Source organism: Lissotriton vulgaris, chromosome 8 (genome assembly GCF_964263255.1).
Source record: "Lissotriton vulgaris chromosome 8, aLisVul1.2, whole genome shotgun sequence".
Lineage (NCBI taxonomy): Eukaryota > Metazoa > Chordata > Amphibia > Caudata > Salamandridae > Lissotriton > Lissotriton vulgaris.
In genome coordinates, this window is record NC_141696.1 from 938,443,436 (window position 1) to 938,587,614 (window position 144,179).

A 144,179-nucleotide genomic window follows, 5' to 3' on the forward strand; every position below is an offset into this window, starting at 1 on the left:
ACAGCCTTAAGTGCAACTCCGATAAGTTGGAGGTGCTTTTCTTCGGGTGTCCTTCAGACCCGAATTGGAAGTCCTGGTGGCCGGAGGCCATGTTTCCCCCTTCTGCAGCCTCAGTAGAAGCCAAGAATTTGGGAGTGCAGGCTGATGTGGATCTTTCATTGAAACCGCAGGTGCTCGGCCTTATGGGTAAATGCTTTGGCCTCCTGAAAATGCTCAGGAAATTCCTGCGCCTTCTGTCTCTGGATCACAGAAGAATCACAGTGCAGGCATTCATTGGCTCCCGGTTGGATTATGCCAACATGCTTTACCTTGGCCTCCCAGACTTCCTCCTAACGCGTCTCCAAATTGTTCAAAACTCTGCAGCGCGGGCCATCTTTGGCCTCCATAGGAGATCGAGTGCGAGTGATCTTTTAAAAACTTTGCACTGGCTACCTATTAGAAAGCGCATCATCTTTAAAGTGCTTACTCTGGCTTTCAAGGCACTTCACGGTACTGGCGCCCAGTACATCAGTAAACGGTTGGAGTTCTATCAGCCTTCAAGGGCACTCAGGTCAGCTTCTCTCACCCTGGCCACTGTTCCAACTATCAGGCGGGCCCGGTGTGGCGGCCGTTCTTTCCAACGCTTGGCGCCACTGCTGTGGAATGCCCTGCCTCTGTCTCTGAGGACTAATGTCAACCTTTTGGCATTTAGGAAGAACCTCAAATCTTGGCTGTTTGTCCAGTAGTTTCTTTTCTGTCTGGCTCCTCCGCTCTGTACCGCCTTTGGGTTTTTTCAAGCGCCGGGACACTCTTCGGAGTAGCTGAGCGCTATATAAAACAAATTTTAACATAACATAACATAACATAACAAAAGCAATACTCAAATGTTTCAGTAATTATCAATGAAAAGGAAAAACTAGAAAAGACAACAACCATGAATCAAAAAACAAAAAACACACCAAAATTCAATCAATCAAAGCCTGTATTTAAGGATAAATCCATATCTTCTTTTACATTTTTACAAGAATATATGGATGTATCCTTAAATACAGAGTTTGATTGGTTATTTTTGGTGTGTGTTTTGTTTTTTGATTCATGGTTGTTGTCTTTTCTTCTCTTTCCTTTTCATTGATTATTACTGAAAGGTTTGAGTATTGTTTTTGATTGGTTAATATTCAGTAAACCAAGAATCAATTCTGTACCCGACAGAACCACCATTCTCCACATTCTTATACACCCAGGTTCTGAAGGGCACTGGGTCACCTGATTATACTAGATGTATATCTGATTTCAGGCATTGTTTCAGGTTTGCAGGGCTTTGTGGGTAAGAACACCTCATGGGATCCACACAAGGCACACCACCCTGGAATCCCTAGGTTGTTTAGTTTTCCCAAATGTCTGTGGATAGTAGAGTTGCAAGGGTTGCACCAAAGCATGGCCTCAAATACCACAACTACCTCGATTGCTTATCTCTGAATGTAGTGCTTTAGGGCCCTTTTGTGTCATGGTCTTATGGCCCACCCACACAAGTGGGGTACCATTCTTATTGGGAAACAAATGGAAACTCAGAGTGGTAGGAAAGATGACACTTCCCACAGATTCCAGAGCTTTCCATCACAGAAATGTGAGGAAAATGTGTGTTTTAAACTAAAGATTGACCTTTGCAAGGACTTCTGGATAAAGTTATCCAGTGAGTGGCACGCAAGTCACCCTACTCTAGATTCCCCTGGGTGTCTAGTTTTCAGAAATATGAAAGTTTTCTATGTTTCTAAATGTGCTGGTTGTGATAGAGCCCAAATATATAGCTACCCACTTTGCAAAAAAAGGTATCAGTAATGAGTTGAAAAATTTGATTATTCATGTTGCGATTTGGGTTGTTTCCTGTAGTGGGCTTCAGGCCTGCCCACACAAGTGAGGGACCAATTTTATTGGGAGACTTGGAGCAAATCTGGCTCGAAAGAAGTTTGTTTCTCCACCCCAACCAGATTCCAGAACCTTCTAACATAGGAATTTGAGAAAAAATATTTTAGTTTTTTAGTCAAAGTTTGAGGTTTGTATTTGCAAAGGATTTCACCAGGAAAAACCTAATGAAAGCCACACAAAGTAACCCTCCCTGTATTACCCTATGGGTCTACTTTTTAAAAATGGGCAAGTTTGCTAGGTTTCCCTAGCTGCTGGCTGAGCTAGGGCCCCAAATCTACACTTTCCCACTTTGCAAAAAAAAAAGAATGCCTACCTGGGCGCTAGGCAGCCCATTGTGCACCTGTGTATGGGTAAGGACAGGCATTCATCATATTCCATGAAATATTGCCAAATCCTGCCCTTTCTCTGTCACAAAGTTCAGCACAGCTAGGTGAATTACTGCACTGCAGTGTGTACCAATCCTGATAAATAAGCCCCTTAGTGTTGATGTGAAATGTTTAATTTGTAAAACAAATAAGTGCCAGGGCCCTGTTAGGAGGCCTCTGCAGCTTGCACCACCTATCACCCGCACCAGCGTTGCCAACACAACTAATCATCCCTTAACTATAAGTATGACAATTCAGGCTTTTAACCTCATAGCTGCTATTACACATTCCTCCCCAGTGCTGCGCTGTCCATTAGAACTAGTGCTGAATGGACGTTCAATGGTCGTGCGCAGCACTGGGGAGGTAGCGCTGCTGACGACCATTGGCCGTCAGCAGCACTTAAGGGGTTAAACATGACTCATACCTTTTGTCCAAGCAATTCTTATCGTTTTAGATGCCAGATATCAGTCATTTTAATGTTTATTGAATTTTTAAGTGACTTATCTTGTGCTCATTACAATATTATACAATGAGTGCCACCATGTGGCAGGTTGTCAAAAGTGCCAGTGTTGACAAATGAGTGCCAGCCCTGAGCACCGGAAACCAGCAGCTTAAATTAAGCACTGGATCCTTGATTAGTTGAGTCCTAGTGTTTAAGTGAATGTCCAAGGTGCTAGTGTGAAATGATCGAATGATGGAGTTGCCTCTATCCAGGTGAGAGATGACCTATCCTTGTACTATCGGTATGACCTCAGTTTTGCATTGGAAGGAGTTTGCTTGTTTTCAGAAGCCTGACTAGATACTATGGGCCCTATTAGGATGTCTGGCAGAGTTTCCTCTGCCTGACACCGTCTCGGTCATGAGACCGACCGACACCCATTCGGCTGTCCTGACGACTAGTTAGGATGCAACCGAACACTGTTCGGTTGCATTCCTATACTTTACAAAGGGAGCATGTATTATGGCCCGAATGCATGCTCCCATTGTAAAATAGGAGGTGCGGTTCATTCCTGCACTCAGTGGTAGACATCTCAAGGTGCCTGTTATGGGTGCATGAATCAACATAGGGGCATCATAGGTGCCCCCTCGGCCTCCAATGGGAGGCTGTGCACCCAAGGGTACCTGCTGGGGCCTCCCAAAGTCGAGTACCGACAGCCTTTCAGTGTTGGAAAGCAGGCAAGGAAAGGCTGCTGAAACCCAACATTGTAATTCCTCTGGCAGAAAGAGCCGCACTTGGGATTACTAGTGGCATTCCGACTGGCAGACCTGCCTTCCAAGCACATCTACATTCAGTCGGTATGACCGTTTGGAATTATTTCTGACTGCAACCATCTTAATGAGGCAGTCGTAAAGAAATCTGATCGAAATAATATGATGCAGTCGGAAAGGCTCTGACTGATAATTGCCTTACCGACTACATTATTGGAGCAAAGTCCTGTCTACCTATTTTATTAGAAAGGGCTTTGCATCCAAAAATATGGGTGGTTTTAGAAAGCGCCCATGTACCACCAACACAATGCCCTCTTGTCACAAAGTAGCAAAACCAGGACATAGCACTACTGAGCATCACTTTAGGGATACTTTCCATGCTCAAATCAAGATTTGTGCTGGATAGTAAATAGTTTATCATGACTTCGAGTTGATATGCGTCACTTTTTGTCACTTTGCACAGACACAAAGCCTTGGAAAATATGGGTCACAAAGTTGATTATGTCCTTTGTTCCAAAGCAGAATAGATAATTTCTTCACAAAAGACAGAACCCACAAATGTATAATTAGTGACCATTTTTGCAAATTGTCTCTAGCAGACTGGACACAGGAAATTCTTAGATTTCACACAAATCTATATACAAAAATATATTAAGGCGTAAATGTAAGTTTTGCAACTGCTGATAGGGGATAACGTTGGTGCAAAATGCCACTTACCCAATTGCAAGGAAATGTAATATGGGTTCAAGGGAAAACAGTTTTTCTAGTGGGATTCTGCACATATTAAAATGATACATCAGCACTGGGTAGAGGGCTTCCTATATAACCTTTTTTCGACCTCTGCAGTTTATAAAGATTGTGAGCCTCTGAAAGCTGTAGCCTTTTTTAAACAAGATATCCTGCTCTGTCTCAGCTCAAGGTCCTCTAGGACCCATCTAAACTTTCATACGTTGTGTTTATGCGAAAAATTCTCATGGGTTTGTGCAATTGCAACAGAGATCAGTGTGCAGCCAAGAGGCGGTAACAGGTTCTAAATGTTGTCAGCAGTGAACCAGCGTGTAATCTTTCCGAGTTCAATGAAGCACTGTGCTGTGGGGATGTTTAGGAGAAGCGTTGTTGTTTATATTTAAAATCATAACGTGTATTGTAGGTCAGCAGAATGTATATGTTCGCAAGTCGAATTTTGTCTAGACACTCATGCGTGCATTTGCCTTCTTTTCATTATTTCCTTAATTAGTCAAACAGATAATTAACCTACGCTTTGACATGGATATGGTATTGAAACTTTGTTTATTTTGTGCAGTACTAGAATTAACTTAATTTTACGGGATGATAGTTATTTGCTTGAAACGAGTTTTAATTATTTTCCTTTCAGCTTGTTCAGCCTTTTGTTGCTAGATGTCAAATTCCAGCTTTACCACATGTTTGTATGCTTACAGGGACAATATTTTCCTTGTTTGTTTGACAATATTTTCCTGCTATAGAAGTAGCCATGACAAGATACATTAGATACAGCCTTTGCATGAGTTCATTTCCTGAGTATAGGGAAATCGATTCCTTTGTATTCATCATGCATTAAAAAAATGTCAGTTGTCATAAAGTGGATTTTTGTAGCATTAAACTATTATATTTTGAGCTGCAATCTCAAATCGTAATATTGAAGGAGTAAGGATTCAAATTAAAGTGTAGTACAGATGAAGATATACAAATAGAGGTTAGCAGTTCGGCTAATATTATTATTATTATTATTATTATTATTATTATTAATATTATTATTAATAGTAATATTATTGAAATAATATTCTGCATTTTTTTTTTAAATAATTCATGTTTACTTTACCTCTTCATATTGTCTTCATCTTTATTCAATGAAAGGTTCAGAAATGCACTCAGCTGGATTCGGGAGAGTTTGAAAGCAAAATGTATCCCTTCTTTCCTTTTTTTTGTTTTTAGTTTTGACTTTATACAAAAATGACATAGCAAAGAGCAAAAAAGTAACTAACTGAGTATACTTTGTAAAGGAATGAACACCTCAAGATATCTACCAATGACAGACAATAATAAAAAATATGAAAGCAATAATGAAAGGTTGTACCTTGACACACAGTAGCATTTTACATTTTTCAGAAGAGGGGAAAAGCTGGAGAAAGGAAGAGAGGAGGGAAAAGAAGGAAAAGCAGAAAGAAGAAAAAGAAAATAAGGTGATAATCTTATCTAACGTTATATGTAAGATTACCACTATACATTTGCTATATCATTTTTCTGAAAAACAGGATAGGAATAAAACCTTGCCTAATAAGAGCTACAAAAGAAAAAGAAAGAAGGAAAGAAGATACTCATGGTGGTTGATAGACAAAAGAAAAGTCCTTATTCCAAAGTGCAGATGTTTATAAATAATTAGTGAGTGGATATCGAAAGGCTTCCTTTCGAATCAGTTGCTGAGATGTGTTGACAGAAGCTCTATCCAGTCTGTGATGATAACAAGAAAGGTTCAACCAAGCAGAAAAGGAGACCTTAGAGGCATCTTTCCAATTAGAGGTTATTACCTGGAAGGCAATAGCAATTAACAGATCTACAAATATGCCCACCTTGCGAGAACCAAACCATATTATACAGTTACTCCCCAGGAATATGGAATAGATATCAAAAGGAAAATTAGTAGAACAAATGGAGGAGATTGATTCACATACCTTAATCCAAAAATGGGAGATGTTTGGACAAAGAAAAAAGGAGTGCATTAATGAGCCAGGGTTGTGTTGACTTGACCAGCAATTCAGGGATAATTATACACTATACTTGAAAAGAGATAATGGAGTTAAAAATAGTCTTTGATAAAAAATAATAAAGGGTCTGAGTGGTGCTAGCATTGAAGGAGGTGTGGTGTATGCGTGCCGAAATAGAGTTCCTTGTGTGAACAGAGAGAGTATGCTTTAGATCAGATTCCCATAAAAGTCCAAATTTACTCTTGGGGCAATTAGGAGAGGAAAAATGAAGATATTGATAAATGTGAGAGGCCCAGATAGAGTGGGAAGTGGATAAAGGTTCTAACAAGGGGTTCGAAGAAGAGGGGGGATTCAGAACGGAGGGAGAACCAATTGGTTAGGAGCAATCTCAAAGACCCATATCTAAGTAGTGAGGAGACAGGTAGCTCAACCTTAGGGGTCGATTAGGATCGCGGACGGAAACGTGTTCCATCCGCCAAGGAAGCTGGCAAGATACTCCGGACCGCTCCGCGGATAAACCGCCATAGCAATTAGGATAATATGTGAACGAAACTCCGATTACGGCGGACGGGGCACACCAAACTCCGTCCGTGGAGGTCGGAGTACACCTGAGACCGCCGCGAGCGGACGCAGACGATGAAACACCGGCCTCCGCGTACGCACATGACCGCGTGAACATCCACATCTTCCGCTATACCTGCTGAGGCTCCGTGTCCGCGATTAGGATAACGCCGCCAGTACCCCGGCACCGCAATCCACGCCTGCTACGGTAACAATGCAATGAGAAACCGTGCATCACAGCGGAAGGCCAACACGAACAACATCCCTACCGTCAAACCAATGGCAAACAGTGCGACGGAAGTAAATAGCAAACACAGGAAACAGAACTACCACCCACCTGAAACTTCAAAACCAATCACAAGACACAATGACCCACTCCCAAGTACCAAATAATGCACACTAGTCAACACACCCACCTAGCACCTGACTGCCAATAACCATTGAGACAGGACCAAGACACAGACTATAAAAGTACTCCCACCCACTACCGAAATCCTTTGCCTCACAGCATAGCTGCTAGCAAGAGGCCCAAAAGTACCTACAGCACACACCTATAGAAGACACACAACCACCACCCAAACACACCCACAACACAAACACCCACCACACCATTCCTACACACCACACACCTGCACCTCCCAACTCACTCAAACCCACACCCTGAGCACCACACACCATGGCACCCAAAAAGAACCCAAAATTCACGGACACAGAGTTAAAGGTAATGGTGGATGAAATCATACGTGTAGAACCCCACTTATTCGGGGCCCTAGTCCAGCAGACCACCGTGGCCAGAAAAAATCACATGTGGGACAGGATAGTTACTAGGGTGACTGCGTCAGGGACCGTGCCGAGATCAAAGCTGGAGATACAGAGGCGGTGGGATGACCTTAAAACTAGGGTGAAAGGAATCTGTGCCAAAAACCATCTCCGGGCATATCACACTGGCGGCGGAACACCCCCGGAGCCCTTACCCTACACCGATTGGGAGGAAAAGGTGCTGGGCATACTGCACCCAGAGACCCTTAAAGGAATTGAGGAAGGAAAAGAGGATGGTAAGTACAAACCAAGCACCACAAGCACAATGGCATGGTGTGTCTCACACAACTCAGAAGACACATCTCCCAGGCCCCAACCCATGCATGCAGTCCACATACTCACCAACGTGTAAACCACTCCAACAGGCCCCATGTCCATAGGGAGGGCGGTGGTGGTGGGTGGGTTGTGTGAGAGGTCACTAGTACAACTCCCAACAGGCCCCCATGTCCACAGGGAGGGCGGTGGTGATGGGTGGGGTGTGTGAGAGGATGGCACTACAACTCCCAACAGGTCGTGGTGGGTGGGGTGTGTGAGAGGTCACTAGTACAACTCCCAGCAGGCCCTCATGTCCACAGGGAGGGCGGTGGTGGTGGGTGGGGTGTGTGAGAGGTCACTAGTACAACTCCCAACAGGCCCCCATGTCCACAGGGAGGGCGGTGGTGGTGGGTGGGGTGTGTGAGAGGATGGCACTACAACTCCCAACAGGCCCCCATGTCCACAGGGATGGCGGTGGTGGTGGGTGGGGTGTGTGAGAGGATGGCACTACAACTCCCAACAGGCCCCCATGTCCACAGGGAGGGCGGTGGTGGTGGGTGGGGTGTGTGAGAGGATGGCACTACAACTCCCAACAGGCCCCCATGTCCACAGGGAGGGCGGTGATGGTGGGTGGGGTGTGTGAGAGGATGGCACTACAACTCCCAGCAGGCCCCCATGTCCACAGGGATGGCGGTGGTGGTGGGTGGGTTGTGTGAGAGGTCACTAGTACAACTCCCAACAGGCCCCCATGTCCACAGGGAGGGCGGTGGTGATGGGTGGGGTGTGTGAGAGGATGGCACTACAACTCCCATTAGGCCCCCATGTCCACAGGGATGGCGGTGGTGGTGGATGGGGTGTGTGAGAGGATGGCACTACAACTCCCAACAGGCCCCCATGTCCACAGGGATGGCGGTGGTGGTGGGTGGGGTATGTGAGAGGATGGCACTACAACTCCCAACAGGCCCCCATGTCCACAGGGAGGGTGGTGGTGGTGGGTAGGGTGTGTGAGAGGATGGCAATACAACTCCCAACAGGCCCCCATGTCCACAGGGAGGGCGGTGGTGGTGGGTGGGGTGTGTGAGCGGTCACTAGTATAACTCCCAACAGGCCCCCATGTCCATAGGGAGGGCGGCGGTGGTGGGTGGGGTGTGTGCGACTGGACACTGAAATGTCATCAATTTGAAAAGAACACGTAATGTCCACAGTACTGATCTGCACAATCTTTTCCCCCAGGTGATCGTAATCTCACTGGTGGAACCACCATCCGGCCTCAAGACTCGCCTCACACAGGACTCTCTGGGGACGATGCCACAGCCAGCTCCGGTGCAGAGGATGGTGCGGGCCCAAGCAGGATGCCAGGGCCATCTGGCTCCCAGGAGATTCCAGCCCGACTACTACCGCCTGTGCAATTCCTGCTACACCGGCCACAGTGACCTGCACAGCCACCACCACCACCACCTCCACCACCACCAGTACTACCACTCCTGCCTCTGCCACCCTGCCAAACCCACCGCACGACGCAGGGCCTGCGCCATCCCAGCCACGCAGGGAGAGTGGGCATCAAACGAGAGAGCTGAGGCTACATCAGCCAGGCAGGAGTTCTACGCAACGTTGTGCAGAGGAAGGACACCCACCCCATCCTGTGGCACAGTCACTGGAAGCCCTAGCCAGGGTCCAGGCTAACTACGAGCGTGGCCAGGCACAGGCAGATCGTGCCCACCAGGACTCAGTGGACAACACTAACATGTTGCGGGCCATTGACAGCCGCCTTGGGCAAATAGTTGACATCATGGCCCAGCAGACAACCATCTGGAGGGAATGGATAGCCTGAAACACCCCCACCCCCACCCCCTCTCAACCAACGCCACGGGCAGCAACCTCACTGCCACCGCCACCTGTGCCCCTGGCGGCGGATGTGGCACCTGAGCAACCAGCGCCCCCAGCTGACTCCGTCCCGCCTCCAAGATGGAGGGGCCGTCCGAGGCTGGAAGTGGGGGAGAGCAGTGGGGATGCTCCGTCCCCACGCCCCAAGAGAGGCCGTCAATGACTGAGACACTGCCAGAGCCAGCCATTCACCCAGCAAACTGTCCAGTCCTACATAGCCAATCACTGGCACAGGTCTGCTGGACTAGCCACACACCACCCAATGTGGTGTCAGCACGACATTTCATCTTCCATTACCTTCAACTCACACTTCCCCACCCCACAATTATTTGTAAATATGCACCAGCACCAATGCACAATCTGTAAATAAATACCACTTACTCACTCAATGACGTGTTGCCTCCATGTTTATTCACATGATTGTATCAGAAACAGATGTTACCAGGTTCAGGGATCCAAATCGTACATAATCATGCCGCAGCCGGAGTGACCTAGGGAAAAACAGAGACAGCAAAGACACGTCAGGAAACAGAATCACACCCATCACAACACACTGCAGTGCAACATTCCACAAACCACACTCATCACAAAATGATTGGATGAGAGGACTCACATCATGGAGACGTGCATGTCCAAATAAATAAACACACACATGCAGACATCACATAGCAGAACACACAGATGATGCACACCACAACCACACAACACCAGCAAACATACACAAGGCATACACAACCAGCACAAGAGGTGCTCACTCACATTCAAGGGAAGTAGCGATCAATGAGCTGGCGCCTTTGGTCCACACCTTCCTCCTCACCACTATCCTCATCAGTCGACATGGTTTGGTTGGGAGGGCGAGGAACTTGTTGTTCTTCAGGGTCCAAGAGCAGTTCTAAGTTATTGCGCACAGCCAGGTTGTGGAGCAAGCAGCAGGCAATCACAATCCTGATTACTTTGCCTGGTGAGTAAGGCAGGGCCCCTCCGGTCTTATCCAGGCACCGAAACCTAGACTTCAGCAGTCCAAAAGTATGTTCAACCACTCTACGTGTCCTTCCATGGGAATCATTGTATCGCATCTCACCGGCTGTAGTTGGATTACGTATGGGACTCAGCAGCCAAGGCCTGTTTCGGTAAGCCGAGTCGCCTATGATGGGGGAAGAGAGAGACAGAAATATCACTACCAGAATTGGTGGGCACCTCATGCCACACAGATATCACTCCTGTCCCCACAGCATACTCACCAACAAGCCGCGCTTGTGCTGGACGCAGATTTGCCATCAGTTGGGGGACAATGCTGCTCCGCATGATGTGGGAGTCATGTGCAGAGCCTGGAAATCTTGCACACACATGGGATATGATGTTGTCGGCCTGGCACACCACCTGCACGTTGAGGGAATGGAAGTGCTTCCGATTCCTATACACCTGCTCACGTGCCCGTGGTGGAATGAGAGCGATATGTGTGCCATCAATGGAACCCACTATGTGTGGTATCTGACCCAGTGCATAGAAGTCTGCTTCGACCGCTGCCAACTCTGCCGGCTGTGGGAAATGGATGTAGTCATCCTTGTACAGCATCATGGCTTTCAAAACATCCCGAAGTACCATGCTGAACATGGACTGTGACATCCCCCCGGCATGTCCAACTGTGTACTGAAGGGTGCCAGTTGCAAAGAAGTGTAGTGCCGCCATCACCTTTGCTGTGGGTGTAATGGAACCTGGATAGGTTCTTCGTGGCTGCAGGTGAGGAGACAATTGGTCTACAAGCTCCATCCATCGACGTCGATCCAGCCGGATTTTCCTGATCACCTCCTCGTCAAGTCAAGTCAAGTCATGTCAAGTCATATAATTTGTATAGCGCACTACATACCCAGAGGGTTTCAAGGCGCTTAGGAAGGGGAGGAGGATTACTTGTCAAATATCCACGTTTTAAGTTGCTTTCTGAATGCTAGGTGGTTCTGGGTAAGGCGAAGGTAAGCGGGGAGTGAGTTCCATGTTTTAGCAGCCAGGTATGAAAAGGATCTGCCTCCCATGGTGGTTCTGATGATGCGAGGTACAGTGGCGAGGGCTTGGTTGGAAGACCGTAGTCGGCGGGAGGGGGTGTGGAAGGACAGTCGTGAGTTGAGGCAGTCTGGTCCGATGTCGTAGAGTGATTTGTGTGCGTGGGTAAGAAGTCGGAAGGTGATCCTCTTATTGACGGGTAGCCAGTGGAGGTCTTTAAGGTGACCAGAGATGTGTTCGTTGCGCGGGATGTCTAATATGATCCTGGCTGAGGCGTTTTGGATTCGTTGGAGTTTCTTCTGGAGTTTTGCGGTGGTACCTGCGTAGAGGGTGTTTCCGTAGTCCAGTCGGCTCGTGACCACAGCGTGGGTGACTGTTTTCCTTGTATCGGTGGGGATCCAGCGAAATGTTTTCCTGAGCATGCGAAGCATGTTGAAGCAGGAAGAGGATACGGCGCTGACTTGTCTGTTCATTGAGAGTGAAGAGTCCAGGATAACGCCTAGGTTAAGTGCGTGGTCTGTCGGGATGGGTGCTTTTCCGAGGGCTTCCGGCCACCAGGAGTCGTCCCATGCAGAGGGGGATGTACCTAAGATGAGGACTTCTGTTTTGTCTGAGTTCAGTTTCAGACGGCTTTGTTTCATCCATTCGGAAACTTCTTTCATTCCTTCATGTAGGTTAGTTTTGGCGGTGCTGGGGTCATTGGTGAGGGAAAGGATCAGTTGAGTGTCGTCCGCGTAAGAGATGATGTTGAGGTTGTGTTGGCGTGCGATGGTCGCGAGGGGGCTCATGTATACGTTGAAGAGGGTGGGACTGAGTGAGGATCCTTGTGGTACGCCGCAGATGACTTCAGAGGCCTCGGACTTGAATGGAGGAAGGCGGACTCTCTGGGTTCTTCCGGTGAGGAACGAGGTGATCCATTCAAGTGCTTTTCCTTGGATTCCGATGTTATTGAGGCGTTGTAAAAGGGTGCTGTGGCAGACTGTGTCGAAAGCTGCAGAGAGGTCAAGGAGGATGAGGGCGACTGTATCTCCATTGTCCAGTAGAGTTCGAATGTCGTCTGTTGCTGCGATGAGGGCGGTCTCAGTGCTGTGTTTTGCTCGGAAGCCAGACTGTGAGGAGTCGAGGGATTTGTTGGTTTCGAGGAATGCGGCGAGCTGGTTGTTGACAGCTTTCTCGATGACTTTGGCCGGGAATGGAAGAAGCGAGATGGGGCGGTAATTTTTGAGTTCGGTGGGGTCCGCTGTTGGTTTTTTCAGAAGGGCGGTGAGTTCGGCGTGTTTCCAGTCTTCCGGGAAGGTGGCGGAGTTGAAGGAGCAGTTGATGACGTCTCGGAGGTGCGGTGCTATGACGGAGTCTGCTTTGTTGAAGATGTGGTGAGGACATGGGTCTGTGGGGGATCCTGAGTGGATGGAATTCATCAGGCGGATGGTGTCCTCAGTGGAGATTGGGTTCCAGTCGTTAAGGGTGTTCACGGGGGGAAGATGATCAGCAAGTGGTAGGGTGGGTTGGTTTCCGGGTTGGTTGTCAAAGCTGTTGTGGATGTCTGCAATCTTGTTGTGGAAAAATGAGGCCAGGGAGTCGCAGATAAGCATGAGCGGATTTTGCGGATTGGCAATCCGCGAATTTGCGGATTTGCAAACTCGCAATCCGCAAAATCCGCGAATTCCCGCGAATTTGCGGATTTTTTTTTTTTTTTTGTGTTCGCCCGTGTTTCTGCCAGTTCGCGAGGGTTTTTACAATTTCGCAATTTGCGAACTTACCTGTCGGGTCGCAAGTTTTGCGAACTTGTTGTTTCTACGTGTCCAACCTGTTTGGGACACTCTTCTTCATCACTGCCACTCTCTGTCACCACTGCCACTCTCTGACTACTCATGCCACCCTCTGGCCCACCCATGCCACCCTCTGTTTCATCACCACACCCTCTGGTTGTCCAGTGTACATTATTTTTGGCAAAGCAAAGCACACCTTCCCTGCCTCAAGTGACCTGAATTAATTTGGGGCTGATTAATGTGTCACAGAATATTTTTTTAGCTGGCACCTGCTTCCTTAGTGCGCCCTGATTAGTGATCTTTTGCACTTGCTAAGTGCTTTCATTGTTGCAAAATTAGTTACAACACCTGCCCTGCCCCAACTGACAATAATGAATTAGGGGCTGATTAATGGATTTTAACTTCCAGCCTGGCTCCTGCTTGTCTCCCTTAGCTGTAATTCAGGACCTTTGTGGCATATGTGTAACTATTCTGAGGTTCAGAGCAGGGTCACATAATAGTTGCAACTGGCAACTGAACTCTGGAGGGGCCCCTCAGGAAGCACTACAGGAAATGGCTACTAATGATGAGCCTGAACTTTTGAACCTGGTAAGTAGTTACTTTCAGTTTTGCTAAAATCGTATTTCTGCAATTTCGCACTTATTCGCGGGGCGCGAACTCACGCGAACAGTGCGAGCAGTGCGAGCAAAATCCGCTGCTCGCGGATTTGCGGATTTTTCAGGAAATTCGCAAATCTCGCGGATTGCGGATTTCCCGAAAATCCGCAAAATCCGCGAGCGGAACGGATTTTCCGCCCATGCCTAGTCGCAGAGGGTTTGAGAGGGGGTGATGTCGTTGGAGTTGGCCGAGGGATTGGAAAATTCCTTGACGATGTTGAAAAGTTCCTTGCTGTTGTGGGCGTTGTTGTCAAGTCGATCCTTGAATGCTGTTTTCTTGGCTTTTCGGATCAGTTGGTGGTGAGTGCGGGTGGCGCTTTCGAAGGCGTCCTTGGTGCTGGTGGTTGGGTCTTTTTTCCAGGCCTTTTCAAGGGAGCGGCTGAGTTTCTTGGACTTCTTGAGATCATCGTTGAACCATGAGGCTTTCTTGCTGCCAGGTTTGCTTTGACATTTTTTCAGTGGAGCTAAGGTGTCGGCGGTGTTGGATAACCATAGGGTGAGGTTGGCGGCGGCTTCGTTAGCGTTAGAGGAGAGGGCTGGGGAGTTTCGAAGGAGCGATGCGGAGATTTGGTCCGTGGTGATTTTGTTCCAATTTCTTTGCAGGGTAGGTTGGAGGTGGATGTTGGGTTTTGGTTTGTTGTAGGTGAAGTGAACGCAGCTGTGGTCAGTCCAGAGGAGATCCGTAGTGTGGCTGAAGGAGACATGGTTGCTGGAGGTGAAGATGGGGTCGAGTGTGTGACCTGCGATGTGGGTGGGGGAAGTGACTAGTTGTTTAAGTCCGAGGTTGGCGAGGTTGTCCAAGAGGGTGGTGGTGTTGCGGTCGTTGATCTTTTCAAGGTGAAAGTTGAGGTCTCCCAAAAGGATGTAGTCTTTGGAGGGGAGCGCGTGTGGGGTGATGAAGTCCGTGATGTCTTCACTGAATTTAGAGCGGGGTCCTGGTGGTCTGTAGAGGAGGGTGCCTCTGAGTGTGGTTTTGGGGTCGATGTGGATCTGGAAGTGGAGGTGTTCGGAGTTGGCGAGGTTGGCGTCAGAGCTGGTTGAGATGCGGATTGATTCTTATGGACGATAGCGATTCTTCCTCCTGTGTGGCTGGTACGGTCTTTGCGAGTGATCTTATAGTCATCAGGGATGGCAATGGTGATGTCTGGTGCGGAGGAAGCATTCATCCATGTTTCCGTCAGGAAGGCGATGTCCGGAGAAATGGTGTCTAGTAGATTCCATAGGTCAATGGCGTGCCTGTGGACTGATCGGGTGTTGAGAAGGATGCATTGAAGGTGATTGGGGTCGGGGATCTGTGGTGTGGTCGTAGCGGAGATGTTGACAGTGCCGATGAATTTGCAGGAGTAGCAAGAGAAGGGTCCATGGGTGTGTCCAGGAGCGGCTTGGACGCAGTTGGGGGCGCAACCTGGGTTAAGGGCTAGGAGGGTGGCGGCATCGTAGGTAATGCGGGGGGGCTGGGCAGCGCGAGGGGCAGGGGGTCTGGCGCTGGGCGCGGTCCAGGCGCGGACAGGCGTAGACGGGCTTACCTTTGGCGCACATTCGGCGCGGATTGGGCGCGGTCGCTGCGCGTGAACGCTGTGCACGGGAAGAACTGTCATATATGGGTGGTGGAGGGGAGGGGCGAGGGCGGCTGAGCTGGGAGGCGGGTCGGGCACACGAGGACGACAACAAACAAACAAAATGGAGGCGGGGGGAGGAGCAGAGCGGAGCGCTTTTGGTAAATGCGCAAACAATGTAAGCAAATGACTAACTTGTAAGCTAGAGCGCTGATTACACAAAAGCGCTAAACAAAGCACACAGCAGGCGAAATACTAAAGCAACTTTCAAAGTAAATGTTAATCAGAGCAGCGCTACGATACCACGCGTCAGCCAGGGGCACAGGGAGCGACCACTCAGTCTGTGAGGAAGAGTGAGTCACAGCGTCTACAGGGCGAAGGAGCGCTATAATAAGTCAGTGGGAGGGCGGCTGAGCTGGGAGGCGGGTCGGGCACACGAGGACGACAACAAACAAACAAAATGGAGGCGGGGGAGGAGCAGAGCGGAGCACTTTTGGTAAATGCGCAAACAATGTAAGCAAATGACTAACTTGTAAGCTAGAGCGCTGATTACACAAAAGCGCTAAACAAAGCACACAGCAGGCGAAATACTAAAGCAACTTTCAAAGTAAATGTTAATCAGAGCAGCGCTACGATACCAGGGAAATGACTATATTGTAAGCTAGAGCGCTAATTACATTAAACGCTAAACAAAGCACACGGCAGTCGAGATACAAAAGCAGCTTTGAAAGTAAATGTTAATCAGAGCAGCGCTACGATACCACGCGTCAGCCAGGGGCACAGGGAGCGACCACTCAGTCTGTGAGGAAGAGTGAGTGAGTGCACACAAACAACCATATCCTCCAGCACATTGTATGGGCGATGGACATTTTGAGCTCTCCTGTGTGGGAGTAGATGGAATGGAAGTTAATTCACAAACAATGCATGGCTGTGCAACTCACTCACATGTCAACAAACTCTACCAACAAGTAAAATGTTGTGGATAATTGTCATATGTGTGACATCTCTGATTGTCACCACAACATGGAGTGCCGTAGCAACAATGTGCAGCCACTAGCAACATGATGTGTCTCAACATGTGCAATGCAACTTAGTCTCAGGTCAACATTACTGCCAACAAGACATGTGTCATGACCCAAATGTGTAGAAGCCACATCACAGACACACATGCAAGTGCATGCACACAAACAATAAAGATACAAACACACCATCTCATCATGCACCAATGGCAACACCAATAATGGTGGGCATACGGACATTACATGCATGGTGACACAACAGGCAACACACATACACTGAATACATGTGTACCCCCACCATAGTTATTACCTCACATAAACCACACACTGACAACAGAATTAGAATGTGGCAATACATCCGGGATGTACTGTGTAGATGTGAAGAACTAGAAACCTGTGTAGGGAAATACCCGACGTCAACACGTTGACATGCACATGTGTTGCACATTGTTTTCACACCGATGGGCATAGTATGGACACACATGGAATAGAGCATGACATATGAAGTCACGCAATCACGCACACAACCGTCATAACGCAACTGCAGACAATACTACACGGTGCATCGTCTGAAAATATACAATCATTGGCGCCGCCATGGCGGTGCACTGCTTCCGCTGTTTACGAATGGGCATACGTGGGCCACTTTCCCTCTTCCCATTGGCTGCATGTGAACGGACCGTCACGGTCACACATCGGCAACCGCATGTGCTAGCCTCCGGGACGGATGCTTCAATTGCAAGAATGCTCAATCACTGGCGCCACCATGGCGGGGCACGTATTCGTCGGGGGAGGTGCAGGCCAACACATCCTTTAGCTGATGTCAATGGACATGGCAGTTCATGACCCCCCTTACAGTCACATTGCATCATCCACCGTACACCGGCCGGCCCAGCCCGGCCCAGGGCCGGCGTGCCGGCCATGTCAACCAACGCCGTGCCAGGCCCCGTCCACTACCGCCATGCGAGGCCCGGCCCAGGACCGGCGTGCCGGCCATGTCAACCACCGCCCTGCAAGGCCCCGTCCAGTACCACCGTGCCAGGCCCCGTCCACTACTGCCGTGCCAGGCCCGGCCCAGGGGCGGCGTGCCGGCCATGTCAACCACCGCCGTGCCAGTCCCCGTCCCCATCCACTACCACCGTGCCAGGCCCCGTCCACTACTGCCGTGCCAGGCCAGGCCCAGGACCGGCATGCCGGCCATGTAAACCACCGCTGTGAAAGGCCCCATCCACTACCGCCGTGCCAGGCCCCGTCCACTACCGCCGTGCCAGGCCTGGCCCAGGGCCGGCATGCCGGTCATGTCAACCATCGCCGTGCAAGGCCCCGTCCACTACTACCGTGCCAGGCCCCGTCCACTACCGCCGTGCCAGGCCCGGCCCAGGACCGGCATGCCGGCCATGTCAACCACTGCCGTGAAAGGCCCCGTCCACTACCGCCGTGCTTGGCCCCGTCCACTACCGCCGTGCCAGGCCCGGCCCAGGACCGGTGTGCCGGCCATGTCAACCACTGCCGTGCCAGGCCCTGTCCACTACCGCCGTGCCAGGCCCCGTGCACTACTGCCGGGCACGCCATGTCAACGTTGACATGGCCGGCACGCCGGTGCTGGGCCGGGCCTGGCACTGTGGTAGTGGACGGGTCCTGAAACGGCGGTGGTTGACATGGCCGGCACGCCGGTCCTGGGCCGGGCCTGGCACTGCGGTAATGGACGGGTCCTGAAATGGCAGTGGTTGACATGGCCGGCACGACAGTCCTGGGCCGGGCTGGGCCGGCCGGCTTACAGTGGATGATGCAATGTGACTGTAAGGGGGGGTCATGAACTGCCATGTCCATTGACATCAGCTAAAGGATGTGTTGGCCTGCACCTCCCCCGCCGAATACGTGCCCCGCCATGATGACGCCAGTGATTGAACATTGTTGCAATTGAAGCATCCGTCCCGGAAGCTTGCACATGCGGGTGCTGATGTGTGACCGTGACGGTCTGTGCACATGTAATGTAATGTAATGGACATTTCTATCGCGCTACTTCCACTCCAAGGAGTATCTTGGCGCTTACACAACTCAGATGGAGAGTTGGACAGGAAAAAGATGTCCTAATCTCTTCACACACATTACACCAGAGTCCGGCACACGGCATCAGGCAGAGAGAAAATCCAGGTTTTCAATGCCTTCCTGAAGGGGGCTTCTTGAGAGAAAGACCGCAGGGAAAGGGGGAGTTTATTCCAGGCCTTAGTTCCCAGAACGAAGATGGATTTGCCACCTTTAGTGGTCAGTTTGAAATGGGGTGTAGAGAGTAGGTTCTGGTTTGTGGATCTCAAGCAACGCGCTGGGTGGTATCTTTTGAACCCCTTTTGTAGGTAGGTTGGTCCACGTTGGTGGAAAGCCCTGAAAGTGATTAGGAGAAGTTTGAATAAGATTCTCTTCCCAATTGGCAGCCAATGCAAAGTATTCAGGGCTGTTGAGGCTGACGATCTACGGGGCAGACGCAGTACAAGGCGGGCTGCCGCATTTTGGACCATCTGCAATTTGTGGAGAACGATCTTATTTGCTCCAACATAGAGTCCATTGCAATAGTCTAGCCTAGAATTAATTAAGGCCACTGCAACTGTTTTCCTAGCCGAGAGAGGCAGAAGGTCAAAGAACTTCCTGAGTGCTTTAATGATTTGAAAGCACATGCCTGCTACTGCTATAGACTGGGGTTTAAAGGATAATTTGTTATCAAATTTTATACCCAGGTTCCGGGCGGATACAATTGTATTAGGTGGCACTTCAGCATCTAATGGCCAGCATGCTATAGGGGAAAAAGGGTTGTTTGTCCCTACTGGTAGAATTTCCGTTTTACCGGCGTTGCACTTTAAATGGTTGTTGTTCATCCATTTAAATGTTGCTGCAAGACAGTCCCTAAGGTCTTCCTCGGCACCTGGCCGTTCCCTGTCCAGCACCAAAATCGCCAATGGGAAGTGGGAACAAGTTCCGCATATGCCCAATCGAAAGTGCCCAATCGAAAGTAGCGTAAGCAGTGCACCGCAACACCAGGGCCAGTCATTGGCCCTTTTCCAAACACGCATCCAGGGCTGACCAATGGCTGGCGACGTATGCCACTGACAGGGCCTCAGGGCCCTATATATGTGTGATTTGCAAAAGCACACATTCAACGCTGGGAACCAGTGCTGCCTGTGACCATCACCTCAACCTGCTGCTGCTGAGCTGACCACCGACTGCTGCCTGCGACCATCACCTCGACCTGCTGCTGCTGAGCTGACCACCGACTGCTGCCTGTGACCATCACCTCGACCTGCTGCTGCTGAGCTGACCACCGACTGCTGCCTGTGACCATCACCTCGACCTGCTGCTGCTGAGCTGACCACCGACTGCTGCCTGTGACCATCACCTCAACCTGCTGCTGCTGAGCTGACCACCGACTGCTGCCTGTGACCATCACCTCGACCTGCTGCTGCTGAGCTGACCACCGACTGCTGCTCTAGTGCCATACTCCGTGAACTTGCCATGTCGAGAGTCAAAGAGATCCGGTCTCGTCCCTTCACCGTCGCGGAGCTGGATGTCCTCGTGGACGGTGTGCAGTGGGGGACATGTTGGTGTGCATGAGGTGGTCAATGACTCCTGGCCTCTGCAATCTTGGCGGTGTGCTGTGGGCCCAACACATGTGTCGGAATGTGCATGGCTGCTGAGAGATACGTTTTGCCCCTATCTGTGTGACTGGCCAACTGTCCACTGACTTGCACCCTTTTGTCTCCCATCATGGTAGGTCAAGCTGCACCGTCACAAGTCGTGTGGAGGAGCATTGCACATGATGTACGGGCAGTGGGGGTGTCCAATAGACGACATACACACTGCAACAAACGCTGGGACGACATTTCCAGGCTGAGCAAGAATGTAGCGGAAGTGACACTAGGGATGATTCCAAGAACGCCACGTCTGGCCCGACGCTCAATGACCCCTCTCATGCACCGTATCATTGCTGTGACGCATCCTGACCTGTCCAACCGTCTGCGTCTGGATCAACAGCAAAGCAGCGGTAAGCTAACTGTCTGTGTATGTTGCTTGGGAGTGCAATGCATGTATTGTTGCCCAGACATATTAGTGACTTCCATGTAGCGTATGTATCATTGCAATGGCTGGCATGTTGGTGCCATTGGCGGAGTCAAATGTCACTTCCAGGTCCGGCATGTTGACACGCCACTCGCTAAGCAGTTGAGTGTTGATACACATGCTGTAGTGGTCCGTCGCCCCATGGCAAGACATGTGTGCAGATGTACGTGCTCCTGCCCTGTCCGCATGCTGTACATGTTTCACGGCCAACACCGCTTATTTCATGTGAGGATGACTGGTAGGGGTGGGCCATGTGCAGGTTGGGGGCTAGATGTACTTTGTCAGCAATGGCATTAGGGATTCCTTGTCCTACTGTACTTGAGTGTGCCCATGACTTACACCTCTTTTCTGTGCATTTCAGCTTTGGCAGAGGGCACTCAGCCACAGACGGCGGAGATGAGTGGAGGCAATGCATCCGGATCAGACTTCGCACACACGCAGACTGACACAGAAGAGGGCAGCGCCGGAGAGGGGGACAGGACCGTCTCTGAGGACTCGCATGTGGAGACAACATCGTCCTCATCTTCCGACAGTGTTGGTGAGTCTACACTGTTGTCACAGACTGGGAGTGGGCAATCAACACCTTCGGTCGGGACAAAGCACACAGGGCCCACACTGCCGCCAACTGCACCATGTACTGTTCGTGCACGCAGGAGTAGGGGGAGCAGAGTGGCGTTCGGTGTCGGCACCGCTGCCCCAGCCTTGGTGAGCCAAAATGCTCTTTGTGCTGAGGCTGTTGATCAGCTGCCACAGCTGTGTGTGGGGCAGACCAATATGATAAATGCATTCCAAGACCACGATAGGAAGTTGGGGCAGGTGGTGGCATTCATGGAAGGGATGCATGGCGATCTTGCTGGTCTACACAGGACAGTTCAGTCATTGGCTAGCAGTGTGTCGTCTGCCATTGTAAAATCGCATGGACTGGGCGCTACTTCTGTTTTCCCATCTACAACACTGGATGTCTCAGAGGGGAGTGAATATTCTGACCAGGACTCAAATACAGGTTATTGCACTAGAAGCAGCGTCAGCCAGCACATCAGGGCACAGAGGGCTCAGACACCATCCCCTAGGTCAGCAAAATCTGTTCACAAAGACAACGTCAGATACACTGGAGTTCACACACGGGATCCACAATGGTGTTGGGGGAAATGCCTTCACATGCTACACAGGCATCCCACACAAAAGGTACTCCCAAGGCAAGGGATACTCCCAGTTCCATGGACACTACCTTGGACAAGGACAGTCAGAAGACAAAGGCACCTCAAGAGAGCAGGGACATTCCCAAGGACAGGGACGCTAGTAAGGAAGGAGCCACTCCCAAGGGCAGGGACAAGGTCAGTCAAAAGACAAAGGCACCTCATAAGAGCAGGGACCCTCCCAAGGGCAGGGACACTAGGAAGGAAGGTGCCACTCCCAAGGGCAGGGACACTACCAAGGAAGGAGCCACTCCCAAGGGCAGGGACACTACTAAGGAAGGAGCCACTCCGAAGGACAGGGACACTTGTAAGGAAGGTGCCATTCCCAAGGGCAGGGACACTAGTAAGGAAGGAGCCACTCCCAAGGGCAGGGATAAGGACAGTCAAAAGACAAAGGCACCTGAAAGGAGCAGGGACACTCCCAAGGGCAGGGACACACACAGGGAGAAGGTGTGTTCTGGAGACAGGTACACCACAGACGACAAGTCTGATGCCAGGAACAGGGCACCATCCAGGGAACAGGGAAAGTCCAGAGACAACATTCCTCCTACGGAAAAGGAACATCAAAGGGACAAGGATTCTCCCATGGACACTGGCACTATCAAGGACAGGCATACATCACCCCTTGCTGCAATGAGGCTGATGTTGTTGAGGGAACGGAATACAGATGTCTCCGTGGTGGAGTCACCCCTTACCTCCACTCCCATTAGGGCCCGTCAGGAGCAGAGGAAGGTGGACCCTGTTGTAGCATCCCCCATGACACATGTTGCAGAGGCCAGAAGGCAGCCACACAGCAAACGACAAGCAGGCTCCAGCACTTCCCCAGAGAGCATACCCCCTGCAGCAGATGCACCACCCATGGTGGGTGATATTTCATTTCAGTCCGAACCACTTGCCAGTCCTGTCCTGTCCAGGGCGCACTCACATATCCCCAAGAGACGTAGACACACACCATTGACACATGCCCACCCCGATGTCGGTCAAGTGCAACTATCTCCAGCTCCCAGAGCCACCCTGCCTCCTGGCACGTACAGCCCTGTGGCTCATCATTTCAGTGGTCCCAGTGGCGCAGCTGCAGTTGACTCGCATGTGTCAGATAGTGACACTGTGTCTGTTGTTTGCTGTCATGCATCATGTAGTAGCACTGTATCAGTTGTGCCCTCTCCTGTTTCTGGTGCTGGCAATGTGTCTGGGTCTATGGCCCATGTGTCTGTCACTCGAGCTGTGGCTGTGTCTCACACTCCTGTATCAGGTGCTGGCAGTGTATCTGGGTCTGTGGCGCATGTGTCAGTCACTCGAGTTGTGGCTGTGTCTCACACTCCTGTATCAGGTGCTGGCAGTGTATCTGGGTCTGGGGTGCATGTATCAGTCACTCGAGCTGTGGCTGTGTGTCACACTCCTGCATCAGGTGCTGGCAGTGTGTCTGGGTCTGTGGCTCACGTGTCAGTCACTACATCTGTGGCTGTGTGTCACACTCCTGTTTCTGGTGCTGGCAGTGTGTCTGGGTCTGTGGCCCATGTGTCAGTCACTCGAGCTGTGGCTGTGTCTCACACTCCAGTTTCTGGTGCTGGCAGTGTGTCTGGGTCTGTGGCTCATGTGTCAGTCACTCGAGCTGTGGCTGTGTCTCACATTCCAGTTTCTGGTGCTGGCAGTCTGTCCAATGCAGGTACTTCATGCAATCCACCTGATAGTGTGATGTGAGGTGCTGTTCACTTCACTCACATGTCATTGCACATGGTGTGTACATTGTCCATTGTAAACAGACTTGCACTGTTTTGGTCCTTGGGACGGGTTGCTTGGAATACGTACTTGTGCTGCCTCTGATGTACCTGATCAGTGCAATGGACTGTTGATGCACTTAGCCCCTCTCATGTACTGCCTCTGATGTACCTGATCAGTGCAATGGACTGTTGATGCACTTAGCCCCTCTCATGTACTGCCTCTGATGTACCTGCTCTGGTGTCCACAATGCCCTGTTGCTGTTGTGATACTGCAGTCTGCCCTCTCATGTGCTGCCTCTGATGTACCTGCTCTGGTGTCGACTATGCCCTGTTGCTGTTGTGATACTGCAGTCTGCCCTCTCATGTGCTGCCTCTGATGTACCTGTTCAGTGCAATGGACTTTTGATGCACTTAGCCCCTCCCATGTGCTGCCTCTGATGTACCTGTTCAGTGCAATGGACTGTTGAGGCACTTAACCCCTCTCATGTACTGCCTCTGATGTACCTGTTCAGTGCAATGGACTGTTGATGCACTTAGCCCCTCTCATGTACTGCCTCTGATGTACCTGATCAGTGCAATGGACTGTTGATTCACTTAGCCCCTCTCATGTACTGCCACTGATGTACCTGATCAGTGCAATGGACTGTTGATGCACTTAGCCCCTCTCATGTGCTGCCTCTGATGTACCTGATCAGTGCAATGGCCTGTTGATGCACTTAGCCCCTCTCATGTACTGCCTCTGATGTACCTGATCAGTGCAATGGACTGTTGATGCACTTAGCCCCTCTGATGTACTGCCTCTGATGTACCTGCTCTGGTGTCCACAATGCCCTGTTGCTGTTGTGATACTGCAGTCTGCCCTCTCAAGTGCTGCCTCTGATATACCTGCTCTGGTGTCGACTATGCCCTGTTGCTGTTGTGATACTGCAGTCTGCCCTCTCATGTGCTGCCTCTGATGTACCTGCTCTGTTGTCGACTATGCCCTGTTGCTGTTGTGATACTGCAGTCTGCCCTCTCATGAGCTGCCTAAGATGTACCTGTTCAGTGCAATGGACTGTTGATGCACTTAGCCCCTCTCATGTACTGCCTCTGATGTACCTGCTCTGATGCCCACAATGCCCTGTTGCTGCTGTGATAGTGCAGTCTGCCCTCTCATGTGCTGCCTCTGATGTACCTGTTCAGTGCAATGGACTGTTGATGCACTTAGCCCCTCTCATGTACTGCCTCTGATGTACCTGATCAGTGCAATGGACTGTTGATGCACTTAGCCCCTCTCATGTACTGCATCTGATATACCTGCTCTGGTGTCCACAATGCCCTGTTGCTGTTCTGAAACTGCAGTCTGCCCTCTCATGTGCTGCCTCTGATGTGTCTGCTCTGTTACGAACACTGCCCTGTTGCTGTTGTGATACTGCCGTCTGACCTCATGTGCTGCCTCTGATGTACCTGTTCAGTGCAATGGACTGTTGATGCACTTAGCCCCTCTCATGTGCCTCCTCTGATGTACCTGCTCTGGTGTCCACAATGCCCTGTTGCTGTTCTGATACTGCAGTCTGCCCTCATGTACTGCCTCTGATGTACCTGTTCAGTGCAATGGACTGTTGATGCACTTAGCCCCTCTCATGTACTGCCTCTGATGTACCTGATCAGTGCAATGGACTGTTGATGCACTTAGTCCCTCTCATGTACTGCCTCTGATGTACCTGATCAGTGCAATGGACTGTTGATGCACTTAGCCCCTCTCATGTACTGCCTCAGATGTACCTGCTCTGGTGTCCACAATGCCCTGTTGCTGTTGTGATACTGCAGTCTGCCCTCTCATGTGCTGCCTCTGATGTACCTGCTCTGATGCCCACAATGCCCTGTTGCTGTTGTGATACTGCAGTCTGCCCTCTCATGTACTGCCTCTGGTGTCCACAATGCCCTGTTGCTGTTCTGATACTGCAGTCTGCCCTCATGTACTGCCTCTGATGTACCTGTTCAGTGCAATGGACTGTTGATGCACTTAGCCCCTCTCATATACTGCCTCTGATGTACCTGATCAGTGCAATGGACTGTTGATGCACTTAACCCCTCTCATGTGCTGCCTCTGATGTACCTGCTCTGATGCCCACAATTCCCTGTTGCTGTGCTGATACTGCAGTTCGCCCTCTCATGTGCTGCCTCTGATGTGGCTGCTCTGTTACGAACACTGCCCTGTTGCTGTTGTGATACTGCTGTCTGACCTCATGTGCTGCCTCTGATGTACCAGCTGTGGTGGCCACAATGCCCATGCTCAAGCATACACTGTGAATATACCCCGATTATGTGTAATAAAGCAAGTCAATCTTGTGTCGTGCTTTGTCGTAGTCATTCCTGGGTGTGTGATACAGGTGTGTATTTGTATTTGCTTCAAATCAGTGGGTTCAGTACATGACACTCCCCCTCCCAACATCACGACCCTTGCAGGTACTCCCCTCCAGACAGCGAATGGTTTGTAGCGTACCTGCGTCGTCCTCGATAGTGGGCCAAGACTAGGACGTGGTGGATCGCGAAGAGAATCGGGTAAGAGTGTAGTGCTGAGTCCAAGTCGGCGAGCAGCTCGTGGTGGGTATCTCAGCTATGTGTGGTATGTTCGCTGTGGGGCATCCGCAGTATTCAGGCAGGTTGTTTTTCTGCAGAGCTTTTATGTGTATTTTCTGCCATCTTGATTTGGGGGACGGTCCTATACGTCAGTCCGTACGGCGGAGTCTCTGGATTGGTTACGTCCGCCGCGTGGTCGGGTGTAGTTGGGCGGCGGAGCGCGCTCTTCCGTCGCAGACGGAATTCGGACAATCTTTCCTATCCTGATATGGCGGACGGAGGGACCGCGACAGGCGGACGCAGAAAGGGAATGTTCCGCATACTCCAGGGCTGCGGAGGCACTTCCATCCGCCATCCTAATGAGCCCCTAAGACTGAACTACTCAGGGGAGAGAAAAAGAGAATCCTTTACTAAATGCTTAACAGGGAAAATCCCATTAGCGGCCCATTTCTTCCAAAAAATAGTACAATTTGACTCTTTAATGAGTTTGTTATGCCACAGAGTTGAGTCTAGAAATATTTGTAGAGAATGGAATCGGCACTTAACTGGTTGGAAAGTAGGAAGGTTGAAATCGTCAGGTCATTAAAAGGATTAATAAAACTGGCTAAAAAGGAAAAGTATGAATCAGAGATTCCTCTAATCTGTGCCAGACCAAAGTTTAAATCCCTTCCAAGAAAGATAAATACGGTAAAACTTGACGAATTAAAAAAGAAGAATGATATTGTCGAAAGTTGGGAAAGTGAACACCTCCCCGATCTTTAGAGGCAGACAAGAGAGCTAAGGAAATACGGGCTTTCCGACCATTCCAAAGAAATTCACGCAAAACCCCATTGAGGGTCTTAAATTTTTTTAGAGGAAGTTTCACTGGTAACATAGACAAATAAAAATGAATAACAGGAAGCAGCATCATTTTGATTGTGTCCAATCTAAGACATGAAAAGGGGAGACAATGTATTTGTCATGTTATTTACTTTTAAAAATAACCTCATCTAAATTAAGCTGAATCGCTTTTGCAATAGAAGAGGAATATTTAATCCCTAAGCAAGTGATACTATTAAGATTCCACTTGAAATCAGACCCTTCAAACATGCTTCTTAAACAGTATTTATTTAATGGAAGCACTTCAGATTTAGAATTTTTTTATTTGTAACCGGATAAGGAGGCATAAGAAGAAAGATCCGAAATGTATAACTTACTGTCATATGGATAGCCAGTAGATTTAATTTCAATTGCCTTTTGCTTGAAGCCTCGGAAGGTGGGTGAATTCCGCAAAGAATGAAGAAAATGTTCAAGGGAAAGAATAAAAAGCAGGGGAGAAAGAGGACATCGCTGATGAGTACCTTGTTTTAAAGGAAAATAAGACGATTGAGAACCATTAGCAAACAGATGTATTAGGAGAAGAATATTACAAATTATTGAGTGATAAAATAGAGGGACCAAAACCATACCAACTGAGAGCATGCATCATAAAAAGCTAATGAACGCGGTCAAAAGCTTTATCTACATCAAGGGTTATGGCTGCGACAGGGTAGTGTTATTAGATGCTAGATGAATAATATTAGGAAAAGTTCTGAATTATCAGCTATAGTCCTCCCCTTAACAAACCCGATCTGCTTAGAACAGATCAACTCTGAAAGTACTTAATTAATATGAAGGGCTAGTACCTTGACAACAATTTTACAGTCTACATGGATCAATGATATGGGTGATAATTAGCACATAATGAAGGATCCTTATCATTTTTAGGAATTAAATAAGTCATAGCTTCCAGAAAAAAGAACCTCGAGCCTAATTGCTGGAAACAAAATGAGGAAACAGAGATAAAAGATAAAGCAAAAGGATATGAGAAAAACAAGAATAAAATTCAACAGTAAGGCCATCTGGGCCAGGGGCCTTATCATTGGGTAAATTAGATAAGGCTGATTTGATCTCAGAAAGGGATATATCATTATCCAAAATAGAGCAATCGGGAAGAGGGGAAGAGCGAGGAGGTAATGAATCAAAATATGAATCCAAGGCTGCATCAAAAGGAGAGGATTCAGGGGTATATAAGGTCTTATAAAAATATATAAAACATTTAATACCTCTTCATCCTTGAAGCGATGAATACCACATTCATCAGTAATGTTGACTATTCTGGATGTTTGGGACTTAATGTTCAAGTAGTTCGCCAGCAGTTTATGTGCTCTATTGCAACCATCATAAAATGTAGAATTAATTTTTAATAGTGTTTCAGAAGCTTTCTCCTTGGATTTCCTATTGAATTCTAGTTTTGCCTGGACCAGATTCATCAGAGTGTAGGCATTGTTAGATGAAAAGTATGCATGCTCCAATTTCTTAATCGAGGATAACATAGAAGCAGACTCCTTATGATTTTGCTTCTTTTTACTAGCTACATATTCAATAATAAAACCTCTGGCTGTTGCATTAAAGGCACCCCATATGGTATAAAAGGTAAATCTGAACTAGCATTAAGTAGACAGAATTCTGAAACAAAGTCTTTAAAGCGTCCATTAAAAGTGGGATCTTTAAGAGTATAATTATTAAGGCGCCATCAGCGGGATTTGGAGTGCAGGGAAGGTAGATCTCAATTAATAAGGACAGGAGCGTGATCGGAAATAAAAATTGAACCAATCTCAGCATGCAATAGATTAGTAAGAAGATGTGGGCTCTAAAAAATATAATCAATTCTAGATGTAAAGTTATGGGTTGGGAATAAAAGGTGAATTCTAAACAATTAGGATTGTATATTCTCCGGCATCATCCAACCCTCTAGAAAAAATATTAATAGCAAAGGTTTTTTTTTGCATTTTATTAGGAATGTACCTAGAAGATGATTTCCTATTAGTAAATGGATCCATGAACTGATCACAATCACCACCCACTATGAGATTTGAGTCAGAGCACGAATGAAGAATGTGCGACATGGATTGCCAGAATTGGGACTCAATGCCTGTGGGATCATAAATGTTGAAGAGAGAAATACATGAACCGTTAATGAGAGTATGAAGAAGAAACCAACATCCGTCCGCATCCTTCTCCTCTCTTGCTACAGCAAGGGAAAGGGACTTGTGAAATAGTGTCACCACATAATTTTTCCTATCTTTAGATGGAGAACTATAAACATACCTTACTCATTGTTTTTTAAAGGAATTAACATCATTGTCATTAAGGGGCGTTTCCTGTAACATTGCAGTTTTACATTGTAGTTCGGAAAGATGCGTAAATACTCGTTGCTTCTTAACAGGATTACCTAAACCGTTTATGGTCCATTAAATAATTCTAACATTATCAGTCATCAAAAGGGGGAGAGTACATTATTCAATAACATGAGTATTGCAAAATTCAAAATGGTTTTACATACAATATCACAGCGATCAAAGTCAACAATGTTGTAAAACTGAAATATAAACAGATAAGAATAGAGAAAGATATGAGAAAATGCTGCCATATTGAGATGGGTGCTAGCTGAACCTCTGTCTGAACTGACAGACAATTTCCCATTGCATAAGCGAATCACCGCCATCGAGGCAGTGGGCTCCTCTACTGGCTAGCAGTACTCCATCTCAGTCAAGTTGGCGGGTTTGTGATAGGCCTATTTAGAGGCCCCTGTTGTGTTAGCTTTGTCCTAGCAGCAATTTGCTGATGGAGTGAGCCCCTGGTGGAGTGGAGATTGTTAAGTACTACTGATTTGTGTCCATATACGGTATACAACCTTTACCACGCATCTTTTAGCACGCACTACCATTACCACACATCTGTTACAACGCATACCATTACAACGAATAGCGCTTTGAGGCGATCTGACTTAGGGAATGGCTAGTAAATAGGTTAATTTACTATCCAATAACCTTCCCTAGTGTCCACGGGGACTGTTGTTGGAATAGTAAATTAAACTATTCACTATCCAGCACCCAAACTACTATGCGTTGTAAAGGTATCGCGTTGTAAAAAATGCGTGGTAATGGTATGCGTGGTAAAAGTGTGCGTGCTAACATCATACATCCCAATATACATATATGTTGTGGTTGCTTCTAAAATATATGTAGGTAATGTGTTAATGCCCTTTTCTCACATATTGCATAGCACACAAACATACTATTGAATGCCCACCCGTAGGCACCACAAGCACAGCATTCACAACTCCCACAGTGACATCATTTTCTTTTTAAGTGTCAATACATGTATATTCATTTTACCTTTATAAGTTGTTAAATAAACACCAATATATTACTCATACAAAATGCATGTAAGAGCAATGTAAAAATACACGAAACTAAACCAATTATCAACACACTATTCATAGTAAGACAAAGGTAAAAGAAGCTTATCTTAAATCCTGGAAAGCATGGAGTTGATTAGCATTATGGTTATGTAATATCAGCAAAGGGATGGCCTGGAAATTGGGGTTCAAGACAGAAACAGAAGTGGGAAACAGAAAAAAGTTAGATTTCCACCTTATTTCCTTTGATTCCACCAACTCAAAGTAGGAGGTATCCCTGACATAGTTTTCTCGATGGAAAGACACATTGAGATTGGCTAAGTGGAAATTTAGCCTAGATTCCCACCTAAGCCACTTCTGCATATGACAACATTGGTGTGGGTGAAAATTCCTTGTGGAATCGGTGGCACTTGGGCGATATTTTGCCCAAGGACCCGCTAACACCTAAATAGATGGGATGGACTAGCCTGCACAAAAATCTGGTCAATATAGAAGATAGAGATATTCTCTCAAGTATACCCCAGAAAAGGGTGATACATGGATTGTAGTAACAATGAAATAGATCCACATTATCCTATTTATACAATTAAAACTCTGCGCCCCTCTGGCACCCAAACCTGAGTCCAATGCACCAATGCACCAACTCAACAACTTCCATCCATGACCTGCATACGTAACGTACTCCATCACCCAAGTCTCTTACATGAGTGAAATGATCCTGGTCAAGGGCTCTAAATTGGAATTGAAATGAAACATCCAAAAAGATACAGAATTGTTAACAAACAAAGTAATCCATTGGATCAGAAGTGTGCTGCACTGCATCGACATTGCTTGCAGTGACGTAGTAGACCTATAGCACTACACTTATCTAAGAGGCAATTGGGACTCTACTAAACTCATTATACTCAATGCAGATCTAGCAGGGGACTTTTATCACTGGCCTTAAATCTGACCCTCAATTAGGCTCAAAAGAGTCAGTTCAACCTGGTGTCTCCTGAAGACTTTACTTAAGAAGGCCTATTGAAAAGAGACAGTCAAAGCCTCAACTATCAACTCTATTGACTTGCCATCTACCTTTTGCCAAAAGAGAAAACATTTCAAAAACCCCAATATCTAATGGCCATGACTCATTGTAACACGTTTTTTTACGCAGTATTAACTCCTCACGCAAATTATTATTTTGGGATCGAGAATGCACTGCTTTCAATAGCCTTCCTACAAGCGTGGCTCCAGCTTTAGACAATTATCTCCCTATTACCTTATTCCACCATACTGCCAACTCAGAAGAGAATCTAGTGACTTTTAATTCTATGTTATGTGCTCCAGACGCCCAAAAGTTACCAGAAGTATTCAATTCAGGAAAACGTTTGGTTGTCTCCTGGAAGCTTGCAGGTTTAAAAGCTAAACAATTTGGCAGAGATTGCGGCTTTTTGTTGATGCTTTTTATGTTTGTTTGGTACAAGAGAAATGGTTGACCATTTGTGTATTTAGACTAGATTTTCGAAGTTTTCAAATTGCAGCTAGAAACTGTTTGACTGGCCAGGTGGTGGGTGGTCTATGCACATGGGTAAACACCTCTCTACGGAGTAAAATAAAGGAAATCCCCAGCTCATGCCAGGATATGCTTATCTTAAGGATAACTTTATGTAATGGTAAAGTTATATTGCAGTTTGGTATATATAATAGATCAACTAACAACTCTGCAGAATCTTCTAGTTTAAGGCACCTTGATGGCTTATAAAATCATTTCAATCCTCGCTTTGAACTCTCCACACTTGCTGGTGATTTAGCCAGTGATGAGGATAAATGCTGGCACATACCTACAATTGATGTCAGTCCGGTTAAACATCGGAAAACATCTGCTCTACATATTATTGACATCACCTTGCTGCATGGTCCTCATGTGTGCAATGGTCTTTCAGTATCTGATAGTAAGCATACCACAATTATTAAAAGGGGAACCTATAGAAACCATCTGGAGTATCCATTGTGAACCTGGGGAAGTCGAATGAGTTGGTTGAATTTTATGGAGCCTCAAGGGACGAGAGTGGCCTTGACTCTATGTCAGGCCCATTGATGAACAATCTATTGCACGTTCAAGGAAGTAATGATTTAACCATAACAAACAATATTAAAAATGTCAAATGGGAGTTTGTAGGGACTAGTAAGTCAGCATTAACCTTTTCCATGCTCATGACGGAGCCTCTCCGTCATAAGCCTCGGTTGAGCTGTGCTCATGATGGAGCGGTTCCGTCATGGCCTGCTCGGCACACCTGCGCGGTGCGAATTCAGCGCCTGCGCTGGACGTTCCATTGAGCGAGCGGGGCCATGACGGAACCGCTCCGTCATGTGCACAGCTCAACTGCGGCTCGTGACGGAGCGACTCCGTCACAAGCATGCGAGCGCCGCTCTGTCCCCCTCCACCCTAGCGCTGCGGCGGAATTGCCGCCGCAGCGAAGGGGTTAAATTCAATCTGTGCAAGTACTTGTATGTCACCTGATCTCTTTTAAGTGCACATGAGCTGTCTAAGCAGCATTCTTGAAATCCATGCTGCACTGTTTAAAGAGATCAGAAGGTTCTTTGCGAAGCCCAGGTCAGGGAGAGTGAAACAGCAGAGAGCTGATCAGTGGTTTAACCCCAAATACCACCTCAAAAGTGTGAGCCTTGTTAATGCCATCAGTTGTGGTGAAAGAGATGCAATAAAGAAAGCTAGGCTTCTTACAAGAAAGCCATATGGGAAGCTAAAAAGACTTGGGAGGATGCGTCTATGGAAAAGTGTGTAGAAGTGGCCAAAAATAAGGATCCCACGTAATTTAGGCATTTAGTGTCACAAGAGGGAACATAATAAATCGGAGGCACATGTGTTAGCCAGTGAGTGGGTAGCACGTTTTAATTTTGAAATGGTTTTAAGTAATCAGGCAAATAAATAAATACAACATAAAACAGTGAGTGGGTAGCACATATTAGAGCCCTTTTCTCAATAGAGGCCAGAGACAATCTTTTCCATTGCCAATACCGCAACAGCTCTTAAAGCACACAAATCAGGGAAGACTACAGACCTGGATAACAGTCCTGTTTATCTTTTTCAATCTAGCTTTGACATGTGAGTGACATATATAAAAGCCCTATTTAATAAAATATTTCAGGGAGGCCCAATCCCAGACATGTGGAAAAGAGCAGAGATCATACCTATATTTAACACCTTGGCTGCGGCACGAATTCTGCTGTGGTGCTGTACATTCCATTCTTGGGTGTGGTTCGGACAGCATCCGGCCGTGGTGCGCACACGCCCACCGTGACTCATGAGAGCCGGGGGCCGTCATGAGCACCGATCAGCACTTCTCAGTTCATCCAGCCAAATTGATAATCTACAGAAAATATTCTACAAGCAAATTTTAGATAAGGTCCCTACTTGTACGGTTTAAAATTGTCAATTCCAAGCTGGTTTTAGAACAAAAATACATTCAAAAGTCCAGGCTTTCTTCTTTCTACTGACTAAGTGGAAAAGTGTGAATATGAGTGGACCAGCTTGTATTGGCAAAGTCACGGGGAAAAGAGAAATCAAAAAGGTCTACCTGGGTTGTGTGTTGGCATCAATACTATTCCTTTTTTTTTAATGGTTGCATAGAGTTTAAGTCTAACTGCAAGAATGATTCACACACACTAGCATATCTAAAAGTCCCAGGTTGCTTATACGCAAACACTCCATTGATTTCAAAACACTCAAAAAAGCCTTCAGAATTTCAGACAGAATTTGTTTTGTTTTGCAGCAAAAGTGACCTAGCGATAAATGCTCAAAAAATGTAATTTATGGTATTTACAGCCTAATTCATGAAGCTTAAATCGGCTCGCAAAGGGCCAGATTCTGAGAATCTGGCCCTTTGCGAGTGCGATTTTTGCATTTGGGATTCAACATCCCAAATGCAAAAATCGCTATTTGCTAATTCGCATATTTGCGAGGAATTACATTTAAGGAATCTCAATTTGAGATTCCTTAAATGTAATTCATCATCCATTTTCCAATTGCGAAATCGCAATTTCGGCCCGCAATTTACCGCGAGGTCAAACCTCGTGGTAAATTGCGAAAACTCAGAAAAATGCATTTAAATGCATTTTTCTGAGTTGCATGTTACACACACACATGTCCTTTGGACATGTGTGTGTGCAACACCTGTGTTAATTTCCATTGCAGGGGTGCTACAAGGTGTCCTTTGGACACCCCTGGCACCCTTGTACTCGCAATCTCATTTGCGATTAGCTAATTGCTAATCGCAAATGAGGAATGACTCCCCATGCATTCCTATGGGCCTTTTGGCCCATAGGAATACATGGGGAGTTATTCCTTATTTGCAATTAGCAATTAGCTAATCGCAAATAAGGAATCAGTGGGAATCGCAATTAATATTGCGATTCCTACATGAATACCGTTTTGCGAGTCTCAAATAGCGATCCCTTATGATTCGCTATTTGAGCCTCGCAAAACGGCCCGTTCATGAATCAGGCTGTTAATTCTTAGAGGTCCTCCAAGTGTAGGATAACTCTGATTGCTAATGCCCTTGAAAGAGTGAAGGACCTTAACTCTTTGGGTATTAGGGTGTCTGATTCTGATAGTGTGAGCAATATGTAAAGAGCAAGTTATTGCTAAAACACAAAGGATCTGCCATAGTTAAATTCGTTAGGTGATTTTCGAGATACCCAATACCCCCTCATTGGAGATTTATAGAGCACAGGCTGCTAATGTAGCAATTTATAGAGCGGATGGGCATATTATCAAGGGGGTTTATCTCCGCTTTTTTGGCTTTAAAAGCCAAGAAAGCGGAGATAAAATGATCTCCCTATTACCTAGCTGTCGCTAACACCAGTTAGCGACAGCTAGTAGGAGATAGCGACCATCTTGGGCCCCGCTTTGCATGTCAGTGATATTTATCACTAATGACATGCAAAGTGGGCGTGCCAAGATGTTAGCGACTGGAAACAGTCGCTAACATTGCTATCTCCTATTACCAACTTTTGGAGATATTCGCGCTAAGCGCGAATATCTCCAAAAGCTAACACCTGCCCCTGAGCAGTTCTTAGCCATGTTATCCAATGGTAGGTGGATAACATGGCTAAGAGCATTAGCTCGGTAATGCATGAATATCGCTGACTTTTCAGCGATATTCATGCATTTCGGCCGATTTATTTCGCTTAGGAGATAAACCTTGATAATAGCAAGGTTCCTAGTGATAAAAATCGCCGCAGCTCGGCGATAAAAATATCGCCGCTAAACCAACATAGCGATAATTATCGCTAGTTGTTGGTAATATGCCCCGTAATTATGGGGCTGCTGTGGTGTTGAAGCATTGTACCCGCAGAAGATTGTAGGTCAGGCTCCCACTAAGTACCCCCTTTTTGCGGCTTGTGCTTAGACTGCGCCCTGCAACCAGGAAGCGGGCTTGTCAGATTGAAAGCATTCTTCCAATGGGCCAGAGTCTGGTTTACTACAGAACCAGACACTTAGATCTGGGCTCCGTGATGTTATTAGTACACCACAAGTATCAAACATCCGCTGGCTAAAGTCATTAGCTAATTTGGGTTTGTGAGAAATCTGGTCAAATGTAGCTTGTGCGCCTTTAATAGTGAAAAAGTGATTTGGCGCTTTGAACAGGAAATATAAATGAAGTCATCTTCACTGAGGAGCTTAATAAACTCTTTTAAAACTATAAAGCCAAACTTTAGATTTGAGGACATTTGAGACTATTTTCAGCTATCGCTCTGTGGGAAATTGTGGGCACAACTAAGATTGGGCGCTCTCCCAATTGCATCTTTTAGGAGCAGTTTGTTAGATCCTGGGTTATATTCATGGCATGTGCCTCGCATGTGACAGCAGCTGTGAAAACAATGAGCATGTACTATTTGTTTTGCTGTATGTAAACACTCCAGCTGAAGTGGATTAAATCACTATTCTTTACCCTGGTGTTTAGGGGATTCAGGGAAGCATCAAGGATCTGTATACCAGAAAGTAACCTGTTGGTTGTGTTTGCTTGTTCGAATCTCTTCAAGCGGCTTGGCTTATATAATCTGAACTACCCAATACTAAGATTGATTTGCACTTTCCATATTACCAACTGCACAAGCTACTTTGTTTGTTTGCCTGTTTATCTGGCCAGGTTTCTAGGGCCCGATTCACAGAATGGACTTAAGACTCAATCCTAAACTTACTACTTTTGGTATTCACAGAAGTTAGGATTTTGACTTAAGTTTGTCTTAAAACAGATTTAAGTTAGGATTTTGTCTTAAGTTTGTCTTAAGTCTGTCTTAAGGCAAACTTAAGACAAAATCCTAACTTTTGTGAATACCAAAAGTAGTAAGTTCATTATGTGAATGGCAAAAGTAATAAGTGCATTCTGTGAATACCAAAATAGTAGTAAGTTTAGGATTGAGTCTTAAGTTCATTCTGTGAATCGGGCCCCTAGGTTGTATTAAATACTCTGAGGAATTACAGTCGAGATTTGAATGTAAGCATGTTTAATCTGTTATTTTAATTTTTGATTTAATGAGTTCGAACTGGCAAATAAATAAATGATTCAACCCTATTCAACACTCAGATGCATATTTCCAAGCCAGTTGCCCTGTCGGAGTGTCACTTTTTGAGACGCTCACTTTGCAGAGCACAAAATCATATCTATAAGGTCCCACAAAGCGATTATGAGTAGCTTTGAATGGCCTCATGGATATGGAGTATGGCAGGGCAACGCAAAACGTTGCACTCAGGATGTGTTCTATGGGTGTTGTGGTAGATTTTCCTACGCAATACCCATGGATTTTGACACAACCCCATATTTATGAGACCATCTAAAGCCGGGGAAGTGTCAAAACTTTATGCCTCCCGAGCTGCTGCTTAACCAGGAGAAATAACTTTATTTCTCCTGATTTTCCCTCATTCTGCAGCACATATACAACAAGGAAAGTACATCTTAGGATTGTTTCTGTGCAGGAAGGTGCCCCTGCCTCTACAAAAACAATACTGCCGACAACACAGGCACCCGTGCACCATGGTGCCATTGGTACCTGCATTGGCACTAGGCTGTTGGAATGGCACCAGTGCAGGTGGAAAGGACAGGAATGCACTGTATTGCATAAATACAGTGCCTTGCTGCCCTTTCACTTTGGCATAGGGCAGCACACCAAGTTGACTTAAGTGACGGCCTCAGTATGCCATTTCTACAAATGTGTGCATATTTTGAAGGAGTAGATTGGAAAAATGTTTGTGGGACCAAAGAGATATTTAAAGTAGAGGGACAACAGAGGGAACCAAATCCAAAACTGTAAAATTATTCTTGGTGATATTTATAAGACTTTCGGTTATTAGTGGAGTGGAAGTCCCATCCACATAATAAATATAATTCTTGTGAGGGTGAACTACAAAAGTCACTAAATAAACCTGTGCTTTACCTTCTGATAGCTTTGCCCAAGCGCAGTCAGGCTTAATTTAGAGGCAATATGTAAACGATTTATACAGCATTCAAACAGTAATTAAGGCAAAACACAACACAAGAAATATTACTAAGCCAATTTACAAAAACAGAATAAATGATAATTAACAAAATGACACACAAATGCCAAAACAAAAATAAGTAGAACAGCAGGTATGAGTTATTAAAGTTGCTAGTGAAAATAGTGCCAATAAGCACAACGCATCAATTGTGCCTATCTAGTTGTGCTGAATAGGTCAAAGTCACAAGTGTAAGCCAATTCCAGTGGGTGCTGCTAAGCTGGGTAGTTGCAGGAGAGGCTTCTGGAAGCTTGTTGTGTCTCTGTAATTCAAACAGGAAGCCAGCCAACTGACCCTTGGGGTCCATTCTGGGGAGCATGGGCTCAGAGCTAGTAGGTCCAAACTCCTTTCTTAAGACAGCAAGGCAGTCCTCCTTCTAAACCTTCTATAGGTCCAGGAGCATTGATGAGAGGGTTTGACGGTGCCACTTTTATACCTGGTGCCAGCCTGTGTGTGGTGGAATTCACTGACGTACCCCCAAAACTGGTTCTAGTCAGTTCTTTCCCTACCCCTGGGTTTGTCTCAAAACTGTCTAGGGTGACAAAGGCATGGGCAGCCTGCAGTGGCGCTTGCAGTGGTAATTCTGTGGTGCTGAGAGGCGGGGGTGGGGCTGGATGGGGGTAGTGGAGTCTGACATATGGCAGGTATTTATTTATTTATTTACACTTACCTTTGCCGTCGTATGCCGGACACTTCTCCAGCCATCCAGTCATAAGGAACTCTCTCCCTCCACACCTAGGTCTCATTTGTCCCCATGTCTAGAAAAAATGTGCAAAATACTACAGGAGAGACATTTACTGTCATGTGACAGAGGAAATTAGCAGAAAGCTACATTTGATTTAGGCAGAGAAATGGCAACTTTCTCAAAGAGGCATTTTCAGAAATGTAAATCATATTTTATTATTAAATATGGATTTAAATTACAGTTCAATTGAGGGAAAGCTGCAATTTACGATCTGTTACCAACTTGAAGTTATAAATGATTAAGTGTAATGAGCTAACCGAGTGAAAAATGACTTCAGAGTTTTTACTTCTAGGACATGTAAAACTTAAACATACATTCCCTACTTTTTAAATACTTTCCACCCTGCCCTAGGAGTGATTATGCCCTACCATAGGTTTGACTCACAAGTATTTAAAATGGAAGTGTTAGGCTTGGCAAAGGTTTATTTTGCCAAGTTGAAATTACAGTTTAAAACTGGACTAGAGGCTGCAGTGGCAGGCCTGAGACATGTTTTACGGTTCTAATTTAGTGGGTGGAAAACTGAGTGTTGCAGCCTACTTGTAACTTTAATATACAGGCCCTGGGTAAATGTAGTACTATTTACTAGGGCCTTATAAGCTAATTTTATTATATTAATTAGGTGTAGATCAACTTTACCATGTTTTCCAAGGAGAGCACAAGCACTTTATAAATGATTAGCAGGAATAACGTGCACAGAATCCTAAAAGTCAATGAAAAATGGGTTCAGAAAAGAAAGGCAAGGGAAAGCAAACATCTGAGATTGACCCTGCAGAAAGGGCCAGGTCCAACAGCATTAAAAGAAAAATAGCATTTAAAGAGAGGTGTTAGATGGTGACTGGCTAATAATGGCTGGCTGGTGCACAACCAGCCAAGGCTCCACTTTTTTACCATGCTGCCTTTATGATGAGCAAAGTCAGAGACCCTTGTTCACTGAATTATGTGGATGTCTCTTGATATAACATCTATTGTCTATTGTCAAACACAGCATATTTGGTGAGATACAGTCCAGGATACTCACTAAGCTTTAAGGTGCACAACATTGAAAGGAGCATTGCAGTCCCACGTTAAACAAGATGTAAATGTAAATGTAAATGTACAGGAATTTATATAGCGCAAATCACCGAGCGGTTTCTAAGCGCTTGCTTAGGGAACCCGTCCTGGTATTCCCCTGTGAGATAACCCCGGCAGGGTATTCGCTAAGCATGGGCGGAAAATCCGTTTCGCTCGCGGATTTTGCGGATTTTCGGTAAATTCGCAATCCGCGAGATTCGCGAATCTCCCGCAAAATCCGCAAATCCGCGAGCAGCGGATTTTATGGCTTGCTCGCACTGTTCGCGTGAGTTCGCGGCTTCCCAGTACAACTTCGCGCCCCGCGAATAAGCGCAAAATTGCAGAAATACGATCTTAGCAAAACTGAAACTACTTACCAGGTTCAAAAGTTCAGGCTCATCATTAGTAGCCATTTCCTGTAGTGCTTCCTGAGGGGCCCCTCCAGAGTTCAGTTGCCAGTTGCAACTATTATGTGACCCTGCTCTGAACCTCAGAATAGTTACACATATGCCACAAAGGTCCTGAATTACAGCTAAGGGAGACAAGCAGGAGCCAGGCTGGAAGTTCAAATCCATTAATCAGCCCCTAATTCATTATTGTCAGTTGGGGCAGGGCAGGTGTTGTAACTAATTTTGCAACAATGAAAGCACTTAGCAAGTGCAAAAGATCACTAATCAGGAAGCACTAAGGAAGCAGGTGCCAGCTAAAAAAATATTCTGTGACACATTAATCAGCCCCAAATTAATTCAGGTCACTTGAGGCAGGGAAGGTGTGCTTGCTTTGCCACAATAATGTACACTGACTGGACAACCAGAGGGTGCTGTGATGAAACAGAGGGTGGCATGGGTGGGCAAGAGGGTGGCATGAGTAGTCAGAGAGTGGCAGTGGTGACAGAGAGTGGCAGTGATGAAGAAGAGTGTCCCAAACAGGCTGGACACGTAGAAACAACAAGTTCGCGAAACTTGCGACCCGACAGGTAAGTTCGCGTTTGCGAAATTGTACAAAACTCTCGCGAACTGGCAGAAACCCGCGCGAACACAAAAAAAAAATCCGCAAATTTGCGAGAATTCTCGGATTTTGCGAATTGCGAGTTCGCAAATCCGCAAAATTCGCGAACGCGGAATTCGCAAAATTCGCCCATGCTTAGTATTCGCAAGGTGAAAGCCAGGCATCCCGCCGCGAGGGGCCGTTGTGGAGATTAAGCAAGCTATTGCCCAGAGTCGCAGAGTGTGAACCCGTGAATCGAGTAGGCACCGGAGCGAGAATTGTCAAGTCCATGGACATTTTAGGACTCAAGACCCCGCCGAGCCGGGAATTGAACCCTGGTCCCGGAATGACCTCTGCTTCCAGGTCTGCCTCCTCTAACCAGTGAGCCACACTTCTCAGATCAGACTTATAGTACAGCTCAGTGCTGTGGAAACCCTCAAAGTTGCGGCTGACATGGCTTGCGCGTTAAAGAGCAGGCACAGGTGTGGGGGGCACACAGGGCCTAATTATTGCGAGAGGGAGCAGAAATTGGAAACAATTAAATCAAAATCACTTGCCTTGCTGCCACAGGTCTTGTGTCTTTGCGTCCGGTCTCCCGCTCCGACTTCAGGAATAGGAAACAGGCAGCCAGGCTCCCTTCATAAGCCACTCACAACACTGCAATGCAGTGTTGTGATTGTTCTGAGCGCTGTGACACGACGCTCAGCCTGGGGCTTGAAGGGTGGGAATATTTTTAATGCAGGCTGTAATGCAGCCTGCATTGAGAAGTGGGGAAGTGCTCAAGACTGGTCTGGGTGGCTAGAGAGGGCCGACCAATCACTTCGCACTTAGGAGTGGGCATATCACTCCTCCCCCTGCCCTGCTGATTAGCAGAGCATCCCCGCCCACCCGCCTGCAAAGGAAACATAAAATGATAATAGCTGAAAGTTATTACCATTTTATGTTTTTGTTTCTAGCACTTCTTAAAAGCAGTGGGGCCATGCTCCTCCACCATAACGGAGGAGCCGCCATTGAACCATCCAGTCTCCGGGATGGTAAAGGAAAATATTGAAGATCTATGCAACTGTGATATATCCAAGTATGCTGAAGGCTGCCAAATGCTGAATACTCTCAGAGCAACTCTGCAGGGATTTCATCTTCATCCCACACGTTTTAACCTCAGAGGCACTCTCTGACTTAAATAGCAGCTCTAGGTTCGGAGGTGGCCATGCCAGCAGGAGCACTGGCCTGTTTGATTCTGGTAGTAAAAGTGAGTTAACTCATACAACTGACATTCAGGAATGCTCAGAACAGGACTTTGGCAATGATGAATTTAACAGGAGAAAATAACAAAGTTACAAATTGTCCCCGTAGGAGATATTCAAATAGTTTTCTTCAATACTCTTTTAGTCACAACAGTGATCTAACATTCATATGAAAGCAAGGAGAATACAGTCTTTTACTGTTATTTATTTATTTTTATGCATTGTTTTCTTTATCAAAAATGACATGGCAACAAAAATGCTACACAATGTACAGATTTAGTTTCTCGTAGTATTTGACACCTTATGTTTTTTACGTGGGAAATCAAGCTACCATGTGGAGAGGATTATTTCTCAACAAATATATTCATTGTAACATCACACAAACAATGGTACAAATGAAAACAAAACGGTGTCGTGCGTCGACGTTTCGGTCCCTCATCGGTTAAAGCAAATCCATAGGACCATCATCAGGACAAGTTGCACATATACATCTAAAAATAGATATAAAAATTAAACTACTATTCCTTGCCTACTAGGTATCGTCTAATCACCCAAAAGGGTAAGCAAGTCCAAAACATGCAACCCGAGTGTAAAAGATAAAAACCAATACCACCACTATCAAAGTGCACAAATCCATTCAGAGTACTAGTCTGTGACCTAGGTACAATAAAAGTCAAAAGGTCTTACCAAAAACCTCCAGCCGGAGGTCTTAAAGCCTAAACAGACAATAATGTCCAACCAATCTAAAAACCAAATAGAACACCGTCGTCAGACTGGCACAGGCGTGAGAGTCAATCAGTGTATGAAGTATAACAGACCGAGTCCATACTTACAGACTGCTGCATTAACTACATCCAAATGTGACGTCTCATATATAATTACTTCTGTATCAAAGAAACAATGAATGACATAAAATGACCCCTCAATAAATGTTTTCTCCTCTTCCAAAAAATATACATAAAGTGAGGTGAACCAAAAAACCATAGTCTATAGGAATCGAGTACTTACATCCAGAATGAATCAGCAGCGACTGAATCACCTGTAACCAAACAACCCATTACTGCCGGCTCAAATCTAGAACAAAGTTCACACAGCCACAGCCTACCATGTATTTATATTATGATTAACACGCGTGGTTTTCACTTACTTATAACAAAAAAACAAAGTGCAGCGTTCGTAAACCTCTCGACTTGATGGTATTGGCTTGCTGGTCCCGACGCGGCATCTAAATAACCCCTGACCTAGGCAGCGTCATGACCTATGACGTGCTGCCCAACTCTCTATATCGGCATGCTCGTGATGACGACAGTGAATGTGGATCACTCGCCACCTTATTCTGCATTAACGTTATATTGTGCTGTTCCACAACTTGGCTAATGTTTACACAAGTAAAGGGACAAGAGTTGTACTGGGCATATAGAGACACAAATAGAGACAACGGCGGCCATCTTGGAACAGGTTCTGGAATTTAACAGGGTATAGGCACGCCACATTCGTGATTGCAACAATGAATGTGGATCACTCACCACCTTATTCTACATTAATATTATATTGTGCTGTTCCCCAGTCTGGCTAATATTTTAACACAAGTGAAGGGGAAGAGTTATACCAGGTGAATATGTACCCCAATAGAAGCCCCGGCGGCCATCTTGGAACAGGTTCTAGAATTTAGCAAGGTAAAGGCACGCCAGATGCTCTAATTCCAGCTGGACCTGTTAGAACACTAGAAGTGGCTATTAACACGTGAACGAATTATACAGTCCAGAACGGCCTAAAATGTCAGATTATTGCCAGGTCTTTATAACATAGACACAGCATGCCATTCAATTACGGAGTTTAACCCCTTTTCCACCATGTTACATGCCCAGATCCATTTGTTCTCCCTTAGGGTGAGAAGGCGATCCACATTACGATATCGTTTTGTGCATTTAATGACATCTATAACAAACCAGCACATTTCATTGGGTAAATGCGCTTTTTGATGATAATGTTCAACAAGTGGAGCAGAGGTTACATTACACCGGATACGTGATTGGTGTTGTAAAACACGTTTCTTTGTCTCTTGTGTCGTTTTTCCTATATACAGCAGTGAACAAGGACATTCTATACAATAGATGACATTTTTTGTATTGCAATTTGAGTGATGGAACATTTTGATTTCTTTACCATTCAGTTGACAACTTTTCATTACTTTTGTTGTTTCACAAGCTGCACAATTCCCGCAGGGGTAATGCCCAATTTTAGGAGCTAAACCCCACTGTGACTGCAGTGTTGGTACTTGTGGTTCTTTGTAAGCTTTCACCAAGTGGTCTCTTAGGTTTCTCCCTCTTTTAAATGCAAACCGAGGTTGTGCTAAATGTGGTTCAACCTTTTTAATCATCTGCCAATTGTTTTTAATGATTGATCTAATCTGATTTGATTCTGAACCGAATGTCATTACATAGGTTAAAGGATTTGTCATGTTAGCATCTGTGTCTGAATTCACCCTTTTAGTGGGTAAAGCATCACGATCGTAATACCATGCGCGTTTAATCGCTTTTTTTACCAATCTGTAAGGATAAGCACGCATCACCAATTTGGACTGTAAAACTTTCGCTTCCAGGAAATAATCCTCCCTTCTGGTACAGTTACATTGAAGACGTTGGAACTGCCCAAAAGGGAGGTTATCCCGTAAGCTCCGCGGATGTTGACTGTCATATTTTAAAAGCGTGTTCCTTGCTGTGGGTTTAGTGTAGAGACGCATCGACAAGATGTTATTGTCATTATATATCGATAAGTCCAAAAAATGAATCGTTTTCCTGTTACTTTGTAAAGTAAAATCTAAATTCACATCCTGTTGATTCAGCCACGTAAATAAACTCTCCAGTGCCTCCTCAGTGCCATTCCAAATCAGACATACATCATCGTTGTACCTCAGATAATGTTGTAAGTTATCTCTGAAAGGGTTGTTGTTATAAATGACTCTTTCCTCAAAAGCGGCCACATAAAGGTTGGCTATATTCGGCGCGAAAATTGCGCCCATGGCCACTCCTTGAATTTGAGCATAGAATTCTGTTCAAAAAATAAAGTAATTTTCATTGAGGGCAATCCTTGCACATTGAACAATGAAATCTGTGGGAACTTGATGAGGGTGTGTCCTTGTTTCTAAGATATTGTTAATTATCACAAGGGCATCGTTTTGCGGGATGCTTGTGTATAGATTTACAATATCCATAGTAACAAGAATGTGAGACTGTGGATCAAATGGTAGACCCTCAAGTTTAATGATGACATCCCTACTATCCTGGGTGTAGGATTTAGTAAGAGGCACAAAAGGTTTCAAGAAGAAATCTACATATTCAGCTAATGGTTGTAAGATGGATTGACAACCGGCCACAATTGGTCTACCGGGGGGGCACTGACTATTCTTATGAAATTTCGGTAGCGAAAAGTGCCCCCCCGGTAGACCAATTGTGCCCGGTTGTCAATCCATCCTACAACCATTAGCTGAATATGTAGATTTCTTCTTGAAACCTTTTGTGCCTCTTACTAAATCGTATACCCAGGATAGTAGGGATGTCATCATTAAACTTGAAGGTCTACCATTTGATCCACAGTCTCACAATATATTAGATACAAGGACACACCCTCATCAAGTTCCCACAGATTTCATTGTTCAATGTGCAGGGATTGCCCTCAATGAAAATTACTTTATCTTTGGAACAGAATTCTATGCCCAACTTCAAGGAGTGGCCATGGGTGCAATTTGTGCACCGAATATAGCCAACCTTTATGTGGCCGCTTTTGAGGAAAGAGTCATTTATAACAACAACCCGTTCAGAGATCACCTACAACATTATCTGAGGAACATCGATGATGTATGTCTGATTTGGAATGGCACTGAGGAAGCACTGGAGAGTTTCTTTACGTGGCTGAATCAACAGGATGTGAATTTAGATTTTACTTTAGAAAGTAACAGGAAAACGATTCGTTTTTTGGACTTATCGATATATAATGACAATAACATCTTTTCAAAGCGTCTCTACACTAAACCCACAGCAAGGAACACGCTTTTAAAATATGACAGTCAACATCGGCGGAGCTTACTGGACAACCTCCCTTTTGGGCAGTTCTTACGTCTTTGACGTAACTGTACCAGAAGGGAGGTTTATTTCCGGGAAGCGAAAGTTTTACAGTCCAAACTGGTGACGCGTGCTTATCCTTACAGATTGGTAAAAGAAGTGATGAAACGCGCATGGTATTACGATCGTGATGCTTTACTCACTAAAAGGGTGAATCCAGACACAGATGCTAACATGACAAATCCTTTAACCTGTGTAATGACATTTGGTTCAGAATCAAATCAGATTAGATCAATCATTAAAAACAATTGGCACTTGATTAAAAAGTTTGAACCACATTTAGCACAACGTCGGTTTGCATTTAAAAGAGGGAAAAACCTAAAAGGTTTAGCTCCTATCATTGGGCATTACCCCTGCGGGCATTGTGCAGCTTGTGAAACAACGAAAGTAATGAAAAGTTGTCAACTGAATGGTAAAGAAATCAAAATGTTCCATCACTCAAATTGCAATACAAAAAATGTCATCTATTGTATAAAATGTCCTTGTTCACTGCTGTATATAAGAAAAACGACACAAGAGGTAAAGAAACGTGTTTTACAACACTAATCACGTATCCGGTGTAATGTAACCTCTGCTCCACTTGTTGAACATTATCATCAAAAAGCTCATTTACCCAATGAAATGTGCTGGTTTGTTATAGATGTCATTAAATGCATGAAACGATATCATAATGTGGATTGCCTTCTCACCCTAAGGGAGAACAAATGGATCTGGGCATGTAACATGGTGGAAAAGGGGTTAAACTCTGTAATTGAATGGCATGCTGTGTCTATGTTATAAAGATCTGGCCATAATCTGGCATTTTAGGCCATTCTGGACTGTATAATTTGTTCACGTGGTAATAGGCACTTCTAGAGTTCTAACAGGTCCAGCTGGCATTAGAGCATCTGGCGTGCCTTTACCTTGCTAAATTCTAGAACCTGTTCCAAGATGGCCGCCGGGGCTTCTATTGGGGTACATATACGCCTGGTATAACTCTTCCCCTTCACTTGTGTTAAAATATTAGCCAGGCTGGGGAACAGCACAATATAATATTAATGTAGAATAAAGTGGTGAGTGATCCACGTTCATTGTTGCAATCACAAATATGGCGTGCCTATACCCTGTTAAATTCCAGAACCTGTTCCAAGATGGCCGCCGTTGTCTCTATTTGTGTCTCTATATGCCAGGTACAACTCTTGTCCCTTTACTTGTGTAAACATTAGCCAAGTTGTGGAACAGCACAATATAACGTTAATGCAGAATATGGTGGTGAGTGATCCACATTCACTTTTGTCATCACGAGCATGCCGATATAGAGAGTTGGGCAGCATGTCATACGTCATGACGCTGCCTAGGTCAGGGGTTATTTAGACGCCGAGTCGGGACCGGCAAGCCTATACCAACAAGTCGAGAGGTTTACGAATGCTGCACTTTGCTTCTTCGTTATAAGTAAGTGAAAACCATGCGTGTTAATTGTAATATAAATACATGGTAGGCTGTGGCTGTGTGAACTTTGATCTAGATTCGAGCCGGCAGTAATGGGCTGTTTGGTTACAGGTAATTCAGTCACTGCTGATTCATTCTGGATGTAAGTACTCGATTCTTATAGACTATGGTTTTTTTGGTTCACCTCACTTTATGTATATTTTTTTGAAGAGGAGAAAGCATTTATTGAGGGGTCATTTTATGTCATTCATTGTTTCTTTGATTGTAAGACGGAGTCCCGGAGCCCTCTATCCTACGAACACTCCCACACACCTGAATCGACTTCCTTCCTGCCAGGACTGCAGCGCCTCGATCATTTCCCCACGATAGTAACGAACATAGGCACTACAACCATGTCCAACGGAACTCCGCCTTCCTCTCTCTTGCAGGAGCCAATCATTGACTTTCGACCACCAGAAGGACAACCCTCTAACCCCGGAAGTTCCAACCCCGTGGCAGCGTCGGAACAGGTAAAAGCCGAGGGCTGGCAGACGACCGACGTTGGAGTATCGTGGCAGGACACTCGAACCGGAGTTGGAGACGGAGACGAGGCACCCGAAGAAGACGTGTGGACGGAGGATTGGTGGAGACCCGAGGAGGTGGCTGAAGAGCGGCCGTGACTCAACGGAGAGTCACGGCGGACCGTGTGAGTACCGTAATTCCACCTGAGAGCTCGCTAGGTGCTCGTTGTATATACTGTATGTATAAACTATCCCCTAGGCACTTCGTCTCACTGTATATTAGCTGTATAGCACCTCACTGCGTGAAACCCCTGCCCGTCACGACTGCACTTGACTCGCTCTCACCCTACCTCCCTTCTGGATACCGCTCTTCCCCCCCCTCCTTCCTCACAGTCAATCCTTTCTCTCCCTCACTACCCGGTTGTCGGTGGAAGCATTGTATATAGAGTGAGCGACCAGACTAACAGGTCCTTTCTTTGTCTCTTATTGCCCTCCGAGGTACCTCCCCGACGAAGGACCCCAGAGACGAACCTGAAGAAAGGAACCGGACACCCACCCTCTACCCGACCTCGGATCCCTTACCTGGACTATATGTTTTGTGGCCCGTACCCTGTTGGTTACTTTGTTTTTGAATAAATAACAACATCGCCCACTACATTCGGCCTCCTCGCTTGCTTTTCCAGCCTGCAGTCCGCCCACATCACATCTGGTGTCAGAAGTGGGATCCGCTGGAAGCATGGAGGCCGTGGTCAAACAAATGGCCGAGTCCCAGGAACAATGCGGCAAACTGATGGAACAGTTCTTGAAAACTGCAAAAGACGATAGGGGTCAGCTGTACGATGCCCTCAAAGGTCAGGGTGCGGTCCACGAACAAGCTATGGGCAAACTGACTGATGCCCTGGGACAACAGCGACCCCTGACATCACTACCCTCAGTAGTCCTCCAGAAGTATGTGCCAGGAGAAGATGCCGATTATTTCTTCACCAATTTCGAAAGGTTGGCCCAAGCAGCCAACTGGCCGGTTGACTGATGGGGCCAATATTTGGGACCGCTCCTAACCGGAGACCTTTAAGCTGCCCATCAACAGGCCAACGTACAGGGGACCACCCCGTATGCAGACATAAAAAAATGCATACTCGAAAGTCTGGGTATAGATGACGACACGTACAGAGTCAAACTGAGACAAGCAAGAGAAAAACCACAAGAGAATCCAAGGGCTCTTTCGTTTCGTATCAAAGATCTCGCCAACAGGTGGCTCAAACCTGAGGTCTCTACAAAGGAGGATATCCTCGAGAAAATATATCTTGAACAATTTTTGAATTCGCTACACCCGGCCACACAACGCTGGGTGAGACAGCACTCCCGCCTCACACTAGACATAGCCATCGACATTGCCTGTGCCTTCAATCGTGCTCAAGAACTCCAACGGGGCAAGGAGGAAAACCTGCACAGACCCCACCACGTTGGTACCCCTCGTCCTCCACGACCCCCGATAGTCCGGAGACCAGAGCCTCCTCCTCTTTTGCAACACCGGTTCCCTCTCGGCCACCCAACCCTGGACCCCAATGTTATTCCTGCGGGGGTTTTGGACACATAGCTCGCATGTGTCCACAGAAGGAGGAACCGATAGAGATAGGCCTTGTAAGAAACTATGTTTGTAACACTCCGGGGGCCTCTCCTCCTCCCTTCCACTGCCCCGTGTCTATTGACGGACAACAAGCCATGGCCCCTGCTGATACGGGATGCCGTCAGAGTGTTCTCAGGCCACAAGACCTAGCCCATTCGCCTGGTAACCCTACGGGTGTTGTAGCCATTCAATGCGTCCATGGAGACACTAAACGATACCCTACGACGCAGGTGCGAGTGCACCATAAGAATGATTCCGGAACTAACCTCACCGTGGGTCTTGTGCCGGCCCTACCGGAACAAGCCATATTGGGAAGCGATTACCCTGGACTGCCGTCGCTTCTTCAGGACACTACTGACTCTCTGACCCAGTGGTGGAAGGAATCCCCTTACTCCGAGGGCCACCCCTTCCCGGATGTCGAACCCAAATCTCACAAACCCAAGAGTCAGAAGCGAAGAGAAAAAAAAGACTATACCACTGCCTATCCCGCTCTCACAGAAGACCACCCCTGGCAAACAGACCGGGAATTCCGGGCAGCCCAACAAGAAGACCCCCTCCTAAGAGAAGCATGTGGAAACGCCCTAGAGAACGAAGACCCCCTACACGTAGGTCCCTATTTTTTAAAAAGAACGGGTTACTCTACCGGAAAGGGGGGCCCCAACAGAACCCACAGCTACTAGTCCCCACTCCATTTCATGACAAAGTCCTTTTTTTGGCTCACAGTCACTTGTTAGGAGGCCATTTCGGGGATGAGAAGACTAGTCAGGCTGTCTTAGAGAAGTTTTACTGGCCAGGAGTTCACCAGAGGGTCAAGACCTATTGCACGGAATGTACGGTCTGTCAAAGGAATAGCCGATACCGACCCCCTAGGGTACCCTTACAGCCCCTCCCTATTATTGACGTCCCGTTTAGCAGAATAGGGATGGACATCATTGGTCCCCTCTTGCCTTCCCGAAGCGGGTGTCGCTATGCGCTGGTCATAGTAGATTACGCTATTCGCTTTCCGGAAGCTGTTCCACTACGCCAACCCACAGCCCAAAATATAGCCAAAGCCCTTATTGCCATATTTTCCCGGGTGGGGTTTCCCAGGGAAATCCTGACTGACCAAGGTACCCCATTTGTCTCTGCACTCATGAAAAACGTTTGTTCCCTACTGGGAATCAAACAAATCCGAACCTCAGCATATCATCCCCAAACCGACGGTTTAGTGGAACGGTACAACGCCACCATCAAACAAACCCTAAAAAAACTGTTAGGTTTGGAGGCAAAGCGTTGGGAAGACATGTTACCCCTGGCCCTATTCGCCATTCGGTGTAAGAAACAGAGCAGCCTGGGATACTCCCCGTATGAGCTGTTGTATGGGCGTCCTCCTCGTACCTTGTTGGACATGGCTCAGGAGGCCTGGGAAGCGGAGCCAGACCGTACCCGGCCACTCCCTGAATATATCGAAAACCTGAAGACTCACCTATCGGTGATTCGGGACATAGTCCGCCAGAATCTAGAGCAGGCCCAATCCTCTCAGAAAAGACAATATGACAAGGGCACCAAAAACCGAGTCTTCGCTGTAGGTGACCTGGTCCTACTCATGATGCCTTTCTCAGACCAGAAGCTCCTAGGTCAATGGCAAGGTCCCTACACCATCTTACAACAGGTGACCCCAGTAACCTACGAAGTGGAGTTGGATCCCACTCGGGGTACAACTCAAATATATCACGTGAACCTTCTAAAAAAATGGGAAGGACCCCGTCCTGTATTGTCCGGCACCACTCTCCCATCTCCAACCCCTTTTGATCCCTGTATCAATCCCGAACTTGACACCCTACAGGTCAGTGAGCTCCGTGCGGCCCTAGCACCCGTAAAAGGGGTCTTCTCCTCCACACCGGGCAGAACCTCTATCATCGAACACACGATACAGACAGAACCAGGGAAGGTAGTCCGGTTACGACCTTACAGGGTCCTTGAGGCCCGCCGGGCGGTTATAAGGCAGGAAATAGAGGAAATGCAAAAGATGGGGATAATAGAACCCTCCATCAGCGAATGGAACTACCCTATAGTCCGTGTGCCGAAACCTGATGGCTCTGTCAGATTCTGCATTGACTTTCGGGAAGTCAATAAGGTATCCAGCTTTGACACCTATCCATTACCCCGGGTAGATGAAATGATTGAGAGAATTGGAAAGGCGAAGTACATCTCCACCCTTGATCTCTGTAAAGGGTATTGGCAAATACCCCTCAGGGAAGAGGATAAAAAGAAAAACGCCTTTTCGACCCCTGAGGGGTTATACCAGTTTATCGTCATGCCATTTGGGCTTCATGGTGCCCCTGCCACCTTTCAACGTGCCATGAACCACGTACTACGACCCCACTCACAGTATGCCGGAGCCTATTTAGACGACATCGTTATCTTCAGTGATGACTGGGCTCAACATCTGGTCCATCTCTTTAACGTAGTCTCTACCTTGGGTTCCTTTGGTTTTGCGATTAACCCCGCCAAAACCACCTTGGCTGCGAAAACAGTGAAATACCTGGGATATCTCTTGGGGGATGGCCTGATAAGACCCCAAGAAAGCAAGACGAAAGCTATTCAGTCCCTGCCTTTTCCCCAAACTAAAAAAGACCTCCGGGCCTTTTAGGTCTTCTGGGTTACTATCGCCGATTTGTACCCAATTTTTCTCAGAGAGCAGCCCCCCTGACCGACATCCTCAAGAAAACAGTCAGGTCCGAAGAGATTCTAAAGAACCCCACTCCCATCTTATGGAGGGCTTTCACGGACCTGAAAAATGCTCTGACCACCAGCCCGGTCCTGATGAGCCCGGGCTATTCACTTCCCTTCATTCTACAGACTGATGCTTCCGACCAAGGGTTGGGGGCTGTGTTGTCACAGAGAGATGCTCAGGGGAACGAAAAACCCGTTCTATATTTGAGTCGGAAGCTGTTCCCTAGGGAAAAGAACTATGCGGTAGTGGAAAAAGAAGCCTTGGCTATAAAATGGGCAGTGGAGAGTCTAAGATATTACCTGGAAGGCCGAGACTTTATCCTCTACACCAACCACGCCCCCTTGGAGTGGATGTCCCGAAACAAGGGGCACAACGACCGAGTACTCCGGTGGTTCCTTTCCCTACAACCCTTCCATTTTAGAACTCTACACCGGAAAGGGACAGACCAAGGCAACGCAGACTATCTTTCCCGCTACCCCCATACTCCATCTCCTCCACCCCGTACAGGAAGGACAGCTAGGGGATGTAAGACGGAGTCCCGGAGCCCCCTATCCTACGAACACTCCCACACACCTGAATCGACTTCCTTCCTGCCAGGACTGCAGCGCCGCGATCATTTCCCCACAACAGTAACGAACATAGGCGCTACAACCATGTCCAACGGAACTCCGCCTTCCTCTCTCTTGCAGGAGCCAATCAGTGACTTTCGACCACCGGAAGGACAACCCTCTAACCCCGGAAGTTCCAACCCCGTGGCAGCGTCGGAACAGGTAAAAGCCGAGGGCTGGCAGACGACCGACGTTGGAGTATCGTGGCAGGACACTCGAACCGGAGCTGGAGACGGAGACGAGGCACCCGAAGAAGACGTGTGGACGGAAGATTAGTGGAGACCCGAGGAGGTGGCTGAAGAGCGGCCGTGACTCAGCGCAGAGTCACGGCGGACCGTGTGAGTACCGTAATTCCACCTGAGAACTCGCTAGGTGCTCGTTGTATATACTGTATGTATAAACTATCCCCTAGGCACTTCGTCTCACTGTATATTAGCTGTATAGCACCTCACTGTGTGAAACCCCTGCCCGTCACGACTGCACTTGACTCGCTCTCACCCTACCTCCCTTCTGGATACCGCTCTTCCCCCCCCTCCTTCCTCACAGTCAATCCTTTCTCTCCCTCACTACCCGGTTGTCGGTGGAAGCATTGTATATAGAGTGAGCGACCAGACTAACAGGTCCTTTCTTTGTCTCTTCCTCCGAGGTACCTCCCCGCTGAAGGACCCCAGAGACAAACCTGAAGAAAGGAACCGGACACCCGCCCTCTACCCGACCTCGGATCCCTTACCTGGACTATATGTTTTGTGGCCTGTACCCTGTTGGTTACTTTGTTTTTGAATAAATAACAACATCGCCCACTACATTCGGCCTCCTCGCTTGCTTTTCCAGCCTGCAGTCCGCCCACCATCACATTGATACAGAACTAATTATATATGAGACGTCACATTTGGATGTAGTTAATGCAGCAGTCTGTAAGTATGGACTCGGTCTGTTATACTTCATACACTGATTGACTCTCACCCCTGTGCCAGTCTGACAAAGGTGTTCTATTTGGTTTTTAGATTGGTTGGACATTATTGTTTGTTTCGGCTTTAAGACCTCCGGCTGGAGGCTTTTGGTAAGACCTTTTGACTTGTATTGTACATAGGTCACAGACTAGTACTCTGAATGGGTTTGTGCACTTTGATAGTGGTGGTATTGGTTTGTATCTTTTACACTCGGGTTGCATGTTTTGGTTTTGCTTTCCCTTTTGGGTGATTAGACGATACCTAATAGGCAAGGAATAGTAGTATAATTTTTATATCTATTTTTAGATGTATATGTGCAACTTGTCCTGATGATGGTCCTAAGGATTTGCTTTAACCGACGAGGGACCGAAACGTCGACGCACAACACCGTTTTGTTTTAATTTGTACCATTTTTTGTGTGATGTTACAATGAATATAATATGTTGAGATATAATCCTCTCCACATGGTAGCTTGATTTTCCATGTAAAAAACATAAGGCGTCAAATACTACGAGAAACCAAATCTGTACATTGATAGTATTTTTGTTGCCATGTCATGTTTGATAAAGAAAACAATGCATAAAAATAAATAACAGTAAAAGACTGTATCCTCCTTGCTTTCATATGAATGTTACATCACTGTTGTGACTAAAAGAGTATTGAAGAAAACTATTTAAATAACTCCTACGGGGACAATTTGTAATTTTGTTATTGATTATACCCAGTCCTCTCAGGATTATTGGGTGGCTCTGTCTTGTTTGACGAATTTAACTGGAGAGCAACATGGTAACACTCATTCCGATAACTTATCGACAATAAACTCAGCAGCTGCTGGGGGAACTTTTATCCTGAAAATGTAAGTGATGCTTCCTGAAACTGCAGCTCAATCACTGACTAAACAGGAAGTGGTAGCCGTCCAAAGACTGTTATTAGCAAACTTAATTTAGTAGACATTGGTTTGGATTTATAAAATAACATTCACTCAAATATAAAGGAATGCTCGATCACTGACAAACAGCCAATATTCATTAGAAGCCAGGCACTGATGGCTTTTACAGTATAAATTATCTAGGGGGAGATCACAAACTATGGAGGGATAAAAGGGACCCTTGGTGCATCCTTCCTTCTGAAAAATAGAGAGATTGTCGAAAGAGAAAGAAGCTGTTACTGAGATGGTCATGAAATCCAATTCAGACATGCTGACTACTTTTAATGGCATGGAACCAACGTCTAAAAAAATATATTGAAATGTGGTGTGTTCAATTAAATTATGTGGAAGTAATGGCCTAGAGATAATTACTAGGTAAACAGAACAGCAAAGATAATAGATACCTAATCAACTTTATTATGGTTAATTAAAACCATTACAAACAATGCAAGAAGCAAATATGAAAATGTATGGAATATAAATATTGATTAATATGCTACATCAAATATTAAAATAGTCAGCATTAAAATGGCTTAGGTTATTGGAAAAAACTATTTGTACCACTAAAACACCTAGTGGCAGCAACAATAGGCAGAATAAAAATTCCATTTCAGCAGTGAATACACAGAAATAGTCAATGGAGAAAGAGCAGTGCACTTATGTGGAAGCCCTATCTGAAATATGTTCTGCACCCACTTTAGGGATGGGATTTAATGTTCAAGGTTTGCAGGCTGGCCCAATAAAACAATTGGCCGATATGCATGTTCTCACTCAGCCTAGGCATTCAACCTCTGTTACAAATGACCAGCAAACATGGCCTAATAATGTAAAAATGCTATGGAAGTTTATGATCAAGCTCAAGAAGAAACATCTTCTGCACTTTATACAGAACATATACGTGGAAATATTTGTCAAGGAACCTCTCAAATGAGTGCTCCCTTGTTAGAGATTATGTATCAGCAAATCCTAATGAAAGGAAATAAATCACAAGATTAATATGTGGAGCTGAACGCTAAAGTTCATGAAATAATGCTAAGTATAGCTACGTCTCTTACTGATATAACTGACAGAATTAATGAACTAAAAAGACAGACTGTGGCTCCTGAAGACACCACCATAATACTGCAGAGATTTCTGGATAATCAAACTGGAATAGTTCATAAAGAGAAGGTTACAGATTTAGAGAAAAGGCAATGCTGTGATAATCTCCATATACTGGGTGTCAAGGAGGTGTTGAAGGGCAGGACACACAGATTGGATCAAGATTCCCAGGTACAGAGAGCCCTATCGGCTCCCTTATTATCAAAACACAATGATGTGACCAATTTGGATACATACATGGAGTGAACTTTCTTTTACAAGAAGCTATATATGACACAGCCTAGCCCACTTTCCTGGTCGAGATAAGATCAATTTATTTTTTGCCACAACACTTCTTAAAAGAGATGACAACCACAAAAGAAGATTGATCCATTAAAAAAAAATCAAGAGCCAGACTTTTCTGCGGGAGCTGGCTAAACTGAAAGTTATTTGGGAGAATCACACATGCATATATAATTTGTGTTTTTCGATCAGCAGTTGGCATGACTTTATATCTTTGCTCTACGTGTGTTGGCATCCATATGTGATATCTCTAATTATTTTATGTTGATGCACATGAAAGTACTCAAGGGACATAATTATAGTCAATTAATCTACTTATGATTGTGAGAGGAGCAAGGTTTTTAGTGCGATGGTGATAACAAAGGCAGGTGTTAGTGCATTCAACACAATGCCATCCTTCCATGATGGCAGATTTGGGGATGATTTTTCTTATGAGGGAGGGGCACATAATATGCATACCTCTAGAAGAATTTCAGTTTACTAACATGTGGGTTTTGCATACAAAATGGGAACCCGAAAGATAAACAAGTATTTTTGTGACTAGTGAAGTTTCTGTAAGATCCCATAGGGTTAATTTAACTGTTCACTATTGGATTATCTTTAATTTGGGACTCATTAATATTCTGATGCATAGGGAAAACTCTTTAACTACAGCTGTTTAGAGCAGGGTCATACAGAGCACAGAAGCTCAGGATAGTGCAGCACAGTTGTCCTCTGTATAAACCAGATATACTTTGCATTTCCAAATTTTATATTTCATACTAGCTGTACCCGGCCACGCGTTGCTGTGGCTCAGTCTGGTTAAATGGAAGAGAAAGAAAAGAGTAAGCTCATGTTTCTAATATGTTTAATTTCATAAATCTTGGGGGTATACAATATGTTTTTGTCCATCCTAATATATGTAGACCTTTGTCTATATGCGTCCCTTGTATTTGTTGCGCAACAACCAAATCAATAGGGTCTGTTCTGGTCGCAAAGTGAACCAACTCCCCCCCCCTCCCTCCACCTACTTCCCGGTCTGCCATCCTGACACAAACTGTCCATCCTAGTATATGTCGACTATTGTCTATATGCGTCCCTTGTATTTGTTGTGCAGCAACCAAATCAATAGGGTCTGTTCGGCCTTTCGATTAAAAACAAGCACGTATTGGACACATACGTATTCGAAATCAAGGTTGTGTGTATATATAAACAAGCGCTAATGTTGCAAAGTGAACCAACTCCTCCCCCCTTCCTCCACCCAGTTCCCGGTCTGCCATCCTGACACCAACTGTCCATCCTAATTTATGTAGACTATTGTCTCTATGCGTCCTTTCTTAATGTTGCCAAGTGAATCAACTCCTCCCCCTCCCTCCACCCACTTCTCGGTCTGCCATTCTGACACCAACTGTCCATCTTAATATATGTAGACTATTGTCTTTATGCGTCTATTGTAGTTGTTGTGCAGTAACCCAATCAATAGGGATTGTTCATCCTTTAGATTGAAAACACGTGCTTATTTGACACACGCGTATTCAAATCCAACGTTGTATATATATAAACACACGCTTATTCGAATTCAATGTTGTGTCAAAATTTCAAAGCAATCAGTGATGAACTTTTGGAGATTCGAGATTTTGAACAAACGAACAGTTACTTATTTATTTATATAGATAGATAAGGATAGATCCTGGTTTGAAAATTGAGGATTTCATATGATTATTAGTACATTGAAGCAGATTACATTTTGTGGGCTCAGTATTTATACAAGATCATAGAAAAGAGTTTAAAGTATTAGAGTAGAAAGCAGCTTCATGGAGGTGGTGGGTAATTGAACAGCCTTAGATTCAGCAGCAATTAATAATTTTTTGTCCTATCTATGGCCCTAATGAAGCTGGTCCCAGTATTTTTGATCAATTGGCCCTTGAATTTACTGGGTGGTCAGGAGAGCTGATTTTACTAGGTTATTTAATTATATAATATATCATAGATACAACAAGTTGGAAGAATATAGCCTGAATGACATTAGATCCAAAAGACATAGTAAGGATGAATTTTAATGTTTTGTCTGGGTAATGCATGGTGCTTGACTAAACCACAATAATCTGGTTTTACATATTATTTTTCAGCTCACAGACAATGTTCGCAAATAGACATAATTTTATTATCTTCTAGTTTGATATCCAAATCAGATTTTAATATAGGTCTCATACTATTTTTGGGCCATCATCCATTTATTATTTTATTATTAAATTCTGAATAGGGTGTGAATAGGATATAGTAAAAGACTGACTTTTGATCGGACCCTATTACTGGATAATGAGTTAGGAGAATATATGTCTCAATAAATTAGGGAGTTTTTGTATATTGATATTAATACAGCATATTTAAACAGTGTTTGGGATTCACCATAGACATTTATAGAAGGTTTTGCATGAGATATTTAGGGTGAATCATGGGTCTACATACAAATGTGAGAGCTGAATTACACCAATGGCACTAAGATTGCTAGCTTTGTAGACTAAATTGTACAGTTAAATTATTAGCCTCAATTAGAAAAATGTATTTTTGTTATTACATTATTGCCAACGACTCCTCATATCTCTGGTGTGTCATCGCAATCTTTCAAAAATTAATATTTTAACTAAAATTATGTATTTATTTAGTGCAATTCCTTCAGCTATTTCCATTTCCTTTTTTAAGTATGTTGACTCAGCCATAGACATTTGCACAGGATATAAAACAAACACTAAGGTGATGCACCATCCTGATATCCTAATAGTAACAGGTGAGTAGGATTTAACACTGGCAGAGTACAAAAGTATTACAGGGCCAAAATGACAGAAACAATCTGATTCTTAAAAATGGACTATTGCAGCAGTCAATTCTATGGAAACCGTAGAACGTTTTACACATTGTGCTGGATTAATGCACATTTGCTGCATTTTCTAAATAGAAGAACGTGACCCACAGAGTTTTGTTCGACTAATAAATGAGTTTGCGCCGGTTGCTTTTTTGAAATACATGTCATTTTTCAGAGCACGGGCACTGGACCTTTATCAGCTCCTAGTCTCCTTTCTTCCTTTTCTGGGTACATCCTACTGGAAACTACCAGATCGAATTAAGCACTGGTGTGAGAGTGCTTCTGGCAGTGTATGGCTGCTTTTCTTATGGGTGTGAGAGTTTCAGAGGTGTGTGACTGATGCTCTGTGAGGAGAGTGAGAGTGCCTCTGATGGTGGGAGATTGCTACTATGGAGTACAGTGAAATCTTAAGGATTTGTGGGGCCCCTTGCATGACATATTTTGGGGCATCCTCTTTAGAGAAACTTTGAACTTGTTATAATTTTTCAACTCATTTAAGTCCTCGTGATGCCTAACAGTATTGAAATATATGTTAAAAACCTTCAGAAACAGTGCCATTCAAAAACAGTCAAAAGATCAAAATGTTCGGTGTCCACCTGCCAGATAGTACTAAAAGAGAGTTTGAACAAGCATTGATACAGCTACTTTTTTAGTTTGATTTGAGATTTATTATGTTTATGGCAGTGTCTAACACGCTTGTTATTCACTTTTTAGGCAAAACAAGTTAAAGGTTATTTGTTAAATCTGTATTATACTAGTGCGTAATGTCATCTGGCATATGCACATATTGCATGGAATTGTCCTTTTAGTCATAAATATAGCCCCTTACACTACTGGTGTTCTGGCTGCTACAATGAAATATGAATCATCACTCTGAAGATTTCAGCCCATTTCTTTGGTTAAAATCCAATAACTTTTTCCTAATTTCTCTTCTTCTGCCTTCTGTTTTTCTCCTCTGTGCATTTCTCTGGCTAGTGGGTTACATTTGACCCAGCTGAGTAATAGAAATGGAACATGGCATGATACAAGAGATGGAGAGAGACATAAAGAGAACAGTATGGCACGAGATGTGAAGTAGAGGGGGAAGGGGAAGAGAAAGAGGTGATGTACATAGATATGTGAGGTAGGGAAAGAAGAAAAGTAACTAGAGGTAGCCACAAGGAAGGATAAGGAGAGACAGAAAGAGGAAGCTATAGGTAGAGAAAAAGAGGTAGAGAAAAAGGTACGTTTTAGAGTGCAGTAGACAGAGCTAATGTTAGGGGGAACTAAATAGAGAGAAAGGCAGAGGTGCACAGTACTCCAAGGGATGAGTTAAAGAGGTAGAGGTAATGTACACAAAAAGGTGAAATAGAGAGATGTAAAGACAGCAACTGGTAGATGTATACAGAGAGGCTTGGTGAAAAATAAAGAGGTGAAAAGATAACAAAATGACTAGATATACCCCAAAAATTGTCAGGTCAAGGTAGTAGTTGGAGCGAGAGAAAGGTGGAGTGAGGGTTAAAGGGTCGAAAGGCAAATGTGGCATAGAACGAAAAGAGAAAGGTGAGGGGCCTATTCAAAATAGAGAAAGACATGTAAGGTTTATAAAGAGGTAATATGTTGGAAGATAGACAATGAGGAAGAGATGAGAGATGGTGAGATCTAATAAGACGGAGGTTAAGTTAGATAGTTGGGGTGGACGGTGTGAGCCGGCATCGACAAACATGTCCCCAGAGAGATTTGTGTATGAGTGAATGAGAAGGAGAGGGAGAGACAGGGAGAGAAGGAGAGACAGCGGAGATGTTAATAAACAAAAAAGGGTTAAGGCAGATAGTAGAGCAGCCAGAAATGAGTAAAAAATTTAAAGGTGTGAAGGAAAGGAAACAGGCAGATGACAAGGTGCAGTAGTGAACAAAGGGTTAGGTATGTTTTGTGGGTAGGTAGTTTGGGAGAGCGATCATTAGAGATGAGGTAGAAAGGGAGATGTGAGGTAACAAGAGAAAGAAAGCAAGAGTGAAAACTGAGATAGAGAGGTGAGCAGGAGGGGTGAGATAGAGAAATGGCTCAGAGAAAGGTGAGGTAGTAGAGATGTGCAGTGAGATAGAGACATGAAGTTAAGATAGAGATGAGGTTATGTGAGAAGTGAAGTAGATTGAAGAAAGTAATAGGAGGGTCAGATGGAAAAAGTGCAGTGGGGCCAAAGGGAAAGACTATGTAGATATGGAGTTAAAATAGAGAGAGGACACTGAGAGCAATATATCAATATGGAAATATACAGCACAGGATAGGGGCAAGGCAAAGTCATCAGACTGTTGTGTGGCGTTTTAGATTCCAATTGAATTTTCCCTATTCATGCCCTTATATAGGTATAATTCACGGCGCCCTTATATAGGCATAGAAATCAAGCCCTTACTAACCAAATACAGGCATGTCTACTTTTTTTTTAACTTCTTTTTATTATTTTCAGGTTACATAGTACACCAACCACAACATTTATCCACATTGCTGATAGTTCAGGTTCGTTGTCAGAACAGTTACATTCCCACATACCCTTTGTCATATGATAAGTACAATACATCATCATCCGTTATCAACAGTACGTTTAAATTCCCATGTCAATCCATTTCCACCAAAAAGGCACATCATTTCACCCGCTAGCCCTCCTCAGTGTCTTTACTCCCATTCCAAACCTATGTAGTATATACGGCCTATACCATTCAGCTATGTATTAATCACTGTATCTCACACGCGTATGTGGCCACATTCTTTGGTATATTGAGTGTCTTCTACCTCCTGTATTTTCGAGAAGCCTCAGATCGCACCTCTTGGGTAGGGAATCAGGTAGCATGTCAATGGGACCCATATATCGTTGGGCCTAGAGGCCACGGGTAGCAATTCCGCATATTTTGTGAGCTTCTCTGGACATTTTATCATGTCATCAAGTCATGTCTTGAATTTAGGTGCCCGCCCCCTGTCCCACCTGCAAGCCACCCTCCTCTTGGCCAACAGAAGTGCCATGGCGACAAATTTACGGTATTCTGCCTGTGAGGGGTTTAACATATCCCAGCAAGGCCAACAGAGGAGCAGGTTCCACTGGAGTGTCAATCATTTCTTGCAATGCGTGAAACACCTGGACCCAGTAATCCCTGATACCGGGGCATTCCTACGTCAGGTGTAAGAAATCAGCCCCCTCACTTTGGCATCTGTCACATCTATCATCTCCCCTAAGCTTGTATTTGCACATCTTAGCCGGGGTGTAATATAGTCTGTGCAAAAATGTATAATGTATAATCCGGAGTCCACTACTTGCGGACACACACTCGGTCTGTAGGCAACAGGTCTCCCATTGCTCCTCCGACATAGCAGTTCCCAATTCCTCCTCCCAGCGCGTGCACGACTGTGTAGCTGGAAGCTCCCTCTGCGTGTGTATTGTTTTATGTATCAGGGACACTACTCTTTTGGCTGTAGCTATGCCCAGAATGAGCTGTAGGGGGGCCAACACTTGAGGCTCCTCTGGAAAGTTAGGAGTAAGCAAGTGTATTCCCTGCCGCAATCTAATGTACAAAAAAGCATCAAGTGGGGTCGTCTGTGCCGATTGGAACATATGGTCGATGGTACAAAATCGGCCTTCCTCACACAGGTCCCCCCAATTATGGATGTTGGCTCGATGTTTAAAATTACGGGAAACCGCCTCCTGTAGCAGCGGCATGTTCGGGTGATATTCCAGGGGTAGCTACGCCGAATACAGCAGGGGTACATCCAGCATGCTCCCAATACGTTGCCATGCTGTGATCGTGCACGCCAGGGCATTGGGTTGTCTATCTCTGTCCCCTATTGGCAGGTAGAGCGCCCCCTCCAAAGGAGTAGGGAGTGCCAACCAATGCTCCGCTGCCACCTGTGGCATATACTTCGGCTGCTTCACCCAACACCACGCATAATGGGCCTGCACAGCAATAAACTATAGCTAAAAATTCGGTATTCCAAATCCACCTTTCGAATAGGGCCGCGTCAGTACCTCCCACTACAATCTGGGTTGTTTGCCACCCCACACCAGGCATATCATCTCTGATTTAAGCGTCTTAAAGAAGTGTGCCCCCGGGTAGAAGGGTAGGCTTAAAAATAGGTACAGCAGCTGGGGGAGTATCACCATTTTAATCAATGACGCGTGGCCAGCCATGGAAAGAGGCAAAGCCACTCAACGTGTGCCACTATCTGCAATTCGAGTCATAGCCTTGCCGTAATTCATTCTCATTAGTTCCCCCCTATCTTTAGTTACTCTAATCCCTGAATATTTCAGGTCGTCATCGCACCACTCCAAGGGGTAATCCATCGAGAAGCACCCAGTAGCCTCCGTAAGCGGGAACAGACTAGGGGCCATATGCATCAACATTCCGTTTTGCGATTCCTAAATAGCGATTTTTAAGGAATCGCTATTTAGAAATCGCAAAATGGTATGTATGTAGAAAATTGCTTCTTTTTAGCGATTCCTTAAAATTCCATATATTTATTAGCAAATTGCAAATCGCAATTAAGGATTCATTTCTATGGGCCAGGAGGCCCATAGAAATGAAGGGGAGATTGCGAATAGCAATTTGCTAATCACAAATTGTGAATATTTTCAAGGGTGCAGGGGTGTCTCAAGAACACCCTGCTGCACCCCTGAAAATGACATGTGTGCGCATATGGTGCACATATATGCCCTAAGGGCATGTATGAGTGTCACATGGCACCTTTTGATTTTTAAAATAATGCTTTTTTGAAAGAATTCGCAACTTACCACCAACTAAAAGTTGGTGGTTATTTGCAATTCCTTAATGGCATTTTGGAATGTTTTTTTCGGTGATACATTGCATTTAAGGAATCGCAAAATTTGCAATTCCTTAAAAGCAATCGCAAAATAAGGAATGGCAAATTTAGCGATTCCTTATTTTGCAACAAAAATGTTTCATACATACCATTTAGCAAAAATGGGTTCGCAAACGCCGGAATTCTGCAAATTTCGGCATTTGCGAACCCATTTTGCCTTGATACATATGGCCCTAGATTTCCCCCAGTTTATCTGGACCCCAGAAAGCTGGCCAAATACTATGAACTACCGCAGTACCGGGTTCAAGTTTGGTTGTGGGTCCCGTATATACAAGGTAATGTCATCCGCATAGAGGGATGAAAATATATGATGCTGATAACAATTCAGAGCCTTATCACTGTGGTGTTGATGCAATTTTTCAGAAAGCGGTTCTACAGCAATGGCAAATAGTAATGGTGATAGTGGGCACCCTTGCCTGGTCCACCTCGTTATACTGAAGGTTTGTGAGGTATGGCCATTGATAAGAATCTTTGCTACTGGCAAGGTCTATAGCGGCTGAATCCACGACAGAATCCGAGGTGGGAACTCCATTGGCAGCATCACCCCAAATATGTAGTCCCACTCTATGGAGTCAAAGGACTTAGTGGCGTCTAAAAAAATCGGTGCCATGGGGAGGTCAGGGGACACATTGTTTAAAATAGCAAAGAGCGTACGCAGATTGTGGGACGTAACTCTCCCAGGCAAAAAGCCTGATTGATCAGGTAGGATCAAGTTCTCTATTAGCAGGCTCAGCCTTGTTGCGATGAGCTTGGCTAAAATCTTGGCATCACAGTTTAGAGCGGGAGGGGCCTATACGAGTCGCAGTGCTCAAGTGTCTTTCCCGGCTTCAACAATGAGATGATGAGAGTTCCCTCATTGTAGGAGGCAGATGCCCTATGTCCAGTGCATCCTCATACACCTCCCTAAGAATGGGAGCCATCAGATCTATATATGTTTTGTAAAATTCAGCTTGGATCCCATCCGAGCCCGTGGCTTTACCTGATTGCAGGCTCATTATTGCCTCCCTCACCTTATCCAACTCAAATGGTGCACATAAAAATGCCCTCTGCCTGTCGCTAAGCCAGCCCAAAGTCACATCTCCAAGAAAGCTGTCTAAGTCTAGGTCACCATGCCTTGTTGTTGTGTAGAGCTTACTATAGTGTTCCACAAACGCGTTAAGTATGTTGGTCATGTCTCGGCATACCACCCCTCCCAGATTCTCCACCTCTATTATGTAATTGGAGCAGCGGGCTGTCTCACCTTCTGCGCCAGTATATTGCCACACAGTATTTCCCGATGAATCTCGCCTCCCTCTGCCCCTCTTCCATATATGTCATGAGTTTCTCGCTAAAGGTGGCTTAGGTTGCACCCTCCAGATTCCCAGCATTTTCAGTTTCCAAAATTTTAAGTTCCGCATCCAATTTTTGCAATGTGGACTGGATATCCCTGAGGACTCTGGCCCCTTTCGCTATGCAATATCCCCGAACCGTGACTTTAAAAGCCTCCCAGATGACCTTCACGCTATCGACTGAGTCTTTGTTTCTCTTAAAAAAATCCCTTATTTCCTCCCGCAGCTCCTCCTGAAACACCATATCAAGTAGTATAGGTGCATAGAGTTTACAAGGGCTGCGCAGAGTATTAAAATCGGCAGGGGAGAGCGCCATCAGCACTGGAGCATGATCCGAATAGGTTCTAGAGAGGTGTCTTGCGTCGACTATCGCTGGAGCCAGTCCTCTAGAGACCAGAAAATAAAATAACCTAGCCCAAGATTGTGCCTGCGCGTAAAGTGTGTGCCCTCCAGAGTCTGTGGGTGCGCGTGTCGCCAGGTGTCAGTCAGGTGATAAGCTACAACTATCTCCCTCATTGCTGCCTGCGCTTTCGTGTAATGGTGCGGAGCTGAGTGGGACCTGTCCATGTTGGGGCTATATGTAACATTGAAGTCGCCCCCCCAGATTATGTGTGTAGATTCCGTCTAAAATATTTTGGCCCAAAGTGCATCGAAGAACCCAGGATAATCTGTGTTGGGTCCATAGCAGCAGGCCAGCGTCACCGACTGAGAGACCAGCCTCCCCCATGCGATACAATATCTCCCCTCTGAATCCCAGGATGCTCCTGCCAGCTGTTTCTTAATCAAGATTGCAGTTCCCCTTGCGTATGTGGAATAACAAGAAAAAATTCTATTAACCGCCCATTTACTGGCGAATGTATTCGGCATATTACGCGGAAAGTGAGTCTCTTGCAAATTTGATAATATGTGCCTCTTCTTTCTGGGATCACCCAGTCCCCTCACGTTCCACGTGATGATGTTTAATGTTTAACGTCTCAGCCATACTCTCCTAGTGTTGGTCTCATACTGAGCGGTAGCCAAGCGGTGTGTCCCCCCTCCAGTTCCCCAACATTTTTCCTGACTGTAGTGTACCGGTGATGCTGTATATAATACTGCAACAGAACCCTCTCGTGCCCCCACAGTCCCATCAGTAACACAAACATTTTCAAACAACCCACCAACCCACCCATCCACCAACCACCTCCCCAACTCCCACTGAAGCAACCCAATCTTGCTAGTATCCTTTGCCCTCCCCCACTTTCATCCCCATCAGAGACAATGAAGTCCCTAAATGCCCCGCACATTGTGTGCTGTGTTCAAATATAGGGGTACACCCTTTGGGGGTCATCTCCAGACGGCAACACAATAACTCCTCCCCTTCTATGGCCCTCCTCTGTCGTTGCGCCCGGGCCCTTACAAGGGGGGAGGGGGAGCCTGGAACTCATTGCTATCGGACAACTGGAATAACTGTTAGTGTCTCGCCTATGCATCTCCGCTGCATTCATACGTACTTGCCATGTCCAACGCCAAAGTCTCCCGATGTTTAATGGTGCCACTACATCAGTCCAACTGAATAGTGCACACATCAAAGGTGAGTGCATCCCTCCTATTGGGCACACCTTTAATTCTTCATTGAAGACTCCAAATACTAATGTTTGATAAAAATTGATATATTTTTCGCTTTTTCAAAAGTTCATAGGTTTCATTTCCATTCAATATTATGTGTTCATATCAAATGTATTTGTCAAACATTCATTTGTATTGTACATTGTCCATCAGCTTGTTATACCTCTCCAATGCATTTCGGGCTAATTGAGCCCTTTATCAAGGAGCTGTAGAAACGCAAATAAACCATAATGTGTATCATTTGGCAGTTCACAAAACATACAATCATCATGTGCATTACATACTTGAATTTAACGATATATATACATGCTAAACATAGTTCTATACGAGTGTTGGTGCCTGATCGGTGGTATGTGTGCCGATGTTCCCATGTGTTAAAGTGTGTCATACATCACGCTAAGCGTAAACAATGCTTACCTGAGCCGGTTCTCTGAACACATAATATTGAATGGAAATTAAACCTATGAACTTTTGAAAAATCGAAAAATAAATCAATTTTTATCAAACGTTAGTATTTGGAGTCTTCAATGAAGAACTAAAGGTGTGCCCAATAGCAGGGATGCACTCACCTTTGATGTGTGCACTATTCAGTTGAATTTTAGAGACGTACACGGACGGATACGTTACTTGCTGGAGGACCCAAGCATCCCTAAAAAATAGATCTACATTTGTTTACCTTTCCTTAAAGTCGTTTAACGAGCAGTGCACCTAGCCTATTCTTTGATTCATTTACAGGCACATTCATCAAGCGTTTGCGAATTCGGTAAAATTGCGAATCGCAAAAATAAGGCATTTGCGATCGCAATTTGATGGGTAGAAATGCAAGAACCGTAATTTTGCAAAAATCGTTAAATTTTCGCAAAATTAAGGAATCACAAAAAAATTCTGCGAAAACCATAGCGATTTCCCGTTTGCGATTCGCAAAGAAAGAATTGCAAATAAGGAATCGCAATCCAAATGCATCAAAAATCGCAAATAGCGATTTTGATGAAAATCGCTGTTTTGCAATCGCAATTTAAGAAGGGACCCAACCAGGTGGTAAAAATGAGTGCAAATCAGAAACAGCTGAACACCAACAGAAACATATATAAACGCACCCACAATGAGGCCAAAGTTTCCAAAATGGCTGCTCTGTACCTGATGGCGAGGAGGATGAGGCTGCAAGCGGCTCAACAGAGAGGGAGGCAAATCAATGAGCGCATCTTCAGAGTACGCGTCAGGAGGAAGATGAAATATATGACAAGTATAGGCTGAATGGCCAAATGATACATGATCTGATCCATGAACTGGACCCTATCCTGCAACGACAGACCCAGAGGACCAATGCAATCCCAACGCATGTGCAGGTATTATGTTGCCTACATCTACTGGCGTCAGGCACTTTTCAGGGAGTCATAGCAGTAGCAGGAGGTGTGTCTCAAAGTGCAATGTCACAAATATTGGCTGATTTTCTTGATGCTATGATGGTACGGATACACAACCACATAGGTTTTCCTACCACAGCCCATGAGATAGCTAGGACCAAGCAGGAGTTCTATCAAATTGCTGGCTTCCCCCAAGTACTGGGTTGTATTGATTGCAACCATGTGGCGATATGTCCCCAGCAGCTCATGAATATATGTATCGCAATAGGAAAAGTTATCATTCCCTGAATATTCAGGTGGTGTGCAATGCAAAGAACATCATAACGGACATTGTGTCACAATTCCCTGGCAGTGCACATGATTTGTATATCTTCAGGCAAAGTGGCATTCAGACCCGTATAGCAAGGGGAGAGTTTGGAGAGGGACATTTGCTAGGTAATTATGTGCAAAACATCTTTCCATTCAATGTACAAATGTAAAACTCAAACAACCACTGACAGCCTTTCTACCCTCTCATGTAGGTGACAGCGCATACGCCTTGCAAAACTACCTGCTGACACCATACCTAAATCCAGCCACAGCCGCACAAAGGAGATACAATGCAGCACATATCTCTACAAGGAACAACATTGAGCGCACATTTGGCCTACTCAAGAGCCGATTCAGACGCCTCCATAAGACCGGAGGTGCAATGAAATACAGTCCCGTCAAATGCTGTAAGATAGTGGCAGCATGTGCCATGCTGCACAACATTGCAACAAAGGGAGGTTTGGAAGTGGATCTGTCTGACAGTGACTCGGAGGACGGAAACCAACAACTGCCACACCACCCTGCCCAACAAGGCACAGGCGCAGCAGAAGGCCGCAGGGTCAGATTGGAGATTACACAGAATTACTTCTGAGGTGAGTAAAGAAGACACAAACACATTCAATGAAATGCTAAGTATACTTTATGTAAATGTATTGTGACCGGTGAAAATAATAATTTGAAAACAACGAGAACATTTAAATCAAATGTACTTGAAAGTCAGTGATATGGTCACATCGTGTCAATGGTTAAATCACCAGTTCACTCAAAATGTCAGGATGGGAGACTAGTGTTTTTTCCCTCAAACACCCAGACGTCTGTCTTGCGCTACATCTTCTTGCCTTTCGTTGGCAGTAGATGGGGTAGCGCTGCGAGTAGTGCGTCTCACAGCTATTGCAACAGGCACTGTGGTACTGGTCATGCTTGAGGCACACTCACTACTGTCATCCTGTGCAGTCATGTGCACTTGCCTACCAGATGCATTCATCAGGTCTACTGCATTAGTCACTTGATGCAGTGCTTTGGCAACATCTCCACTACAGTGACACATTTCCGTCTGCAAAGTCACTGATCTACGCGCCAGCAGTGTTGTGGCTGTGGCCAGACTATTGCTGGTCTTCCCTTGGTGTTTGAGTTGCTGCATCAGTTGGCGGTGCTGTCTGTTGTGTGCTGCATCCCCCTTCTGCATGATCTTTGTAAGTTCCAGGACACTACTGGCCAGTACAGCAATGTTGCCTGACATCTGTGCAATTTCCTCCTTGACTAACCGAGTGTTCTTTCTCTGCAGGCGATGTGAGCGGAGCATCTGTCCCTCCAAGTCAACCCAGACTGGATTTCTCGCCTCCACCTGCTGTGGTCTGCGTGCTCTGCGTCTTCTCCTTTGTGATCTACAAAAGCCTCTCCGGATCTGTGTTGGTGTGTGTGTTGCGATGTCTGTTTGCCGTACACGGACTGCAGGTGCAGCATTGCCCTCATCATCGGAAGCCATGGGACGCAGTGTTGGGACAGGTGCCCTACGGGAATGAGGCACACGTCACTACGTAGTTGGAAGAGCTGGTGTGTCCTCATGTTCTGATGCGCTGCTGTGTTGCATTTGTTGACCATCAATGTCCCCGGCCTCATTGAGGTCTGCATCTGTGAGGTGAAACAGTGCAAAACGGCATCAAGGTATGCTTGTGAGGTCATGTCACAGTTCTAATGTATTAAAATTATACATATTCTGAACATCTGCTACAGTATTTCTTACACTTTTGGGTATTTCTGTGTGTGTGTCGTTGTCAGTACTTAGCCAGACTACAACTCCCATGATGCACTTTCCTCAGGAATCTAATAGGATACAGGCTTTACAGTGTGTGCTCATGCTGTGCTCTGCTGACATCCTGACTTATGTACTTGGGGCTATTGACACATGCATTTCTCCTTCCTGCTGAGGTGTGTGCAGCTCCAGAGGTGTCCAGCTGCGTGACTCCAACAACTGCTTCAGGCAGGATGGTAGACTCCACCAAATCCTCCATGGGAGTGTTTCCTGTGTCTGGTGTTGTGCCCCCTCCTGTCTTCTGTGCCTCCTTCATACGGTCTGCTAAGCATGGGCGGAAAATCCGTTACGCTCGCGGATTTTGCGGATTTTCGGGAAATCCGCAATCCGCGAGATTTGCGGATTTCCCGCAAAATCCGCAAATTCGCACGCAGCGGATTTTTTTGGCGGCGCGCGGCGTTGGTGATACAATTTTTGCGGCGCGCGGCGTTTATCATCGTTTGCCGAGTTGTTTTTTTCGATAGTTTGCGAGTGCTACGCCATTTTGGATCTTGCTGTGTGATCCCGCGGGAATTGGCGAGCGCGATTACGTCATCGCGGCTTGCCAGCGATAGTTTGTCAATGCGAGTACGGCGAGATCACGTCTCGCGGTACTTCGCAATTGCGAGATTTGAGATGCGGCGAGCGAAAATATAAATTTGCAATTCTGCACAAGAAATCCACCAGCAAGCAGCATAAACCTTCTAGAAATGATGATTTTTATGTGAATAACTCCTTAGTTTGACATTTGCCTGCACTTTTTTAGCGAGGAGTCCATTTTGGGGAGGGGGGCAGGGGGGTGGGAGGAAGGAAGTGCCCCATAGTCTTCAACTTCCTGTTCCTGTTCAGCAGGCTCCTCCCAGTGCTTTGTCCATCTCCTGGTCACTTTTCATTTGGATGTGGAGCTGGAAGGATTAATTTTTGTGGATGCTGCTGGATCTTTGGATTTGAGGCCTTTTTGACTTTCTTTGGATCACTGTTGGATTAGAAATTTTACAAGTAAGTTTGTTTGGGGCATTACAGTTGCTGCAACTAAAATTTTGGAATTTTCTATTTTTGGGCTGTTTTGGGGCCTTTTGCCCAGGGGTACTCAGTGGTGGGTGGACTGATTCTTTCTGTGGGTTGTCTTGAACTTAAACATCATGGAGGCCATAGATGAATTGGGATTGTGCTGATTTTTCTGTGTTTTTCGATTTTTGACCTGTTGTTGGGGCCTTGACCAGGGGTAGTGAGTGGTGCATGGGCCTAGTCTTTCTGTGGGCTGTCTTGAATTTAAACATCATGGAGGGCATGGATGGAATGGGATTGTGCAGATTTTTCAGTGATTTTCGTTTTTTTGGCCTGTACTTGTGGCCTTTTCACCAGGGGTATTTGAGTCTAGCATGGGCCTAGTCTTTCTGTGGGCTGTCTTGAATTTAAACATCATGGAGGGCATGGATGGAATGGGATTGTGCTGATTTTGCAGTGTTTTTCGATTTTTGGGGGTGTTCATGGGGAGGGACATGCCATGTGGCTGGTGGCCATTTTGAGTGCAGCTACAGGCACTGGCCATGTGCTGGCAGGCAAGTGGCCATTTTGAATGCAGGCTTTGTTGTTAGGCCTCCAACCATTTTGCCTACTTTTCAACCTTTATTTATGCCCAGGGGTAGTGAGTCTTGCATGGGCCTAGTCTTTCTGTGGGTTGTCTTGAATTTAAACATCATGGAGGCCATGGATGGAATGGGATTGTGCAGATTTTTCAGTGATTTTCGTTTTTTGGGCCTGTACTTGTGGCCTTTTCACCAGGGGTATTTGAGTCTAGCATGGGCCTAGTCTTTCTGTGGGCTGTCTTGAATTTAAACATCATGGAGGCCATGGATGGAATGGGATTGTGCTGATTTTGCAGTGTTTTTTTCGGTTTTTGGGGGTGTTCATGGGGAGGGACATGCCATGTGGCTGGTGGCCATTTTGAGTGCAGCTACAGGTACTGGCCATGTGCTGGCAGGCAAGTGGCCATTTTGAATGCAGGCTTTGTTGTTAGGCCTCCAACCATTTTGCCTACTTTTCAACCTTTATTTATGCCCAGGGGTAGTGAGTCTTGCATGGGCCTAGTATTTCTGTGGGTTGTCTTGAATTTAAACATCATGGAGGCCATGGATTGAATGGGATTGTGCTGATTTTGCAGTGTTTTTCGATTTTTGGGGGTGTTCATGGGGAGGGACATGCCATGTGGCTGGTGGCCATTTTGAGTGCAGCTACAGGCACTGGCCATGTGCTGGCAGGCAAGTGGCCATTTTGAATGCAGGCTTTGTTGTTAGGCCTCCAACCATTTTGCCTACTTTTCAACCTTTATTTATGCCCAGGGGTAGTGAGTCTTGCATGGGCCTAGTATTTCTGTGGGTTGTCTTGAATTTAAACATCATGGAGGCCATGGATTGAATGGGATTGTGCTGATTTTGCAGTGTTTTTCGATTTTTGGGGGTGTTCATGGGGAGGGACATGCCATGTGGCTGGTGGCCATTTTGAGTGCAGCTACAGGCACTGGCCATGTGCTGGCAGGCAAGTGGCCATTTTGAATGCAGGCTTTGTTGTTAGGCCTCCAACCATTTTGCCTACTTTTCAACCTTTATTTATGCCCAGGGGTAGTGAGTCTTGCATGGGCCTAGTCTTTCTGTGGGTTGTCTTGAATTTAAACATCATGGAGGCCATGGATGGAATGGGATTGTGCAGATTTTTCAGTGATTTTCGTTTTTTGGGCCTGTACTTGTGGCCTTTTCACCAGGGGTATTTGAGTCTAGCATGGGCCTAGTCTTTCTGTGGGCTGTCTTGAATTTAAACATCATGGAGGCCATGGATGGAATGGGATTGTGCTGATTTTGCAGTGTTTTTCGATTTTTGGGGGTGTTCATGGGGAGGGACATGCCATGTGGCTGGTGGCCATTTTGAGTGCAGCTACAGGCACTGGCCATGTGCTGGCAGGCAAGTGGCCATTTTGAATGCAGGCTTTGTTGTTAGGCCTCCAACCATTTTGCCTACTTTTCAACCTTTATTTATGCCCAGGGGTAGTGAGTCTTGCATGGGCCTAGTATTTCTGTGGGTTGTCTTGAATTTAAACATCATGGAGGCCATGGATTGAATGGGATTGTGCTGATTTTGCAGTGTTTTTCGATTTTTGGGGGTGTTCATGGGGAGGGACATGCCATGTGGCTGGTGGCCATTTTGAGTGCAGCTACAGGCACTGGCCATGTGCTGGCAGGCAAGTGGCCATTTTGAATGCAGGCTTTGTTGTTAGGCCTCCAACCATTTTGCCTACTTTTCAACCTTTATTTATGCCCAGGGGTAGTGAGTCTTGCATGGGCCTAGTCTTTCTGTGGGTTGTCTTGAATTTAAACATCATGGAGGCCATGGATGGAATGGGATTGTGCAGATTTTTCAGTGATTTTCGTTTTTTGGGCCTGTACTTGTGGCCTTTTCACCAGGGGTATTTGAGTCTAGCATGGGCCTAGTCTTTCTGTGGGCTGTCTTGAATTTAAACATCATGGAGGCCATGGATGGAATGGGATTGTGCTGATTTTGCAGTGTTTTTCGATTTTTGGGGGTGTTCATGGGGAGGGACATGCCATGTGGCTAGTGGCCATTTTGAGTGCAGCTACAGGCACTGGCCATGTGCTGGCAGGCAAGTGGCCATTTTGAATGCAGGCTTTGTTGTTAGGCCTCCAACCATTTTGCCTACTTTTCAACCTTTATTTATGCCCAGGGGTAGTGAGTCTTGCATGGGCCTAGTATTTCTGTGGGTTGTCTTGAATTTAAACATCATGGAGGCCATGGATTGAATGGGATTGTGCTGATTTTGCAGTGTTTTTCGATTTTTGGGGGTGTTCATGGGGAGGGACATGCCATGTGGCTGGTGGCCATTTTGAGTGCAGCTACAGGCACTGGCCATGTGCTGGCAGGCAAGTGGCCATTTTAAATGCAGGCTTTGTTGTTAGGCCTCCAACCATTTTGCCTACTTTTCAACCTTTATTTATGCCCAGGGGTAGTGAGTCTTGCATGGGCCTAGTCTTTCTGTGGGTTGTCTTGAATTTAAACATTATGGAGGGCATGGATGGATTGGGATTGTGCTGATTTTGCAGTGTTTTTCGATTTTTTTGTGCTCTATAACTGAACTGATGTTCCTCTGTCTTCCATTTTTTTTAGGTGCACAAGACTCAAGAGAACCACCAGTGCCTGGAAGAAGTCCTGCAGCGGTGTGTGTGTGCAGCATAACGTCACGCGACGTCACGTCTGGCCTCAGACAACTCTACAATTCGTGCAACTGCGGCCTGCTGTCTGACCTGCTCTGAAGAAGATGGCCCCGCCCCCAAAGAAAGTTCTCCGTAGCTCCTCCAGCAAGAAAGTTGCTAGTAAGGAGCAGAAGAAGCAAGTTACCAAGGAGGCTGGTGTGCCACCCGCCACTTTTTTTGGGAGCAAAAAAAAAAGTACGCCTGCAGCAGCAGGATCTGCTGGGGACCAAGCTGGGAGCAGCACCCCTGCTCCATTGGGTTCAGTGCCTCCACCACCACGCCAACTTAAGTCAAAGCCCTTGAGTGCTTCAGAGGCAGTCAGTGTACTTCTCCAATCACCATCGACCAGTGATGTTGGCTCATCGCAAGAAAGTAGCAGCAATGTCCCTGAATCAACACAGGTTGTTGTAACTCATCTGACAAGTGTTGAACAACCACAGCCGCAACAACAACACCATGTGCAAGTACACGCCCAAGTACATGTGGAAGGAGAGGCAGCAAAAGGAGATGCGCAAGCAAAGGTGCATGGAGGTTCACAAGTGCCCACAATAGTTGTTCCTCCCGAAGTAGGGGCACATTTGGAAATCGACAATGAAGCCGAGGTATCATTGGAAGCCACTCCTCCTGATGATCATTCATTGTCTTCCACATCCCTAGCAAGGAAAAGATCAAGGGGGGTGTCTACATCTTCTTCAAGCCCACCTCCTTCTGATGATACAGATCCAGCTTGGGAACCACAACTGCGGTCTGACAGTGAGGCACACCATGATCTGACACCGGTACCTAAGCGTAAAAGGAAGGTCGTCCAAAAACTCAAACCTATGGAGTGTGATGAGGCTCAACAAGAAGTGACAGATACTGCTGGTGATGAAGCCTCTCACGATGACGACGAGCCAGTCATCACAAAGGTCACTGCAGCCCCACCGGGCATGCAGCAAAGAGACATTTTGACCCTATCCCGAGAAGCTGCTGAGCGTGATGATGATGTCGGCGAGGAGGCAATGGAAATGGAATCATTAGATTTGGAGTTAAGTAGTACACCAAAACCTACCGCTTCCATATTTCTTCGCAAGAAGGTACCCACCTCGTCCTCGACCTCAATTCGTGGTGGTGAAAGTGCAAAACGTACTGAAGTTCGGCAATCCACATCCTCCACTTCATCTGGCATTAGCAGCAGGACCACCACCACCAGTATCGCCGCCTCCTCCGGCCCCCGAAGACATTTCAAGTCTCCAGTTTGGGACTTCTTTAGTGTTTGCCCAAAAAAGGAAAACGTAGCCATTTGTAGCCTTTGTAAGCTTCGATTTAGTCGTGGTAAGCTTGGTTCTAACTATGGTACCGGAGGCCAGAGAGGTCATCTTGAGAGAGCGCACCCTGTCCAATGGTTTCCGCACCTAGAGGCGGTCAAGAAAGCCGGAATTGCACTTCACTTACACCCAGTTCCCATGTCAGCAGCACACCCCATGGGAGCCACACTAAGAGTGTGGGAGAGAGTGAGACATCAATGCGGAAAAGTTCATCAGCGAGCGTAACTGGGTCGAAGAGATCATCATCATCCCGTAAATCCTTGGTCCAGGGCAACATTAAAAAGATGTTGTTTACAGAAGCGCAATATGAACGCAACCACCCAATGACCCGTCTGTATAACACTAAGCTGGCTAAAATGCTAGCTCTGGACCTTCTCCCTTTTTCTTTTGTAGAAGGGGTTGGTTTTCTAGAATTAGTGACAGCGCTCTGCCCTAAATGGAAGGTTCCTAGCCGGTTCTATTTTGCCCGAGTTGCGGTTCCAGCACTACATGAAGATGTTCTGAAGGTGATTGGGGCAGCTTTGCAGAAGAGTGCTGTTCACACTATACATCTGACAACAGACATGTGGACCAGTGGCGCAGGCGCTGATTACATGTGCATCACTGCACACTGGGTCTCTTTTTCAGGGGCTAAAGCAAAGCTAAACTCAGGTGTTGACACTAACATTGTTTTTAAAGGTGCTCGGAAACATGCAACACTAGCCATGTTTGGTTTGGAGAAACGTCACACAGCAGAAAACATTTTGGATGTCTTTAACACAAAGGTCCTTAACTGTCTGTCCCCACTAAAACGCAAGGTTGGTTATGTTTCCACGGACAATGGCGCCAATATAGTTAAGGCCATGAGGGACGGTTACTATTTCAGAGTGCCGTGTTTGGCGCACTGTATAAACCTGGTTGTCCAAAACTTCTTGGGTAATAAACGCAGTGCAGCGTACAGTGTATTGGAGACCTGCCGAAAAATTTGCAAGCATTTCAGGCATTCTTTTAAGGCCCGGAAGCAGCTGAGGAGCCTGCTATATCAATGTCAAATGCCAGTGAAAGCACTCATCCAGGAGGTGGTAACACGTTGGAACTCAACCTTCTACATGCTTGAGCGTCTGTATGAGCAGTATACGGAACTCGATCAATATTTCTTGAAAGAGGGTATAGAGGAGCTGAGGATGGGTGGGCCGCAATGGAATATAGTTGAAAGCCTGACACGCATGCTTCGTCCCTTTGAGGTCTTCACGCGTGCAGTCAGCAAGGAGGACTCTAATTTGGGAAAAGCTATCCCATTGTTGTACATGCTGGAGGACCAACTGAAGGAGGTGTGTTCTGTGTTTGGAAAAGATGACAAAAAGCAAGACTCTTTGCTTCTGGCTGAGCAATTATTAGAGCTCCTACAAGGTGATGAACGTCTTAAAAAGATCCACTCAGAACAGCATTACATTTGTGCTACTATTCTGGATCCACGCTACAAAAAGGCGCTGGCAGGCCAAGCATTCTTTCCTTTTGATGATGAACATGTTCCAAAGTAGAAACGTTGGCTAGCCTTGTCAGCCAAGAAGTTTGAAACAGAACGGCTGGAAATTGAAGGAAATGGCAGTACATCAGCAGGCCATCCCCAGTCAAAACAATCCACTTCTGCACCTGTGGCTGTGGCACAAGTGACCTCTCAGCCGTTAAAGACACCGGCAACCGGATCATCTGCACGAAAGACAACAGAAACATTGGAGGCTGAAGAGGATTGGCTAGCTCTGCGTGGGTTTGGTTCTCAAAAGGTCAGAGGCACAGCAAGAGCTAAGCAAAGTGGAGGAACCTTGGATGAGGACCTTGAGTCGATGGTGAAGGACTATCTGAATGACTCAACAGAGGTCTATGTTAATTCTGACCCATTGGCGTATTGGCATGGGAAAAAAGAATTGTGGCCACAGCTCACCAACCTGGCTTTAAACTACTTGTCTTGCCCACTCGCAAGTGTGTCTTCTGAACGGGTTTTCAGTGCGGCTGGTGGGATTGTAACTCCCAAACGGAGCCGCCTCTCGCCCAAAAATGTGGAGAGGTTAACAATGATCAAGATGAATCAGCACCTCATACCACCAGATTTCAGAGTACGAGAGAGCGTGCCGGATGAAGAGGAGGTGGCCAGCAACATAGATGAGGGAATTTCTACTCTGTCAGGTGACACTGACCTCACCCTGCCTGAATTCGCAGAGTATGATGACGAAGCCTTATTCTTATTCCTGGACCGTGATAGCGACTTCGAGCCCTGAAAATGAGACAACGAATCAATAACTTTCTTTTTCATCCTTATTCACTTTTATTCCTGTGTGTCTGTCTTTCTTTGTTGTGCACAGTTAATATAATTCAAACTTTAATCAGATAATCACAAAAACAAGCCCATCAGCAGAACTGTCTTCACTTGTTTGCTAATTTATTTGAAGGTGCCGCAGTCTGCATTCCTCAGGTTCACAAGTTCAGAAGAACATGCTCCTCTATCCTCCTCCTCCAGACTCCTATTTCCATCAAAGCAGAGGGCTGGTTTACGCCCAATGAAGAAAGACTCAGCACTTGTGGGGGTGTTGTTCTACCTCTTTGCAGGTGAGTTGACGGGTCTGGGGCCATTGCCGGGAAGCACTAAAAGTTGTTTGGACCAAATCCGAGGCGGAAAATTTTTTGTGTTTTTGATGACTTGCTTGCCTTTGAGGTGCTCTTAGGGGGGGTTCCGTCTGTTTGTGGGTGAGTTTCGTGGTCTGGGAGCATTGCTGGGACACTCTAATCTTGATTGCATTTGCTTTTCAGGAAATCCGTCGTGCCAACCCCGACTTATGGCCTAGCTACGCAGCGCGTTTGGACCGAAGGCCCAGAAATATTGCAAGTATGAGATTTTGCTTTTGGCCTGTTTGGGGGTGTTATGCTTCTTGGCGGGTGGGTTGCCGGGTCTTGGGGCATTCCTGGGAAGGTCTAATACCGGGTAGAAGTGGTCGGGACAAAATCCAGGCCGATTTTTTTTTTGGCTATTTCTGACATTTTGCTCTATGTAGCGTTTTCGGGGGCCTGTTTGGGGGGCTTCCTGGTGTTTGTGGGTGAGTTTCGTGGTCTGGGAGCACTGCTGGGACACTCTAATCTTGATTGCATTTGCTTTTCAGGAAATCCGTCGTGCCAACCCCGACTTATGGCCTAGCTACGCAGCGCGTTTGGACCGAAGGCCCAGAAATATTGCAAGTATGAGATTTTGCTTTTGGCCTGTTTGGGGGTGTTATGCTTCTTGGCGGGTGGGTTGCCGGGTCTTGGGGCATTCCTGGGAAGGTCTAATACCGGGTAGAAGTGGTTGGGACAAAATCCAGGCCGATTTTTTTTTTGGCTATTTCTGACATTTTGCTCTATGTAGCGTTTTCGGGGGCCTGTTTGGGGGGCTTCCTGGTGTTTGTGGGTGAGTTTCGTGGTCTGGGAGCACTGCTGGCTATATATACTTTACTTTGCAAGAGGTTTGAAGCAAATCCATGGTGGCAGAGGAGACTTAGGGCCTAGCTGCAGAGCGCGCACGGAGTGATTTGGGAAATTTGTGAAAAATTGACTAAGTCCCCATTTTTGTACTTTTGCTCTTTGGCTGTTTGGGGGTCTTCTACTCGTTTTCTCCTGGGTTGACGGCTCTGGGGCCATTGCTGGGAAGCTCTAATACCGGATAAAAGTGTTTTGGACCAAATCCCAGGCGGAATTCTTTTTGTGTTTTTGATGACTTGCTTGCCTTTGAGGTGCTCTTAGGGGGGGTTCCGTCTGTTTGTGGGTGAGTTTCGTGGTCTGGGAGCATTGCTGGGACACTCTAATCTTGATTGCATTTGCTTTTCAGGAAATCCGTCGTGCCAACCCCGACTTAAGGCCTAGCTACGCAGCGCGTTTGGACCGAAGGCCCGTAAATATTGCAAGTATGAGATTTTGCTTTTGGCCTGTTTGGGGGTGTTATGCTTCTTGGCGGGTGGGTTGCCGGGTCTTGGGGCATTCCTGGGAAGGTCTAATACCGGGTAGAAGTGGTTGGGACAAAATCCAGGCCGATTTTTTTTTTGGCTATTTCTGACATTTTGCTCTATGTAGCGTTTTCGGGGGCCTGTTTGGGGGGCTTCCTGGTGTTTGTGGGTGAGTTTCGTGGTCTGGGAGCACTGCTGGGACACTCTAATCTTGATTGCATTTGCTTTTCAGGAAATCCGTCGTGCCAACCCCGACTTATGGCCTAGCTACGCAGCGCGTTTGGAACGAAGGCCCAGAAATATTGCAAGTATGAGATTTTGCTTTTGGCCTGTTTGGGGGTGTTATGCTTCTTGGCGGGTGGGTTGCCGGGTCTTGGGGCATTCCTGGGAAGGTCTAATACCGGGTAGAAGTGGTTGGGACAAAATCCAGGCCGATTTTTTTTTTGGCTATTTCTGACATTTTGCTCTATGTAGCGTTTTCGGGGGCCTGTTTGAGGGGCTTCCTTGTGTTTGTGGGTGAGTTTCGTGGTCTGGGAGCACTGCTGGGACACTCTAATCTTGATTGCATTTGCTTTTCAGGAAATCCGTCGTGCCAACCCCGACTTATGGCCTAGCTACGCAGCGCGTTTGGACCGAAGGCCCAGAAATATTGCAAGTATGAGATTTTGCTTTTGGCCTGTTTGGGGGTGTTATGCTTCTTGGCGGGTGGGTTGCCGGGTCTTGGGGCATTCCTGGGAAGGTCTAATACCGGGTAGAAGTGGTTGGGACGAAATCCAGGCCGATTTTTTTTTTGGCTATTTCTGACATTTTGCTCTATGTAGCGTTTTCGGGGGCCTGTTTGGGGGGCTTCCTGGTGTTTGTGGGTGAGTTTCGTGGTCTGGGAGCACTGCTGGCTATATATACTTTACTTTGCAAGAGGTTTGAAGCAAATGCATGGTGGCAGAGGGGACTTAGGGCCTAGCTGCAGAGCGCGCGCGGAGTGATTTGGGAAATTTGTGAAAAATTGACTAAGTCCCCATTTTTGTACTTTTGCTCTTTGGCTGTTTGGGGGTCTTCTACTCGTTTTCTCCTGGGTTGACGGCTCTGGGGCCATTGCTGGGAAGCTCTAATACCGGATAAAAGTGTTTTGGACCAAATCCCAGGCAGAATTTTTTTTGTGTTTTTGATGACTTGCTTGCCTTTGAGGTGCTCTTAGGGGGGGTTCCGTCTGTTTGTGGGTGAGTTTCGTGGTCTGGGAGCATTGCTGGGACACTCTAATCTTGATTGCATTTGCTTTTCAGGAAATCCGTCGTGCCAACCCCGACTTATGGCCTAGCTACGCAGCGCGTTTGGACCGAAGGCCCAGAAATATTGCAAGTATGAGATTTTGCTTTTGGCCTGTTTGGGGGTGTTATGCTTCTTGGCGGGTGGGTTGCCGGGTCTTGGGGCATTCCTGGGAAGGTCTAATACCGGGTAGAAGTGGTTGGGACAAACTCCAGGCCGATTTTTTTTTTGGCTATTTCTGGCATTTTGCTCTATGTAGCGTTTTCGGGGGCCTGTTTGGGGGGCTTCCTGGTGTTTGTGGGTGAGTTTCGTGGTCTGGGAGCACTGCTGGGACACTCTAATCTTGATTGCATTTGCTTTTCAGGAAATCCGTCGTGCCAACCCCGACTTATGGCCTAGCTACGCAGCGCGTTTGGACCGAAGGCCCAGAAATATTGCAAGTATGAGATTTTGCTTCTGGCCTGTTTGGGGGTGTTATGCTTCTTGGCGGGTGGGTTGCCGGGTCTTGGGGCATTCCTGGGAAGGTCTAATACCGGGTAGAAGTGGTTGGGACAAAATCCAGGCCGATTTTTTTTTTGGCTATTTCTGACATTTTGCTCTATGTAGCGTTTTCGGGGGCCTGTTTGGGGGGCTTCCTGGTGTTTGTGGGTGAGTTTCGTGGTCTGGGAGCACTGCTGGCTATATATACTTTACTTTGCAAGAGGTTTGAAGCAAATCCATGGTGGCAGAGGGGACTTAGGGCCTAGCTGCAGAGCGCGCGCGGAGTGATTTGGGAAATTTGTGAAAAATTGACTAAGTCCCCATTTTTGTACTTTTGCTCTTTGGCTGTTTGGGGGTCTTCTACTCGTTTTCTCCTGGGTTGACGGCTCTGGGGCCATTGCTGGGAAGCTCTAATACCGGATAAAAGTGTTTTGGACCAAATCCCAGGCGGAATTTTTTTTGTGTTTTTGATGACTTGCTTACCTTTGAGGTGCTCTTAGGGGGGGTTCCGTCTGTTTGTGGGTGAGTTTCGTAGTCTGGGAGCATTGCTGGGACACTCTAATCTTGATTGCATTTGCTTTTCAGGAAATCCGTCGTGCCAACCCCGACTTATGGCCTAGCTACGCAGCGCGTTTGGACCGAAGGCCCAGAAATATTGCAAGTATGAGATTTTGCTTTTGGCCTGTTTGGGGGTGTTATGCTTCTTGGCGGGTGGGTTGCCGGGTCTTGGGGCATTCCTGGGAAGGTCTAATACCGGGTAGAAGTGGTTGGGACAAAATCCAGGCCGATTTTTTTTTTGGCTATTTCTGACATTTTGCTCTATGTAGCGTTTTCGTGGGCCTGTTTGGGGGGCTTCCTGGTGTTTGTGGGTGAGTTTCGTGGTCTGGGAGCACTGCTGGGACACTCTAATCTTGATTGCATTTGCTTTTCAGGAAATCCGTCGTGCCAACCCCGACTTATGGCCTAGCTACGCAGCGCGTTTGGACCGAAGGCCCAGAAATATTGCAAGTATGAGATTTTGCTTTTGGCCTGTTTGGGGGTGTTATGCTTCTTGGCGGGTGGGTTGCCAGGTCTTGGGGCATTCCTGGGAAGGTCTAATACCGGGTAGAAGTGGTTGGGACAAAATCCAGGCCGTTTTTTTTTTTGGCTATTTCTGACATTTTGCTCTATGTAGCGTTTTCGGGGGCCTGTTTGGGGGGCTTCCTGGTGTTTGTGGGTGAGTTTCGTGGTCTGGGAGCACTGCTGGGACACTCTAATCTTGATTGCATTTGCTTTTCAGGAAATCCGTCGTGCCAACCCCGACTTATGGCCTAGCTACGCAGCGCGTTTGGACCGAAGGCCCAGAAATATTGCAAGTATGAGATTTTGCTTTTGGCCTGTTTGGGGGTGTTATGCTTCTTGGCGGGTGGGTTGCCGGGTCTTGGGGCATTCCTGGGAAGGTCTAATACCGGGTAGAAGTGGTTGGGACAAAATCCAGGCCGATTTTTTTTTTGGCTATTTCTGACATTTTGCTCTATGTAGCGTTTTCGGGGGCCTGTTTGGGGGGCTTCCTGGTGTTTGTGGGTGAGTTTCGTGGTCTGGGAGCACTGCTGGGACACTCTAATCTTGATTGCATTTGCTTTTCAGGAAATCCGTCGTGCCAACCCCGACTTATGGCCTAGCTACGCAGCGCGTTTGGACCGAAGGCCCAGAAATATTGCAAGTATGAGATTTTGCTTTTGGCCTGTTTGGGGGTGTTATGCTTCTTGGCGGGTGGGTTGCCGGGTCTTGGGGCATTCCTGGGAAGGTCTAATACCGGCTAGAAGTGGTTGGGACAAAATCCAGGCCGATTTTTTTTTTGGCTATTTCTGACATTTTGCTCTATGTAGCGTTTTCGGGGGCCTGTTTGGGGGGCTTCCTGGTGTTTGTGGGTGAGTTTCGTGGTCTGGGAGCACTGCTGGGACACTCTAATCTTGATTGCATTTGCTTTTCAGGAAATCCGTCGTGCCAACCCCGACTTATGGCCTAGCTACGCAGCGCGTTTGGACCGAAGGCCCAGAAATATTGCAAGTATGAGATTTTGCTTTTGGCCTGTTTGGGGGTGTTATGCTTCTTGGCGGGTGGGTTGCCGGGTCTTGGGGCATTCCTGGGAAGGTCTAATACCGGGTAGAAGTGGTTGGGACAAAATCTGCGCGGAAAAGCCTTTAGTTTTGGCACTTTTTGTAACTTAGGGTTCGTTAGGGTTAGCCCTAACAGCAGGATTGCATGTGTTTCGGGGTGTTCTAGATTTTTCCAACTGAGTTCTGGGGTCTTAGAGCACTCGTGAGAATGTGTAATTTTGGTTGCAAGTCATTTGAAGAAAATCCATGGTGGGAAAGGGGGGATTTGGCATAGTTAAAGAAAGCCTTTGCCACTATTCTTAACTTAGGGTTCGTTAGGGTTAGCAGTATTTCTATTGCATGTGTTTGAGTGGGGGGGATTTCGAGTCTTGGAGCGATGCTGGCTATGGCTACTTTTGCTTGGTTGCTTGCAAGTGGTTTGAATGCAATCCACGGTGGGTAATGGGTAATTAGGAAGGGGGTACTTCGGCCTACTTTTACTTTCAAAGTAAGTTTTGTCACCAGTTTTCTGCTAGGCCTCGTTTTTTGAGATTTGATTGGGGGTCTTCTACATTTTTGCGACTGGCTTTAGTAAGGGTCTGGGTGGGAGCACTGCTAGGAAGATCTAATTTTGTTCTAAAACACAGTTTACAGTACACCTAGCTTGAGGGGCAAGATCCGCTACATTAATTTGCCATACTTATTTATCCTTCAAAAGGTGACTCAGAGTACGCACTTTCAAAAATATTGTACTGTCTACTAGGAAAATCAAATTGTGACTTTTTGCACTCCACAGCCTACATACCTTATATTTATTTATCAGTGGTGTTGTAATATTATATCACTTCCTGTTTTTCGTTGAATAATTACAGGCCGGGTTTCAGTCTCTGCAATGGGGAAAAAAGGATGGAGTCAGGCTTCACAGTAGCGAGCCACAATTCAGCATCAGGCAGGCAGTGGACAGGGTGTCTTCTGGTGAACAACATCGATGGACGAGGCGTCGGCTGCAATGGAGGAGTGCCGCTAATAGGAGGATTTTTTTTCTGCAGGCAACTTACTTACCACTTCCAACAGGACCACTACAACCACATAGATACAGTATCCCTTGCCTTTTTCTCTGACTGTGACTGCATTTCTTGGCTCTCTCTCGGCTTCTACATTGATCCCTTAACACATCACTTAGTCCACTCCACTATCACATCTGCACCACACATAGTCATTTGTAAGTGCTCCTACGTAATTCGCAAGTCGCAGCAAGCCCCAGGCCGTAGAGGACTGGGATGGCCCCAATGATGAAGCATGTCACCAAGGGGCAACCCTGGTGAGTGAGGGGACACCTAGAAAAAAAGCAATTTCTCCTTTTCTATCTACTATACCTTCCAGACCAACCCCACTGAGTGTTGTTGTGAATGGATTTATAGTGACCAGCAAGGCTCTCGGGTATCTGGCTACAGAGACCTTATGTTGAATATCGTTATCAATAATTTACACATAGGCCCTTTACTGTTGCATTCTTTCTTCCACAGTTGTCGAATGTACTACTTACTTTTCACCTACATGCATGCAGTAGTGCATGCACTTTCAAAGATTGATGGATAGGTTTGTACCCAAAGAATTGTTTATGTTCAATTGTTTGTCTATGCTGTGCTTTTTTTTACAGGGTGTCTTCTGGTGACCAACATCGATGGACGAAGCGTCGGCTGCAATGGAGGAGTGCCGCTAATAGGAGGATTTTTTTTCTGCAGGCAACTTACTTACCACTTCCAACAGGACCACTACAACCACATAGATACAGTATCCCTTGCCTTTTTCTCTGACTGTGACTGCATTTCTTGGCTCTCTCTAGGCTTCTAAATTGATCCCTTAACACATCACTTAGTCCACTCCACTATCACATCTGCACCACACATAGTCATTTGTAAGTGCTCCTACGTAATTCGCAAGTCGCAGCACGCCCCAGGCCGTAGAGGACTGGGATGGCCCCAATGATGAAGCATGTCACCAAGGGGCAACCCTGGTGAGTGAGGGGACACCTAGAAAAAAAGCAATTTCTCCTTTTCTATCTACTATACCTTCTGTCAGGTTACGCAGCCCCTAAGCGCCTACCGTACTATGAAACTACATTTCCCATGAGTAGGCGGGAGACTTGCAGGAAGTTTATCTGGGGAACAGACGCGCTTCCTGTTGCGCGTTATTCTGGTTTCTGTTCTGCACCGGCATGAGAGCGGACGCTCTGCATGCTTTTCTATCGTGTCTCCTGTGGACTATCACCTTCCCCCCCCCCCCCTGAGGCTCAGTGGGGAGCGCTTCCGTGTTCTGTCCTTGGCGGTAGACGGACTTCACGCGTCTTCAGGTAAAGCCGCTCTAAACTCTTCGGCCGCCCGTGCGGTCAGCTGATTACTGCCTGAACAGATTGTTAAGGGAGGTTCTGTGACTGTTTTCTAACAGAATTCTAGCTTTGATGAATTCCTGTTTGGTTGAATTGTGTGTGGCGGAGCACAGTGGCGGTCTATACCACGTATTAGCGTTCACATCGGGGATCGTTTTTGTACTATTAAAACGGAGCGCGGTAGTAAGGACAACTACGCGTCTCCGTTGTATAACTGTGTATTTCAAAGGACCTCCATAACTGGGCATGTAGTGAGGTAACTACAGGCTACCCCAGTTCTCTTTGTGTAGTGCACCGTGGGGTGTGTTGTTGGCAGAATTCAGTGGTGGTCGCAACAGCAACTACGTTTTTCTGTTTGACCTTCACCAAAGATTCTCTACTGGGTCATTACTTAGAGAGCGCAGTGTTGTAGTTCTTGCTTCCTACACACTACCGTTTCCCTCTTCCTTTTTGTTGGACCATACATCTTTGCTTTGACTATTTGGAACCCCCTTTGTACATTGAGTCCTCTACCATGTTTGTGGTATGTTGTGAGTAGTGGGTTTGATGTCTTAGTATAACGCGAGTGTGTTTGGTGCGACAGGAGTGTGTTCGTTAACTATATGTTTATGTGTTTCTTAGGCCTTCCTCACAGATTGTGGCAGAAGGGCTATAGTATTTCCTATCCAAGGTCATGTTTTCTTGGTGCTCAGGTACTTGTCTACTTCCTTGGTTATTTAGTGAGACTATATGAGAGTACCCTTGTATGTTAGGACAGCACTTCACTGATGCCTGTCTTGTCTTCTGTTACAGGTATCCTTTCCCTGCTGACCCTACCTTTACCCATCCCACATTTTTTATTTTAGTTTGTTATTTTTCTCCCCCGCCTAATGGCTCGAACACCCTGTGTTTACACTTCTGGGTGTTGGTGACATTTGGAGGTGGAACCATATTTGCATCGACTGGATCACGGGGAGTAAACCTGACACCTTCCAGACCAACCCCATTGAGTGTTGTTGTGAATGGATTTATAGTGACCAGCAAGGCTCTCGGGTATCTGCCTACAGAGACCTTATGTTGAATATCGTTATCAATAATTCCACACAGGCCCTGTACTGTCGCATTCTTTCTTTCCACAGTTGTCGAATGTACTACTTACTTTTCACTGACATGCATGCAGTAGTGCATGCACTTTCAAAGATTGATGGATAGGTTTGTACCCAAAGATTTGTTTATGTTCACAATAGTTTGTCTATGCTGTGCTATTTTTTCTTGTCTCCCAAAACCTTTCCCAAAAACCCCCGTACCCATCCATTTTTCAAACCCTAACCCTCTTCCCCCGGGCTGTGTGGTTTTGATTGATGTGTGACTAAATTATTATTACAGCAATAAATCCACACACTTGCTGGGTGGGGAGGATAAGGTGATAGCAACAGGCTGGTGAAGAAATCCAAGGATATATTCTTACTCTGCTTGACAAAGAACCATTGCTAATGTGAAAGAAATTCAACCGAATTAGTAGTTATACTTTACCATTTGTTAGGCTACAATGTGGCACTGCTCTACTGTACTTCTGCCACCTGCTATATTCTCAGTTGTACCGTTGAATTGCTCAGGAGGACAAACCAGATTTCATTTTCTTTTTTTTCATAGGCATGCAACTGCCACTGTGTCACACCACTAGTACCACCGCTATGAGGAAATGTTATCCGACCAAGATTGCCAACGTTATTCGGTGTTTCCCGTGGAGCCAGCCCTGGGTCTAGCCCTACTTTCAAACACAAATTACAGGTAAGATAAGCGTTTGGTGGTTTGGGGGTATAATGGAGTATTAGTACGAGAGACGAGAGACTGAAGGTAGTACTACTTAAGTCCTAGGACTCTTGGATTCACTTCACTTAGTCTGTGAGAGGCACTTAGTGTTGAAAACATTTGGGCATTTACACTTAAAGGAAGAAAATGGAACTAAACTTTCAGGAAAACAGTCAACGTTAAACCCCCACCCACCAGGCAAGCAGTAAAAAACAGGTATGCTCAGATAAAGTTTGAAAAAGTATATTTATATCCCTAACAAAATAATCTCCCGCAAGACCCTCCCTAACCCCAACGATTGTCCTTCAAAAGTCCCCAAAAACCCAACTCCCAATTCCCACCCCCCAAAAGTCTCTAAAAAAGGGGCAAGGGACACTATGGGTGGATGCTGTTAACTTTTTGGGCCAGGGCATCATGCTCCTCGCGGAGCAAGGCGAGCTCCTGCTGAAGGCGGGACACCATCAGGGTAGTGCGGCGCAGGCGTGCCTTCACTGCCTTGCAGGTGCAATGCCTGTGAGAGGCAGCTGTTGGCCTTGCTGCTCGGCGGTGGCGTTTGCCTTTGGCAGCCCGGCTCAGTCTGGGTGGACCACTGTGCTGGGTGGCAGCCCGTGGGGCCACGGAGGCCGATGCAGACGACGTTATTGTAGTTGTCGACTGCACACTTTCCACGTCCTCCAGGGCCACCAGCCGCCGATATTCCGCAACAGTGGCCTCGATCCTCCGTTGCCAGGCCGCTCTAGCCAGCTCCTTCCTCCTTGTTCGTTTGGAAGGAGAACCTATATGAAGAAAGAAAGACATAGTCTGTAACCAATGCTCTTTAAGATTAACTCAATCATTCAGCAGAAATTTGTGTTGCAGTACAACTAGCAACTTGCAAGCGCATTACATAACTATTGAGGCCAGTATCTATCTAACCTCACACTTCTTCATCCTTGCTCTAACATTAGTGGGAGTTTAAGGAACAAATTCTACGAGCACTGTGGACTTCCATTGGAGTCGACTATGAAAGTACACCAGTCTTATTCTTCTTCTTATCTCTTGTTTTGGAAAATTGGTACGTTATTTTCTGCAAGCCGGCATAATGCCAGCGCAGTAAACTTGCACCCGAGAAAAAGAGACGCATGCCATGAGGAGTGACCTAGACTTGCGTTGCCGTTGCGTTACTGTACCCGTCCAGTACATGCAGGTGGTGAAGCTCTTACTTTTCTATTACGGGTGGCACTGAGAATACTCTGTTACAACTCAAGGGCTACTGCTTAATTAATTTAACTTTCACCCTACAGTGGAAATGAGTACTAGAAATGGAAAATTGAAGAAGATAAATAATCTGATTATCTATCACTTCACATGGGATGTTTTTGCTTATATATGGGATGACTTTAGGTGCTTTGCTTTTTATTGAGTGACCAGTGATACATCCACACATGAATGACTGAGTACTACTAAACTTATTAAGAGAGGTAGGGAGTGGCCACCATAATAACCGGATCTATGCAGTGCTTGCAATACAAACTACTGCTACTATTTATGGTAGTATTTGGACAAAATTAAAAGTTCTTTTCCTTGCCTTTCCTACACTGGAACGGACGTGCGGGTGCAGTGTTACATGCTCTTCAAAGTTACACTTAGTTCATTCACTGACCGTCTACTCTCTCTAGATCATGGGTACTCACAAACTTTCTCTCAGGGGCTACATTTACAGTGTAGTTTGGGGCCGAGGGCCGCACTGGTGGGGGCGGAGTCAGAGGGGGCGGGGCTAAAGCAAAACGATAACTTGTGACCATGAGGTTGCACACAGGTCCCTGCAGCAGATGCCCTCATCCACTGAGCCACCAGACCCAGCATTTACATACATCTCTCTCCCTCCTGCTCTCCCTCCTGCCCTCCCTCCATCTCTCTATCCCTCCTGCCCTCCCTCTCCCTCCCCCTCTGTCATCTCACTGTGTGTGTGTCTATCTGTGTCAGCCTTCAGCCCGGGTTGAGACCGCTTCCTCAACGCGCACACACAGACAACAACACCAAAGTACTTAACAGGTCTTTAAAAGACCATTAACATATTATTGAGGCTTTGTTTGTTTTAGCGCCCCTGCTTCTCCACCCTGACAATCACTGCTTGCCCGGCCCCACAGAGCAGAGGCTTTGTTCTATTTCACCTCTTTGTGGCCTTGCATCTCCACTCTGCTCTGTGGGGGCCGGGGGAGCAGTGATTGTCAGAGTGGAGATGCAGGGGCGCTAACAGGTGAAATACAAAAAAGCCTCTGCTCTGTGGGGGCCGGGGGAGCAGTGATTGTCGGCAAGGTCTGCGCACCGCCAAGGAAGGCTTGCCGGGCCACCACCGGCCCGCGGGCCGTACTAGGAGTACCCCTGCTCTAAATACACATATGCTATCTAAGAGTCAGATAGTAGCATGATCCAGGTATATGGACACATACAGTTTCTGTGTCACCCACCCAGGCTGTTGTCCTTCCACCCATCATTGCTTCATCATTCACCCAGCCATGCATCTCATATTCTTGCCTTCCCAGCTAGTCTTCAATCTCAATAAGTAAGGAATATATAAGAGCTTACCTCTGGCCGCCACCACCACCGTCTCAACTCTCACAGCCGCCGCCGCCGCCTCCTCCCCTGAAGAATCGCCCTCCGCCTCCGTGTCGAGCACCACCACCTCCACACTGGCCCCGCCACCAGATGTTCCACCTACAAAGTACATTTAAGAATGTTAGAATAAAGCACTCACTAGTCACTAGTATTTGGTCTAGGAATGAAGACATGTGAAAACAATGTAATTTGTGACTGTCTACGTTAAAGTTAAAAAAAATGTCCCTTTTTCCAGGGAAGGTTGTCTTGCTGCACTTTTTGGCACAACTGATGAAGGCTGTTTTTTTAACACGCACCATTTTTCTCCACACAGACAGAAGATGGACTTCTAACAACAAGATCAAGTTGAAACCAGGTGAGAGCTCGGCTCGACCACAAGAAATGTCTTCAATTAATCGTCAGCACTAACCACTTTTCCATTATCAGTTAAACGTTTAGTTTTATTATGACTTCATTTTAATAAATGTGTTTACTTTTAATAAAGCTTTTAAACTTAAATACAATCTGTGTTTTTTGGTCCAGACTAGAGTGACTGAGCGAAAGGTTTTGCAATTTTTGCAAGCATGAGTCCAGATAGAACACTTCAAAAGACATTATGGACAATCCCAGAGGACTGCACTAAGTTGATAGAGCTATTGCTGACTAGAATCATGGGAGTTTCGCCAACCGTGCAATCCTAGTTAGCTACACAGACAGACTAATAAGAATAATCTAGTAATACCACAGGGAGTCATAGTAGAGGCAGGATAAGAATTTAGATACAGTCTACAACAAGAGCAAAGACAATTTTGAAAAAAGTCAAATGAGGAACGCTAGGAAAAATAGGTACTAGTCTAAAAAGAAAACTTACTGGGGCCAGCAGAGGAGCCCTCGCCTGCCCGATCCTGGCCCTGTTGAACAGCATCCGCCGCCTGCTGCTCCTGTGTCCTCCTCTCGCCCCTGGGGGGAGCTGACGTACAACATGAAAGAAAGAACAGAAAACATGGATGATTGTTGCTTGTCAATGTCAACCAAATCAAACATTTCAAAAGAACAATAACAAAATATTTCCGCGAAATTATATTGATTATGGTTACTTTTCATTTATTTGCGGACCTGTGACTTCGAAAGTCACGTAACTCACTAAACAAAGTACTGAAACGTTCACCTAGGACTGGCAGGCAGCAGTCCGCAGGCAAGACGCAAAGTGACAGACAAACTCCATTGTGATTTCAGTCAGATCAGTGACAACACTAACAGTTGCCTGCTACATTACCAGTCATTTAAATAGTCAAACTATCAATCCACCGCCACTATTTTTCTTATTGTCAGGGTTACAAAGGAAGGGGCAGATTTAAGCCCTTGCGGCTCTTTTGCGCCGTTCTTGCGTGACTTTTGTGACGCAGCAGCTAAACAAAAAAGGGCGCCATGGTGCGGCGTATAATATTATAACAACGTGACGCATTTGGGAGATGCATCCCGTTATAAAGCCCTGCGCCATCAGGGGGCGTTCCGGCGCAAGGGAGGGCATTCCTGCGCTGGAACACATCCTAATAGTGGCTGAGGGAAATCTACAAAATATCAATCAGTCACCTTTAGGACAATGATGCGTCACACAAACCCTGCACCTGCTTGAAGCAGACGTACGGCTTGACCCAGCATTGGGGAGATAGGGTACCCCAGAGCATTGATGGAGCTGCGCCATCGTTGCGACGCAACTCCAGCAGTAAAGCTTCGGTGACGTTTTGGGCCCATGGTGCGCCGCATTGCAAATACGGCGCACCATGTTTGGTGGTGGTAGCGGGCCGCACAATTAATGGCGCATCCCTGCTACTTTGCAGGGATGCGACGGTAATTGCAATTCTGCCCCTTAGGGGCATACTTACTTACGCGTTCTGGCGCATCTCCAGAGATGCGCCAGATCAAATGCGTCACGCAAAACTACCCTTGCGACACGGCAGATGTGCCTCATTTACAATGCGGTGCACCCTGGGTCCAGCACTACTCCCCGCCGCCGCTGCGGCCCTCAAGTGCCTGGGCAGCTTCACGGCGCCTGGCTTGACCATGGTCTGGGCAGGTAAGGTAGGAAGAAGTAGAAAATTAAGAAAGAATAGGATAGGGAAGAAGAAAAGAAAAGAGTTTAAAAAAGTAGTTTAAAAGTAAAGAAAAATAGCAGAAAAGACAAAAATATACAGCTAGGAAAAGAGAGGGATAGATAAGAAGCAAAATCGTAAAAAAAAAACTGAAAACAAGCAAAGGATGGCAAAGATACCAAGAGGATTAAACACCATGCCCAGACACAGGAAATGAATGAAAAACAAGATGGCCGGGGCCCGTTCACGAGCGCGAAAGAAAGTTCGCGCGAGATTTTCCTCGCGATCTCGTGCGAACCTGTAGATTTCCCGCGCGATCTCGTGCGAACCTCTACTCGCAATGCGCTTACTGCGCGAGATTATACATAGCGGGCGGAAACGGAAATACGTCACGGAAACAAAATGGCCGCGCCCGTACTCGACCTTGGGGTAAATTCGCGTGTTGCGCTGCAAGCGGCTCGCGAATACTGCAAAAAAACTCGCGAAACAACAAGCCGCAAAAAAATAAAATGCTCATTCGCACGAATTGGCGGCTTCCGCGGTCGGTTTCGCACGACGCCGCGCCCCGCGAATAGCGCGAAAAAACCGAAAAACGATTTCAGCAAAAGCAAAAGCAATGAGCAGGTGCAAAAGGTCAACCTCATGATTTGTAACGATTCTTTGTAGTGCTTCCTGAGGGGGCCCTCCAGAATTCGGTTGCCTGCTTGCAACTATTTTGTGTGACCCTGCTCTGACCTTAACTGTATGCCACAAAGGTCCTGATTTACAGCTAAAGGAGCAGACAAGCAGGTGCCAGGCTGGAACTTTAAATTCTTTCAGTGACACATTAATTAGCCCCTAATTCATTATTGTCACTTGGGGCAGGGCAGGTGTTGTTAATAAACTAACCCCAAATTAATTCATGTCAGTTCAAGCAGGGCAGGTGGGCTTGCTTTTCCCCCCCATCTTTTACAGTGATGATGAACCAGAGGGTGGCATTGATGTAACAGAGGGTGGCATGGGTCAAAGAGAGGGTGCCAGTGGTAAAACAGAGGGTGCTGGGAGGCTGTGATGATGAACCAGACGTAGAAACAACATAGTCGCGACCGTTGCGAGCCGACAAGTAAGTTCGCAATTGCGAACTAGTACCAAATCCTCGCGAACTGGCAGAAACAATTGCGAACACACAAAAAAAAAAATCCGCAAATTCGCGGGAATTCGCGGATTTTGCGGATTGCGAGTTCGCAAATCCGCATAATTCGCGAACGCGAGATCCGCAAAATTCGCCCATGCTTACGGTCTGCAATGCTCGCCTTGGCACGACTGCGTAAATTGTACCATCTCTTTTTAAGTTCCTCTGTTGAACGGTGAGTGACCCAAATGGCATTTACTTTGTTCTGAATCCGGATCCATATTTTGCGTTTTTCCTGCTCTGGAACCTTCAGTGAGGCTTTCCCAAACAGCTTGTCATTGCTGTGCACTACTCCCTCTATTAAAGTCTCAAGTTCTTTTTCTGAGAATTTCATTTTTCTCTTCCTTGAACTTTGGCTGTCCTGTGCTTGGTTGTCAGCTTCCATTTTGCAGTTCTTTCCAGGTGTACAACAGTCTCTCTCCCTCTCCCTCTTACTCTCCTCTGCTCCCAGAGCCAGCTCCCTCCTCCTCCCTGAGCCTCTGCAGTGAAAATGAGGCTTGGACAGCACATTTCCTGGTTGTGCTGTCATCAACATGCATCAATGTGCGACCTCGCAATTTGCGAATTCGCTAATTGCGATTTCACTAGTATTATATACAGCATCACCGGTAACCATTCCAGGGCCCGCAGCGCGCCACTGCTGAGCCGGGCCTCCCATTTGTACTCACAGCTCCAGAGGTGTCTGCCCCCATCACTTATGACTCAGGCTACCGCTCTCTGCAGCGTCGCAGCATCTCCGCAGTGTACGCTTCACGGTGCGGCCCAGTCGCAGTCTGCAGAGCCCCGGTCTCACCCAGTGATTCACGCCGCTCGGAGCCTCCACGTCGTGTCAGTGTTGCTGTCAGCTCAATCTTCCACAGGTCGCCGTTGGGGCACACAGCAACTGATCGAGTTAAATTTCACATCGAGAGTGCCTTTCCCTCAGTTCTGCGATGTGGCGAGTTTGTAGCTTAATACCGCTCCAGTTGTGTAGGATATTTGTTGGATTATATGTCCAGGCAGCAGGAGCCTCACGAGAGTGCAACCATACTGCGTGTGCACCCATCTAGCACCCCCCAGGCATGGCTACTTCCATCCGTTCACCAAACGTCACAACGATTTATTGGAAAACCAGCTTAAGCCGTTAGGGACTTTCCCTTGCTTGAATATTGATTTCTCCAAGTACTCAGTTACTTTACAATAAACAACTATTCCCCAGGGGTTCATTCATGACGTTCATGTGCCAGACTTTACGTCAACTATGACATTCCTAAACACCTTCAAGGTATAAATATACCTTCACTTGCTATAGCAAGATACAGTGGTTCGGAGCAGTTCGACAACCTACTTGCCCAACGCAGCTCGCTACAGCAAGTGCCGGAAGAAGCCGACTTTCCAGCTGTAGCACTGATCAGGAAGCTACCCTTCTCTGCCGAGAATCAAGCTCCAGTGGCTCCCCTTGCGGGGTAATGGGGAATCGAGTCCCGAGGCAGAGATACCAGACCACCTTCATTCTAAAAATGTATGGAGCTGATTAAAACCTAGTGAAACATTTGGTATATTCTTGGCAAAACTAAACCTAGACAATACCTACTTCTTCCCTAATACTAGACCTAGGTTAGGTACATTGGGGATGGCGTATTTTAGAAGCACCAGTTGAGTATTTTAGTCTATGTTATGTATGTATTTTTATATGGCTTAGAAACCATACAATGCTCTTACAGTATTATTTCATATTACTGTTAACGCTGTACGCATTAAACTTTGCATTCTGCCTAACAATTATAGCACTTCACCTCTCTTGCATGAGAAAGAAGACTGCTCAATAAACCTTTTATTGAAAAATGCCTCTCCTTCTATGTCTCTGCAACTCTGTATAAACAAAGCATGTAAGATTGACTAACTAAAATAGTTATCTATTGTTTCCACGACTCTGAGAGATATGTTCTTATTCTTGGGAAACAAAGTTGTCATGTTTATGCTGTTGTCAGAAACGAATCCCTTCTTGTGTATTCGAGAAAGTTTCTAGTGACCTCTGAGCTAGCTGGCACTCACTATTAAGTTTATTATATTTGATAGAGGCATATTCACTTAAAGTCCTAAGTCAAATCTATAGGATATATTATTCCAATGCGCAGAGCCTATTGGGAATATAGGAACTACACCACAAGAACAAGATGATGTCAAGTTTGGTATATTGTGGATAGCTGGGTAGACACCGTTGAGGTACAGAGAGCTGAGATAAAGAGGGGGGATCAAGGTACTTAGAGAAGTAGAGATAGAGAGAAGGTTAAGACAGAATGGGTGAGGTTAGTTAAGGAGAGGGCAATGACATAAATATTTTTTTTCAGTTTAATTGCCAGCAAATGCTTGAGAGTGTCAGGGTTAAGGCTGTGCACGCTAGGCATGCACACTAGGAGGAAGATTTATTACTTTTAAGTACAATGCAGCACATCAATCAGAGCTGCCATGGTGTGTTTTGCAAGTGGGGAAAGCAGCACAGAGTCATATTTATTAAAATGGCCTTTTTCTGCTCACTACCCCATGGTTGATGCTATTAGGCTGCCTAGTGCCATGCACAACTTCTGCACCATCGTATGCGTGCTGTCTAGCATAGGATTTGCACTGAAGGCATACCATTGCAGTAAAAAATCCTTTGCCTAGACAAATGCTGAAACATTACAAACAATGTATTCTGTGCTGTACAGTGCAGCACACTTGCAATGTGTGGAACATTTTGGGAAATGAAAGCGTTTTTCCATGTTAGAGTCTGTTTCAATGAGCCATTATGTTTTAATACAAAACCCAGTCTGGCTCTCTTATTAGATCAGGCTTTTATCAAACACTATGGGTGCTTGCTCTAATCCATCCAAGTTCCACCCAAAAGGAGCAAACTAGTGCAAAGTGATATTTATGATGAAAAAAGAGCACCGTTCTTGCACAAATTACTAACCTTGAGCGAAGGACTTCGCTACGCCCACGGAGTGGGCGTAGTGTTGCCTACTTCGCCATTTGCAAAGTAGGCGTAGCAGGCAACACTACGCCCACTCCGTGGGCGTAGCGAAGTTGCCCGCCACCCGCCTCCCTCCCGCCCTCCCCTACATACCTAATTTTTGTAAATGCAAGAAATAAAAGTAAATAAAAGGCACTTACCTTGTCTGCTGCGGTGCGAACGAGCAGAGGGAGCCCCGGGATGCAGCAGACAAGGTAAGTGCCTTTTATTTACTTTTATTTCTTGCATTTACAAAAATTAGGTATGTAGGGGAGGGGGGCAGGCGGCGCGTAGTGGGGCTATGCAAAGTGCGTAGGTGGGCGTAGTTTCTCGCCCACTTGGTGTAGCTTCGCGTAGTCCCCCTACGCATACTACGCCCAGGGTTACAAATTACCTTTTGTGCTGGAAAGTAAATATTCTTGCAAGAACATATGATGCTTTGTGTCATTTTGCCCCAGTGCAAATCCTTAGTAAATCTGGCCCTAAGTTTGGTTAAGTATAATTGGCTCTAGAATTAGAAACATGAATTGATTCATTTTTAGCAATATTAATAATGCACCAATTTTGAATATCTCAAATACTTTTCCAGAGTCCCTTGGAAGAGCCCTATTTGTAGTAATGTGCCTCTACTAGTCCTTGAGTAATGAAAGTTCTTCTGGTGGGGGACGTGGTTTGACGCCGATGAAGCAGGCTGCTGGTTGATTTTGGATTTCCTGTCCGGTTCCCGACACATGTTTCAAGCACAGGACCTGATGACTGAAACATTTCTGCACCTAATGATGCCTTTTGTCAAGCGCGGTAAGGTTGCTTTTTCGCGCTTGTGGACATAAACCTGCGGCACGCTCCATGATTGGCCCTCAGCTGCCATTATGTTTAATTCTAAACATTTTCCTCATGGAACTGGCTCCTCAAAAACTGTAATTACATGAAGGACTAAGTACACCAGAATGTACTATAAGTCCTCTGCTACTTTTCGTGCAGCGTAATCTTCCTCTAATGTCGCTGGTTTCAAATTTTTTAATATAAACTGTCTGCATTTTTACTGCAATTTACTGCAGCAGCTAATACTTTTACATTAGAATTGTCAGCATTTCTGCCGGTTGTGCTACAACAATTGAGCCAGCTAGTAGCAGCACCTAAGGCTTACGGTCTTTTAACTAGTGGTATTATCTTTGCCTCACAATGTTGTTTTTTGTCATTTTCTTTGCATTTCTTTGCACAGTCTGCACTTGGTTGTTTGAATATACATATCTTTGGGGCAAAGCAAACCTGCTCGAGGCCTTGCTTCAACTTCCACATCTAATCTACGTCCTAAGTCCAGTGCACTGCCTTCCTCCAACCCCTTTTCAGTATTACGAAGCGACATGGAGAACTCAACATCAACCACAATGCCCCTTCTTACAGAGTTGTCTCCTAGTGCATCTACGTTTACACCCAGTTTTGGCTCTCTTTTGCCTATTGTTAGTGCAAAAATGCGCCTAAACCAACTTCCATGTCAATACTGTGCTCTACAAAACTAATAAAAAAAGACCCTCTGTCGCCAACCATCTCCCCTTCACCAGCGTCCTTTAAGTTACTTCTGGATAAAATATGGGTTCTCAAGCCATATATGGAGGAGACAAACACTACTCTGCAGAGCAGGATTCCTTCAGTGGAATGTCAAGTTGAATCTCTACAAGCCTTTTCACAGCAGATTCCATTTATTAAAGCTGAAATACTCCAACTCCACTCGAAGTAGACATAATAATCTATGAATCTATGGTTTAGCTGAAGGATTGGATCCAATTCTATATCTTTCGTTCAGTCTTTTCTTCCGAAGGTACTTGAATTTCTAGACTCTCCTGAATTAAATATACAAAGAGTGTACAGATTTGGTCATCCTCCATCTACTTCGTCACCTCCACGTAAACCAATCGGTGTAATTGGAAGTAATACTCCACTTCTTAGAATATACTGACTTATTGAAAGTATTGCAGGCAGTCAAATTTAAACGTCACATTTCCTGGCAAAACTCCCAACTAGTTTTCTCACAAGATTATGCTAAAGCCACGGCAGACAAACAGAAAGGTTTTCTAGCAATAAGACCAGAGCTACGTGATCTACATGCCAGATTTGGTTGAATCCAGCCTCTTCAAAGTAACCTATTAAAATAAAACAACCACCTACAAGGATTCAGCTTTACTTCAATGCTTTCTTGTCAATTGCAATGAGGAATCTATGGAGTTTACAAGATCATCTTCTACTTGTAAAATACTGCCTTTCTTTTCCTGTACCAACTGTAATTTTACACTGTTTTCATTTCCTTTTCAGGACAGAATGTCATTAATTATCTTTTTCATTGTGTTTCCCCCCTTTTCCAGGTGTCCATTTCCCCGGTTTCCACCCTACATTGTGTATTCTCATCTGGAACATTTCCCTTCTCGTGATTTCCCCCGGCATTGTGTCCCTCCATGCATGTTTGAGCCTTTGGTATGTTTCACTGTTCTTTACTTATATTTTTTCTATATTTTTTGCTTTTTCTCTCTCTCTCTCCCTTTCTTTTTTCCTTTTCTCCTCACTCCATCCTTTTCTTCTTTCCTTTCATTACACTCTCTTTTTTGTCATGTACTTTTCTATCTTTATTTCAGCGCTTTGTTATTGGTCATTCTAATTACTTCAGGTTTTTTACTAGTTGCATGTTTGCTGTAAATGTTAATGCATTTTTTATCTATTTCTTATATTTTTTGACAAATGACACATCATGTTATTACATGGAATATCAAAGGTTTGGGTACTCCTATTAAAAGACAGAGGGTAATTACCCATTTAGCTAACTTAAAGGCAGATATTTTTCTCTTACAAGAATCCCATCTCGTTGCTCCAGAAGTTGTAAAACTTAAACGTCAATGGTTGGGGACTGTTTTTCCTCTCCTGGTACAAGCAAGAAAAATGGGACAGTGATTCCTTGTCAAAGACACTTGACATTTTCCTTTTATCTGAGGACGTTGGTTAATTGTTCACCTTAAAGTTAATAATATTCCAATTTCTTTGTTCCATGTATATGCTCCTACTAAGCCTGACAATAATTTATGGCCTCACATTTCCACACTTTTGATGTCTATTCCTACACCCTATGTTATTTTTAGCAGGGATTGTAAATCAGTGGTTGACCCATACATAGACAAATCCTCCAAAGCAACTTTCATCCCATCTCCAATGCACCAACATTTCAATACCTTAATTTCACATAGGTCTGTTGTTGACTCGTGGAGATTTTGCAACCCACAACTGCGAAAATACACTTTTTTCTCTCCTACTCACCTTTCTCAACCACGCATAGAAAATGTATTTGTCTATAAATCACTCACACAACACATATTACATGCAGACATTGGCTCTATATCGATTTCTGAACATGCAACAGTAATCTTAGGTCTGGAGTTACTTCATGTTAATGAGACCAACAAGAGGTGGCCATTTAGCACCTCATTATTAATTGACCAGATATTTACTTCCTCTTTTCGGAAATTTTTTACTGATTTCTTGAATCGTAATTTATCCTCTGTTTCATCTTTCATTGCTGTATGCTTGAAGCATCAGTGATGTTCTGGGATACGGTATTTCATGACGCAGGTTGGTGTGTTAGGCGGAGTGGGCAGGATTCTCTGGCAAGCATGCCTCATCAGTTTTCTCCAGTAACAATTCCAAGCTAATCTACTGAATCATTTTCTGTTTTCCGATGGCACAAAAGTCCTCTTGAAGCACTCTGACTGATGTACACTAAGCGTGGGTACAGTGGTTACATTATGTTTCCGTTGGGCAGAAACAGTGGGGGCTGAGACAGCCAACAGTTATACCAGCAGCCATGCCCGGAGAGGCCGGAAACATCTCAGATGTGGGTGGGACAGTGGACGGAGATCGCAGTAGAGTGGGCCCATAGTTACCAGGTTTCTTATGTAGGCAGTGGCGCATGTATACTTGTAACATGGAGAACGGTGGTACGCAAATGGTGCCATATCAGTGCAGTCTTTGAATGTGCGGGGCCTTGGTGTATATTCATGTTTCAAATGATAATCCTATACACGTTAATGGGCATCGGGCGATGCACAGGCTGCAAGGTATTCATGCTACATTCCAACACTTGGCTTAGCCGGCACTAACAGTGTATCTATTGGCCGTTTGAGAAACAAGCCAATACATTGGACTTGCCTCCTAGATAGTATTAGCCTGGGTACGGGAAATGGTTATTGGCTACAACTGCTGTTTTTCAAGGTGGTGCCTCGACAAATGAATATATCAGGGGTAATGTAACTGGTGCTCATATAAATTGCTCCACATAAAGCATCCGCATACTCAGAGGATGTCTCATCATCAACAGAACAAATACCGCTTTTAGCTAGGGTGGTACAGCCAAAACTGGTGCAAGCTGCTTGCGCACATATCTATGAACACACACGCTCTCTCTCTCTGAAACATCTGCGCTTCATTTGGGAAAGGGACCGCATAACAACCAATATTCGGTAATATTCTGTTAACCTCACTTTCACACACCTATTATATTACTTGGTTGCATATTTTTTTAGGATGGTTTTCATGCCAGTGGTTCCCAATCTTAAAAGGGAGAAGAGGTCACCTATTGCCTACCAACGACTATGTCTTGGGTAATGTAGCTAGTGCTCATATAAAGCACACCAAGTTTGCGCGATATATAACCATACATATATGCGATTTAGCACATAAGTATCTTATGTCCTTCATCCGGGTGCGGCGCTTATGCTCTGGAGTAAACCCGGGGGTGTGACAAATAGTTAAACCTGGGCCACATTACTTGCGTGCAAGGATTATGGGGCACATGCATCAAAGGAAATTGCATTTGCAAATGGTGCGAATCGCAAAATTCGGCCGTTTGCGAATGCAATTCCCATTTTTGGGATGCATTAAAATTTTTGTAATTTTCGCAATTTAAGAAATCGCAAAATTGCAATTTCTTAAATTGCGATTGCATTTAAGGAATCTCAAATTGAGATTCCTTAAATGCAATGCATCAAACTCGAAAAATTTGCGAATTCGCAAATAAAGGGAGCAAATTACCATGAAGTTGACCTTCATGGTAATTTGCGAAAACTTTGAAAAATGCACTAAAGTGCATTTTTCAAAGTTCCATTTTACACACACACATGCCCTTGGGGCATGTGAGTGTGCAAAATGTACTTCTAAGCAGATATCAGGGGTGCAACAGTGGTGTCCTTTGGACACCCCTGCACCCTTGAAATTGCATTCTTAATTTGCGAATTTCTAATGGTGAATTGCAAATTAAGAATGTCTTTCCATTCATTCCTATGGGCCTCTAGGCCCATAGGAATGGATGGGGAGGTATTCCTTAATTGCGATTCTCAATTAGAGAATCGCAATTAAGGAATTTTAAGAAATCGCTATTTTTATAGCGATTTCTTGATGTAATGCAGTTTGCAATTCCTTAATTGCGATTCCTTATTTTTCGCAATTAAGGAATCCCAAAATGCAATATTGATGCATGTGCCCGATGGTATTTTCTGCCATTGCACTCTGTCTTCTTTTCTGGGAAATGGCAATCCATCAATTGGCGCCCAATTTATTTCATTCTCATCTGGCCATTTTGAATTCGTATGTGCGTGTTTATGCCTATAAGCATCAGGTTGGCAGAAAAGAGGACTGATCTGTGAGGGATCCTGGAAGCACTGGCCCTGCGATGTCTAGTTTGCAACTTTGGGTGGCTGCGCTTTTGGTCAGTTACGCAGTGGTGCCCTCGAGTGATCAGTCTTTGATATACCCCCTTGCATGGAGTAATATGGAAAAGTGGATAAAGTTGCATCTCAATGCATGTGATCAATAGGGCATGGCTACCGGGAGTATTGGTACATGTTGGGCTTTGACATTGTAAGGCAGCACCTAGCATGTATATGACTATAGGCATCAGGCTGGCAGGAGAGGGGCTGCCCTTCCGGGGGTCCTGGAATCTCCGGTCCCGCGATGTTGAGTTTGTAACTTTGGGGGCTGCGCCTTTGGTCAGGTACGCAGTGGTGCCCTGGAGTGATGAGTTTTTTGTATGCCCCCTGGCATGGAGTAATAGGGAAAAGCGGGTAAAGTTGCAACGCAATGCCTACAGGCAATAGGGCAAGGCATCTGGGAGTATTGGTACATTGTGGGCTTTGTCATGATAAGGCAGCACCTAGCGTGTTTATAACTATGGGCATCGGGCTGGCAGGAGAGGGGCTGCCCTGCTAACAATCTTTGCGAGCTAAACCATGGGCACAATTCGGTGCACTTGACTCCACCCCCATAAAAGGGAGTTGTTCCATCAGGAAGGGTGCATCTGTTAGCAAAAGGGTAGGAGATCTTTACCCACACCATACGGGGGCTATTATTAAGCATTGTCAGCGCTGGCGGGGGAGAGCAAGTGTGGCAGGGAGCTTATCACCCTGTGGCGGAGCACTGACAGTTAACAACAAAGGTGGATGCACAACCATGGAGGTTCAGCAGCTGGATGGACCCCAGGAAACGGTAGGATCCGTGTGAGCAGAGAGGTAGGTGGGGAGGAAGGACTGACCTGCTGGTGGTCCTAAAATCTACTGCCCTAACCCACAAAGTATGGACTGAGTGGTAGCTTGAGGAGGCCGCCTGAGATCAGGTACCCAGGTGGGCCGGTGCGGTATGCAGTGCCCTGGATTTCAAGTACTGCAACGGTTTGTAGTAGCCATTGGGGCCTGCTGGCACACTGTGCGCAGCAGAGTGGGGGATTCGGGGGCCGGGATGGCCAAGTGCAAGTGTACGGCCAAGTGCAAATTCAAGTGTACAGCCAAGTTAAAGTTGAAGTGTAATGTCGTGCCTAATTTGCTCTCTGCCGTTGACATGTTGATGCCGCAATAATGTGAGACTGTGTTTAATTTCTTTATATCCAAGTTGGTTAGTTTTACTCTGGTAATGGTTGTGGTGAATTACCTGATTTGATGGTAATAAAAAAGCTACGCCTTGGACAACATACTCTGATTCTGAGAATTCTTGGGCACAGCTTGGTGGTAAGGTGGCTGAAATTGGGGAGGAGTGAATGTCACGTTGTGCGCTTACGATTACCAGGAGGCTTGGCTGCTCCTTGCACAGGCTAAAATTCGAGACATCACTTTCAAAAACCTTGGGGCTTATTTACAAGCCCCTTGCACCGCTTGTACATCACTTTTACCATGGAAAAAAGTGATGTACCCGCGGCGCAAGGGCCTTGTAAATAAGCCCTATTATTTATTATGTTCCTCTGATATTTGACAAGTTTCTGCTTGAAAATCGCACACAAAATATCATTTAACTAAAGCAGCTTCAAACAATAGATAGAAACTTTTATTACTGATTTTTGTACTATCTGTTTTGCTACAAAAGTTGGTACTTTTTAACGAAGGAATCAGGAATGGAGCTTGTATTTTTTCGTTTAAACTTAATCGTTCAGTTCTGATGCAGTGCAAAACACCAAAAAACTTCATGTAATTAGAACTCACCTCTAAAGCGTGGGCTCACAGAGTGTCAATTTCAGCTGTCAAAAAATCCACCAGACGTGTCCAAATCATTTCAAATTGGATGTTTTAGAGAGATATAAAATTTGCTTTTCAGAGCAAAGGATCCTGAAAAGAAAGGGTGCCTTAACAGAGCACATCAACTATTTAAAAACAGGTAATTTTTCTTTCAACTAAAAACATAATTTCTGATGATGAGGTTGGGATCTTCGCACAGCAGATGACCCGCAGATTTCTACTCCGTAACCAAGCATATTTTCCCGTAATAATTCTGTTTCAGCTGGCATTAAGACTTGTTTATTGTCTCAGATATGGGATTCTGTTCTGTTGTAAATTAATATCGTAAAATTGTCTATGCTTACCTCTGGAAATAATTTTATACATTTATGGTAACCTTGACAAGAAATATGACTGACTCTGATCACCAAAGTCACAACTTAGCACTTAAAGGTATATTCTATTAAAAAACACTTGTCATTTCCATTTTTCAAAAACTAAATTGTTTGAGCAGTTAGCCAATTTGGGAAGGTGGATTATTAGTAGGGGTAAGTCTGCAAATACCCCTAGCAGTAGGGCTACCAATGCAATATAAGGTCCAGACGTGGTCTCAATAAATGTTTCCTTTGCTGAACCCTCTGTAGCTGGCAGTGAGCAGGCAGGATTAACTTAAAGCATTTAAAAAACACCAATACATTAAAAAAGTGAGACGCAATACACAATAAAAATTCAACACCAATTTATGAAAATAATTTACTGCCTTGACAGTGAGGAAATGCTCATGGCCCTGAGGCCACACTGATGCATCTGCAACCCCAGGAGTATGCCATGAATAGAGCTGAACTCAAAGGCAGGGGAAGCCTCATGTGGGGGGTGCCTCACTGCCTGGCAGGCAGCATCCATATGTACCCATCTGACCTTAAGCCTACCACCATCAATGCCCTCATCAGGGCTTTACTGGGGAGGTGTCCTCATGGTATGGGACAACCTATTTAAGGTTGGCAGAGGAGCAAGTGATGCCAACAGGGGCAGAGCCCAATAGCACCCAACATGCCTTCTATGAAAGACCCGATACAGTGTTGACAGCCGAGCCGGTGGTTGGCATACTCAGTGCTGCATCCCACTCATAGCGCACTGTATGTGGTGTACCTATTTTTGGTAATCAACCAAAACAAATACCAGCACTGAGACCTAATAAACTGAACGATTTAAACAACGGACTAGAAACTTCAATTTTTAGGCTTGTGATTGAGTTAATCCATCAAACTTGCTTTTTATTTTTCAATTTTTTCAACAAAAGAACATACAAAATATTTATAAATATGTGCAATAGACATAAAGACAGACGTGAATGAACAGATCACAGTGCTCTAAAACTCACTACACACACCCTCTTTCACAGTCACTCCCTCACTCACAGCTGAATTCTCTTCACACAAACTTACATACACAAACACATAACACATTTGGTGGTGCAAAGAAAAGGTTTTAAAATGTGATGGGACCTACGTGAACGTATTAACACAATTGTTCCATTATACATTCAAAACCTGATAGGTGGCAGCATGAAACAAAAATAACAATGACAAATTTGATCCACCACTATACAATTGAATTATATTTTTTTATCACAAACATTTGCAAAATGAAGCTGGCTTTAAACGTAGGTCAAACCAAAACAAGACAAGGTCGACGCGTTTCAAACTGGACCCTTTTCTCCGGTTCTCATCAGGACCAAAAGATAATCTTGTTCTAGACAGTGGCTTCAGTCAAATAGTCAAGTAATTTAGACTCTGCCTCACTGAATAGAGTCAAAGCCCTTGGTTGTTTGGTACCTATTTTCGGAGCACACAGATTTACTGCACCTAAACCCATCGAGTCTGCACCCACTGACCAATGCTGGCCAGGTGGGTGTGCACCCCTTCCCTCTGCAGTACAGTGGGAAGGTGCCCAGATTCCTAAGGTCATGCAGTGAGAATCTATAGAGACTAGGAAGAAAAAGCTAAAAGTTTTGGGACACATTCCATTAAGAAGAGCCATGTCCACCAGTAGTTTATCCCAAAATGAAAATTGTAGTAAATAGCATTTTAATTGCTATTTAGTTTTCCTCGTAGAATCGTCTTCTTTACACTGAAAAAAGCTTTTAGGGTCAATCACTGTAGGAACACGACAGCATGTCATTATTACATGTTTGCTGTAAATTACTAGGCATCGTTTCTTGTAGGGTCTAAGCACTTCTTAGGTGTGACATTTACTGTTATCTTCTGTCAAAAATGGTTACTTTGACAGGTTTATCTGCAGATTTAAAAAACTGCAGCACTCAGACTACATAGGTAATCCTGAAACCATATTTCGGTTGTCAGCCTAGTGGATAGGAGGCACAAGATATGTTACAGTCCACATTTAACTTTCCATGCCATTGATAGATTGATCCCCAAATGTGCTCTGATTGGGTGCTGTATCTGGTGTTTCCATTAGACCTGGGTGGTGAACTCTGCTCTGTTTGCAGAGTTTGTGGAGTTTTCCACGCACTGCGCTCCACGGGGCACTGTGTGTTCCAAAAAAGCTTTGCTCAGCAAAGCAGAGGAGAGTTTTTGCCTCGCTCACCAACATTAAGTAAGCGAGAAAAATCTAACACCAGGCCACCTCCCAGCGAGATTTCTCGACACGACCTCTCACAGAAACTATCCATTTGTGTTGGGGAAGCTGCTGCTCAAGTAGAAAATCTACTTGAGCAGCAGAAGGAAGCAGCACTATTTCGCGCTGCGAATAGTGCACTTCGCTTCTTACAGAACTCTGCATAGTGTGGTAGAGTTTTTGGGTCAACTCTTCAAACTCCACCCAGTTCTAATTTCCAATAGGCTTAAGGTTAGGCTTTTGATTGGCTGATAAGTCCGGGATTCTGATTGGTCCCTGGGGCAGGGATTCTCTTGTACTTAGGACTTAGGATTCTGATTTGTGGATAGGTGTAGGGTTTGATTAGTTCCTGGTGCTCGACTTTCTATAGAAGAAGACAACAATATCATAACTGGTATCATTAGGCAGGACAGTTAAACATGTATGTCCCACTGTCAAGTTTGTGGACTCAGGTTCTTCGGAGTTGGAGCGAATCTAGCGTGGGGCGGGGTTGGAATCAACCATGTACCAGTACAGGGTTGATTCCAACGCTGACCCACGCTAGATTCGCTCCAACTCCCGAGATCCTGAGACCCCAAACTTGACTGTGGGACATCAAGAAGCCTCCCATATCGCCAATGTCCTCTTGGACATGGCTGGCACATCAACAATTGATTTCCACACCCAGGTCCTTTCGAACCTCGCAAGAACGGTACTCTCTTCTACCGGCATACCACCACTACAGCATAGTGGTGGTATCCTTCCTGCAGCGTCTAAAATTCCAAACTGGTCCTGAAGATGATCCTTAGTAATCGTATTGAAACGTCGTCCACCTGTCAGCGCAACTGACGGCGCACTCCTCTCGAGGCTTAACAGAAACTGTTATCAATTCTCCTAAAAGCTTGTAAATCATTGACTTGAACCACCATATTCACTGTACATAATTGTTCACGTTTGCACCTTGCGCCGTTTTTTGCTGATAACACATTGTCACCCTTTGTGTCACGTACACAATCGAGCACCAAGTCCAATTCGGGTTGTTCACACAATTTCTTGAGTACAGTGCTGTCACAACTGTGCTTCTTCTTATCGTAAACTGTGCCCAAATATATGATCCCATGTGCACACTCTAAAAAAAAAAACACAGAGAGTCTCCTTTTCTTTCATGTAATGTATTGTACATATGTGTCTAACTGTCCTGCCTAATGATACCAGTAGAGATATTGTTGTCTTCTTTACGTACCTACCCAAATCTCAACGTGGTTTATGGGTTGTACTCCTGTTGTCTAATACATGACTTTCTATTGAGCCTTGGGCTTAGGGTTTGGTCTCTGATTGGCTGCTAGGACTAGTGTTGTGATTGGCTGTGAAAGCTTGGTCTGCTATTGGTCCTAGGGCTTAGGGCTAGTGTTGTGATTGGTTAGAGTTACGGCTAGAGTTCCTATTGGCTATGGGGTCACCTGACTACTAGGGCTATTTAAGCTCAGAGTTCGTGGCATCTCAGCCCAGGCGTCAAGGCTAAGAGTGGAGAGGACAAGGGCAATTGCCTGTTTGGGCTTTTTTGGGGTTTGTCGGGCCTAGGGCTCTTGTCCATCCCCTCTAACACACAACATATACTCTTTTCCAAAAGACATAACCATTCCTATACCTTTCAGCTTCCTCTCACTAACAATACTTTATATACAAATACTTCCCAGAAAACAATTACATCATAACTCCTCATTAACTTCTCTCACCACTACGAGGTGTGGTGTGACTCATTTGTTAGAGGCGGCAGACCCAAGAGCAGAGGTCAGCCTGGGACCAGGGTTCGATTCCCGACGCGGCAGGGTCTTGGGCCATGGTCAGCGGACTCGATAATTCACGCCTCTGTGCCTACTCCAACCATGGGTCCCACTCAGCAACTCCGGGGAATAGCTTGCTTAATCTCTACTAACGGCCCCATCGGCCCCGGGGATGCTTGTCTTCACCTTGGAGATGCCCAGGAGGGACTGTCTCACAGGGAAAGCCAGGATGAGTTCCCCAGCGGTATACAGCGCCGGGACACCTCTTTACTGGGGCAGCTGTGCGCTTTACAAGTATACGACATTTAACACACACACCTGCACAACAAAATTTCACACACACACGCACTACCTCATACTTTCCATCATAAACAACAAACATAGACCCACTCCTACCTTCCTGATTACACAAATAATACACTTCCTAAATCAACTATACTGCCAAACTGTCTCACTTCCCCCACACCTTACACATATACAGCATCAGAGCAACTCTTTTGCAGCCGCCTCTCATCCAGTAGACAATTTAGAACCTTACAACATGACCCACATACTTCAACACCACACCTATCTCATACACCTTCCACCCTAAATGGACACAAACAAAAAACATGTCACTGTTCACAACTTTTCATCTCTATGTCTACTGCACAACAAGGCTATTCTACAACAACAACACAACTCACCAATTCACTCTCAACTGCAATCTCCACGACCTACACAGTGACCCATCACATCATCTTCCTAGCCTGCCAAATGAGGAACATGGTAAAGGAAAGCTATGCTATTGCTATCCTCATACAGCTAATAGCAGCACTAGGGACACACCTTCTGCAAGTCCACTAAATACTGATCAATCTTCTACAAAACAAAGTCACACATCACCAAAACACATTCTCTAAACGACCTACTAATAAATGCTGAATCACTGTCTAAAAGCAAATATCACATCTAGGAGCTTTGCAATGACACACAATCTGAGTTACTCTTCATAACTGAATGCTGTTTGGGACATGACATGGCTCCAGTGGTGCATGAAGCTAGGCAAACTATCGCACACAAATGAATAGGGAAAAGAGGAGGTGACCTAGCAGTTGTATTCAAGCAAACATTAAATATCACTAAAGCTGATAACATCCCCACACAGGGTTGATTGGCCCTCTTCACCAGATGCAACTCTACACCATCATTCTCTTTAAGTTCCTACTCTTTTACAGACCTCCGACAGACCTCCGACTAGCAATACAAAATTCCCAGAAACACTTCTAGACCCAGTTTCAAATTCGATAATACTACACTCCAACCAATGCATTCTTGGTGACCTACGCATTTGGTTTTACAAACCTAATATTCTCCATCCGAAAACTATAATCCCTGGCCTAGATGAACTGAACCTACATCACATCGTCCTCAAGCCCACACATTTATCGCTGGACACACCCTAGATTTCATTTTTACAAATACAGAACTAGATAGCTTTGAAATGATTACTCCAGTCACTTTGTTAAACCGCCATTTGCGTGCTTTCCAACATAAAACAACACAAAGAAAAACACCTACAACTACCTTGCATGCATCCACCAATCGACCGTGGAACAAACTCAATTTTGAACACTTAGAAGAACAACTAACATCCAATACATATCTAAGCACAATAAATTCAGTTCAAAAACAGTATGAGTGGCCATAGGAAGCAGTTGATATCCTAATACCACTAAGAACAACAGAAAAAGACAAAAGAAAACAGGCACCCTGCAGAAATGCAGAGCTAAAAGAGATAAAACAGCAAATTAGAAAGCTGCAATGCAACTGGCTCAAAATATACACAAATCAAGATAAACTTTGCCTACAGAAAATTAACAGATTATTCAAGTAAGCAATTAAAACAGCTAAAAAACATACTATTCAGACAGAAAACATAATGCTAAATGTGCAAATAAAGAATTCTATACCATTCTCACCAAATTTTGTAAACCAAATTGTCTACAAGAACTAATTTCATTACTAAAGAATTCACAGAACAATTGGCAAATCATTGCACAATCAAAGCAGACATGCTGAACTCCTATTTAAAACAAAAGAAAAGCACCAGCACCGACCCTTTTCCAAAAAAAAACCTATAAGAGTAGGCTAATCCACCATCTACATTCCTTCCAACAATGATTTCACTAATAATTTATGGATCTGGTCAAAGCAAGAAGGCCGCTGGGAGCCCTTCTGATCCATGCCCACCACAAATCTTCAATAACATTCTTCTAACTGCCTCTGCTGCCACAGCAGTAAGTAGAATCATCAACAACTTTTTAACTACAGGAATGTATGCAGAGGGCCTAAAAAAGTAATACATGCACCCATTGTTAAAGAAAACAAACCTGAACCCGCCTAACCCCGACAACTACAGACCAAATACAAATGGACCTTTCCTGGGCAAACTGATAGAAAAAGCAGCATTCGCCTAAATGTCATAATTCATTGAAGATAATTCTATAATTGTACTCTTCCCAACAGGATTCTGTCCTGGTAGAAGCACAGAATCTGCCCTCATTGCAACCTGGGATGACCATAAGAACACAGTTGACTAGAACGGGGTTGACTCACTACTTCTCTTGGGCGTCTCAGCTGCCTTTGACACAGTTGACCATGACATTCTAATACAAAGACTCTACAAAGCTGACATAGAGGGACTGCTCTTGACTGGATCACATATTACTTTCAAAACAGAACAAATGCCATCCATACCCCTCTTTCTCATCGAAACCTTACTTGGAATGGAATGGAATGGAATAGGTTTTTATATAGCGCGATAGTTACCCGCAGGCGTCCTAGCGCTCAAACTGAAGTACAGGAGGGTCAGGCAGGTCGAGGTTATCTGTTGAAGAGGAAGGTTTTTAATTTTTTTCGGAAGGACAAGATGTTATGTTCCGACCGGATGGGAAGAGGGAGGGAGTTCCAGAGCCTTGCTGCATTTGTTGAGAACATTCTTCCTCCACTTCTTTCTCTTTTAAACCTGGGGGTGGTGACTTGAAAGGCGAGAGTCGACCTTAACTGTCTGTAGGGGTGGTAGGGGGTGATCAGAGTATGATTGAGGATTGCTCCCTTTCTCCAGTAAGCACGGTGGGCGATACACATGCTTTTGAAGCTGACTCTGTCTTTTACAGGTAGCCAGTGCAGGGTTCTGAGTTCGGTTTTCACTGATTGCCGACGGGGGATGCGCAGAAGAGTCCGAGCAGCGCAGTTTTGAATAACCTGCAGTTTTTTCAGGGTGGATTCGGGGGCTCCTAAATATAGGGCGTTTCCGAAGTCCAGCCGGACCATGATTTGTCTGGCCTTGAAAGGAAGGAGTGGTAGGATCTTTCGTATGAGTCTAATTATGCTCATGCAGGTGGCTGCTAATTTGGTTGCTTGGTGGCCGAAGGTTAGTGCGTTATCCAGCCAAATGCCCAGGCTCTTGATGGTATCACTGGCTACGGGAGCAGGGCCTAGTGCTGGCGGCCACAGTGAGTCAATAGATTTTTGAGGGGAGCTGCCCAGCACCATTAGCTCAGTTTTGTCGCCGTTGAGCTTTAGGTAAGACTGGCTCATCCAGGAACAGACTGCTTCCATACAGCCTCTAAGATCACTGGAATAGGAGGAGGGATGGGTAAGGGTAACTATCAATTGCGTGTCGTCGGCGTAAGACACGACTTGAACGCCAAAAGGGCGAATTATTTCTGCCAGGGGGAGCATGTAAATATTAAACAGTGTGGGGCTCAGGGACGAGCCCTGAGGAACCCCACAACTGAGCGGTTTACTGGGCGATGTGATCCTGCCCTCACAGACTCGGAAGGAGTGGTCAGAAAGAAAGGAGTGTAGCCAGGTTGCTGCAGTGAAGGTTATTCCTAGTTCTGACATTCTGTGACATAAGATGTCATGATTCACAGTGTCGAAGGCGGCACTGAGGTCCAGTAAAATAATGGCCGCAGTGCCACCCTCATCCACAATCCTTCAAGCTCCCTCTGTCACTGCTAGTAATGCAGTTTCCGTTCCGTGCATAGGACGGAACCCAGTCTGTGAGATATCCAGGGAGTTGTTTGTTTCCAGGAATTCAGTGATGCATTTATTTACATGTTTTTCTGCAATTTTTGTAATCCATGGTAGCAGGAAGATCGGACGGTCGTTTCCTGGATTCATCTGATCTAGGTTAGGTTTCTTCAAGAGGGCTTTGACTGTGGCCTGTTTCCACTTCGGGGGGACAAGTCCTGTTGAGAGAGAGTTGTTAATCAGATTCTGGATAGTAGGGAGGATGGTGGGCGTTATTGTTTTTAGGAAGCGAGCTGGGGCTGGGTCACTAGGGGATCCAGACTTTACCTGCAGCATTATAGTTTCTAAGCTGGTATGCTCCAGAGGTGTATAGGATTCCAGGTAAGTAGGAGGGGTGGGTCTGGGGTGTTGTTGTTCTGGAAGTGGATGAGGAATGGGGGGAAAGGAGGAGTATATCGTTGCTATTTTATTGTAAAAATAGTCAGCCTGCTCATTGCAACGGGTGTTATGCGGTCAAAGGGTCTGGTAGTTTGTCCGGGAGTTTGAGCAAGCTTTTGGCGATCTGATAGATCTCCTTGGGTTTGCATGCTGCGTTGTTGATCTTATTTTCGAAGAAGGTGGCTTGAGCCTTTTTTATCATGATTTTATAGGCTTTCATGGACGCTCGATGCTCAGTTTTGCTGGTGTTTGAATAGTCAAGGCGCCATTTACGTTCCATTTTCCTGTGAGTATCAAGGGGCATTTTTTGGTTTGTGCTTGGATTTCATGATTTTGGGTGGAATGATGGAGTCTAGGGAAGAGGAGATCCAGTTATTAAAGTTGTCATTGCTGACGATAGGATCAGGGTTGTTCTCTGGAACAGAGGATTCCAGTGTGGAAATCCACAAGTTGGTATTAAATTGAGTCCACTTGTGGTCTCTGCTTGGGGCAGGAAGAGTTAAAAAGCGAGAGCCTGGTGGAGTCCATAAGAATGGAATTAGAAAATGGTCTGTCCATGTAAGAGTAATGGGTGAGGTAACTGTGAGGTTGGTGCACTTACTGAAAATGGGATCCAAGAGATGCCCTTTTTCATGAGTGGGTTGTAGTACTAGCTGGGAGAGGTCTAATGCCAGCAGGCTGTTACGCAGTTCAATAGCAGCCGAGTCCGTCGGATCGTCCAAGTGCACATTTAAATCGCCTAATAGGGTGTAGTTAGATGAAGAGCAGATGCCACTAGCTACCTCTGGGGCGAGCTGGTTAATAAAGTTGGTCGAGGTGCCGGGTGGTCGATAAATAAGCGTCCCTGAGAATGTACAGGTAGGGGAGAAATCCAACGAAAAAGTGAGGTGTTCGCATTCGGATATATTGGTTGGAGAGGAACGGCAGATATAGCTCTTCTTATAAATAATTGCTAAGCCACCGCCTCTTCCCAGGGAGCGGTCAGCTCGCAGTATTTGGTAATCTGCCGGGAGAGCTTGGATGATGTCAGGGTCAGGGTCGCTTTGAAGCCAAGTTTCCTTTAGGAATATGGCATCCGGGTCTTTGTCCATGATTAGCTGGGATAGTTCAGTGGCATGTTTGGGAAGGGATCTGCAGTGAAGCAGGAACATGCTGAACGAGGGAGGGTCTGAAGAGGGGTGACTGTGAAATGGACAGTATGGACAGTTGAAGTGTTTTGATGTAGGGTCCCAAGATGTGAGACACCGATCGTTAGTGAAGTGCCGTAATTGATGTAATGTTTTGGAGGAGTAGTGGATGGGTGAATTTTGGCCAGCGGTCATGGCCCCTGGGCCCGGTTGGGCGCGGACGGGCGCAGACGGGCTTGCCTTTGGCACCCCTTCGGCGCCCCGCCGGCGCCGCCGCTGCGCCCGTCCGCTGCACCTCCTGGGAGGGGAAATCATTTTGTAGGGTCTGGTGCCTCGGGTGGGAGGGGCCTGACAGAGGGGATTGGGTTCCTCACCCAAGATGGCGGGTCCGAGAGTTTGAATGGGTCAGGAGAGCCCAAGGCTCTGTTAAGTGGTCTGGGGAGCAGGGTCCGCTCTAACTCAGCGGCGACCTGACAGGTAAGTTAAAATACCGAAATTCGTATTTTTTTAAGCAAAGTGCAATTTTTAAAATCAATTGCCTAAGTGCGCGATTTAAAACAACAATAGCTTTTCTAGGTCGAGTTTTAGTCAGGTTTCATGCAGTGTCCCGGCTTCCACCTCAGGACCACAACACACACCACACACTCACTTGTAATCAGTGGGGAGTGGAGAGGCTGCTGTGTTTTTGTAGGGTCTGGTGCCTCGGGTGGGAGGGGCCTGACAGAGGGGATTGGGTTCCTCACTCAAGATGGCGGGTCCGAGAGTTTGAATGGGTCAGGAGAGTCCAAGGCTCTGTTAAGTGGTCTGGGGAGCAGGGTCCACTCTAACTCAGCGGCGACCTGACAGGTAAGTTAAAATACCGAAATTCGTATTTTTTTAAGCAAAGTGCAATTTTTAAAATCAATTGCCTAAGTGCGCGATTTAAAACAACAATAGCTTTTCTAGGTCGAGTTTTAGTCAGGTTTCACGCAGTGTCCCGGCTTCCGCCTCAGGACCACAACACACACCACACACTCACTTGTAATCAGTGGGGAGTGGAGAGGCTGCTGTGTTTTTGTAGGGTCTGGTGCCTCGGGGTGGGAGGGGCCTGACAGAGGGGATTGGATTCCTCACCCAAGATGGCGGGTCCGAGAGTTTGAATGGGTCAGGAGAGCCCAAGGCTCTGTTAAGTGGTCTGGGGTGCAGGGTCCGCTCTAACTCAGCGGCGACCTGACAGGTAAGTTAAAATACCGAAATTCGTATTTTTTTAAGCAAAGTGCAATTTTTAAAATCAATTGCCTAAGTGCGCGATTTAAAACAACAATAGCTTTTCTAGGTCGAGTTTTAGTCAGGTTTCACGCAGTGTCCCGGCTTCCGCCTCAGGACCAAAACACACACCACACACTCACTTGTAATCAGTGGGGAGTGGAGAGGATGCTGTGTTTTTGTAGGGTCTGGTGCCTCGGGGTGGGAGGGGCCTGACAGAGGGGATTGGGTTCCTCACCCAAGATGGCCGGTCCGAGAGTTTGAATGGGTCAGGAGAGCCCAAGGCTCTGTTAAGTGGTCTGGGGAGCAGGGTCCGCTCTAACTCAGCGGCGACCTGACAGGTAAGTTAAAATACCGAAATTCGTATTTTTTTAAGCAAAGTGCAATTTTTAAAATCAATTGCCTAAGTGCGCGATTTAAAACAACAATAGCTTTTCTAGGTTGAGTTTTAGTCAGGTTTCACGCAGTGTCCCGGCTTCCGCCTCAGGACCACAACACACACCACACACTCACTTGTAATCAGTCTTCACAAATGCAGGGGTCCCTCAAGGCTCTATCATCTCACCCATGTTTTTCAACATCTACATGAAGTCATTACCGGCATGATTGAAGAATTTCACCCCACATGCTATAACTTTGCAGACGATTCACTAATACTCCTTAAACTGGAAAGCCCCAAAGACATTGGGAACTCACAGATTTTCAGTTGCCTCAGAGCCGTTGATCAGTGAATGATATGGAGCCATCTCAAATTGAATACTTCTACAACGGAAATACTCACATGTGGTGATTGGAAGAATTATGACCCACTCGCCGGCTGACGATCTGGGAACACCACCAAAATGATCTAGGGAAGTAAGAAACCTCAGAATTACAATGGACTCCAAGCTATCGATAAATGCCCTAGTAGACACTAGCAAGTACAACACATCTCCCACACCTTGGATTTCCACACAAGGTCCAGGCTACTATCTCTCCTGTCCTGTCTAAACTCAATTATGTCAATAGCCTTTATCAAGGATTGTCTTCAACAACTATGAAAAGTCTAGAACATTTTCAGAACCCTGCAGTCAGACCACTCCTACATGTAAAGCCACAATCCCACATCTCCCCTGCCTTGAAGACCCTGCATTGGTTATGGTTGCCAGAAGACCCACTTTCAAGCTGCTTTGTATCACCCACAAAGCGATACGTGGAACAGGGCTACTCTTCATCAGGAATAAAATCACCAATCACATTTAACAAAGGAATTTCCGCTATAGATTGCCACCTCACCTCAAAATCCCACCATACAAGAAACAAGCATTCGCATAGCCAACAGGTCTTGCCTTTGGGACCTTATAAGTGTTTAGCCATGCAGCACATTATCCTGGGTGGTTCAATTTTAGTTTAATTCCTGAATATGTGCACAGTTATATCAAGCCTAAGTTGGATTACGTGGAAGCTCACGGCATTGGGAGCAATGGCTGGTAGCTTGCAGTGATGTAGGGACAACTGAGAAAAGCTTGCAGAAGTGAGGAACATGTGGAATATCGCGGCATTGGAAGCAGTATCAGGTCACTTGCAGTGGTGTTGGGGCAGTTAAGAGAAGCTTGAAGATGCCGGGAAACGGGGAACGTGTGGAAGCTTGCTGCATTGGGAGCAGTGTCCAGGAGCTTGAACTGGTGTAGGGAAAGCTGAGGGAAGCTTGCAGACTCAGAACTTAACTCCTTTAACCAGTGCTCTAATGGTTAAATAGATGTACTACTATGTTCAGGTATGCTTTTATGTGCAAATATATATTGTCTTCCCAACATTTTCTTATGTAAGGCACTAACACCCCATGGGCTTATGTCTGTACTACAAAAGAAATAATAGATAAACTGACATGGCATTGAATAAATAGAGAAAATAAACCTTAATTCATAAGGTAAGGCAAGAAATGGGGCCTGCAGTAGCGAGACATGAGATGTCTTCAATAGTCCACATGGGATGGCCTGATGGTAAAGTACCAACTACAGCTAACCAGTTGGTATTTTACCAATTCAAAGCTGTAATACTGTGCCTGGAGTGATAATTGGCTTTTGTCATTTTACAGCTCGGCAAGGACAGCTCTGTGCTAGTCCTATGCTTAAAGACTTTGGTGTGGAAATGGCGAAAGACTTTGTCCTTTTCGATCTTGGCGTGGATGGCACTGTGATAATCCTATGCTTAAAAACTTTGATAAAAAAACAGACATTTGAGGTGAGCAGATCTAGAGTGTCGCTGGTGTTGAGAGTGCTCTAACAGGAGCTGCTTTCCACCTAAACTGGAGAACTACCTAGAATTCTCTCCTTCTTTTTTGCATAATGTATGTGTCACTCTATGTCTGAAAGGGTTTTGTTTTTATTTATACTGGGTGCTCCCTTGTGTCTGGACAAAGCTATACCTCTCTGGAGAGCTCTAATTAGAGCAGAAAACTGTGTCAGGGGTTGCTTTTACTCATTTCAGGTTGGTTTGAGTTGGTATTTTACCAATTCAAAGCTGTAATACTGTGCCTGGAGTGATAAATGGCTTTTGTCATTTTACAGCTCGGCAAGGACAGCATTGTGCTAGTCCTATCCTTAAAGACTTTACTGTAGAAATGTCAAAAGACTTTGTCCTTTTCTATCTCGGCATGGATGACACTGTGCTAATCCGATGCCTAAAAACCTTGATAGAAAAACAGACATTTGAGGTGAGCAGATCTAGAGTGTCGCTGATGTTGAGAGTGCTCTAACAGGAGCTGCTTTCCACCTTAACTGGAGAACTACCCAGAGATCTCTCCTTCTCTTTTGCATAATTTATGCATCACTCAATTCCTGAAAGGGTTTTGTTTCGATATATATATATATATATATATATATATATATATATATATATATATATATATATATATATATATATATATATATATATATATATATATATATTACCTACTGGCGATAGCCAGTAGGTATATATAGTTAGGATTTTTTCCCTATGGGATTTCTGAAAATTCTATGTCTAATAACTTTTGCGTTTGTGGACGGAATTGGCTGAAATTTTCAGGAAAATGGCACATTTTGTTTCTGAGCAGCCCTTGAAAATTTGGGGGGGTTTTGTGGAGGGGGGGCCGAGAAAAAAGGGGGGTCCCAAAACGCGTTTTCCCCATGTTAATTTCCATAGGGCGGTTGGACTCACTTTTAGCCCGAACGGCTGAATGGATTTCCACGAAACTTGGCAAAATTGTAGGGACTGTTAGCCCGATGTGCCTTTGCTAGGTCTCAATATATGTGCTTCAGTGGATTTTGAGAAATTAACGTTTAAATCAAGATATATATCTGTAACAGCGCTCCGGTTCGCGTACTTTTCGCTTATCGGAACTTTGCGCACGGAAAGCTGATTGGCTCTTCGGTGTCTGTCAACATTCTAAACAGTCCGGTGCAGCCGCCATCTTCTCTCTCGGTAGGATCGAGAGACAAGAGGAGGCCAAAACAAAGAGGGAAATTTCAATAAGGGGGCATAGTAGATCCTCCCTGACCCCCTAGGTTTTATGTGGTGTTTTTAAAAGGGCCCAGCAGGGTCCAAAAAAATATATATATTTTTTTTCGCGATGAGCGTCTAGTACGCGAACCGGAAAGCGTTCTGGGCAGCGTACTATAAGGATAATAGAATGATACACTTTTCAAAGACTGTATGTTAATTGTTTGTTTTTTTTTTTCTTTTTTTTTGTTGTCTTTATTTTTAAAGTTATTTTTGTTATTTTCATTGTTTTTCATACTTTATTAAATTTTCTAACATTTCATTGTCAGAAATGTCATAATTTATTATAGGGTGTAATTGTTTTTCATTTTCAAGCAAGTTGTCTACTGCTTCAACACATTGGAGAAGTTCGTGGTCTCTACTGTCATCCATAAAGTCATCAAGTTTGTCTTGGCTGCTCTCCTTCAGTTGAATCGAAAATGAAATTTGTTGTTCGCCTTCCATTTTGCCTGAAATTTTGAATAAGAAAATATATATTAGTAGAGATAGGGCACTGTTGGGATTAATTTTAGATAGTCATTTTTTATCAGTGAATTTATCTTTTGGCAGTGTATAGTATCAGAGTGGAAATAGGACTATAAAAAAGTGTATGTGATTTAACCAAGACAAGCCTAACTCCATTCATAACTATAACAGAGAAGTCTATCTAAATACATTAGTACTACAGAGGGATAGTGTATATGTAGCAGAAAAATTCTATTATATTAAGTTATAGTGCACAATATATTTCCTTTTTAAAAATTATATCTTACCTTCACAAAGAAGTTGAAGTTTTTGGAAGCTATTAAAAGGTGTTGTACAACAAGAAGTAGTAGTCAAAATGGCTGTGTTTTCTTCTCTTCGGTTATATATATTCAAGTATATAACCAATCAAATGTCAGGTAATAAAAGTAGAAAATGAAAGTAACATTTTCATTGGTTGTCAATTCGAACAGTTCAGATGTGTTTTGTGAAGTAATTTACCTCACGGTATTTGGAGAGGTCTAAAGGCTAAATGGCTAAATGAAATTTCAATCAAATTTGTGAGAATGAAAGGGATTGTTATGTAGTATGAGGTAATTTATATTTGGTGAGAGTGTCTCTAGTCATTTTTCTGTAAATTACTTTCCCGCCTTTTTTTGGACCGCTTTCCGGATAGCGGTCCGGTCCGCGTACTTGGAGCGTAACGGGAGTCCACCATTTTGTGTTTCGGTCGAATCAAGGTATAAAATGGAGGGTAAATAATGTTCTGAATGGGTAGAAGGGGGCATCGTAAAAGTATTTTGCCCCCCTACGTTTTCTGAGGGTGGCTGAGGAGGACTATATTTGCGAAGAAAAAACTTTTTTTGTGAAATTTTGCGCGGTTAGCTTCCAGTTCGCGTACCGGATAGCGCTCTTTAAGCGTAGTTTGTTGAAAATTACAGAAAAAAAGCTAGAAAAAAAATAATAAAAGTGTGTGATCAGATGAAGGGTAGCTCTGAGAAGAGCTTTTGGGTTTATGGTACATTTAGGTACTTATAAGTAGGTACCAATGCACAGTCTTAAATTCAGAATGAAAATTCTGTTGCCCTCATCTGAGAAGTGAACTCCATCTCCTCTGTAGATATCTTGCATGTAGTAACGCAAGTTATTGTTGTACAGGGAACCCATTCCATGGTCTCTCATGTAAGCTGAAACAGATTTGTTTACATGCTTCCTCGCTTTCTCAATTTGTGGACAAAATTGGTTGGACCACCTCCATTTCTGTCTTTGGCATATATTGGAATATACCAAGGCAGTTTGAGGAAAAAGTGCCATTAATTGCTCAAAGGTGTCCTTTAAAAGCATTTCCAGACCTACCCCTGTCAAAGTGCCCAAATCATTACCTCCACAGTGCACTATTAACAGGTCAGGTTTTGGCAAATTCATAAAGGTTTTCACCAATGGTATCAATTGGTGACATTTTAATCCTCTTTGGCCCAACCACTTAATTTCCACATCTTGTAAATTGAGGTTAGGTAAATTTCTGTTCTCAGCATACCTTTGAGCCCAGTGGATGTAACTATGTCCAACAATCCAGACGTTAAACATGGTGGCTGAAGGTTGTTCTGTAGTCCGATGAAGTGTGGTAATGAAAGGGCAGTTGAAACAGTAGGAGTTTCTAAAGAAAAAAAACTGTGGATTTACAATGCTAATGATTCATTAGCAGTGATTGGTGCATTTCCATTTCTGAAAAGAGAAAGTTAGGGTGCATGGATGTGTTCTTTGAAAGATGTAATTTGAATGGTCAAGGAAGAAACATTTAATGAAAGATTGCACTGGATACGCAGGTGCACTGAGAGTTCAGAGTTCAATTGAAACATTGTTGTGTGAATTTGCAAACATGAGAGGTCTTCCAGGAGGTGGTTGCTATGGATACAAGGCAGACAGGGCAGAGGGGGGAAGGGTTTTGATTTGAAAAAAGTGAGGGAAGAGGTATGATTGGCTGATATGAGAGATATGTGAAAAGAATATCTGTATTTCTGTGCTTTCAATAGCTGCAGCCTTTGGAGTGCATCCTTTTTCTTCTGCTGAAGACAATTTGGTGTATTTCTCAGACTGTTTTCAAAACTCAAAAAATATTTGCTAAGGTGAGAAAAGATTTATTTAATTTAGATAGAGAATAGTATGATTTAAGGAGAAAATGATGAAGAAAGCTGTGTTTTTAAAATGTGGTTTTGTCTCTAGTGATATAGAAATAGAATTTGTTTCTTTGAGAAATTGTAATTGCATATTTTAAAAACGATTTCAGAAATCAATTTCATTTCTGGATATGTACTGCTAGAGCTTCATAGGTTGTTTTGAGCCATATTTATAACGTATTTGAGTGTCTAAGATGTTATGTTTTCCTTTTAAAATGTAAAGCGTTCCTCTTGGGGCAAGTGTCTTGTAAATACGCTCCCACTTGTGCTTGGCAAATTTGGATTTTGATTATGGGAGTTACCTAGCCATGTTAATAGTGTCCCAAAAATGGTGCTAGTGAATTGCAGGAAACACTTTCATGTGTCTCAAGAACATTTTTAGTCATTTCTCCATGAATGCAGGTATACAATTGATTTATTTGCTGTGTTTAAAAACGAATTTTGAAATCAATTACATTTCAGAATATGTACTGTTAGAGCTTCATAGGTTGTTTGGGGTCATATTTAGAAGGCATTTTAGTGTCTTTGATGTTATTTTTCCCTTTTAAAATGGAAAGCGTTCCTCATGGGGCCCTGAGCAGTTCTTAGCCATGTTATTTAATAGGAAGTGGTTAACATGGCTAAGAGCATTTGCTGGAAAGTGCATGAATATTGCTGACTTTTCTGCGATGTTATTTTTCCCTTTTTAAATGGAAAGTATTCCTCTTGGGGCAAGTGTCTTGTAAATACGCTCCTACTTGCGCTTGGCAAATTTAGATTTTGATTATGGGAGTTACGTAGCCATGTTAATAGTGTCCCAAAAATGGTGCTAGGGCATTCCAGAAAACACTTTCATGTGTCTCAAGGACATTTTTAGTCATTTCTCCATGAATGCAGGTATACAATTGATTTATTTGCTGTGTTTAAAAACGAATTTTGAAATCAATTACATTTCAGGATATGTACTGTTAGAGCTTCATAGGTTGTTTGGGGTCATATTTAGAAGGCATCAGCGACGGCTCGTGGAGGGAGTTACGGTGGGGCAGGAGGGTGGGGAGGGAGAGGGGCAGGGCGGAGGTTGCTAAAAACCGGCATATGGATGATAGCAGGTAAGTAAACAATTTAATTAATAAAACGAATTTCGTAGCTCGCACTGCATTGCATTTTGCGATGCAAGGCGCACTACGAAATTCGTTTTATTAATTAAATTGTTTACTTACCTGCAATCATCCATATGCCGGTTTTTAGCAACCTCCACCCTGCCCCTCCCCCTCCCCACCCTCCTGCCCCACCGTAACTCCCTCCACGAGCCGTCGCTGGAAGGCATTTCAGTGTCTTTGATGTTATTTTTCCCTTTTAAAATGGAAAGCGTTCCTCATGGGGCCCTGAGCAGTTCTTAGCCATGTTATTTAATAGGAAGTGGATAACATGGCTAAGAGCATTTGCTGGAAAGTGCATGAATATCGCTGACTTTTCAACGATATTCATGCATTGTGGCCGATGTGCGGCGATAATTTTTGTCTCTAAACAATTAAAACGAAGCACAAAATGGCGAATTCCCGTTTCGCTACCAGTTTGCGGCCCAGTTCGCGGCCCGGGAAACGCTTCTACCGTGAAAAATAATTTTTTTTTTATTTTCCCCACGGGACCCTTTAATAACCCCAACAACAATCCTAGGGGGTCAAGAGGGGGATACCTTGCCCCCTTTCATTAAATTCCCCATTCGTTTTTCACCTCTTCTTCTCTCTCGATCCTACCGAGAGATAAGATGGCGGCCGCTCCGGACTGTTTAGAATGTTGACAGACACCGGAGAGCCAATTATTAACATGCCTATCTAACTCCCATAATCAAAATCTAAATTTGCCAACCGCAGGTGGGAGCATATTTACAATAAATTTGCACCAGGAAGAACGAAAAATAGCATACTAGATACTCAAATGCCTTATAAATATGACCCAAAACATCTTATGAAGCACTAGTAGTGCATATTTCCAGAAATGTATTGGTTTTCATTTAATGATTTACTTCATTGGTAGGCCTTCACATGTTTTTTTATTTTGATATTTTTCAGTGAAAATCTTATCTGCAACCATGTGTTGGCCTCACCTCAAATAAACAAAACAGGTGATGGACTGAATGTGGATCAATGACACACATTTACCCCAGTCTAAAGATCAGGGCCTAAACAAATCTTTAGATAGGCTACATCTTATCGTCATCCTGAATTAATGATTTAAAGTATTAGGGAGTGATTTATGAGTGTTATATGCCTTTTTTGCACCATTGAGTGTCATTTTTGTGATGCAGTGCTGGTGGGAAACATTTGCTATGTTAAATAATTAGTAGGGCATTAAGTTTTAGATGACTGTTATTTATTTACTGTTTGGTAATAGTGGTTAATAACATTTTATATTATATTTTTCCACAGATTCAACTGCAGATTCTTTCATAGTTTGGAAAATGCCTTCGAAAAGTCGAATACGAAAGGCTAGAAAACGTCAAAGACAGCAGGATGATGTTTTATTGCAGCAGTCCTCTTCCCCAAATACTTGTCAAAACACCAAGAAAGGTCCGGGTAAGAGCACGAAATCATTCTTAAGAAATATTTGTCATAGAAAAAGAATTTCTCCAAAAAATGTTTCAGTCCTCAAAAAGAAAAGCAATTTAAATGGAAAGGAGAGACCCATCAAAAATGTTACTGGTAGAGGAAGAGATAACTCTGTGCATGATAGTAGAAGGAAACAACAGTTTAGGGACATTCGACAACGAATGTTCCGTAATAGGATAATAGTTAATTTAATGAAAAATATTAAGAAATGCAAACAGAAAGTGGCATTTTATAAGAAGAAGAAAAATGTAGAGAAAATTATTGATAATGCTTTTGAAATTAAGCGAAAGTTGTTTATTTTGGTAATCAATAGAATTAGGAAACTAAGCAAGGTAATTTCTGATTTCAAAACTAAAAGTAGATGGAAGAGAGTAGTAAATCGTACTAACTTTTGTGAAGTTTTTTCCGGAGAATGGATGCATAGTTCAAGTTCTGAGGCATTTTTTAATGAGGAGACTTATTTTCAGGATAATGATTTGGTGCATGCAGTTGACATCAGTGGTCGAGCTTATGAAGTGAAGGATGGTTGTCCAGTTGAAAAAGAACAACTTGTGACAACAGAGACAGAAGAGGCGCTAAGTGATGAGGTTTTAGGAAGACGTCCTAAGGCTCCTGTGTACATTTGGAAGTGTAGTTCTATTTGTAGTGTGCGACAGGTTTCCATCAATTTGCTTTGTGATTTTATACGGACATTTAATAAGAAAAGTTTGAAGCAGAAAATGAAGTTGTTGCAAGATTTAGATCCTTGCAGAGTGAGACAAATGACAGGTTTGCGTGGTCATTCACTGGCTTGTCTTTCCAGGAGAGTATGCCAGAGTGTTTTTCATCATTTCAGGATGCTAGCAGTGCATCATAATAAAGTGAGAAAATTAGTGAGAATGTTGTATTATGCTAAGAGTCCAGCAATTATGCTTAAACAATTATGTGCTGCTCTTTTGCATGGCTCTGAAATAGATGTGAAGAACCTTTGTGAAGAAATTGAGTTTTGTTACTTTGGTAGTAAAGATGAGAATGTTCAAATTGACCCTGAAGTAGAGGGTAATGTGGAAGATAATGTACAGGTTTCCAGTACAGATACATTTCAGAAGGAAATTGCCACGTTTCAGATGAAATCAAGTGAGAGGCCTAATTGCACTTGTGTATGTTGTCGACGCACTTATTATAAGAATCAGACTAAGGTAGTGGATTTATATGCAAAAAGTGAAAGGGAAAATAATAGTGAATGGAAGGATTTAGCCACATACTTGATGGTAGAAAATTATTTTGATTTGGGATCGGATCAACGTGTGTGTACTTATTGTTGTAATAAATTAAACCAAAACCAGATGCCTGCTAGGGCAGTTCATAATAATCTGGAATTGGTTGAGATTCCTTCTGAATTGAAGGATTTAAATACTTATGAATCTATTTTGATTCAAAGTATCCATCCCTTTCAGGCTATTGTAAGAATGGAGCCAAAGACAGGGAAGTTGCCTCCAGCAGATTTACAGAGAGGATTAAAGGGAAGAGTTGTTTATTTGCCTCTAGATTTGAATAAAAACATTAACACAATTGGAATAGAAAAAGTGGAAGAGGAACCTCTGGTTATCTTGGTTAATGGGGTTCCGACAAAGAATAAGAAAATATGGCAAGATTTAGTGGATGTTAGGAAAGTCAAAAAGGCAACAGTGTATTTGAAGAAAAATAATAAGTACTATAAGAATGTATATGTTGCAGAAGAGGAAGTAAGTGATGAAGAGGATAGCGATTTGTGTGCAGGCCAAATTGAGAAAGTAGAGGCCTCTAAAAGTGAAGAAATATATGAACATTATAGTGTTCATCCTTTGCATTCCAAGGAAGTCATGGGGAATGCTATTGAGTTGTTTCAAATGAAACAAGCCAAAGGGAGTCCCATTAGTGTTTGGGAGGAAAGTTTGGAAGCTCGGTGTTTCCCACAGCTATTTCCCACAGGTCAAGGAGGAAGATATGATGAGCGACCTCGTGAAATTCCTGCGTCTGAATACCGGACTTTACGATTGTATGCAGAAGATCCTAGGTTCCGGCAATGCATTCCCTATTTGTTTCATCTCCTGTTTGAAAGCGATCTGTCTGGACTGTCATATGCAGTGAACCACATCTTAAAAAGTGGTATACAGATGCGAAACATCTCGGCAAGTGACTTTATGCATAAAGTCAATGTCCAAGACAGTATTTTGGATTCTCACTTAATTAATCTCATGGCGTGTCAGCGTGGTACTAATGAGTACTGGTACCGTCGTCATGGTGATTTAAAATGTATGCTGAGGAACTTAGGAACTCCGACATGGTTCCTCACTCTGAGCTGTGCCGAGTATGGCTGGGAAGACTTACTTGAATTTCTACGAGAGGCAAATGGAAATATTGAAAACATTGAATTCAAGACACCTGGAGAACTGTGTTCTTTGGATCCTGTGAATGTATGCAGGTACTTCAATCATAGATTTGAAGCTATGATGTCTTTCATCACAAATAAAAAGAATCCACCTCTTGGAGAGGTGTTGGATTTCTTCTGGAGAAAGGAGTACCAAGCAAGAGGTGCCCCTCATATACATATGTTGCTGTGGATCAAGGATGCACCTAAATTTGGAACAGATCCGGATGATTTAGTGATGAATTTCATCGAACAGTATTCTACGTGTGCTGTTCCAAACGCAACGGAGAAGAAAAGTCTAAGAGAACAAGTTCTACGTTTCCAAAGCCATCGTTGTGGAAAGTACTGTCGTCGTAAATTCAGAAACAAGGACAAGTTCTACACCAAATGTCGTTTCAACTTTCCACGGCCGGTGATTTCTAAAGGAAGAGTGAACAGTTTGATGTCTTCGCTGCGACATAATGTGACGAGGAAGTCACCCAAGAATACATACAATTTGAAAAGGAACGAAGAGTCCAAGTACATCAATGACTACAACCCAGTGATTTTGTCCATGTGGAATGCTAACATGGATATACAGTTTGTGGCTGACAACTGTATGGCTGTGGCTCGGTATGTGACATCTTACATCACCAAAAAAGAAAAGACCGAACTGAAGGATATGTGGGAGGACATTTCCCATGAAAAGAGCCTCAGCAAGAAGTTGTACAGTTTCAGTCTGAAGATGTTGTCGCATCGAGAAATCGGAGCTTACGAATGTTCTGACCGGTTGTCTTCAGCAAGTCTCTATGCCAAATCCAGGAGTCTCGTTTGGGCGAGTCTTGGTCTTGCTGCAACGCGAAATCGAGTTCTAAAACCTGTCCGGGAAATTGAGTATTTGGCAGAAAAGGAACCAAACAGTACCGACATTTTGAAGACCAACATGTTGGATACATATTATCCAAATCGAAGCAGTCACCTTGAGAATGTTTGTCTATATGAGGTTCTCCAAAATTATATATTCAAGAGGAACATCAAAGAAGATATTGAGAAAGGAGTGTATGCTGTAATTGGAAGTGAGGGCTGCCTGGTCAAGCAAAGAAAATGCCAATTAGTAAACCATCGAAAATTGAGTGGTGAATCTCCAGAAAAAAAGGAGTTTTTTTATTTAGCACTTTTGCAACTTTTCAAGCCTTGGCGTGCAGAAGAGGAACTGCTTGGAGATTTCCTCTGTTACGAAGACTCTTTCAATGCAGCCAAGGAGACCATAGAATGTCCTGCTTTTTCTAAATATCAAGAAATGCTAAGTTTGGAAATTGAGCAGGAAGCAACGATTGCAGCCGAGATTGCCAGAGACAGTTCTCAGGACAGTCAGAGTTCTGTTTCATTGAGTCAAGATCCACTTGGAGGACCTATTATCGAAAATGAAGCTGCCACTGCTATGAATGAAGTAGAAAGAGCCATGGCACATGCTCAGGAGGATTCAGTTAACTTACAAGACTTGGAAAAACAACTCAACGTTGAGCAGAGGAAAATATATGATGAAGTTACCAAGGAAATTCAGCACGGATTAAGTCATGAGAAGAAAGAGTGCTCATGTACGTCGTTGAAGCCTGTCCGACTGTACGTGAGTGGAGAAGCGGGAACTGGAAAAAGTTTCCTCATTAAAGCAATCTCTTGTTATTTGCAGGAAAGGACTGAGTCATCGCTGTCTTGTGTTGTCACCGCTCCAACTGGACTGGCAGCACATAATATTAAAGGTATTACCTTGCATCGTCTACTGATGCTGCCGGTGGAGCATGACAACAAATTACAATACAACAAGTTATCAGGGGATGCTTGCTGTGAAGTTTCAAGAGTTTTGAGGAAAATGAAACTACTTATCATTGACGAAGTAAGCATGGTTTCCAATGTCATGCTTGCCTTTGTGCATTTGAGAATGCAAGAAGTACTTAAAACTGAATATGATGTCTTATTTGGTGGGAAACACATCATTGTTTTCGGAGATCTTCTACAGCTGACACCAGTAAAAGGTCAACCTGTGTTCAAAATACTCACGCATGAAGATACCAGGAAGTGCCTAGGGAGCATTGGCAACGTCAATATATGGTTAAACTTCAATTATGCAGAACTGCATCAAAATATGCGTCAGGCAAAGGATGAAGATTACAAGAATATTCTACAAGATATTAGAATTGGAAAAGTGACCGAGCATGGGAAAGAAGCTTTAAATGCACGATTACTGTCAAATTTATATCCCAAACAAGAGATTGTGCCTGAGAATATTTTTCAGAAAATTACTGAGAAGAAATCCGGGATATGTCTCATGCCAACTCTTGCAGAATGTGCCATCTTCAACAACAAAATGTTGTATTTAGAAAAGCAAGAGATTGTGAAACTGGAAGCTATCGACAAATTAGAGCATATGGGATCAACAATTATTTTGTCAGACAATTTGAAATCAAAATTGGATTCATTAGAGAAGACTATATCTAAGACAGCGGGTTTTGAAAAGACTCTGAATGTGTGTTTAAATTGCCGAATCATTTTGAGACGGAATTTACATGTAGAAAGAGGTCTGGTAAATGGATCAATGGGTAATGTTGTTGATTTTGAGAAATACAGAAATAGAGATGGAATTGAATTTTTAAGAATTAAATTTGATGGCATTGAGGAAGTACAGGTAATTGCTCGTTGTTCTGCTAGGTTTTTGCTTGTTAAAGATTTATATGTTCGCCGTAAACAGTTTCCAGTTTGCTTGGCATATGCGGTGACAATCCATAAATCGCAAGGTTTAAGTGTAGACTGTGCATTGGTGAATATTGGCAGTTCTGTGTTCAAGGAGGGTATGGCATATGTGGCATTGTCACGAGTTAGAACTTTATCGGGATTGTACTTGATTGACTGTGATGTCACAAACATTTGTGCAGATCTAGATTGTGTTAAGGAATACAATAGGTTAAGAAGAGAGTATGCGCCACATTTGCCTCAATATCCTTTGTTTGAGAAACGTGTGGTAGGCCGCAAACGTAGAAATAGCAGTAATAGTAGGGAGGTTGTTGCAAAAAGACTAAAAGTCAATGAACCGAAAATTGTTAGCAGAAAGAAAGTGGATTCTGTTGTAGATGTTGTCGGTTTTCAATTTGAAAACAGTTCTGGTGTCAACTGCTATGCAAATGTAGTGGTTAATGTTCTCTTTTCACTAGAGAGTTTAAAAGAACAGATTCTGTTGAATTCTGAACAAATTTTATGCTCTTTGTTGAATTCTGTTTTCGAGAAATGTAGCACTGATCGAACAAAAGTAGAAAGTGTGTCTGAACTTCGTTATCTGTTAGATGAATGTTCAGGTCAAACAGACTTCTCTGAAAATAATCAGCAAGATTGTCAGGAGTTTTTAATGTATATGCTTGATATATTGCAAGTTGAGGGTGTAGATGTAGATCACCTGTTTGGGCTTTCTTATCAATGGCAGCATGACTGCGAGAACTGTATGGTATCAAGTACTACTAGTGTAGACTCTGAAAGATTTATATATTTAACTTTGCCAGACAGTAAATCAGTCTCCTTTAATAAGCTAGTAAATGCAGCGGATCACAACATGGAGTGTAGCCAATGTAAATGTGATATGATGTCAACATTATTTATACGTAGATATGGCCAGTATGTCATTTTAATGATCCAACGTTGTAGGCCTGATGGATCAAAATTGTCAACTTTAATAAAAAATTTTGTGGCTTCTCAGCTGTCAATATCAGGGAGGACTTTTGTTACTGTAGCAATTATCTATCACGATGGTCCATCAACAACATCAGGACATTATACAGCTTACTTAAAGTCTGGAAACGGCTGGTCATTCTGTAATGATTCCGTTGTAACGTTCAAAAAAAAATTGCCGTTTGACCTTAAAAATTCTTACCTGGTGTTTTTAAAACCAAAATTTTAAGTAGAGGGAATGTAAGTCTGCAATGCTGTCTAGATTAAAAATCCAACTATATAAACCTAATGCAAGTAAGTCTGCTTCATAGTAAGCAGTATCAGTGTCATAGGAAAAGGATAACATGAGTGACAAAGAAGAGTAAGTTATTAGTAGTCCAGGATTGTGAAAATAATCTCAAATATTTTATTTTTGAAAGTTGCGAAAATAGAAAATGTCGGGATTTGATTGGAAGAATAACAAGACTTGCGAATCGCGGCAACATGATTTGGCCTAGTGGAAACATGTGATATAATGAGAGAAGTCTTTTTTTCTATGTAGCATATTTTACGTATCGATGGAGGTTTTCTTTCAGAAAGTGGCGGGCTGAAAATATTTGTAGCACAACAGAGTGGATGCTGTTCATAGGAGATCGTTCGACGTCATTGAAAGTAAGTTAATTTTAAGGAGTTTTGAAATCAGATTTCGAAGGTTGTATGGGTTTTTTAACCACAGTCATTTTGATTGTGTTTTTTTTTTCCCGCTGTTACATGATGAATACCTTCAAGTCACTGATTTAAGTGAAATTTGATACATTCTGAGAACAGCAAAAATAAACCATTTAACATGTATAATTAATGTTATGCTTTTTGAAATTATGATATATATTTAGAAATGTGAGGTAGATATGGAGAAGCAGAGTCTTCTGTAAGTGTCAATTTTAATGCTTACAGTGCTGTACTTCTAGGTATTGTTTTTTTTTTAAAAAAAGAAATAGGCCTCACCTCAAAGAAAGCTCTTGAAAGCACACATCTTATTTGCATCCTAAAACAATCATTTAAAATGTTTGACACAATTTTATGATGGCTTTACATCTTTTTTGCGCTGTTATTGCATCACTATTGTGAGACATAAGCAATGCAAAAGAAGCATCATGTTTCAAAATAGGCCTCATTTCATCAGCATGAAGATACTGTTTTTTTAAAATAAATATCTTTAGGATTGTGTAGGGGTCGTAGGGAAGTAGAGGTTTCTGTAAATGTCAAAGTTGTTTAAAAACTGTTTCTTCTTGAACCTTTTCCCTTCTTTTTTCTAATTTTTAAATACATGTTTTAATATTTTTGGGAATGTTTGTTCTCTCTTTCACAGATTGAATGTATGAAAAATTTGCTTGAAAAGTTAACATGAATTATAAGGTAAATGTTTTCTACTTTTTTAACCTACATTCCACTGCTGATGATGTCACTGACTATGTTATGATTGATGTAATAAATGGGCATGTTTTACTGCAATGGTAGGTCTTCACATCTATTATCTCGTCTGTATTCTTCAACAACCATAAATTTGATATGCAACCCAGAGTACGGTTCACCTTAAACAAACTTTTAGAGAGGACACACCTTATCGTCACCCTCACTCAATCATTTAATCTATCACATTTCACATCTATTAGTTCTACTGCTTCATTTCTTTAATCTTTACTTTCCTGTGTTTGCTACTTCTCTCCTTCCTTTCTCTATTACTTAATTTTTCTATTCCTTCCAGTATTTTTCTCAGTCCCTGTCTTCTCATACTTCTTCATTATTATTCACTAATTCTGTCTCTATTAATGTTACTGTTTATGAATGATCTCCAAAAATTTTAAAAACAAGAACAGTAAGTATAAGGATAGGAAAAGACATTTATGTTACAAGAAAGACAACTATAGGAAGTAAACAGAAAAAACTGTTACTCGCAATCCACTGCTGATGATCTCACTGACCATGTAAAAAATTATGTAATATATGACATGATCAGAAGTGGATTGCGGGTAACAGTATCTTTTCTTTACTCCCTATATCTGTCTTTTTTTGTAACATAACTGTCTGTTTCCTTTCCTTATACTTACTGTTCCTTTTTTTTAAAAAAAATTTTTGGTACGCTCAAAGTACGCGTACCGGAGTGCGAACTAGTAGCGAACTAATAGAAATAGAGCTTGGCAGAGTTCAAAGAATTCTACCAATTTTTTTAATAATGGGGAGGTAGTTCTGAAAAGAACTGTTTTTTTTTGTTTTTGTTGTTTTAAATTTTTTTTATTAGTTTTCTGAACATTTTTTATATTTTTTTGTTTATTTCTGAACATTTTGTATTTTTTTTTATTTTTGGGGGGGAGGGGGGAAACAAAAATGATTCATCGAAGACGGCTCAACAGGAGCAACAAAAAAAAAAGAATTTACTTTTTGGGGCGTTTTGGGCACACATGATTGGTGATGGCTCTCATTATCAGGGTAATGCTACTTTCGCGGTAGCAAAGTGTCTGGTTGCACCGCACACAGACTTGCTTCACTTCTCCCATGTTGATTTGGATGTTCGGGATCAGCTCCCTCGCCTCCGGTCCCGATACCTCCTGAACAACAGATCTTCTTGCCATTTCTGGCGGATTTTGTTGTTGGTCGCGAAGTTGTGCATTGCTGTAATTGTTAGGGTGCCATCGACTCATGTGCCTGTGCATTGTATGATTGCCAAAACTGTACTTTTTGTCTGTGCCCCTTGAAAGTCGTTCGCCGCAAATGCGACAAAAGACGTATCTGGCATTTACTTTCTTTTGGTCAGCAGGAAATTTAAAAAATTGCCAGATATAATTTTCTTTCCTATTATATCTTCTGGGCTCCTCTGGCAAAAACTCGTCATTTTCTTGCTGTTCTTCCTCTTCTTGATTTTCCTCCTCTTCTATAATTACTGAAGCAGGTAGTCTTTTCTTCCCATGAGGAGGTGGAGGAGGTGGAGGGGGCACACTGGCAGAAGCAACCATTGAAGCCATTGCTGATGAATCAAAAAAGTTCTTTCTCTCACCAAGATGAAAGTCAGAGTGAGGAAAGAAGGAGGGGTTTTCATCATTTGGGAGAAGGAAAAATTCTAAACCAATGAAAAGTGTTAATTTTATATGACATGACCAAGTATTACATCATTAGGCAACCAAAAGTGAAATGAACCAATGAAAAGTGTTATTTTCGAGTCACATGACCTGCTGTGTTTACGTTTCGCGCTTTGCTCCGCTTTCCGGTGCACTTCCGGGTCCGCTAATTTGGCGCGTCCAACGACGTATTACGCGATAACGCAAAACGTCATGCAAACGTAACAGTTACGCTAAAGGAACGTAGACCGGTTCGCGTACTAAGCCGCGGCTTTAAATTGAGGTAACGGGAAGCAGACCGGTTCGCGGACTGGGAGCGGAACAAAAAAAAATGTTTTAAAAAAATTGTCTAAAGAACATGAAAAATATATTTCAAAATTTAAAGAACAATACATTGTACAGCTACAGATATTAGCTTTTAAAAAACCATTGAAATTCAATGAAAAAACCATAGGTTATAGACTATATATAGTTAGGGATTAGCATTTAAAAAACCTTATTTTATTTGCACAAAACCATTGAAATTCCATATATAGTTAGTTGCACTAACTATATATCGCGCACCCGCAATCCACTGCTGATGATGTCACATATTACATCATTCATGACATGGTCAGTGACATCACTGATGACATCACTGATGACATCTCAAATGACATCACTGATGACATCTCATTTGACATTACTGATGACATCACTGATGACATCTCATTTGACATTACTGATCACATCACTGATGATATCATTCATGTGATAATACAATGAACCTCTTCAGACTCTAATATAACCTTAGATACAATCAGTGTAAACAGACACTCACAGACTGTCACTCATCCATGGAGTTACTCACACACCTAGTCAGTCATGCAAAGAATCAATCACACCTCCATTTCCTCAACTATACAGTTATACAAACTTTACTTATTCAAACATATACTAACACATATTTACTCTCTTATACAATCCCTGATACAAGTTCACAATGATCCATACAGCCACTCACACATTCACTGGCTCTTATGCACAGTTATTTATATATGCCAACTCTCACATGTACTGTGTTTTACATATGTACTTACTTTGACATGTAGCACTGAGATATCCATTCACTCACCAATACACTCATGCACACAGTCAACCGCCCATACAGCTGTTTCCACATGCACTTTTGAAACCATACACCTAGGGAATCAACTGCTCACACATCTATGCACAGAGTTATACACCTCCCAGCCACCCACACACATACTCAGTCTCCCATACAAATACTTGGGCAACCATTCAATAACCCATATAGTTAATGATATAGCTACGGATTTAAACATGCAGCAGTTTACAGAAGAACATAAATAATGATTGCCAAATTAAGACACTTTAATCACTAACCCATGCACTCAGTGAGACACATTTAATCATTCTCTCATACAGTCAGTCATGCACCTACTAAATCCTTCATCCAGACACTTATACATCCACTCATTCTTCAATATGTAAGACATATTTTAACTTTACAGAAACATACAGTCACTGGGTGTTGTCATCAGTGATGTCATCAGTGATGTCATTTGAGATGTCATCAGTGATGTCATCAGTGATGTCACTGACCATGTCATGAATGATGTAATATGTGACATCATCAGCAGTGGATTGCGGGTGCGCGATATATAGTTAGTGCAACTAACTATATATGGAATTTCAATGGTTTTGTGCAAATAAAATAAGGTTTTTTAAATGCTAATCCCTAACTATATATAGTCTATAACCTATGGTTTTTTCATTGAATATATATATATATACATATATATATATTCACAGAAAAAACCATAGGTTATAGTGGATATATAGTTAGGAATTTGCATTTACAAAACCTTGAAAATTCAATGAAAAAACCATAGGTTATAGGCCATATATAGTTAGGAATTAGCATTTACAAAACCTTATTTTACTCGCATAAAACCATTGAAATTCCATATATAGTTATAAGCGCTAACTATATATCGCGCACCCGCAATCCACTGCTGATGATGTCACATATTACATCATTCATGACATGGTCAGTGACATCACTGATGACATCACTGATGACATCTCAAATGACATCACTGATAACATCACTGATCACAACATCCAGTGATTGTATGTGTCTGTAAAGTTTAAATATGTTTCACATATTGAAGAATGAGTGGATGTATAAGTGTCTGGATGAAGAATTTAGTAGGTGCATGACTGACTGTATGAGTGAGTGATTAAATGTGTCTCACTGAGTACATGGGTTAGTGACTAAACTGTCTTAATTCGTGCATCAGTATGTTTGTTGTTGTGTAAGCTGCTGCATGTGTTGATCAGTAGCTATAAGAGTGGCCATATGGGTTATTGATTGGTTGCCCAAGTATTTGAATGGGAGGCTGAGTGTGTGTGTGGGTGGCTGGGAGGTGCGTGACTCTGTGCATAGATGTGTAAGCAGTTGATTCACTAGGAGTATGAGTTCAAGAGTGCATGTGGAAACAGCTATATGGGCGGTTGACTGTGCATGGGTGTGTTGGTGAGTGAATGGATTTCTCATTGCTACATGTGCAAGTAAGTACGTATGTAAAACACAATACATGTGAGAGTTGAGATATATAAATAACTGAACATAAGAGCCAGTGAATGTGTGAGTGGCTGTATCGATCACTGTGAGCTTGTATCAGGGATTATATAAGAGAGTAAATATGTGTTATTATATGTTTGAATAAGTAAGATGTGTATAACTGTATAGTTGAGGAAATGGAGGTGTGATTGATTCTTTGCATGACTGACTAGGTGTGTGAGTAACTCCATGGATGACTGACAGTCTGTGAGTGTCTGTTTATACTGAGTGTATGTAAGGTTATATTAGAGTCTGAAGAGGTTCATTGTATTATCACATGAGTGATGTGATCAGTGATGACAAATGAGATGTCATCAGTGATGTCATTTGAGTTGTCATCAGTGATGTCATCAGTGATGTCATTTGAGATGTCATCATTGATATCATTTGAGTTGTCATCAGTGATGTCATTTGAGATGTCATCAGTGATGTCATCAGTGATGTCACTGACCATGTCATGAATGATGTAATATGTGACATCATCAGCAGTGGATTGCGGGTGCGCGATATATAGTTAGCGCTTATAACTATATATGGAATTTCAATGGTTTTATGCGAGTAAAATAAGGTTTTGTAAATGCTAATTCCTAACTATATATGGCCTATAACCTATGGTTTTTTCATTGAATATATATATACATATATATATATAACCTACTGGCAATAGCCAGTAGGTATATATAGTTAGGATTAATTCCCTATGGGATTTCTGAAAATTCTATGTCTAATAACTTTGGCGTTTGAGGACAGAATCGGCTGAAATTTTCAGGAAAATGGCACATTTTGTTTCTGAGCAGCCCCAAAAAATTGGTAGAGTTTTGTCAAGGGGGGGCTGAGAAAAAAGGGGGGTCCCAAAACGCGTTTTTCCCATTCATTTTTCCATAGGGCGGTTGGACTCACTTTTAGCTCGAACGGCTGAATGGATTTGCACGAAACTTGGCAAAATTGTAGGGACTATTAGCCCGATGTGCCTTTGATAGGTCTCAATATATGTGCTCCAGTAGTTTTTGAGAAATTAACGTTCAAACCAAGATATATATCTGTAACAGCGCTCTGGGCAGCGATCCGGTCCGCTTACTTTTCGCGAAACGGAACTTTGCGCGCAGAAAGCTGATTGGCTCTCCGGTGTCTGTCAACATTCTAAACAGTCCGGAGCGGCCGCCATCTTATCTCTCGGTAGGATCGAGAGAGAAGAGGTGAAAAACGAAGGGGGAATTTATTGAAAGGCTGCAAGGTATACCCCTCTTGACCCCCTAGGATTGTTGTTGGGGTTATTAAAGGGTCCCGTGGGGAAAATAAAAAAAAAAGATTTTTCACGGTAGAAGCGTTTCCCGGGCCGCGAACTGGGCCGCAAACTGGTAGCGAAACGGGAATTCGCCATTTTGTGCTTCGTTTTAATTGTTTAGAGACAAAAATTATCGCCGCACATCGGCCACAATGCATGAATATCGTTGAAAAGTCAGCGATATTCATGCATTATCCAGCAAATGCTCTTAGCCATGTTATCCACCTTCCATTGGATAACAGAAAGCTGATTGGCTCTCCGGTGTCTGTCAACATTCTAAATAGTCCGGAGCGGCCGCCATCTTATCTCTCGGTAGGATCGAGAGAGAAGAAGAGGTGAAAAACGAAGGGGGAATTTATTGAAAGGGGGCAAGGTATACCCCTCTTGACCCCCTAGGAATGTTGTTGGGGTTATTAAAGGGTCCCGTGGGGAAAATAAAAAAAAAATTATTTTTCACGGTAGAAGCGCTTCACGGGCCGCGAACTGGGCCGCAAACTGGTAGCGAAACGGGAATTCGCCATTTTGTGCTTCGTTTTAATTGTTTAGAGACAAAAATTATCGCCGCACATCGGCCACAATGCATGAATATCGCTGAAAAGTCAGCGATATTCATGCATTATCCAGCAAATGCTCTTAGCCATGTTATCCACCTTCCATTGGATAACATGGCTAAAAACCGCTCTGTGCGTGAGCTTTTTTTTTTTTTTTTTTTTTTTGCTGCGTGACGTTTGTTAACGTTCGATTCGATGGAAATCAGGAAGTGTTGAACACCATTTTGTCACTGCGAGTAAATATTTTGTTATAAATGAATCCTTATTGATAAACATTGTCTGCGCCATCTTGCGTTTTTGTCCAATGCCACAATTTTGTCGTGCACAGCAGCCATTTTAGATGCCTTGACCAGGGCCACTCTCTGCACGCCGTCGATTCTCAGCATGGCTCCCCACCCTCGCACGCATCTCCCCCACGCAATGGTCACCCCCGCTCTCTCTCTCATGCATGGGCCATATACTTCCCCCATCTGCGCTGCTCTTCTCTGAGAATCACACCCTGTGCCCGTTCGACACCTCCCTTTCACCCTATTCACTACCGCACCCTCTGACACTTCTTTTCCTCTGTGTCCGATTGTCCAGGCCGGACCTAGGCTATCACCTAGCCCTGCGGATGTAGTGTATGGCTCCAGCTGTAGAGTATCCAGACATGCCAACCCTCCCGATTCAGGTGTGAGACTACTGATTTCAGTGCTAGTCTTTCGTTTTCCGATTCCTGCAAGGAAAAACCCGGGGGCATATTTCCAACAACTAGCGGTAATTTTTGTCTCTAACTTGTTTAGAGACAATAATTATCGCCGCACTTCGGCGAATTTTATCGCACATAAACCTTGCTATTAGCAAGGTTTATCGCAAATGCGATAAAAAACGGCCGCAATGCATGAATATCGCTGAAAAGTCAGCGATATTCATGCATTAGTCAGCAAATGCTCTTAGCCATGTTATCCACTTCCCATTGAACAAGCGCATGGTCTTTTAAAGATTTGTGAAGTACTCGGGGCGGCGGTGTGTGTGTGTCCTCTTTCAGGAGCGGGCGGGGGGGCGCTGGCAGCAATTTGCAGGCCAGGCAGTGTTCAACACGTGCATCACCCTTTCTCTGCCTGCTATTGCGCTCCATGCTTCGGAAAGGTAAGAAAAAGAACGTGCATTTGAGTTTGAAATGTCCGATCTTGTAGCAGTACACTTGCAAAGCCCACACATGACAATAACCCGATTCAAGGCCCCATTCACCCGATTTTTAAAAAAAATATAGTACTCCAAGACAGTTACATTTTAAAACTTTATTAATATTTAAATATAACGAACGCAACAAAAACTGTAAATATATTTAACCATTTTTTGAAATTAACCAGAACTATAACGATAACAACAACAACAACAATAATATAACTTTTATGCCTAAATTACGCAAACATTTAGCTAATCTGCTAAAGGGGGGAGTCGCCATTTCTTTACAATAATCAATAATGAAAAATCCACATCAATAGGGTTGCCCGTTTTGTCGATGCAGCACTATAGTGCAATATACACAGCACCTGGGGTGTCAAGAGTGAACAGGTCTTTCTTTGTTCCTTAAGATGTTATCTCCGAGAATGCTGATGCATTGGTGTCTGTACACTTCTTTGTCAATTCTGTCAAGATGATAACTGCTTTATAAACAGACGATATCTTTGTTTCATCATTAGTGTTAAGTGTGTCTGAAACTACAGTGCCCTTCTGTTTTTTTTTCTTCAGGCTCTACAGAGTTTTGTGTGTTGTTCTTTTGAGCGACAATTATTCCAGAGGTTTCAGGTTCACTTGTTTTGTTCTGCAGTGAGTTAACAGCTTTAGAGAGTTCATGTTTATTTGCTATGTCCTGCTGTTCGTGAACTGCTTCAGAGACGTCAGCCTCATTTTTTATGTTTCAGTAGATCCTGGACCTGCCCGGCCGCGCCCAAAATGGCGCCGGTGTAAATGGGACTCGTAACTGCTTGTTCTGTACTGGTTGCCCAACCTTGATATCACGAGATACATATGCAGTTTTGAAGCACATGGCGGAGGCTTGTCTGCTGTAGTGGGGCGCCCCTTTATCGTTTCAGTCGCCATTCCGCCCGCTTTTGCTACACTGTGCCTCATCCGCCATTCAGCTGTTTACCGCCCGCTCTTACGGCTACAGCGTCTCGCTCACCATGTAGTTGAGTTGCTCCCACTCTTGCGGTGCAGCGGTAGGCGGCTTCCACAGGACTCTTAAAATGGCGGCCGGCTCTTCGGATTTGGGCCTGGTCCAGTAAAATGGCCCTGGGACACCTTGGAACTCGGACTCTTGTCTGCCAGGGCTTGGGTTCCATTCTCGAAAGCGTCCCCTCAGCCTTGAAGATTGTACAAAAGTCTTGGGCGCCCTCGACTCCCGCAGGCTTCCGGTGGGGAGCGGCTGCCATGATTGCTTGCGGAATGGCCACGACGGAGCTATGAGATGGTGGTGCTCTCATGGTGACGCCAGCTTCAGTCTGAAACATCCAGAAACAAGGTGGGGCTTTCATCGTTTGGGAAAAAAAAAGTTTTAATCCAATGAAAAGTGTTATTTTTAGGTCACATGACCTAGTCTTACATAATTAGGAAAAGAAAAGTAAAATGAACCAATGAAAAGTTTTATTAACAAGTCACATGACCTGTTATGCTTACGTTACGCGCTGCGCGGCGCGCTCTGGATCGTTTCCGGGAAGCTGCGCCTTGCGCACCGGAGCACATCCGGGTGCGCTAACGCGTCGCGTCATATGACGCATTACGCGACAATGCAGGTGCAGAATATAGTCAAAATGTCTCCACCAACCAGCGGTCGGAATTCCACCGCTTTCAGCAGTCCAAAAAGTTCGGTCAAATCTTAAGAGCGGGAGCAACTCAACTACATGGTGAGCGAGACGTTGTAGTCGCAAGAGCGAGCGGTAAACAGCTGAATGGCGGAAGAGGCACAGAGTACCAAAAGCGGGCGGAATGGCAACTAAAACGGTAAAGGGGCGCCCTACGACAGCGTGTCTTCAGGTGAAACGGATTGTGGGACAAGGTCCAGAATGAAAGATTCTTCAAAAGGGAAAAAATTCCGCCGGACCCCGGGAGCCGGCCACCTATGCCGGGGGCGATCTCAGGCCTCACCAGGGCAACACGACTTGGGGAGGGGGCAGGAGCCAAGCGCCCCCTCTCAGTCCGCGCCATCTCACCGCCCCTCGGGAGCCTCCGTCAAGCGGTTTAGGGAGGCACCGTATCACATTGTTTTCCAATGCAGTCAGGTCCACAAATGGACCCCACTACTTGAATAGTGAAGCTGCAGCAGGTGCAAATAAGGTTTAAACAGTGTTACAAGAACTGCTTAGAACTCTTAAGTATGGCACTCAATAACCAGGACTCATGCCATTTATGTAAGGCAGTGACATGGAAGCAACTCAGGGACAAAAAGCATGAACGAACATTCACGTATGAAAATCTTATTTGGAGAAGGGGTAGAATCCAAACGCCCCCTGCCAGTTCGCGCCACTACACTGTATGTGGAAAATCTGAAGCCATCATTCTACAAACTCTCAACGCTTGTTATCAGTGCATGACTTTCATGCTCGATCGATTGAGCTAGCCGGATCGGGCAATAAAAAGTATAAAATAGTTATGTAAATAGTTATTTAATAAAATGTTTTATTCTGTTTCTTTGGTGGTGTGTTGTGTATATTTATAATATTTGCATAGGGTTTGCCGTTATTTTGGGCGGTGTGGGTGGCGGAGTCGAGCTGTTTTGCAGCCCTCATGGTGTGGAGCTCAATTCATTTCACTATTTTCGTATTTCTCATGAAGGGTTATTCCTAATGTTTGTATTTTACCGAGGTTAAAAAGAGATCGAATTAGTGGTCTACTGATTTTGCTCGATTACTTTTATTTTTTTACACGATTTTTCACTATCTGCAAAGACTAAACAGAGTATTGCGACTTTGTGCTTGTTTGTAAATAGAGAATGATCCAAAGAGAACCAATTGTAAAACAGTAAATGCTTGGATAATAATCAATCAAATGGAGAGACAAGCAGGTACGACGGATTACAACAGGGGTAAAGGTCTGCGTTAACTACCGTTCACTATCTGCAAAGAGAGAGTACTACTAAGAGAAAAGAGGGGAGTGGGGGGGGGCAGCGTTCAAAGCACATCAGCGTGCATAAACACGAAAACGTTTTTACCTATCACGTACTTGACATTTGACAGCTTTTGATGTTTGCTATTAAAAAACCATTGAAATTCACAGAAAAAACCATAGGTTATACTCCATATATAGTTAGGAATTTGCATTTACAAAACCTTGAAAATTCAATGAAAAAACCATTGGTTTTAGGCCATATATAGTTAGGGATTTGCATTTAGAAAACCTTATTTTACTCGCATAAAACCATTGAAATTCCATATATAGTTATAAGCGCTAACTATATATCGCGCACCCGCAATCCACTGCTGATGATGTCACATATTACATCATTCATGACATGGTTAGTGACATCACTGATGACATCACTGATGACATCTCAAATGACATCACTGATGACATCACTGATAACATCTCATTTGACATGACTGATCACATCACTGATGATATCATTCATGTGATAATACCATGAACCTCTTCAGACTCTAATATAACCTTAGATACAATCAGTGTAAAGAGACAGTCACTCATCCATGGAGTTACTCACACACCTAGTCAGTTATGCCAAAAATCAATCACACCTCCATTTTCTCAACTATACAGTTATACACACCTTACTTATTCAAACATATACTAAGACATATTTACTTTACTCTCTTATACAATCTCTGATACATGTTCACAATGATCCATACAGCCACTCACACATTCACTAGCTCTTATGCACAGTTATTTATAGATGTCAACTCTCACATGTATTGTGTTTTACATATGTACTTAATATGACATGTAGCACTGAGATATCCATTCACTCACTAATACACTCATGCACAGTCAACCGCCCATACAGCTGTTTCCACATGCAGTTTTGAATCTATACATATAGTGAATCAACTACTCACACATCTATGTACAGAGTCACACACCTCCTAGCCACCCATACATACACACTCAGTTTCCCATACAAATACTTGGACAACCAATCAATAACCCATACAGTTACTCATATAGCTACTGATCAACATATGCAGCAGTTTGTAGAACAACAGATATAATGATGCACAAATTAAAACAGTTTAGTCACTAACCCATGCACTCAGTGAGACACATTTAATCACTCACTCATACAGTCAGTCTTGCACCTACTAAATCCTTCATCCAGACACTTATACATCCACTCATTCTTCAATATGTAAGACATGTTTTAACTTTACAGAAACATACAGTCACTGGATGTTGTCATCAGTGATGTCATCAGTGATGTCACTAACCATGTCATGAATGATGTAATATGTGACATCATCAGCAGTGGATTGCGGGTGCGCGATATATAGTTAGCGCTTATAACTATATATGGAATTTCAATGGTTTTATGCGAGTAAAATAAGGTTTTCTAAATGCAAATCCCTAACTATATATGGCCTAAAACCAATGGTTTTTTCATTGAATTTTCAAGGTTTTGTAAATGCAAATTCCTAACTATATATGGAGTATAACCTATGGTTTTTTCTGTGAATATATATATATATATATATATATATATATATATATATATATATATATATATATGTATATATATATTCACTGAAAAAACCATAGGTTATAGACCATATATAGTTAGGAATTCGCATTTACAAAACCTTATTTTACTCACACAAAACCATTGAAATTCCATATATAGTTAGTTGCACTAACTATATATCGCGCACCCGCAATCCACTGCTGATGATGTCACATATTACATCATTCATGACATGGTCAGTGACATCACTGATGACATCACTGATGACATCTCAAATGACATCACTGATGACATCACTGATGACAACATCCAGTGACTGTATGTTTCTGTAAAGTTAAAATATGTCTTACATATTGAAGAATGAGTGGATGTATAAGTGTCTGGATGAAGGATTTAGTAGGTGCATGACTGACTGTATGAGTGAGTGATTAAATGTGTCTCACTGCGTGCATGGGTTAGTGACTAAACTGTCTTAATTTGTGCATCATTATGTCTGTTGTTCTGTAAACTGTTGCATGTGTTGATAAGTAGCTATATGAGTAACTATATGGGTTATTGATTGGTTGCCCAAGTATTTGTATGGGAGACTGAGTGTGTGTGTGGGTGGCTGGGAG